This window comes from Rhineura floridana, chromosome 8 (assembly GCF_030035675.1).
Source record: "Rhineura floridana isolate rRhiFlo1 chromosome 8, rRhiFlo1.hap2, whole genome shotgun sequence".
In the NCBI taxonomy this organism is placed as follows: Eukaryota; Metazoa; Chordata; class Lepidosauria; order Squamata; family Rhineuridae; genus Rhineura; species Rhineura floridana.
In genome coordinates this window covers 59888743-60030131 of record NC_084487.1, presented here as the reverse complement: position 1 = coordinate 60030131, position 141389 = coordinate 59888743, and the positions used below count along the sequence as shown (strand labels likewise).

At 41.4% G+C, this 141389-nt stretch overlaps 1 protein-coding gene across 5 annotated transcripts; it reads right to left on the bottom strand.

Moving 5' to 3' along the window:
- Nucleotides 1-21292: 21292 nt before the first annotated feature.
- Nucleotides 21293-135837, bottom strand: KITLG (KIT ligand). Of its 5 annotated transcripts, none has more exons than XM_061639602.1 (10): nucleotides 135586-135837; nucleotides 79732-79845; nucleotides 64193-64255; nucleotides 51690-51869; nucleotides 45174-45336; nucleotides 43969-44058; nucleotides 38214-38323; nucleotides 35766-35842; nucleotides 34714-34795; nucleotides 21293-21354 (listed from the first exon to the last, which is right to left on the bottom strand). In XM_061639602.1, the coding sequence occupies exons 1-9, from the start codon at nucleotides 135598-135600 to the stop codon at nucleotides 34756-34758; spliced, it is 852 nt and encodes a 283-aa protein (XP_061495586.1). In that variant the 5' UTR covers nucleotides 135601-135837; the 3' UTR covers nucleotides 21293-21354; nucleotides 34714-34755. The 5 variants fall into 5 exon arrangements, with proteins under 5 accessions (XP_061495586.1, XP_061495584.1, XP_061495585.1 ...); XM_061639600.1 differs by lacking the exon at nucleotides 21293-21354 and adding an exon at nucleotides 28892-32908; XM_061639601.1 differs by lacking the exon at nucleotides 21293-21354 and adding an exon at nucleotides 28892-32904.
- Nucleotides 135838-141389: the final 5552 nt, after the last annotated feature.

Below are 141389 nucleotides of genomic sequence, written 5' to 3'. Positions count from 1 at the left end.
CTTCAGCAGGGCTACCCGGACTCTGTAGATGGGTCCCAGAGTATGGTCTTGAAGGTACACAAGGCTGCCTCCTTGCTGAAGCTAAACAGGTCTGGGTATGGTGGTCACCTCCTGGAAGGGAGACCTCCTGGGGACCACATGCATCTCACCTTAGGTGGAGGAAAGGTGGAATATAGGTTTAAGAAAATAAGACAATGCATGGTGCACATTGTTAAGGAAGAAAAACTGTCCCCCACTGAGTCCTGGAAACTTCCTCTGCTGTGCAATTTATACTGTAAGGAGGACAATAGGAAGGAAGCTGCTTTATGCCAGGTGAGAGTATTAGTTCATCTAACCCAGTATTCTCCACTCTGAGTAGCAGCAACTCTTCAGGATCTCAGGCAAAGGTCTTTCTCGTCACCTTATATCTGATTATTTTAAGTGGAGATTCCAGATAGACAACTTGGGGCCTTCTGTATACAAAGCAAGTGTTCTACCATTGGACTACAGTCCCTTTCCAAAAGACTGGAGGCCAAGGCTGTCAAGCGTAGAGATGTGGTTTGGCTGGGAGTACTGCTGGCTGCCATGCCACACTATGCATCAAATCCTATGGTTTTGTTTTTCAACAGTTCCCCACTCATGTTCCTGCCTGCATTTGAGGAAGCCCTCCAGAGTTCAGCAGCTGCCTCTCTGAACGAGGCTGTGAATGTGATTTTCTGCTGCAGAATGTCATCTTTCATCACATTCTTTATTCTGAGAGCAGCAAATTGTTTGTGTTCTCCAAGTGTGCCGGACCACATGCACATCATTTTAGCTGAAGGAAAGGTGGTACACAGATTTAAGAAAATAAGATAATGCATGGCACAAGTTTTTCAGGAAGAACAGGTGTCCCCCACTGAGTCCTGGAAAACTTGCTCTGCTGTGCAACTTACATTGCATGGAGGACAAATCACATGTGCATAGATGTACATATAAATTTTCTGCATGGGTAGTCTGTTCTATTCATTTTATGCAGAACCTTCATCCCTTATGCACATTCCTTTTATGATTGAGTCCCAATGTTGAAAAGAATGACAGAGTTTTTTGTTTGCCCTAGAGCAAAAAATAATGTAGGGAAAGTTTTGCAGCAGGAAGCAATGAAATACAGGGAGGCGGTGCTGCTCTTAAAGCAACAGTAGCCCCCCAAAGCAGCACCTGCAGCACTGCAGGAGCCCCAAGTTCATACTGCACAGCCTATTTCTTTCAGTCTCTACCTTGTGGGTTAAGTATAGCTTCATGTATCTTTTGCAGTGGATTTTAAATAAAGACTAGCCTGATGGGCCATTAATGAAACTTCTATAATTTATTACCAGTTTGCTGACTGTAGGAGAACTGAAGAAGAGCAGTACAGAAATGTGATTGGCACACTGAACATTATGGTCCATATGAGGCTTTTGGAGCTGGGATCAGAGTTCCTTAATAATTGATAATGGGATTGGAATGTTCTTGCTTTGAAGCTTGGATTGTTTCCAAGGAGCTCTTGAATGTCCATCAAAGCACCTTCACTCCAGTTACTTCCATTTAATCTGGCACAGGCTGACTAAGCAGACGGCCAGAGCAAGGAAGTTCTAATTTTTATTTGCTGACCTCAGTTTATATTGGTCATTGAGAAACTCTAGTTAGGTATCCATACCAGTGTGAGAACTCCAGACACACAGTGCTCATCTGCACAGTGGTTTACTGTGTGTTTGGTGCTACTCACATCTCCTTTAAATTCGTATGGTTCACATGACGTTACTGGCAAACATAAGCTCTCCTAGCCTCATTCAGGGCAGCCTCACAATGTGCTTGTTCACACATTACTCTGAACATAGGTACAAGCTAGCTGTCTCTACAGGTGTTTGTGTGAAAGAGTGTACATTTGTTGATTTGTACAGCCCAACTATTGTGTACGTAGGCACATAGACTGAACGCTTGTTAAATGTTTCGTGTGAATAACTGTAGAAGTGTACAACTCGGCTATTTGTGTATGTAAGTTCACAGATTGTACACTTGCTGAATGTAATATATGAAAACCTTTAGTGTTACAGATTTCAGGGACCTGCAGGGTATAGCTGGCTTTATTTCCCCATTGCATCCAACCCCAGGACTCACTGTCTGGTGCCAAGGATATCCTTCGAATCATTTTCTCAGCCATTGGTTTGCAATGGTTGGCCATGTAGTTGTTGCTGTTCCAACAGTGCAAGTTGCAACAGTGCAACTCTTTTTTCAGAATATTGTGATGTCCTTGAAATAGTAGCTGCTGTTATTTTAAGATGCTTGAGAGTTAGAATAATGATAACTCACAAAACACCAGGCATTTTTATAGCTGATGCTCCCCAGGTACAACGCACAAACCTGCTCTGGAGTAGTTTAAATGACGGCTGAATGAAATTGGAACTAAGTACAATGAATATGTCTTGTTTCATAAAGCCAGACACAGATCATATACTGATTGCCTAATTTTCCTTTAGATGCACCCTGAATGATGGTGATGGGATGGAAATGGACTGCCTTCAAGTCGATCCTGACTTATGGCGACCCTATGAATAGAGTTTTCATGGTAAGCAGTATTCAGAGGGGGTTTACCATTGCCTCCCTCTGAGGCTAGTCCTCTCCAGCTGGCTAGGGCCTGCTCAGCTTGCCACAGCTCCACAAGCCAGACCCTTCCTTGTCCACAACTGTCAGCTGGGGGGCAACTGGGCTCCTTGGGACTATGCAGCTTGCCCACGGCTGCACAGGTGGCAGGCACGTAACCCCTGAGCCACTCACTGTGGGGTGATCTTTAGCTGGCCCTTGACACCCAGAAGACACGAGCGGGAATTTGAACTCACAGACTCTGGACTCCCAGCCAGGCTGTCCTCCCCACTGTGCTATACCAGCTGTTATATAACAAAAAATCTTACCGCTTAAATAAATGGAGTATTTAGACTTTAGGTCTGGAATTCACATGTGCTCTTTTTGTCTCAGAAAATGGCAGCTCTTAGGCAGCTCGGTTTGAGATAGACTAGTGAGTCTATCAGTCAAATGTACTGCCCATGTGGGTACCAACAAACAGTAGCCATTTAGCCTGCAGAATGCAGGTGAGAAGATCATAGACAGTAGGCTTGCTTTTATTATTATTTACCAGGCTGAAACATTATACAGTACTGAAAACTAGAACACTACCCTACTTTTGGTGCAATGCTAATATTCCAGATATGCTGACTAGGAAGATTTGGTTAGGGTGTAAGCCCCCTACAGTGAAAATACAGTGGTGTAATATCTTGGATACACTAGTGGTACACTATGCTAGTATATTCCTACCACCAGGACAAACCTGCCAGCAGAGGGGCATGACAAAGGGGATGTACCATTCTTGTGTCCAAGAGAATTGAATTTAACATAAAATCCTAAGCTCCTTCCAACCCTCCTGATGGCCCCTATGCGGGTGTAACATTACATCAGCAAAACAGTTTGCATTGTAACTCAATGCAGAGCACATAGATACACAAATAAATTGCTCTCCACCCTCTCCCACTCCACCATGCCAAACATAGGGCTAAAAGGCCACAACATCCTCCCCTTTTCCTACTCCACCAGAGTCATTTAGACTAACACCCAACATACCCTATGAGCTGATCTAACAAGGCTTTCTCCAGTGAGAGTGCTGTTGTCAGTGTTCATGTTGCCTGTTGTAATTTCTCCCCTTACTTGCCTCCCTAAAGGCTTTCCCCCTCCTCAGTGGGCCTATGGTCTACTGCCAAGGGAACTATTTGTGTATTACCCTGCCCATCCTTTCTTCCCTTGTGTTACACAGACGATAGAGCAGCCTTTCCCAACTGGTGTGCCTCCAGATGTTGTTGGCAATGCTGGCTGAGGCTGATGGGAGTTGTGGTCCAACAACATCTGGAGGCACACTGGTTGGGAAAGGCTGCAATAGAGTAATTATGAGCAGCCTGTGTCTGTGAATGGTATAAGGGGGATTCATTGCCCACTGTGCAGCTCAGGATTCCCGGAGGCTCATGGTTGCTGAATTTGTGCTGGCTGCTCCTGCAGTAGAGGCTCTGTCTCACAGACTGTGTTTCATGTGTGGCAACAGAGAATGGCATTAGGAGGGATTGTCCTATATCACTGAATATTGATTGGTTCCATCTGCACCTGGCTAAAGACTGGGACTTCGTTGACATGGTGCTCCATGATTAGTGGGGGTGTTGGCAGTGTTGTCACAAATGCTGGGAATGTGCTTGGCAGAGTTGCTCTGCTCTGTGTCTTTTGTGGTACCTCTGCTTTCTCAAGCTTTGGGAAGGATGGGGGAGTATAGAATCCTGACTATGTCATGCCAAAGTTTTGTCAGTGTAGGTAGCCCTCTGGTGTGCTAAGACCATAGGATTGTCTAGTTAGAGTATAATGAATGTTGTCAAAGTTTGTTCATTGGACACTTAAGAAGGCACAACCTGTTTTCTTTGATGCAATAAAGTGCTGATATTTACAAGCATACAGATAAAGACTGAGATTAGAAAGGAGCTACTTAATGTTGTGAGCAACTGTAAATGAGATTTCATACACAGTTTGGCAATGAACAAGGTACCGCATAAGTCACTGCTTGCATCAACACTCTGTCAAATTCTTTTAGACTGGCCGAAAAGCAAATGTTAAGGATGATCCAGCAAGGATGAAGAGATAAAGTTCTCTGCATGCAAGAAATTTTGATTTTTCAGGTGATGATAGTTTAGCATAGTATTGCCACTGCCTTGATTACTTCAATCCAGAGGTGGCACTGTCAAGCCAAAAGCTTTTAAGGTGGCATGCCACATTGCACATGGCTGGTACCTCATTCTGACCTGACAGAAAGCAGCCTATGGAGCAACATCCTATTTTGTGGGGGTGAAAAGAGCGCATCCAAAATTGCAAAATGGCTGGACCAGCACTGTCATTAGGCAGAGTGAGGCAATCCCTTTGGGTGGCTGATTGGGGTGCAGAGTGAAGGAGAGGCATAGAAGGACAGAGCTATGTGTGCAACATAGCCTACCCTCCTCCCACTGAGGTAGACTGGTGTCCAGTCACTAGTCCAGTGGTGAAGTAAAATTCAGCTGCCAGTTTGACTTGCATGTGTGTGTGTCTGGCAGGGGCATCTTGTCCTTTGCCTTCAATAGAAAAGTATCTTGGGCCTGTCTTGCTTGCTTCCCACCTGGTATAAGTAGAAATGTCATCACAAAATTGGGTTGTATAAATATGGCCTAGTTAGCCACATCAGGGAAGTCTCTGTTCTCCAATGAGCATTCCTCATAGCACTTTTAGCAAGAAACTGAGTGACTGTTTGTGGTGATTCTCTTATGTCTCAAGATGGAACTGAAAATAAAGTTCCTGTATCTAAACATTCTACAGCTCACTTTTTTAAAAAAAATGGCTTTGTCTCTGTCTGCCAGGGTTCATTTAATGTAGATAATGGATTTCCTAGGGGTGGCCTCTATTCTGTGTTTCTTCAAACAGTGTCTGGTGCTTGTACGTTTGGCACAATGTGGCAAAGAGTCTTCACCGGTGTAAAGTGCCAAACCTATTTTGATTTCCAAGGAAATCTGTTTTAGAGTTGCTGAGCATCTAGTCCTTCTCCACACAAGTATGCTTTCAGAGCCCATTTATTTATACTGTAAGGTGCCCTTGGTTCTGAGAATGTACCACGCTGGCTTGGCAGACGCTCAACAGCCCAGCGAGCATGTCTGCCATTATTAATGTGAGTCAGAGAGCTCAGTCAAGGAAACCAGCCAAAGGAATCCCCAAACATACTAGTTCTGTTTTGGTTTTTCTCCCCTAGCAGTTGATGCTTTCCTCCCTTCTGTTTCTTCTCATCTGGAAGAACTATTCATCCTTGTCCCACTGAAGTTTATTCACACTGCAAAAATCTGTGCTTCTAAAGCTGAATTTAAAAATGACCTGGCATGTGGTTTCACCTTCTTTGGAGAATCCAAACTATTATAAACAATGTGGCTGTCCAAACAACTGCTGAGGAATCCAAATGACTCCATAATTTTTGGAGCAGTTTCCCCCACTCCATATGCAGTACAGACATAATCTCATTAATACTTCCACACAAAAGCTGTAACTTTTACGCATCCAACTGCAGTAACTAGGCTATAGTGCGATAAACACCGTATTCTAATCAGATTATGGAATCCACACTTATCTTCTTATCTTCTTTAAACAAAATTAATAACCCTGACCATCATCTTTGGGTTGTTTGCCATAATCTCCAGTAGTTTTAAACACCATTGACCTAAATTTATCCCTATGTATCTTTCTTGTAATCCCATTGCATTCACTGGGATGTTTTCTTGAGAAAAGGATATGAGAAGCCCCAACACATATTTCAGAAAACAGTGAGCAAGTTTTTGAGTTCTCCAGAACTGATAATCAAGCTTGATGTTAGGGGGAAAAGGTGGGAGGAGGGGAGGGGGGGGAAGAAAAAAGCTTTTGTGTCAATAAAATAAGACAGTATCTCAGTGGTTATGTATTGGTGTTGCTTTGGTGGATTTGGATTCCATTAGCTTTGATTCCTCTGTGATTTACACAAAATCTATAAACTTGATTTAAAAACTAGCTGGCACTGCAACATTAATTACGTATAGTTGTGCTTATTTATTTGTGAATATGCTCTCTATAGTATCTGCAGTTCTAGTGGGATAAATTTCATTCTAAGTGTTAGATAGTATTTGTCTAATTAATCTAGAAACATGAACAAGTCTTACTTTAACCCAGTTATACTGTGGAGAGAAATCTACTCAATTTTTTCACTGGAAAATGCACACCTTTTGATCTGCATGTTCTGTGATAGTCAGCTCTGCTTGTTTATACATTAATCTCTAAAATCCTGTTTGCCCTTACATTTACAGGATTTCAGTATTTTATATACAGGATGAGTTTCAGCTAGAGCAAGAGTCATCCATATGAGTCATAGGCAAGTGGCAACCTGCCTGAAAAGGAACATTATTTCTTTCCACCTCATTTTTAGAGGAACATTAGAACATAAGAGCCTGCTGGATCAGGCCAGTCATCTAGTCCAATGTCCTGTTCTCACAGTGGCCAACCAGATGCGCATCGGAAGCCCACAAGCAGGCTTTCCCATTATATCCATGATCACAATGGCTATAGGGGTGAACTTAGAAGACAGACAAAATTCCTTAAGACCTTCTCCTGGCAATTTTTTTGCTGTTGCTGAAAGATACCTAGGCTGCACCCATAATCCCTTGATCCTTGCAGCTGGAAGGGGTTAAAATTTTGCAGGCGCCCCCATCCGCTGGCCTATGTCTAGGGATAGATGAATCTGTCATTTTTGCTTTCACTCTGGTTATTCTTTTTCCATTCTTAAATTCAGCTCTCCGCATCAGTTTGCATTTTTTTAAAAAAAGTCCTCATGAAAACCATCAGCATTATAGAGTACATTTCTCCTAATAGACACATTTTTATGCATTTTTCTAATATGCACATTTTTGTAAAGCAATTTTCCTTAATATGTTATTTTCACTAATACATGCACTTGTATGCATACTTTGCTCTAGAATGTGCATTTTTGTACACATTATTTGGCTGGAGAACTGCATTGCAAAATCTGGACATGTGTGAATTTTGAAGGATGGTGGTGTTTCAGTTCATGCATTGTTTTGGAAAGTGTGAATTAGGTAGGTTTACCTTTAAATGTGATCTGAATTGAATCCTCCTCCCATCCCTACCTCTGCCAATGTTGGGAGCCTTTGCCACCACAAAGGCTCCTGCTACAGCTGTAGAAAGCATGGCAGATTAAATATGTCTGGGAGCAGTGTTTCTGCTGGTTATGGCCAGCATGGGGTCCCAAAATGGAGCATCATAGGGTGGAGCATTGCAGAACAGGGCCAGGCATGGATCCACTAGATCAAAGGCACATCCATTCCCCAGAAATGGGCCCAAACCAAGTCTGTCAGCTGTCAGTAAAATTGTCAGGAAAGCCACCCTCACTTTCCAACCTGGCAGGTTCTGGATGAAATGGTGGATCTGCCAATCCACTCTGCAGCTCACATCTAGGATTGCTCTGTAAGACTGCAATCTTACGAACCTGTGAATCACTTACCTCTAAGTAGACATGCATAAGATCACACTTTAAAATACCATGGAAAACATTGTTTATTTATTTATCTATGAAATATATATCCCACCCTTCCTCCTAGTAGGAGCCTAGGGTGGCAAACAAAAATGCTAAAACCACTCTAAAACATCAAAAAAAATAAAATAAAATATATTACACCTATAAAAACATGTTAAAACAAAACATCTTTAAAAAATCTTTTGTAAAAAGCTTTAAAAACATTTTTTTACAAAAGCTTTAAAAACATCTTAAAAAGCAATTCCAACATAGATGCAGACAGGTTGATGGCAGGTATGTGCACGCAGTGCACACAGCATTTATGGCAACGGGAGAGGTAGATGGGGCATGTGGATGGGTTTTATGGGCCTGTGCAGTCTGTATGGGGGGGAGGCCCTGGGAGCTCCCTCTCTCTGATCCGTGGCAGGGTTGGGAGTTGATGGAATTGGGAGTGGGAGTGCTACCCTCCCGCCCTAATCAGGGCCCCCTTGGGGCCCCTCTAGGTCACAGGGGCCCTTGGTCAGGGTCTGACCTGGAGCCTTCTGATGCCAGTCCTGATGATACTCTCCTAATGTGGGCCTGGCACTCAATTTCATAGTTATTGCTACTCTAATAGGGTGGAAAGCAAAATGGTGTGGATAGACCAGCCTTCCCCAGCTGTTTTGGACTACAACTCCACTCAGTCTCATATGGCAGATGGGTTGTAGTCCAAAATAATTGGAGGACAGCAGGTTGGTGAAATCTGTGATAGGTCAATATGGAGATAGAAAAACCTTCATTGTTACTTGTGGCCAAACTACATGCAGGTTTTTAAAAATGCAAATTGCATCAGCTATGGGGAATGATGATTAATGGTATCAGTGCATAGGGGAGGAGACATTTAACCCTTTTCTCCATGCTGCAATCTTGAGGAAAATTCCTCTTCTGAGATTGTATTTGCTTTGAAGGGAAATCCCCAATAGGTGCCAATGAAGTCATGAGTAGTTAGGCCTTCCGACTACATAGTCTGGACTTTACTACATCCTGGAAATCCAACTTTTACTTCTTTAAATCAGCTATTTTCTAACTCACATCATAGTTCATGAAGAATACACATTTCTATTATTCCATTTACTTCCAAACAATTCTGAATTCCAGGAGGATCCCTCCACCTGTGCAGCCTCTGAGATGGCTCCCGTCTTGGATGAAACTTTTTCAGCTTTAAATCCAGTCAGAAGGGTCTTTTTTGACTGGGGATGATTTCTTCCGGATAAGGAAGAAACGTGAGATTTCCCACACAGCTTTGTTGTGATTGTTGGAGACTGGAACTCGTCAGAATTGTCTGTGAAAGAAGGTCTTCCAGCAGCTCGGACGGAGCGAGGATTTCCAGCTAGCTCAGCTGAAAAAGTGACCCGTTTTTTTTTTCTTTAAAGAAAAATGGCCTAACAGGCAAGTATTCTCCTGTCTACACTTATTACTTTCTTATCTACACAGCTAAAGAGATTTGTCAAAGAACCAGCAATTAGGAAAACCTGGGTGAGCCAAAACTTTACTTCTCTTTTACTCACGGAACTAAGGGGGAAGAAAATAAAAATAGCCTATCTTTTTTTATTGCAAGAAGCTGACATGGAAAATAGCATTATAAAGATTACAACGGATGAGGGCTTTCTTTTTGATTTATAAGACTTCTGTGTAATACATGTCTGGGACTATTTTTTCTGATCTACTTTTTTTTTGATGAATCTGCTCATTTTTTCTGCTACTAGTTATTTGGACGCTGTGAACTAAAGCTGTTTTTGCACTTCTGGGCATATAAGAGATAAGGGCTGTCTAGAGTGTGACGCCAGTTGGTTTGAAAGATTAACTCCTTTGTAACTGGATGAAGAAATAAACTGCTCTTTGCTTGGGACATTGAAAATTGAAGTTTTGTTCCTTTGGCTTTAAGAATGACAATTAAGAAGATTATGGATGTACAAGAAGGGACTTTATCTTTAGACATGTTTCAGAAAATAATGAATGGGATTAACTCAATAAAACAAGAACTGAGAAATAATAGTCAAGCGTTGAGAATTGAATTTGACGAAATGAGACAGGAGCTGAAAGAAATTCAGGATTCTATGAGAAAGGAGAATAAAGATGGATCTGGAAAACCAAAAAAGGATGAAAGAGAAATTAAAGGCAAGGTTCAAACTATGGAGATTGGATTAAATATGGATATGGAAAAAGATTTGGATTTCCTGGCTGTGATGGATCCTGGAGACAAATATTACGGTTTGGAACTCAGCGCTGTCCCTGAAGGAATTGAAGAGATTGGAGATAAAGATATTATTGGTTCAAAAAAATTACTGGACTGGTAGGATTTGATGGAACTTGAAATGGAGAAAGCTAACAGAATTGATCCCTGTTTTGTGTCAATGGAAAAATCTTCAAGAGATGTGCTAGTGTATCATATAAAAAAGAGGAACAGCGATGCGGCTTTGCAACAATACTTCAGTGATACGTTCGGAACTGATGGCAAGAAAATATCTGTGAAAAAGGAAATTCCTATCAGACTCTTATTATATGACTATGACAGCAAGATTATTGGGCGCGTAAAGATGGAAGATGGAAGATGGAACCAATACGGATAATGGAAGAAGAGCGATTTGAAATTACTGGACTTAGTAGACTTGATGAGTTGGATTAATTGACATGTTTATCTAGAAAAAAAATTGATGGACATATATCTCAAGGATTGGAAACTTCTCTTTGACTTTTTGTGGAAGAATAAAATGATATGATGTTAATGAGATTTGTAACCAATTAAGATAACCGCTGGAGGAAGGTGATTTTATAATCTATCAAGATACAGGCTTGTTATATATTATAGACTTATAGCTGAACTACGACAAATCGGAAGTCATTTTTTTTCTTTTTTTTTCTTTTTTGTATTAGTTATGGATTTGTGTTTTTTTCTTTTTGTATTGTTTTGGTTTTGAAAATTTGAATAAAAATTAATTGAAAAAAAATCAGCTATTTTCTAGCTCACATCATAGTCATGGAGAATACACATTTCTATTATTCCATTTACTTCCAAACAATTCTGAATTAAAAATTGCAATCAGAGTATGATGATGATGATGATGATAATATAAGCTTTAAAATATCTTTTTTTAAAAAAGCTTTAAAGATGTGTTAAAAACAGAGCTTGGAAAAGTTACTTTTTTGAACGACAATTCCCATCAGCCCCAGCCAGCACATGCTGGCTGGGGCCGATGGGAGTTGTCGTTCAAAAAAGTAACTTTTCCAAGCTCTGGTTAAAAAGCTATTCCAACACGCACGCAGACTGGGATAAGGTCTCTACTGAAAAGGCTTGTTGAAAGAGGAAAGTCTTCAGTACGTGCCCAAGAAATAAGAGATGGGTCCTGTTTAATATTTAAGGGGAGGGAATTCCAAAGGGTAGGTGCCACTACACTAAAGGTCCACTTCTATGTTGTGTGGAACAGACCTCCTGATAAGATGGTATCTGCAGAAGGTCCTTACCTGCAGAGCATAGTGATCAACTGGTATATAAGGGAAAAGACAATCTTTCAGGAATCCAGGTCCCAAGCTGTATAGGGCTTTGTATACCAAAACCAGAAACTTGAACTTAGCCCAGTAGCTAATGGGCAGCCAGTGCAATTCCTCAGCAGCTGGGTGACATGTTGGTGATACCCTGTCCCAGTGAGCAGTCTCGCTGCTGCATTTTGCATCAGCTGCAACTTCCAAACCAACCTCAAGGGCAGCCCCACATAGCATGTTATTGTAATCCAGCCTGGGGGTTACCAGTGCATGGACAACAGTCTATCCTATCAGGCTATCCTAGTCCAGAAATGTCCGCAGCTGTCTTACCAGCTGAGGCTGGCAAAAGGCTCTCCTAGCTACTGACCTCTAGCAACAAAGATGGATCCAGGAGCACCTCCAGAACCACTGTAAAACAGTGCCTCCAATACCTATCTCACTAAGTTGGCCCAGAAGGATAACATGGTCAGTGGTATCAAAAGCCACCGAGAGATCAAGTAAGAATAACAGGGTCGCACTCCTCCTGTCCTGCTCCCAATAAAGGTCATCCATCTGGGTGACCAACAGCAATTCAGTCCCATAACCAGGCCTGAACCCAGATTGGAATGAGTCAAGATAATTTATTTCATCCAAGAATATTTGCAATTGCTTTGCCACAACCCTCTCGATCACCTTCCCTGAAAAAGGGTATTTGTGGCCAGGTGGTAGTTGTCACAATCCAATGAGTCCAGGGTTTTTCTGGAGTGGTTGGATCACCGCCTCTTTCAGGGTGACTGTGATCATTCCCTCCCGCAAAGACACATTGACCATGGTCTGGATCCACTTGGTCATACCCCCTTGGCAAGCTTTAATAAACCCAGAAGGGCTGACCACATCGTTGCAAACACCTTGTCTACGTCATCAGGCCACATTGACTGAAACCAATCCCAAGAAGTTGCAGCAGTCGTTGTACTGGACACCTCACTGGGGACTATAGTAGATGTGGCTGGGGCATCAAGACTGCTACGGAGGCAAGCAACTTTACCCTGAAAGTTCCTTTCAAACAATTCACAGTGGGTCTCCAAACGATCTAAAACTCCATTTCCTGGCGTTGATGTCAACAGACCTCTGACAATATGGAAACATAATGGAAAAGCACAAACATTATCCTAATGCATGATCAGAGATTTTATCCAGTTGTTAATCCTGCCCATCTCACTTTTCCATGGAGAATAGCTACCCAAATCTGATGTACTGTTTTTGACAAATCTTGAGGGCGGATGGGTGGGTAAAATGTTTATTATTGGCTTACCAGGTGGAAGTAGGACCTTCTCTGTTTTATCTATGCTTGCTGTTGTTATGTGCCTTCAAGTTGATTATGACTTATTATCTATGTAATTAGATATATTAGATGTATCTACATTATTTATTTATTTATTTATTTATTGTATTTATATACCGCCCCATAGCCGAAGCTCTCCGGGAGCTTACAGTAACTAAAAACATTAAAAACAAATATACAAATTTAAAACACTTCTACTAAAAACAATTTAAAACACAATTTAAAAAATTTAAAACAATTTAAAAACACATTAGATACATCAGGTGTAATTATGTAATTAATTTTAAGATTTTTTTAAAAAATGTTCTGTTTTATTTGTCATAATGAGAAATGTGAGGCGCGACTTGTACAGTTCATACATTTTAAAGAAGGCTTTAACAAGAGATTAGACAAATACACAACAGATAACTCTACTAATAGCTACAAGTTATGATGCCAATGTGCTTCCTCTAGGTTCAGAAGCAGTATGCCCCTGGATACCAGTTGTTGAACTGCAGGAGAAGCCTATTGCCTTCATGTCCTGCTGTCGGGCTTCTCATAGGCACCGGGTTGTATGCTGTGTAAAACAGAATGGTGGACTAGAACAGAGTTTGGTCTCATCCAGCATATTCTCATATTTATCTACAATACTAGCATATTACTTTTATTTATTTTTTATTTATTCAATTTATATCCCGTTCTTCCTTCCAGTAGGAGCCCAGGGCTGCATACTTTTCAACCATAATAGTTCTCAAAGCAGTTGTAAGAAATGAGAACCCACATCATTTATAATTTAGCCCTCTGGCTATAATAGTCCCCTTACACAGTTATATTGAATCAATATTATGAATTTGAAGGAGTCAGGTTAACTTAATTTTAAGTTAGACTTCTTCCATTCTTAAGATGGCAAGCAACATGTGAAGAGAAGCAGAAAGTATATCTTCTGTGGCATCACTTAAATTAAGAGAAAAATAGTAATTTATGGCGGGGATCTACTTTTTTAAAATAGATCTCCATAGATTACAGATAACATCAAACCTTACCCTGAGAAAAGAGTAGCTTTGAATAAAATGACCTGAATACCACCACCACCCGGGCCGCTTCTTAAATCTGGTAACTTGCTTATATCATGCAAGAGGAGCAGAAGCAACAAGCTTTGTACAGAATCTTGAAGCACCCATATTAGTGCCTCTGGGATTCAGCAAGGCCTCACATTTTTTGCAGCTTGCTTCTCAGACTGTATACACTTAGTGCCAGCGGGCTGATGGATAGCATGGGAAGCTGTATAAATATTTCTGAAGTTTTTGTGCATTAGATTAAACATGATAGGCGGTGATAGGGCTTTTTGTACTAAGCTGCGATACTTCATAAGACAAGAAAAAAACAAACCCTCATTTCTAAGGTCAAACCTAATCATCACTAAATATACCACATGGGCTCTTGAAACCAATGTTTTTATTTTGTAAATAAATGGGGGTTGGGGGTGGGGAAAACTTGTAAGATTGTTTTTTAGCTAGTATCCTAAAACCATCTGTTATAGCAGGATGTAACAAAGTGTGAATACATTAAATGAAGAAAAAAGACTTGCTGGAAGGGGTCCAGTTTAATTATTTTAAATGGAAAAGAACGCACAACATACTATTTTTGTAGAACCACGTGAACACATTTTTTAATAGAAGTGTACTCCCAGGGATTGGTCTGTGGGAAAAGTTGTAACAAATCATCTCCCACCATTGTACTGCCAGGCCGACTAAAAAGTAAATAAACAAAAGTATTCCTTTCCTTTTATAGAAAATTTCAGCTCTTTATAAGGTTGCTGTTCTTTCAGTCTTCAAACACCATGAGGTCTGTATCAGTATGCAAGAACATGCTACATTTCATAATTCATCCAGAACCAAATATTCTATATCCAACTTGGAAGACTTTTATTTAACCAAACAGACTTTCTCAAATGCAGTTTTCTTGTATAACTTTGTTTTAGATTTCTTTTAATAATGCATGCTTTAAAATGTTATTTTGAATGTTAGATAAATATAATATATATAAAAAGTTTAACTAAATAATGGGTGCTGTCCAATGTTGAGTGTCCTCTGTCAGATGGGAATCCATCAGTGGTCCATGGAGGGAGACAATTTTCAGTGATTCGTCCACTCTGCTGCAACACCCCACACATCTACTGAATCTGCTCCAGAGATTTGGGGGCCTTCAGAGCAGGTGCTACAGAGGGGATAACTGAAAATTGCTTCCTTCCTCATTTTGCTGACCAATTCCCCTCCGTCAGTGGATAGCCAGCCACTGGCCATTATCCAATGCTTCTTCTGCCTAACTACTAAAGTGGTATTTTAGTTTTTTTTTTAAATGTACATCAATTCTGTTTGTGCTTACTCAGAAATAAGTCCCATTGTTTTCAAAGAGGCTTCCTTCCTAGCAAGTGTGTTCAGGAGTGCAGCTTAATTTCTGTGCTAGACTATTATTAATTTCAGTGTAAAGCCTTTTTAAATTGTTTCCCATGAGTGGTCCAGTAATTTTTTTTTCCCTGAGTGATATTGATCCTCAAATATTTCAGGTAGAGAGCACTTCCTATCTTACCACTTTGGCTGGAGAGGCGAGGAATTGAAACTAAAACTGTCTTCATCCAAAATATGTGGTCTGCCACTGAACGATCAATTATCTCCATCTTCTCAAAATACTTGATGGATCACATAAATGAAGAGACAAGGCTTTTAAAAAGCAGGGGTGCAGCCAACAAAGTTTTACTCAGAGTAGACTTATTGAAATTAATGGACCCAAGTCCATTAGTTTCAGTGAGTTTACTTTAAATATTACTAACACTGTATACAATCCACACTCTTGAAATACAACTTTTCATTGGTTAAACTTCTGTTGGTGGGACATAAGATTGTATCCAGCAGGGTTCTGCTGGCCCAATTGGATTTCTGTTTCCTCTCCCCCCACACACATCTCCTCCAGAGTGTTTCTCCAGAGTGTTCCCCCAGTCCTCCAGAGCTGATTTGGAGTGCATGCAGGGGGTTAGAGGGGACAGGAGAGGAAGGAGCAGTTCTGCTGCGTGCCCAGAAGTCCCTCGTGCCAGCAGAACTGCAGCCCAATATTCTCATTATTTAATATTTATTTCCAGGTCTAGCTGAATACCAAGGCATCCTGACTTAACAAAATAAAACAAAAAGATATGTATGCAGAAGTAGGCAAGGAATCTCTTGCTTACCGATTTAGAAAATATATTACTCACCTTACAATATAACAGTTTCTCTAGGCTGGAAACAGAAGTATACAATTAAAACATCAATAAAATGATCTGAGGGAAACAGTACACAGATTTTAAAAATACAGCAACCAATAAAAGGAAATAGGCATACAGTATTTGTTGGGAACTGCCCAAACAGATTGGACATGGATGGCCAGCTAGATGCTAACTGACTTACCTTTTGAAGTTCTAATATTAAGAAATACAGTTAAGAGCAGAAGGTGAAGATGTACCACCAGATAGATCCTCAGTCAGTAGAGTTGTTTCAGTTCCTATAGGCTAGATCTAGTTTCTAAACACATTTGTAGAAGGAAATGCTGCAAGGGTTCTTTTTGACCAGAATTGCTATTAGGCTATGCTTGTTTTTATCGTTTCTGAGATCTTATAAAAAAATCAGGTCACATTCTTCTCATTTTTAGAACTATATAATATAGCTACAATTAAGTACAATTTCCAGAGGGGTGGCCATGCTTGTTAGTTACAGCAAAAACAACAAAGAGTGTTGTAGAACATTAAAGACTAGCACATTTATTGTGGCATACTTTTTTGTGCATCTGATGAAGTGGACCCTAGTCTATGAAAGCTTATGCAATAATAAATTTGCAGGTGAGGGCCTCCTGCAGATACCATCTTATCAGGAGGTTCATTCTGTACAATATAGGAAATGGACCTTTAGTGTGGCAGCACCTACCCTGTGGAACTCCCTCCCTTTGAATATTAGGCAAGCGCCATCTCTGCTATCTTTTCAGCTCCTTTTGAAGACTTTTCTTTTTCAACAAGCCTTTTAAGTTGAGAGCTATCCCAGTCTGTCTCTGTGTCAGATTTGCTTAATATATTTTTAATAATGTTTTTAACCTTTTTAAAAAAGTTTTTTAAATGTTTTTAACGCTATTTTGTCTTGGTGTATTTTGAGATTTGTTTTTATGACGTTTGAAGTGTTTTTAGTGCTTTCTTTGCCGCCCTGGGCTCCTGCTGGGAGGAGGAGCGGGATACAAATTAAATGAATAATCATAAATTTGCTAGTCTGAGCTGCTACAAGACTGTTTGTTTTAGCTACGAAAATAACTTAGTAAATTACCACGACTACTTGTTCTCTTTGTACATAGCTTCTTTAATGCCTAAACCTTTCATAAGGTAATGATGACTGTAAAGAATGTTTATAAGCAATATCATGGATTATTTGTTTAGTTAAGAGCTACAGGTAAAACCTAATAAGTTGCATGGTGATAAGTGGATGATCTACTTTTGAACTAGAAAAAATCATTTAACAATTGACTACTTGTAAAAATTATTTAATTAACTCATTATTGCAGTATTACTGGAAAAAATATGAACACCAGAATTTCTTCTGGTCTTCCTGAAGAAAAGGGAAGGCCTAGAGATGTCCTGCAGAAGTTATGTTTTTGTATCCCACTCATTAACCTACTAGGAATATGGCAAGTTGACTTTCTATTGTTTGTGCCCTGACATTTCCCCAAGGGAATGTGCCCCAAGTGCACACAGATCTCATCCCTCCGTTGAAATGAAAAGAGCAGCTTGTGTGTGTACTCATGATGGAATACCGTGTCTAGTTCTGGATGCCGCACTGTAGGAAGGATATAGATAAATCAGAATGGTTCAGAGGAGAGCAGTGAAAATGACCAAGTTACAGAAAGGGTTATGGGGACACTTAGATCACCTTCTCATTGATAAGATCAGTTGAACACTGCAAAGAATTACTTAGTGGGATAGTTGGTTCTTCCTTGCTTTGACACCCGAGATATGTATTTTAGGACCTATCCTATTCTCTTAATTCTAGTTTGTCTTAACTGATTTTAAAATTGTATTTTTAAATTGTAACCCACCCTGGAATCTCATGGCAAAGGGTGGGTAAGAAAACTGGATGATGAGCAGGGGGTTGACTAGATGACTTTTAAGACACCTCTAACTCTATGATTCTATGTGTGTATTTATCTGAACACACAGCTCTGTGCATTGAGGAGCATGTCTTTTACTCTGAAATGAGTTTTCTGCCCTTCTGTTCTATGCAGGTAGCTGTTAGTGAAACAGTAAATGGGAAGTTTAAATACCAATGCACAATGCATGCTAATACAAGTGACAAATCCATGTCTCTTGAAATGCAGTAGGGTAGGGGTGGGCAACCTGTGGCCCAAGGGCTCCATGCAACCCTTATCCTACTTTTATGCAGGGGGAGCAGTTCAGAGGTAGAAGAGAGGGGGAGCAAAATGGAAGCAAAAGCAGGGATGCTATCTTTTATTTATTTATTTAACAAAATTTACATACTGCTCCCTAGAGCAAAAGGCCTCTAGGCAGTTTACAAGACAGTATTTCATTTAAAATGCCAATAAAAAACTTAAAATACTTCTGTGTACTTAAATCACATGCCTGGGTAGGCTTGCTGGAACAAAAAAGTTTTAAGCAGGTACCAAAAATAATACAGTGAAGGCACCTGCCAAATATTAATGGGCAGGAAGTTCTAAAGCAGGGAGGGGGCACCTTAGGCCCGGGACCAAATGTGGCCCTCCAGCCCCCTCTATCTTGCCCTTGGGACTTTCCTCAGGCCACACCCCCTCACCAACCCTACTTTGTGCCCTCCTTGAGTGTTTTTGCCTGGCTGAAATGTATCCTACTCTGATAATGTCCCTTGCTTGCCTAGATGGAGGACAGAGAGGAGTGTGTGTATGTGTAAACTAGCCTACTATACAAAGATAAAATTTACATTTGTTGCTCCACCCACTTTTGCTTTGCCCTGCCTACCATGTGGCCCTCAGAAGGTTGCCTAGAAGGAAATGTGGCCCTTGAGCTAAAAAAATGTTCCCCAGACCTATTCTAAAGCATAGGCAAACTCAAAGATCAATTTCTTGCAAGTGCAGAATAAATATGTTGGAATTTGTAAAATTCCAGTTCCACAGATTTAAGTGATGCAGTGGACACAAGTAAACTGGTCCCAACTTGCTGTTGAGAACTTTGTATACCAATCGTAACACTTTGAATTTGGCCTGATAACAAATCGGCAGCTAGTGCAGATCTCTGAGCAAAGGTGTTATATGCTGACAGGGTCTCACTCCTGTTAGCAATCGTGCTGCAGCATGCTGCGCTAAATGTAGCTTTTGGACCAGCCACAAAGGATGCCCCACACAGAGCGTGTTGCAGTAATCCAGTCTTGAAGTCTTCAATGCCCAAATTACTGTTGTGAAGTTTTCCTGAACTAGGAATGACTGCAGCTGTCTCACCAGTCAAAGCTGATAAAAGGTGGGTGCTCTTAGCCACCAACGACACCTGGGCCTCCAGTGACAAAGCTGGATCCAGAAGCACTTGGATCTATATAATTTTGTTTGCCGCAATTAACTTTCCTGCTCAAGAATTAGCCAGCAAAGTCTCTCCACACCGTCATACCCACTTTCCTTTTGCACTTCTTCTAATTGCTTCCCAGCATATAAAATCTGAAATCTCTTATTTCCAAGCAAAATGGGATTCTACATGTTGATGCAGATTGTGAAATCGGTGTTTTGACTTCGACAAGTCTAATCCATTTGAATGAGTTTCAAGACCTTCCATGCTGTGTTATGCCTGCCATTGGAAAGAGAATGTAAAGTGAAAAGATCCTCAGTGTCAAATTTAGAGTCTATAGAGGCTCCCTAAAAACCATTCCTGCCCATGTTAATTACCCTTTGTGTGAATTCTACATGCGTAAATCAGACAATATATCCCACACAGCAGGATTGTAACCAGTGTCTTTATCTCAAATGACTCAATCAGCTGAGAAATGTAATTTCTTTAAAATAAAACCCAGGAAGGATCAGATGCTGCATCTTAGTGATGCTTTCATGCCTTCAGTCCAGATGGCAACACAAGACTTGTTTAAGTGAAGACTAATGTTAAGGCAGGACATTGTTTAAACAGGCATTGCAACTACATTTCATTACAAGCACATCATCACAAATACATGACAATTACAAATCCAGACATCCAAATATTGAGTAGATGGATGTAATATATCTTCTTCAAGTGCTCACTCATCATGTAGAACTGACTGAACAATTTGCAAACGTTAATCAATAGCTATTTATTGAGCTTCCCAACTTTGTAAAGGCTGTATTTCAGACCATTTTTTTCTTCTTCTTTTCTTTTTTACATTCGCATTTGTCATCTCAGCAGTCACAGATGATTTAAAACTTAGGTTTATGAGTGTAAAAGAAACACTGAGATAAATAGTTTGCCTGGTCCTCTGTGTTCTGAAGACCTGACTCTTGCAGTTCTGCAGTACATAAAACTGTACAACGCTGGATCCACCCAATGAAAAGTGAATAATGAAGGATTTTGTGTTATTTGTACAGTGGAGGTTGTGCAGCTGTCACACTTGACTGAGCCACTGTTTTCTTTTAGATTTATAATGCTGTCATTTCTTGTGACTTTAGTTTGCAGAAACAATGTGCTTATATGTAATAATGTTTTCAGACTCTCAACTATTTTGCAGAGCAAGGATGGGAAACCTGTAGCCCTCCACATATTGTTGGACTCCAACTCCCATCAGTGCCAGACAACATGGGCAATGGTGATGAACTATGGGAGTTGCAGTCCAGCAACACCTGCAGGGCTAGAGGTTTCCTACCCCTGTTGTAGAGGATCCTCTCCATAGTGGAAATAATGCAAATACATTTTCCTGCCAGTAATTTTGCGACTGGCCATCCTAGTCTCATCTCCAGAAGGAAAAAACTGCTCTGCTAAGTTTCCCTTTGCTAGTCCTGAAGGTAAATGTTTGCCCTTTGAGGCTAGGGAAGGGAGATGCAGAGGTGGAGGCAGAGGAGGTGGGTACTGCATATGAGCACATTTTTAGCTTTTTTTTGGTGAGAGTTTGCATTGGATGCTTGCTGCTGAGTGGAGACAATCCCAGCACAGCTTTCATTTTGTACCAAATATAGGCTACATGCACACTTTTTCCTTAACAAGCAGTGAGACCATTTTGTCTGGGTGTAGTTAGATGCCTAAGATTGAACCTTTGAGTTTCAGCATGCAAAGCAGATGTTCTGCCACTGAGCTTCAGTCCTCTTTCTGTCTCAGAGTAATGTTAAGGGGTTCGAAGATGAAAATGTTATCATCTGGCCTTTGTTGTTCAACGTTTGTTGTTTGTGCCTTGTGCCCTCTCATCCAGGTTTCCACTTATGCTTTGGTATATTCACAGTTCTGTGGACATAGAAACAAAGTCATGCTGCCACATGTCATGATTTGTGAGATATGTTCAGTTGCTGGGATTTATATACTGCTGGAGCTATACTGTCATTGGCTACTGAATTACACTGAATCTGTCCACGATATGGTTTACATAGAGCAGCCTTCCCCAGGCTGGTACCTTCCAGATGTTGAGCATGCTGGATGGGGCTATGGGAGTTGGAGTTCTGATGACATCTAGAGGGGGGCAGACACTACGTTGGAGAAGCTGGTATAGAGGGTTGTAAGGGATTGGCATTTCATGTTCCCCATTTATAGCAAGGGGACCATTTTTTTACTTACATTACTTATTTCTTAAGTGCAACGTTACAGCTTAGGTAATGGGAGGATAGGATTCCGATCAAACTGGCCACTCTTCCATTCCTTCCCATCATACTCTCAATAGTACCAATTACCCACCCTTGTAGTAGTGCTATCTAGCCAGCACAAGGCCTTTATGCTGGATCTGCCTTTTTCCACAGCAATGGTATTAGTATGCTAGTGTTAATTTCACTATGCTGGAATAACAAGGAAGAGCTGTAGCTTAGTGGTAGAGCATCTACGTTGTATGCAGAAGGTTCTAGGTTCAGTCCCTGGCATCTCCAGGTAGGGCTGGGAATATCCTCACTCTGAAACCATGGAGAGTCACTGGATTGCATTCGGCTAAGTCCTACTCAGAGCAAACCCACTGGAATGAATGAACCTAAGTTAGTCATGTCCATTAACTTCAATGTGTCTACTCTGAGACTAGCCTTGAATACCACTCACCTGTCAGTCACTCTAGACCAGCCTTTCCCAACCGGTGTGCCTCCAGATGTTGTTGGACCACAACTCCCATCAGCCTCAGCCAGCATGGCTGAGGCTGATGGGAGTTGTGGTCCAACAACATCTGGAGGCACACCGGTTGGGAAACGCTGCTCTAGACTGAGCTCGGTGGCCCAGTACTCTCACTTGGAATAAGGCAGTTTCCTATGTTCCTAACATTGTATTCTGCTGAAACAAGGATGTTTGCATTTTCTGCTTGTGATCCTGTTGCACATAATGGAAGTAACCTGGAGATGGGAACATGTCATGATTTGTGAGATATGTTCAGTTGCTGGGATTTATATATTGCTGGAGCTAAATGTCTAAATGCAAGGTGAATTTGTTGGACAAACATTGTCTTTGTAACATGTTATTTTTTGTCTTTCTGCAAATTATTTTTTCTTTAATTCTCAAACCTAAGGCAGTTGCATTATATTGCTTTAATAACCCATTTTAATTAGTAAATCCATCTTTGTTGATGATAGTTAGGAGGAGGAGGAGGAAGATGAAGAAGCACTATACCAGGGGTGGCCACTCCGTGGCTCTCCAGATGCTGCTGGACTACAGTTCCCATCAGTCTCAGCCAACACAGCTCATGGTCAGGGATGATGGGAGCTGTAGTCCAGCAGCATCTGGAGAGCCACAGAGTAGCCACCCCTGCACTATACAATAATTGCTGCTCACAGGAGCATTATCACAATCATGAGCAAACAGCATTTTCCCCCAAATCCAACTTCCTTAAGCTTAATTCCATGAGACATCTATGGTGGTGTTTGGCAGGACTATTTTTTTTTTGCTCTAATAAGTCCTAAAAATCCCTTATTTAATAGTTTGTGTATTTGCCATTAACCCGAAATTAAGTTAGGCAGCGATCCTAAACACATAACTAGGGAATAAACCACCCTGGAGAGAATGGGTGGTATCCAACCAAGTCATGTTCAGAGTAGACTCACTGGAATAAATGGGATTAAGTTAGTGCAGTCTATTGCTGTTAATGGGTCTACTCTGAGTATACTACCATCCAATGGAACTTGCTTCTAAGTATGTATGGACATGATTCTGGTGAAAGTTAATAACAGATAATTGTCTGTAATTGTGTGTGTGTGTGTGTGTGTGTGTGTGCATGCGTGTGCGTGTGTATGTTAAATTCAGTCTGGTTTTATTTGTTTATCAGTGTATACCCATGCTTTCAACACAAGTCTCCGAGGTAGTTTACAATATAAAATAGCATTAAAAACTGTAAATATCAATATATAGCTCAATCCCTTGAATGTTTATTTAGAAGTACTTTCACTGTGTTTTACAGGTTTACTGCCAGATAACAATGCAGTCTGAAGTACAAAGAGCACTCTATGGTCAAGTGACCAAAGGTGCAGATTTGGTTGATCTCTTTTTGAACTGGGAGGGAAGTTGCAACAGTTTCTGTGACTTTTGATGCCAACTGAGCAGAACGCAACCCTGCTGCTGTTCCCACCCACCCATCATCTTAAGTCCCTGGTCCCTGCACCCATCCTTCTGAAATTTTGCAGGCTACTTTCCTAGGGTCACCTCTGCAATGTGTCCCATTTTCATAATAAAATTGTTGCTCACAAAACCATCAGGAGGGAAGTGAAACAGTTTTAGTTTCCCCCACACACAAACCAAATTGAAATGCACCAAACACAATACTCTGTGGATTGATTTTTCTGTAATCTGGCAGGTTTCTTACCTGAGGTCACCTCTTTCACATATGCTGTTTTCAAAGGGAAGATTAAATTAATCCTTCTTTAACCACACAAAACTGTAAATGCTGTCCTTGCAGGAAAACCTGTGCAGCTATGCTTCTAAAATTTGGCAGGATTCATTCCCTCCAAAGGGGCTATCAAGCATGCAAATTTCACTCAATGCTGTTTAACAATCAAGAAGTTATAGACTGTTTCTTTTGAAAAAGAACTACACCTATGTGTAAATTGGCAGGCTTTATCCATTCAGGAGTAGTTACTATGCCTGCAGATGTCATCTAGTTCTGTCAAAAGGAAAAGAAGTTGTGTTTTAACATTTCCCCACAGCAGTTTATGGGGGAGGCATGAACTTTCATTGTTCTGAATTGGGATTTGGATTCCAACATGAACCAAATCAGGCAGCTTCCAAAGTGTTTCAGACCAAAGCAGGCTGTCCTCTGAAGCACTGAGCCAAATCTTGTGGTCGGTGCACACCCCTAATGTCTACTCAGAAGTAAATCCCATTGAGTTCAGTGGGGTTTAGTCTCAGGTAAGTGATTATAAATTTGGAACCTAAATATCCTTTTGCGGGGCTGAATTTTCAAGGACCAGTTAGGAACTTCCTTTTAGCTAAGTGAGAGCTACTAACCATTTTATGCTTTTTAACATGCCTAGTAAATCCAGACTTGGCAAAGCTCAGCATCAAAATCCTTCTTTCCTTCAAATGTTTCCTTTTAGAAATCTATAACATCTTTGGAAGGGATACACTTTAAACAACAATTTACTAGTTTGTTTCCTTCTTCTAAACTGTATTAGTGCAGTGTATATTGTATAGTTCCTTGTCCCATAAATGTTAACTTTTATGGTCCCTCAGAAGCCATAAAAGTAGCTAGATTTGTCCTGTTATCCTTTTGTGGAAGATTCAGAATAAAAATCTTCATTGCGGTCTGGCTGACTTTTCTGCCAGGAGTTTATCAAACCATCCCACACTGATTCCTTCTCCTTGTTGTTTAAGAGCCCACAAGTTGATTAGGAAGGAATTAGGTGATTGGATTTGTTGCTGAAAACCACTAAACTTTTTAAATCTGCTTTGACACTTTAATTGAATTTATTTATTTGGCTTTTAGACGGCTGATATTTTCTTTCCCTACTAGTTGTTTAGCTATTTTTATTAAAGTGGATACTCTTTATCCCCCCAGTTTTTGAAAAACACAACTGGACTTCAGTTGTAAAAATCTTTTGATATCTCTCTCACACAGCAAAAGTAAACCCCTAATTTCTGTTATTTTTTGATGTTCTTAGATGTCAATTTTCAACTATAGTTTTCATAACAGTAGTGCAGACCAGGCAAAGGGTTGTGTCGCCAATTCACCATCCTCAGAGTAGATTCATTGACATTAATGGCCCTAAGTTAGTCATGTCCATTATGTTTAATGGGTGTACTCTGAGTAGGACTAGCAAGGGATACAACCCATAGTCTGGACTGTGTGTATCATTTAGACATATATTGCTGCCCATCAACAGCAGTGTGATACTCTTTCCTCACTTGTTTTGGTTAGGAGGAAAGGTTGTGTGTGTGTGTGGCAAGCATCCAGCAGGCTGCAGTAAAAGAGGCAGAGCTTGGAAAAGTTACTTTTTTGAACTACAACTCCCACCAGCCCCAGACAGCATGGCCACTGGATTGGGCTGATGGGAGTTGTAGCTCAAAAAAGTAACTTTTCCAAGCTCTGAAAAGAGGTTACCACTGAATTGCTAAAACACATAAATAACTCTGTTAGGAACATAGGGAGGTGCTTTATAGCAAGTCAGACCATTGGTCCATCTAGCTCACTATTGTCCACAATGACAGGCAGCAACTCTCCAGGATTTCAGACAGGATTCTGTCCTAGCCCTACCTAGAGAAGCTGGGGGTTGAACCTGGGAGCTTCTGCAAGCAAGGCAGATGCTCTGCCACCGAGCTACAGCTCTTCCCCACTCGATTTTGTAAAGTATTTGTTGTGTTTCTTTTTAATACAATAACTATAGCAGCATTTTGACGCAGGACCCAAACATACCTTTAAAACAGAGATGGGGAACCTTTTTTTTAGTACGAGGACTGGACAACCTTCTGGAGGCCACATGCTCGTGATGGGTGGAGCCAGACGCAAAAGTGGGCACAGCAAGAAATGTGAATTTTACCTTTGTACACAGCAAGCTTGTTTCTAGACCCACAAATTGATTTTCCTCTTAATTGTGGCCAAGAGAAAAACCTACATTTTTTTCATGACCAAAGATAATGACTCCCCCTCCGTTGGTAGTCCTGATAGGATAAATGTTAAAACACATTCAATTTCATGGGCAAAACAGATTAAGTGGTACAGTAATCAAGAAGTAAAATTGTAAGCTGTGAGATGGAGGAATGTCTAACATGCGGAGTGTTTGGCATTTGTGCTCTATGGTCACTTAAACCTGATACAAGCCACACATTCTGCCTTTCAGCTGCTTTAATGGGGCCTATTTTACTATTATGCTTCATTCATCATGGCACAATAGCCAACAAACAAAGAGACACTTGTAGTCTCCAAAGAATCTTTTTTTTCATGAGTTCAAGAAAATGCTTCATTTTGCCAAAAAAGACAGAAAATTGCCCCTGTGTTCAGGCCTGGACAGAAGCCCAAAATCTCACATATGTCTGGAAAAAATGCAATCTGTACTTTGAGTTTCTGTTCTGTTTCCACGGAATTTACCAGAAGGGGCTAGAGGTCAAGAGGGCAATACTTGTTTATAGAGTTGGTCATGTGTTGTGCCCAAGTTGTTGAAGATGAACTAAAAAGAATTAAAAGTCAACAACAAAAACAAAGAAATATAGTGGCAACTTAGGAACTGGGAGCTAAATCAGTTTCTGCCAAATTTTTGCTATACCTCAATTGACAACAGGACAGCCAGCAGACCTATCTTTTTGTTATTAGTTTTGGACATTTTAGACCACTTTAGGCCAGCAAAGCAAGGGGAAAATGTTATTTCCACTCCCACCCACTTCAATTAGTGTTTAAGCATTTTAGGTGAATAGAAAGTAACATATGAAGCTGCCTAGTACTGAGTCAGACCATTCAGGGTTGACACCAGAGGACAGCCAAGTCAGGCCTGGCCGAGAAGCCCTGCGACCCTGAAGGTGAGCAGGTAGCACTCCTGTTCCACGATCTGCAGCAGGGTCGGTTCTGACCCTGCTGCAGATCAGGGAGAGGAAGTTCCCAGGCACCCACCTCAATACAGTCAGTGAAGGCTTTAATAAGACCACATGCACGCCCCACCCTAAGGGACTGATACCCCTGCTACCATATTGGTTGATGGTAGGCATGTACGCGCAGCACGCACATCATTCACAGGGACAGGAGAGGTAGGTGGAATGCATAGGTGGCTTATTAGCACCACACCACCTGTATGGATGACTTGGGCTATTATATACTGTATTACATTAGTATAGGGATAGGCAATGTGGTGCCCTGCAGATGTTGCTGGACTGCAATACCAATCATCCCTGACCATTGGCCATGTAACTTCTAGATGGCACCATACTGGCCACCCCTGTCTTAATACATGACTATATATCTGTAAGTTTCAATTCCTTTATAATTTATTCTGATCTTTAGAATGATTTCAGCCATTAGTGTGTAAATAAATAATGGAGGAGGCAGGTAGTCAACCTACTGCTGCCCATATGGGCGTGCTGCTGCTGGGACACCCAAGGGCATTCCAGAGGCAGGAAGGGACTGAGGCAACTGTCAGTCCATTGGATCTCAACCCAGTCTCACTGCTATCATGCAACAGCATCAGGCTGGTGAAGCCCCCTTACTGCCTCCCCACCTTCTGCCTCAACCACTATGCACAACGGGGCTGTGGATGGGGCAGTGACCCCACTACTCTGTAAAGCCCTGCTGATGGCAGTGAGTGGTGGATTGGATTGTGGTCTAATTGTGATTACTGGAAAACAACTTCCTTATTATGACTTACGATGTTCTATGCGAGATCTAAAAACACACTGCAGAGAGCTGTGGCTTCTTTCTTAGGAATGGCTCTATGGGCTGGGAAAGGCTTCTTGGAGACAATCTGTTTAGATGAAGGGCTGACCTCCTTGCTTTGGAAATGCTTCCCTTGTGACTAAGTATACTCTATTTGAACAGGTGGGAATATGTGCAGTGATCACTTATGCAGAAAGGTGTTCCAAGCAGTAGTTAGAAAAGCCCCCACTCAAGTCCCAGCATATGTTAGATTCTTGTGTGTGGCAAGCCATGAAGCAGGACAGTTCAGCTACCTGTGGTGCTGCATGGAATAGTGTAGAAACTTCTAGTGGCTTGTACACACTGAAGACATCATCATTTGGATCAGCACCCACCAGCAGAGTAGACATTATACAGTAGTTTAACTAGAAAGACATAAATAATGGCCTCAGGGACCAGTTCCAAATCTCCTAAGGCTGCTAGCTGTTTCCCCAGACATACTATCAAATATATAGTCCATAAGGTCTCTTTTGGCATCAATGTTTCACGATTATCTGGATTCAGCTACAATTGAGTCACTGCTTCTAATCCCTAAAGGCATCAGTTCAAGACATTTGGCAGTGCATTATTGTATCACACTCAAAAGGAATAAATACATTGGCTGTTGCAATATGCTTGACTAGTAGCAAATGAGTTGGTATTTGAAAACATGTGCAGGACCATTAGGTGGTCTTCCTAAAAGACCTTTCAAAGCCCATTAAGAATATAATGGTATTAAAGTCATGAAGACAGCAGAGATTGGAAAGTATCATTGAGGACTGCAACATTATATTGGGGCCTGGGGCAATTACGCATTATCAGTGTATGGCGCTGTTGTTGGTGGAAAAGATATGCTAAGTTTTAAATACTGCCGATTTCCCCTGGGAAGTCTCCCCTTATGGAGCGAATAAAGTAAAGAATTCATTAAACTGCAGTGCATAAAATTCTTTGTTTAGAACAATAAAGTATATGTATATCATTCCAGATTCAACCAATATATATATATAAAAAGGACAAGGGTATACATCTATAGGACACATAAGATACATATTACATTTTATAAACCTTCAGCCAGATTACAAACACACAAGATTCTGTTGATGTTCACATCAAAATATACATAATCTCAACCCATGACCGAGCCAGCAAAGGGATATCTTTGCCCAATAAGAAGCCTGAAGTTTCTGAGTTCCTAGGACTTAAATATGTTTAATAATTATTTTTACATGGCTTCTTTTAAAAATACAGTTGGATGAAATTACTAGTGATGTAGGGGAAACTATTATGCAGTTCTCAAACTCTTTTACCAAAAAGCTGAAATAATACAAAAGTAGCTTTTTGATATAACATATAGAGTCTAGTCTGGAAAGCCTCACCCAATTCAAAAGAGAAAGTATATATGTTATGGCACATCTGTATTAAATATAGATCTAAAGCAAACTTGCAGTGAAATAAGTACCATTAAGTTATTCAAGTAAAATCCCTTGTAAAATAGCATCTTGAAATTTGCTGTCATTAGCTGCTTTCGTTTTCCACAAAAGTCATCCATGACTTCACAATACGCACTTTTGCAAAATCTGTAAGGAATTAATAAAATGAGGTTGACCTGATTTTTTTTTTTTTTTAAAAATTATATTCCTCCATCATCTTTTTGGAGGCATATATTGGTCCTTCACTGCAAAAAACCTAAATGTGTTCAACACATTGCACAGAGAAAGGGTTGGATCCGGAGACAAGTCAGTTATAGAAATGTGGGCAGTTTTACAAACTATTGTGCAAAAAATAAGGAAAGACTTTGCTCAACACAAGCACACATCTTAAGACGTCGTGAAATTCCAACAAAAGCCTAACAGAAACATACCATTGATTTCAGTTTCCTTTTTTCATGGAAAGATCTTGCACTATATGTTGGGGAAAATCTTTCCAATTGTGGATGGGCACATCTTGATTCAATCCAAGGTTTCTGAATAATGATAGATCATAACCTTATATCCAGTGTTAAGCAAACCAGAAGAACTCATGCACACAGAAAACAACCCACCCTGGTTCTGTCCTCACAAAGGTTTGCACTGATTTATATCCTCAGACCATGGTTCAGAAAGCTCTGAAAAGACAGAAAAAACCCACTAATCCATATCCTGACAGAATAGTTAAAGGGTGTTGGGGTAACTAATCTGTGTTAAGTGATCTTCAGTATGCACTAAACTAGCTTTCCCTTTTTTTCTTTTTAAAGAAAGTGTTGCTTTGCCTTTTCTCCATGCTGTTGCAAATATTCTCTTTAAGAAATATTTGAGAGCTGCAACATCACACACACTGATGTGCACTGTTGAATCTAAAACAAAATTTTGTGACTCATAAAACTATGCAGCTCTGTCCAAATTCACTTGAAGAACAGCTTGCTTGTTATTATTCAAACAAACCAGATAACATGGCTGCTCTGCCTTATTGGATGCAAATACCACTCTGCCCACACTGGCTGTGACAAGGCTGGATCCCAACAAGGACACCAATTATACCTTCATGATGGAGTTAGGACCCTTAAACTTAACAGTAGCTACTTGGTCAACTCTGGAATTCAAGATCTAATCACAAGAAAAGGGGGATCAGTTGTGAGCACAACCAAATTTAGGTGCCAAATAAATACACTGGATTGGATCAAAATCCTCTGATGTTGGGATCCAGTTCGTTAGTTTTCAAAATTAGGTTGCCAAATGATAATCCTAAATAGCGAAATACTCTCCAGATATTTCATCTTTGTGACATTTAACTGAGAAGGTCCAAACCACTCAGTCAAACCTCTTAAGTAGAATATGCCAAGGACATGCTACTAACTGTCAAAATGATTATTCAACTTCAGTTGTGATGGGATGCTATTCCACTTTGTGCTAATGGAGGTTATTTACATTCAAAACGAGAACAATGATTGTTATGCAAGCATGGTAATGCCAGTAGGATTATACTAGGAATTTTTAGTTGGCTCTGGAAATGCCTCTTGACCTTAACTTTGTCTTGTTCTGTTTTAATGGTAAAGAGAATGTGGCATTGTTATAAACCCTGCAATATAAATGAAGCTTTGCACAATATGTACTATAGATTCCAACAAGTTTGCAATATTACCTTCCAAGCCATTTTAATCAGCAACAAATGTGTTCTTTGTTCCCTTCTGAAAAAGTTTGAAAAGCAGGTTTCAGATATTTCATACCATCTTCTTTTAGAACACTTGCTGGAAAGTGAAATGCTGTGCATGTTTATTAATGTGTTTAGTGATTTATTGAGGCATGTTACTATTGACTAAGGCTCTGGTTTCTACCTTGTCAGGACCTGCGCTAGAACTTTATTCAAGCAAAGCTTCCGATATATCTTAGTTTGCACAGATTTTTCAAAATTTTCTGACTCTAAAGATAGGTTGGAAAGTCATAATTGTAGGCTCTGATTTATCTATAGATGTAGAAGCTGGTAGCCTGTATATTATTAAGCCATTTTAACAGATCAGCTGTGTGATTTGGATTGGAGTGTGCATCCTAAATATGCGTCCTCACTGGCAGCACATGCAGATATATCTTCCTAATATCACATATTGTGTGGTGGTACTTACGATGTTATTTAGCTTTATTAACAGCCAAAAGTAATAGGATAGGGATTTAGGAATTCCAGATTCGTGTTATTTTAAATCAATCCTAAATATATTCTATAGTTTTTCATATATTATTTCTAAGAGTTTGTGACAGATATGAAAAATAAATAAATATGTGAAAATCTGTAACTTTAAAGCATTTCTTAAGCTCTATCAATGCATTGTAAATGATGATTTTAACAATAGTTTAATTAAGCTTATAATAGTTAAAGGTTATTATTGGATTAGTAGCTTGAAATGTGGAGCAATCCAACCATTTCATAGAACAGAACATCCCTTGACTCTGTTTTCAGGAAAAATAATAAAACACCGAGTACATTCTATATAGGCTCTGAGTAACCTTTAGTGTCCTCTTTAACATTTATGAGCGAGTTATTTTCAGTCTTGGATTTGCTGTCCACAGCTTTGTTACAAATAATATCAAGAGGCTGACAACTATTAAGATTTTTTTTTATTTGAGCTGAACTAATAATAATTGATGGAGAATGCTAAGTGATGAAAAGTGTATTACTTTTATATTTATTTGCAAATATTAAATGTTATACAGTAAAAGCTAAACTAAACCTTGGTATCTTCAAGATGACCTGATTTTTTTTTTAATTTTAAGAATAGAATTGCATCTTCATAAGCATTTTAAATAAACTTTATGGTAATTTTCTATTCCCGATGCTGACTTTCTCTCTCTCCGTTTTCTCACTGGAACGTTAATGGAAGTCTCCCCTACATCAGGCAATCAATGTTCCATCCTATTACAATTGCCCCGTTGCCAAGATCCAATGTTTACTTCTCCTGAATTGATCGTAACAGCTTTGCCAAAGTGTATGTTGATTTTCTGTTATTTGGAATAAAACTTCACTTACAGCTTGATATTTAATCTTATTTCATATGTGACCTTCCTTCAATATGAACCCAGTTCCACCGATGAAAAAAAGCTAGCATGTAAGTCCATCGCATAACCTTATTTGCAAGTCTTATGTACAGTGCTGAAATTCTCATTCATTTCTGCATTTTTCTCCTATTCAGAGTCTCCATTCATATGCAAAATGCAAACTTCCTTATGACTTTTGATGTTGGATCACATAAATCCAGAATAATTTGTTCATGCGTTTGCCAAAATCCACTGCAAATTTGAAGATGCAAAGAAACACATTGGTCTGAATATAAAAATACAGTCCATTTCAGTGTTGATTCTTCTTTGATGATGTATAATTCAACGCTGGTTTCACAGTAGCACACTCTTTGTCCACAGCTCTGTATTCTCAGTATGGAGTCACGGGCAACAACAACAGATGCAGACTCAGTCTGTCACTCCAGAAGGAATACAAATATGCTTAAAGCTGCTTCATTTATGAAGCAAACATGGAACTGTTAGCTGCCTGGTAGAGAAGACAGGGGAAAAAGAAAAGCCCAACAGCTTTTGGGAGATGTTTCACTGAAATTTGTTTAATTTCATAAAATAATAAAAGGTACTTTCAAATAATAATGCCACCAATTAAATTTCCCCCTGTGAAGCTTTTCAGCATGTATTGTATTATGTTCGTTGCAGGGAAGCCTTGCCTTCATGGGAAAGAAAGAGTTTGTACCACATGTTATCAGAGAATAAGGAGCAGAGAGGAAAGAAATGTTGGGCAGACAGTTTGATATTTCTGAAGGGGATGGTGCTTAGGAGGCAGAGGAGGGCTGGAGCATAGGATTGTGGGATGAGAATATGGTCAACAGTGAAGACATGGAGAAGTAGATTCTCCCATGTCCTGTCGACTTTATGGGTTACATTCAAGTGTGCAATCTGTGTGCCTGTGTATACATATAGTTGAGCTATATATTCATACAGTTATTCACTTGTAACATTTTGCAAGTATACAGTCTGTACCTCTGTACACAATACTTGAGCTGTACAAATCAACAAGTGTACATTCTCACAAAAATACTTGCACACATGTAGAGACACTGTACCTCTGTTCAGTGTAATGTGGGGAAAAGCAATGTGTGTGAGTGTGTGTGTGAGAGAGGGAGAGTGTGTGTGTGTGCGTGTGTGAGCATGTACGTTCCTATGTACACTCTGTGTATTACGGTATTTATCAGCAAAAACCTTGGCTGCAGACCTCTAGTTTTATGTACATTTGAAATCTTAAACATCAGCTCAGCTCACATTTGAAACACATTGGCCAACTTAGCCTTATATTGTCAAAAACTCAACCCTAGACATGCTTAACAATTAAGTTATGATTATTTAAAAAGTAAATACAGTAGGGCCCCGCTTTGCTGCGCTCTGCTTTGCAACATTCCACCGATACAGTGGTTGTCAATTGCAGAAAGGCCCCACTCCTACGGCGCTTGGTCCACTTTTACGGCATTTTTTGGGCATCGGCCACCATTTTAGACAATGTTAGTCAATGAGTTCCACTTTATGGCGGATTTCACTTTACAGCGGCGGTCCAGAACGGAACCTGCCGTATGAGTGGGGCCCTACTGTACCAGGTGTGGATGGCGGCGGGTGGGATTGTCTTCAGGAATGCAGCCGACAGTGAAGGGAGGTTTAAGCCTTCCCTCCTGAGCTGTGATATTGGCGAATCCCACCCACTTGCCCTGGTTTGGCAATTTACATTAGGAAAAGTAATAATTGCTGCAAACTGTAAAACGGCCATGGGGATGGATTTTCAGAGATACTGTAGCTAGTGGAAGGAAAGCTTAAACCTCCCTTCACTGGGTGCTGCATTTGCCTCCCTGCACCTTAGTATTGTCATCAACTCTGTCTGGTGGCAGTTCTCTAGTGTTTTAGGCAGGTGATATTCCTAGCCCTATCTGTAGATGCTGGGGACTGAACCTGGTCCTCCTGGATGCAAAATAGATGCTCTACGGGCATTCTTAGAGGAGTGCCAGCACTAGATGAAATTCCAGTCTCAGACACAAGGACACAAGTTGTGCCTTTAGGAGAGCACTGGGGCTCAGAACTCTCATGAAATAACTTACTACCTCCTGACCTGAATACCTCTCTAAAGGGGAATTAAAGGGCTTACTTTTGTAGTCTGTGACTTCATTGTTAATAAAGTGGCCATATTAAAAGACTGTTGGCTTATAGTTTTAAAAAAGAAACCTTAGGAAATAGTTACTATACATTTCAACAGGCCAATCATTAGGAAAAGTTGGTGAGCAACTCAAATTTGTCTTTTTCAGAACTTACCCAGATGTGAAACAGTAACAGTGTATATTAAAAAAGCAACCGCTACACCTGTAGAAGCATCTTCTCTTTTTGCTGCAGCATACTGAAAAGCAAACAAAAACCAAAGTGCTTTTTCATCATATTGGGAGGCAATCAGTTGTAACACATGTAAAAGAATCCAGGTCGAGAAAGAAAAGCATCCATTTGCAGAGAAACACCATAGGAGGTTCACTGACTTAAGTTAAAGCAAAATCAGAGCTTGGAAAAGTTACTTTTTTGAACTACAACTCCCATCAGCCCAATCCAGTGGGCATGCTGGCTGGGGCTGATAGGAGTTGTAGTTCAAAAAAGTAACTTTTCCAACTCTGAGCAAAATTGTATGAAAGAGAAGCTTTTCTGCTCTTAAGATTATAGAAGAAGAGTGACCCCTCTGAGTTAAAACAACAAAGGCTGTGATATTATACCGTTTCCTAGGAGTAAACCCTACTGAATTAAGTGGGCCTCATTTCTGAGTAGATATGCATAGGACTGCAGTAAATTTGGAGTCTGTGTGGACATAATTAGGGGGCCACAGACTTTTTCTTTGACTTTCCAGTCCTTCACTTTGCAATCTTATAGCACAATCCTATGCATATCTACTCAGGAATAAGCCCCACTGTGTTACTCGTTAGCACAGGTGTGAGAACCTCTGGCCCTTCAGATGTTGCTGACTACAATTCCCACCATCCTTGGTTATTGGCCATGGCTGCTAGGGTTGATGGGAGCTGTAGTTCAGCAACCAAATATTCCTCATCTCTGCCCTAGAAAGTAAGTTTAGGACTGGAGTCTTAATGGAACATAGCACAGGAGTATATGAGACATGTCTCAGAGTTTTCTCTCAGGTGTATTTTGTGACCAGATCTACAACAACAGATATTATTTGGACTTGAGGAGTGTGTTCTGGATGGTCAAAAGATGCAATTAGTTTACATTTTTCACAATGACCCATAAAAAAATAAAAATGTCACCCTGGGCTCCTACTGGGAGGAAGGGCGGGCTATAAATCTAATAAATAAACAAACAAATAAAAATACCTTATTTCATTATCCTCTTGGCAGATGTTAGATTCTGTAGCCTGGTAACTTTCTGGTATGTGTTTGCGGGTTGTTTTCTGTGGGAAAATAGCATTAGAACATAAGAGCAGCCTTGGTGGATCAGACCAAAGGTACATCTAGTTCTGCATTCTGTTTCCAAAGTGGCCAACCAGATGCCCTTGGGAAGGACATGAGCCCAATAGCACTCACCCGCTCATGAACTCTGTTATGCAAAAGCATTTTGCCTCATATTGGAAATAATACAAAACCTTCATGATTAGTAGCTATTAGATGCCTTACAGCAGCCTTTCCCAACCAGTGTGCTTCCAGATGTTGTTGGACCACAACTCCCATCAGCCTCAGCCAGCATTGCCAATGGTCAGGAAAGATGGGAATTGTGGTCCAACAACATCTGGAGGCACACCGGTTGGGAAAGGCTGCCTTACAGTATAAATGAGCAAACATTTTTAAAAATTTTTTTTTTTACCAATATGGGTTCCAATGCACTAGCTATCATGTTATACATATCACAGAAAGTAAATGTAAACAATGATACCAAGCCTCTATTAAAGTAGTAGCTTGTTTTGTATAGTTTTATGCATATGATCTGGAATTGTGGGGTCATAGTTTCAGAAATTATTTTAGTAACGAGGGTGAACCTAGAAAGTGGAAAGGGTAAATCTTTTAAACTGCACAGGTGGCTAGAGTTTTGTCTAAAAATTGGCAGAGTTCTTGTTTATCATCATCATCATCATCATCATCCACATTTTACCCTGAGGTCCCAGGGCAGGTTACAACAACATAAAATACAACTTTGAAACATCACATTTCAGGGGTCAAAGCCCAGGGTAAAAGGTCTATCTGTTCTTTGGCAATGAAGACAATCATAGCTGGGAGTGGGGGTTGAAATAAGGAACCTTTTCAGTATAGTAAAATTAGCCTTTTGTCCACTGGCAAAGTGCTCATTAGCCACAATAGTGATGGGCAAAGTAATTCTAAGGGTCACTTACAGTGGTAATAAGGAAGAGGTCCGCTGGTGGAACCACCACTGCAGAGCTGTTGGTTTGCTGATTCCAGGCCAGGAGATGGGGTGGGGGTCACCTATTCCATCTTCCCTCCCATTGCAAGAGGAGGGGCTTATATATGCCTGTCCCAGGCCTGGGGTAGAACTATTCTGGAGGGTGTGTTGGGGAAATGAGGAGACTTTTGAAGGAGCAAATCAATGCCCACCCTGACACCACCACCCTTTCCTCCATTTTGCTGCTGGAAAAATCACCAGTGGGATATGTACATGTCATCCCTCCCCCTCCATGCTGACAGAGTAGCACCTCTGCCACTTCCTAGGGCCCCCTCAACCAACCAAGTAGGAATAGGATTGGTCCCCAAGAGCAGCTTTTGTTTTTAAGGAGCTGAAAGATTCCTTGTAAAACCACAGGGCAGGAGTGCTCATATAGGCCTTTCACAAAAAGGGCAGTAGTGCCCTGCTACTTCATAATCCTGTTTGTTTATTTCAATTTCAGTTTTTTTAATGTGCCAACATAACACACAAATTTGAAACATCGAATAATGCACTACTGCAGCATTTCGTACATCTTATCACAACCTGGACTCTTCTTTAAAGAGTTTTCTCATAACGTTGTGAATTTCAGTTAGCCCAATCCAATAAAGATAATAGCTATAGCTTAGCAAGAATAAGCAAGCATACAGCAACCCAGAGCAAAACTCAAGTTCATCTCACACCTCTCCTGCTGCCTGCTGCTATCCAGATCCAAGCCATGGTTTGACTTAGTGCTAAGGAAACCTGGGTTCATGGTTTCTCTTACTCCCAACAAACCACAGCTGTAACCAAGATTTGTTCTTGGTTTACTGCTCATGATTTGTTTGAAGACTATAATGCTAAGCCAAACTATGGTTGAGACCTGGATAGTATGGAAGCAGCAGGACTGGAGAAGGAGTAAAACAACCACAATTTGTTGTTTGGGTACCTGCATGCCTGCTCATTCTCACAAAGCCATGGTTTGGATCAGCATAATGAATGAACAAGGCCAACGGGTTTGGTTTCAACCCCCCCCTCTTCTGTAGAAGTGCCGTTGGTGGTCCCATGAGTTGATGAGACTCATCTGATATAAACACAAAACTGAACCTTTACTGTTATTGGCCCAGTTTGTGGAATTCTCTTCCAACAGAGATTCGGCAGGCATCGTCAGTATTAATTTTTAAACATTTGCTGAAAACTTTTCTATGCTGCCAGGCTTATGCAGACAATTAGAGAAAAAATTATGTTACTGTTAGCCAGTTATCTATTATCTTGATTTTATGTGGTTTTTAACTGTATGCATGCATATTTATTATACACTGCTCTGACATTTTTTAATGAAATTGTGGTGTATAAGTATTTTTATAAATAGTAAAATAAAATAAACAGCAGTTACATTTGGTATTTCTCACCTTCCAGCACAGAGCTCCCAAAATAAAGCCAATAAAAAGAGTCACCAGCGATGTTAGTGCTATGCTGATTCCATGCATGCTGGGGCTGCTGAGGAAGCCCAACTCTGCAGCTGCAATTAAAAACATTTTCAATTAGCTAAGATAGATCTCTTTTTTAATCTTCAGGGAAGCGTTGTTAATAAAAGTTAGCGCCTTTGTAGACCATACATTGCAAGTTATACATTGAGAGCGGTTTGTCATTAGGAAATGCTTGGCTGCCTGATATTCACAGCTTTATTTGCACTCATTCCGGAAAGGCAAACATTCTGGCAACCATGTAATCGCAATTTTACCATCTGCAGAGCAACATTTACCAAGTTCTTCTTTTCTCTTTGTAGCTAAAGATCTCCCCTTCCCATTCACCTCCCAAGGCTGCCTAGCAAAACAGACCAGATAACTTAGCAAGAAAATACGCCGAGCAGTTTTCATATACGGGCTATCATGGGACTGAGCAGTATAAGCTTAAAAGCATGCCAAAGTATTTCCTCCCCCACTTCTCCCTGTGTAGTAACATCAGTGTTTGTAAATGAGCAGTGCTGTGACCGATGGGCCAAAGTGAACACGTTTCCCAATTTACAGATTATACTCATAATTAGCAATCTGGAAGTAGCTGTTGCACTGAACAGAACAGAAAAAATACAACACAAAAAAGAATAAAATAATTATAATAACTAAATCAATGCCAAATGAATGCAGATTACTACTATTTGCAATTAATCTTTGCTTGTTATAATATATCTCTTCCCACAAATTGGAAGTGATTCTTTTTATATACCGCTTTAGCAGCCTTCTCCAAATAGATTTGATTATGCAATTTACAATACATGTTTACCCCAGCTTCTCACTGACCATTCTACTTCATTATACAGTTCAGAAGGGTACTCGTGGCCTGTGTGTCTGGTACTGTGTTGTGTAATGCTTACGTGGTGGTCTGATATGAGTGAGTGAGTGATACTGCTTGGTGGGAGGGAATTGGTAAGCACACGCTATAGGTGGACACCAATGCAGAATATTTTTGGTGATATCTATCCTCCTGACCATCTTGGACTGCTCCATTTTGCGACCAGGGTTGTCATGTGTCATCCTTTACAGAGAATAGCCCTCTATTTGAAGAGGAGCTGGCTCTAGCCAGCTTCAAGATAAAGAGCAATGAAAAGGGGGAGCAGTCATGAAGTTGCCCATCAAATATATTGCACTTCTATTAAATGATACTAATTATATGTTTTTATACACATAAATTAGCATATGCAAATTTTATGCAAATCTCTGCCTTCTTTGGCTCCGGATGGAGGATCCTAGGGCTCGCCTTACTAAAAAAAATAAAAGACAGAGCAAGACCACCAAGTCTGAACTATGCCTACTCCTGACACAGAGAAGCCGAAAAATCGCAGTGCAGTTTACAACCTGGAAGCACTCACCCAACAGTGCCAATAGTAAGAACTGGCATCTCTTATAAGGGGTAATATGAGGGTCTACCCTGATTTGAACAAACATGAGAGCTGTATGTATTACTCTTCATATGGAGATGTCAGTTCATACAACTGGCACCTTCACACCATCCTTGCAAATCCACTGGCTGGCTTTTGAACACCTGGGGACACAGCAGCTGCATGAGAGCTACTGAGTGTCCAATCAAGAGATGGCGAACCTGCGGCTCTCCATATGTTGTTTGACTCCATCTCCCATAATCCCTGGATGGGGCTGATGGGAGCTGAAGTCCAAAACATCTGAGCAGCACAGGTTTCCTATCCCTGGTCTAAACTAAGTATACTAAGTGTATCTATTGCTGTCACTGTGCAGGTAGATGCTATGTTATTGTTTATTCTATGCTGCCTTTTGGCCAAAAAGGTCCCCAAGGTGGATCACAAAAAATATGCGCACACACAAAATACAAGTAAGAAAAAACATAAAAATTACAAAAAATTAAGACAATGAAAACTTAACATTAAAAAAACCCCACAACTTCACATCTAAAAGCCAAATACATTCATCTTCCCGGCAAGGGCAGTCCCCAGAAATATATCAGAAAGAGCAGGGATGAGACACAAAACTTTTGTTGCAGTTTTTAGTTCTGATTATTTTTATTTTATTTAGTTCTGATTACAATCAGCTAAAAAAAATCCTCAGTTCCAAACAAAATAAAATTAAGCACATTAGGGAACAAGATAAACAGCTGCTAAAAAGTGCCAGTACAATATGCTGCCAGATACATTGGCCATTTCAATTCCTCTTTGCAGACTTGCTATTCATTAGACACCACTTCTTTTGCTTACGAAATTTTTATTTTCCACTTTACTTCTGCCACAAAAATCCTGTCTACTCCAGTTCAAACCACATCTCAACCCTCACTGCAAACAGGGTCCAACAATATATACTTTATAAAGCTGTCTTCGATTCTAAATCTTGTTTTTAATCATATTTCTAGCCAACATTGTTTAAACTTTGTTTATACCCTGCAGGTGTGCCAACTCTAAAAAGGAATTTTAGTCAAGCAGAACAGATACTTCATGCTTGCATAATTGAAAGGTAGTTATTTCACACCATGCAACCTAACTATAGTAGATAAAAGGTGAAACTCTTAAAAAAAATTCTACCCTATTATCTTCTTAGGAGCATAGAGAGCTGCCTTTTACAGACTCACACAATTGGTCCATCCAAGGCAGTACTGTCTACACTGACTGGCAGTGGTTCTACAGTTGTCTGGACAGAAAGTCAGGATATTAATGTAATAAACAAACCAGACAGGAGTCTTTCCCAGCCCTACTTGTAGATGCTGGGGACTGAAGCAAGGATCTTTGGCATGCAAAACATGTGCTCCACCACTGAGATAATACATCTTCTATTTTTAACTATTTTTTACCAGAATCCTTTATTTATCCTGCTAGATCAAAAACACAAAAGGCTGAGTAATCCAGAAGAGCCCTACACCTGCAGTGAAGCACTCGTGGAGGAGAAACACAGGGAAGCACAACTCCAGGACATTTTCAGAGCAGGAGCAATTATAATGTCTGTTGGAGCACCAGGGTAATTGACTGTACTTCCTTGCTCTGGCAAGTGAGAGAGATGACCTTCAGGTTTGCTTGTGACATATTAGCACACAGCAGGGATAGCTAACCTGTGCCTCCCCCAGATGCTGATGGACTCAAACTCCCATCAGCCAGAATGCTCAGAAATAATGGGAGTTGTAGTTCATCTATATCAGGGCGTGTGGGGGGGCAGGTTTGCCACCCCTCACATGGAGGGAGCTAGAGAATGAGGGTTAATGGGGTTCCTAGCAATTTAAATGGTAGCACTTCTTTGCAAGACTGTTTGTATCTCTAATTAATATATAAAATATTGTATTCTGGCTGAAGTTCTTTTTTTAAAGCTCAAAGTTGAACTTAATACAGTTAGAAATAAGCACCACTGAATTCAGTGGTGCTTATTTCCAGGAAAGTATGCAGAGGATTACAATCATGATGATCCTAATAATTGGGTACTGCTGTCCTTTGGTATGTAAGAGTATATCTATGTCTATATAAAATAAGATATAGAGGAAGGAAGGGTGGGATATAATTCAAATAATAAATAAATAAATAAATTGGGTCAAGCTTCCTGGATTATTCCATTTTCCTTGGAGGCATGGCAAGATTCTCCTTGGTGCGGAGGTCAATGATTCTGTGTCTCAGTGTTCATCACTTTATGGTTTCTTACATACAATATAGCTTGCCATTTTGCTGCTAATCTATCTAGTTTGGAACCCTTTGTAATCTACTTGAGTTTTCATTAGCTTGAATAATTTGACATAATCTGAAAATTTGACTACCTCGTGGCTCATCCCTGACTCCAGATAATTAATGAATAAATTAAATAGCATGAGCCCCAACACATACTTGGAAAACCCCAGTGCTTAGTCTCCTCGATTGCAAACACTGTTGATTTGCTCTTACTTTCTGCTTCCTGTTGTTTAATCAGTTACCGATCTATAACAAGATTTGTCGTCTTATTCCACGATTGCTGTTTATTCTGGAACATTTGGTGATGGATTTTAGATGAATGGATATATTTTATTAAAGCAGGATAAGTGTCAAAAACTAGACTGTCCCTATCTACATTCTTTTTGACATTCAACAGATTCTGAAAGGTTAATGAGACGCCTTGTTTTTGCAGAAGCCATAGTGATACTTTCTCAGAGAGATTTATTATTCTATATGTTTAATAATTTTAGGCTTTTAAAAATTGTTTTCCTTTCACTTACCAGGAACATTAGTTAAATTAATGGACATGTGATTTCCTTAGAATGATCAAGGAATGGTCACTGAAGCAGCCACCTTCCCCCCCCCCACACACACAAAGTACTTAGGAGGTAAGGCACACCTTGTGTGCCCTCTCTCCCAGGGCACCTGCAGCCCCATTTTGAATGCTTGGAGTAGCACTTACAACAGCAGCTTGTATCTCTAATGATTTGGAATGGTTATTACATTTTTTAAAAAAAATTGATTTTTTTTTAAGTTTAAAGCCCTCTGACCACCTTATAATCAGACAGTAGGTTATGTAATTCTATAAGAATTTAAAATTATTATTTACATTATTGTTGTTGTTATTATTATTATTATTCCACATATGTAAATGGGAGCAGGATGGAATGGATTATGAAAGAAGACATGCGAAAGTGAGACAGACTGGAATAGACTGATCTGTCCATTCCTAGTTAGACATGTAAACCTCTAAGTGCCCTCACACATCTGCCTTTTTGCCACATATTTTACAAGCAAAACCCCTGACTTGGTTTCTGAAGGCTGACTTCAGTTTGACTGACTGTCACAGCCAGCTGGTTAAACAGGTTCCTAGATGCACACTGCAATATCCAGAATTCAACTCATGAGATCATATGAAATAAGTAAAGACCTGCAACAAAATGTTGCTGTGTATTTCCAGTCCCTAACAAGGCTCCTGGAAGCCTGAAACAGGACCGTGTTTGGTCCTGTACAGGACTCACACTGTACTTTTGAAACCTTCCTACTAGTGCTAGATAGTGAAGAAACACATTGAAAGTATGCAGTACCATTAAGAAACAACCCCCCACATCTAAGGAAAAAAAATACAACAACAACAAAAAGGCAGTCCCAATCTTAAAACCCCTTCCGGAAGAAAAATGTCTTCACACACCTTCTAAAAACTGACAACAGAGGTAGTCACTTGAACTTGTCTGGGAAGAGAATCCCACAATTGTGGTGTTAATAATGCTAGTCAATCATTTGCATATACACTCCATCCTACAACTTGAAATTAGAGCTATGATATATCTTACACTGACAACAGAAAAACCAGGTGGTCTCTCTCACTCTGTTGTGGGCTCCACTTGTCTACCTCAGCAGTAATATTAACTCTTAGTGTTACTACTACAGGGTATGGTCTGAAGGCATATGAGGCCACCACCTTGCTGAAGCTAAGCAAGCCTGAGTCTGGTCAGTATGTGGATGGGAGACCACCTAGGAACCACATGTATGCTGCCTTGGGTTCCTTGAAAGAAAGGCAAATATAAACGTAAGTAAATAAAAATACATAGCAACACTTATAACTATAAAATGGTGTTTGCAGCTAATTGCACTTCTTTGCAAGTAACAAATGGCTATTGACATTGGGCACCCAACCCCTGAACAATATAGCCATTTCCCCATTTGGTTTTTTCCCCTTTGTAAATCAAATACAAATGGGGACAATAGTTCATACTTACGGCGGCTGTTATCACCACTGCTGTCATTCCTAAGAGAACTGGCAGCCACAGGATTTAACAAAAATGGCTTTGTGACACTGATGCTGGAATCTAAGACAGAAAGAGTGCATCAGTGGGTCTGTGTTTTAGAAAACTGCAGATTATTTTGCCTTCATTATAACATTTAATCAATTCAATAAAATTGCAAATAAAATTGATCAATGCAAAAAGGTAAGTAACAATAGTTGGTTAACTGAATGGTTACATCTGATCCCCTCCAATTCCTGTGTTTTAAAACTGCTCAACTGTACCTGATCTCCAACTCTTGCTTACTATCCCTATAATATACAATAATGGTCAGAAACTTCTTTTAGAGTTAGTCATCAGGGGTCAAACTAAGCGTGACAACATTCATGTAATTAGCAACTGTGTAAATGGCTTTTTAGAAATAATAAATAGGAAGTTCAGGGCCTCTTGATCTGGATTGGGACCATGGTGCATTTGGAGAGAGCAGGGGAGGGCTTTACTACTTTGTCCTCACCTCTGTACCTGCTATCTGCATAAGGAGGAAAGTTCCCATTGATGCCAAATAGCAGCCACAATTATTTTCACCCAAATATATGTAGCTGGTGGCCTCCACTAGGGAGATCTAGCTCGTACTGCTAACCTTGCAATCTTAAAGCTGGTGTGTGGGGCAAATCTGAAGGAAATTTAACAGCTCATCCAAAGGCAACCTTTTCAGATGAACACTCATATTGTCCTCTGCCCATTTTGCAAGTCCCCCCCCTTCAAAGAATTTCCCCCCTCTTCCATTGGGAACAACAAGAAGGAAAGAAAAGGGAGAAATTTAGACCAGCTCCTGAGCCAGTGTTAATCTCTGCCTTGATGGGAGGCTGAGATGGCTTTGAATATTTTAGATCCAAGCTGTTTCCCAGTCCTCCTGTGGCACACCTGTGAACTGTTCCCTTTTCAGCCTCATTGATATCAGAGCTCAGACACCAGTTAGGCCAGAGTGCCAGAAGTTTCTATGGTGGTGGAGAATGAGAGAAGGAAACTTATACTAGATCCGCTTCTCCACAGTCTGAGTAGTCCAACATCAGAGTGGGAGATCCAATATTTCCTGTGGCCTCTGGGACACTCACCCAGAGACCACAGAAGCTCAGCCAAAAGGCACTATAAGACTTTGCAGCATTTGAAGATATGTCCATATAAAAATGAAGTCTTACCATTTTGTGGGGGGTCTGTTGCTAAAAGCACAACACAGTCACTCTGTACTGGTGTTTCTGCAAAGATTTTGTAGCCATCAATAGTGTTATAAAAGTGCTTAAAGAACTCTTTTGGAAAGAATTTACCTTCTTCATAAAGATGGTCATTGTATGTTCTAAAGTTCTAGGGGGGAAAAAGAGAGTCCATTTGTAAAGAAATTACAGATAAGTTAAAAGACTATCGCAGTGTGAAATATTATCTGTGCTAGAAATGGACTATGAATTCTTCACCAGGTAGAAAGATTTTTAACAGGTGGCACAGACTTTAAGGTTAAAACTGTAAATTACAAAGGTCAAATTTAGCTGTGTGTATTTTGCTGGATAGCAATTAGTTCCTTTCACTGGCTCTAAATAATATGGTTTTCTGTCACATCAACCTTCTATATGCTTTACAGTTATGCTCTAAATTTGCACCTGAGTGCAGGGCCAGATTAAGTTGAGGAGGGCCCCTAGGCTGATTCTGAGCCACCCGCTGTCCCATCCCATCCCATCCCATCCCATCCCATCCCCCCACTTCACATACCTTTCTGCTTTTTTTGCGGCTGCGTGCACTGTGCGCGCAGGTTTGCCATCAATCAAGATGGCGGCCGAGGTTTCCCTAAGGGGCTGAAGCCTCTGCCGCCATCTTGGTTGATGGCAGCAATGCACGTGAGTAGCACGCATATGTGCCATCAACCAAGATGGCGGCAGAGGCTTCAGCCCCTTAGGGAAACCTCGGCGCCATCTTGATTGATGGCAAACCGCAAAAAACAGCGGAGAAAAGGGTAAGTGAAGCGGGGGGATGGCGGGCGGTTTGGAAGCTCTTGTCCCACAATCTGCGGCTCCTGTCCTGCTTCCGCGGATCGCGGGCCCGCAAGAGCTCTGGGCCCCTAGGCTTCAGCCCACTATGCCTAATGGATAATCCGGCCCTGCCTGAGTGTATTGTAAGCATGGAATATGTTGGGCCAGATTGCACAATTCTTTCCTTATCAGTCCCATACATTCATTATTTATAAGATTTGCACCCTGCTTTCCCCCTCCAACAGAGGTGTTCAGAGCAACTAACAAAATCCAATCAACTTCAAAAATAAAAATAAACCACATGATTAAAATAGCGAAATAATAACACAATGCTAAAAACAGCATATGAAAGAATACTTTAAACTAACTTTAAAAAATAGTGTTAAAAGCCTGCTGGAAGAAAAACTTTTTTTTTTAGCACTGGCAGAACACAAATTAAGATGATGATAATCTTACATTATTGGGGCAGAGAGTTACATATACAGGGTGCTGCCATAGAAAAGGCCCTCTCAGAAGGTCTTAGTAGGAGTTGTATCACTATATCTTAAAAGAAAAGCAGATTCATATGGGCAGAGACTGACACTAATGTAGCTTGATCCTTCCCAAGCTCTTTAGGTCTTTAAAGGGAATAATCAGTGCCTTGAATTGCAGTCCTAAACAAACTGGCAGTCAGTGCAACTGACAGAATAAAGGGCTCACTTGATCACCACTTGGCTCCAGTCAAAATCTTGGCAGAGGCATTTTGCACCAGCTGAAGTTTCGAGGTTGTTTTTCATGTAGAGTGTGTCACAGTAGTTTAATCACAAAGTAACTAATGCATGTGAAACCATGTGGCGGAAACAAGAGTACACCTTTCCTGCTATCCTTCAACATCATAGGAGAGCCATATGGGGACAAAATTATGTCCAATTTTTTTAGTAATAAAATAAATAAATAAATAAGATGCCGGTACGTATGTCTTGATAGAAGTGCTGTTGGTGCCAGCACAAAATGGCTTTTTAAATTTAATTTTCTTTTTCCCCCCTTTTTAGCAAAAAAACAAGAGGTGCTGGTACTCCATACCAGTGAGTACTGTCACAAAAAAAACCCTGTGGCATAATACTCTATGCCAGTAACATCTGAGAAAATTGTTTGTGAGATTGTTGTATTTTAAATCTGGGGTGAAACAATCCTTGAACAGAATTCATAAAACTGCTTTAGCTACACCCAAGGGCTCAACTGTGCAGTGACTCTACTTTTGGAAACAGTCACACACACAAATTATGCTGATGACATACCAGAAACTGCTTTTGAAACTCAGCTGAATTTCAAAAATAGTTCTCTAGATATGCAGAGCTCCCTTAGGTGCACTGAGTTAGTTGTCCCATTCTTTACCTCCTGGCCTCAGTGTCTTCCAGTGTAACAGATGACAAAGAGTTCATCCATATATGAACAAGTAATACTGCACCCCAAATCATATATTAAGGCTGTAATCCTATACACACTTACTTGGGAGTAAGTACCACTTAACTCAGTGGGGCTTACTTCAGAACAGACATGTATAGGATTACGTTGTAAGAAATATATGCTGAAGTGGTAAGCGCAGAGTGGTAAGCGGCGGTAATGCAGCTGAAGCTCTGCTCACAGCCGGAGTTCGATTCCAATGAAAGGAGGAAGTCGAATCTCCGCTAAAAGGGGTTGAGGTCCACTCAGCCTTCCATCCATCCGTGGTCGGTAAAATGAGTACCCGGCATATGCTGGGGGGTAAAGAAAGGCCAGGGAAGGAACTGGCAATCCCACCCTATATATATGGTCTGCCTAGTAAACGTTGCAAGACGTCACCCTAAGAGTCGGAAACGACTCGCACTACAAGTGCGGGGACACCTTTAGCTTTACCTTTATAAATAAACTGAGAGGAAATCTATTTGCAGGCAGATTGAGAGATGTAAATGCAAGAAAAAGAAACTAGTACAAAGGCTTAAGAAGGCAGATACAAATCATAGGCATAAGATAATTTGCATGGAACACTAATTCAAAGTTTAGTGCTATGTGCACAAGCAGGATCAAGCCAAAGTGAACCCTTAGGCTTGTGTGTTCCACTCACCTTCTTCTGTGGCTGGGAAAAGGGCTTCTGCAGCATTTACCTTCACTTTTAGAAAATACTGGCTTGCTGTTACATGTGAACTAGAGACACCCTGGACTCTCCATTGTGGAGTCCCGCATCGGTACATGCTTTTTAACATCTACATGAAGCCGCTGGGTGCGGTCATCAGGAGTTTTGGGGTGCGTTGTCATCAGTACGCTGATGACACGCAACTCTACTCCTTTTCATCCTCTTCAGGTGAGGCTGTTAATGTGCTAAACCGTTGCCTGGCCGCGATAATGGACTGGATGGGAGTGAACAAACTGAAGCTCAATCCAGACAAGACCGAGACGCTGTTGCTGAGTGCCTTCGCTGCCCAGATGGTGGATGTTCATCCTGTTCTTGATGGGGTTACACTCCCCTTGAAGGAACAGGTTCATAGCTTGGGAGTTCTTTTCGATCCTTCCTTGTCTCTCGAGGCCCAGGTGGCCTCGGTGGCATGGAATGCTTTTTACCATCTTCGATTGGTAGCCCAGCTACGTCCCTATCTGGACAGTGACGACCTCACCTCAGTTGTTCACGCTCTGGTAACTTCTAGATTGGACTACTGCAATGCGCTCTACGTTGGGCTGCCCTTGAAGACAGTTCGGAAACTACAGTTAGTCCAGAATGCAGCGGCCAGATTATTGACGCGGACCAAAAGGTCCGTCCATATAACACCTGTTCTGGCCCATCTGCACTGGCTTCCTATTTGTTTCCGGGCTAAATTCAAAGTGCTGGTTTTGACCTATAAAGCCCTACACGGCATGCGACCGCAATATCTGGTGGAACGCCTCTCCCAATACGAACCTACCCGTACACTGCGCTCAACATCTAAGGCCCTCCTCCGAGTACCATCCCATCGAGAAGCTTGGAGGGTAATGACTAGAACTAGGGCCTTTTCAGTGGTGGCCCCCGAACTGTGGAATAGTTTTCCCGATGAGGTGCGCCTGGCGCCGACGCTTTTATCTTTTTGGCGCCAGGTGAAAACCTTTTTTATACTCCCAGGCATTTTAAACTGTATTTTATGTGTATTTTATAGTGTATTTTAACAGTATTGCATTATTGTTGTATTTTGGTGTAGTTTGGTTCCTTGCTTGTTTGTTTGTTTTTTTGATTCTGTTATATCTATTGTATTTATATATTGTGCTTGTTTTATTTCTTTTTTTTTTCAATAATTTTTATTCAGATTTTCATAAAACATACAAAACAAAATCATAAAACATTCAAAGACAAAAAACAAAATCAAAAATAGTTAAACAAAAAGAAAAAAAGAAAAAAAAACAAAAATAAAAAATAAAGAGTAAAATATTGACTTCCCATTTGTCAAAGATCAAATCAGTTATAAGTCTATAATATATAACAATCCTGTCTCTTAAGTCATATTATAAAATCACTTTCCTCCAGTAGTTATCTTACTTAATCATCAAATCTCATAAACATTACTTTATTCTTTCCACAAAAAGTCAAAGAGAGGTTTCAATTCTTTAAGAAATATATCTATCAATTTTTTTTTCCAGATAAGCATATCGATTAATCCATCTCATTACTAATTATGATAATCTTATTGTCATAACCATAGTCAAAATAAACATTTCAATTAATCCATCACATCAGAATCTGTTAGGTTCAGTAATTTCAGTAGCCATTGTTCTATTATCTCTATTAGTTCCATTTTCCATCTTCCATCTTCAGTAGTCTTGTTAAGTCCAGTAATTTCAATATCCAATCTTCCATTATCAGTATTCCATAATAATCTTGCTGTCAAAGCCATAGTCATATAGTAAGAGTCTGATGGGAATTACCTCTATCCCAAATATTTTCTTGCCATCCATTCTGAATAGGTTGCTGAAATACTGCTGTAAAATCATATCTCTGTTCTTTTTTTCAAAATACACTGGGTCATCTCTTAAAAGTTTTTCCATTGTCACATGGCTGCAGTTAATTCCATAGATTTTCTCTATATTGGGCTCCATCACATCATTCCAGTCCAGAAGATAATCCATGCCATTGATAACTTTATCTCTAGAATCTTCATTAATTTCTTCAGAGATAACATTGAGTTCCAAACAATAGATTTTATTTCTAAAGTCCATAGACTCCAAATCTTGTTCCTGTTCCACGTTTGTTCCAATCTCCGGGATCTCCTCTCTCACAGGGACCCCTATTCCAGTCTCCAGGGTCTCCTCTCTCACAGGGACCCCTGTTCCAATCTCCGGGGTCTCCTCTCTCACAGGGACCCCTTCCAGGGTCACCTCTCTCACAGGGACCCTTATATCTTTAATCTCCTGCTTCATTTTACTCAATTCAATTTTCGTTATCTCAATCTCATCCATTATTTTCTGAAACATAGTTATTTCCAGATTCTCAGCCACTTTCTTAATTGCCATTTTAAAAGAAAAATATAGGAAAACCACTTCTTATTTCAGCAACAATTGGGTTAATACTCCAAACTTGGTGACATCACAGTATAAACAGAGCAGACAGCCTTATCTCTCCAATAGTTAAGTAAACAAAATGCAGTTCCCAGGATCGAAACAATTAATGGCAATCGTCAAGAAACAGATTCGTCAAAATAAAATAGACCAAAAAGAGAGTAGTCTCAAAACAGTATAATATTTTTCAAAATAAAAATCTGGAATAGAAATCCCTCTTCTGTGTATATCTTTAGAATGCAAATCCAGGACAGCTTTTTGCAACAAAAACAGAGATAAGCTATTAATTAGTGCGTAGCAGAGAGAAGTTACGGCTCCCCAGTGAGATGTCAAAAACCGATCAATCTGGCAAATCTCTTTTAAACAGCAACAATTTAAGTCAAGTAAAAGAAAAATATAGAAAGAAGGGTGCTTGCCTGTTAGTGCGTTCTCTCTTAGAAGATAAGATGAACGTTCGCTTTAACAGATAGAGCTTGCTGTTGAAAATCCGTCCCACCTTCGTCGGCTGGACCTCGTCCCATAAATTAATGAGATCTGGTCGTCCCAACAAAAATAGGCTTTGAGGTTAATCTCTTCGTTTCTCCCTACCCGGGAGAAGTTTAATCAGTCAAAAAAAAAAGAAAAAACTGACTGATATATCTGAATAAGCTTCTTTTGAGGCAGGAGCCCGTCTCAAAAGCAGGCACAGGCTAAGTCACCCTTCCCGGAAGTCTGTGCTTGTTTTATTTCTGATGTACACCGCCCAGAGAGCCTTTTTGGCTTAGGGCGGTATATAAATAAAATAAAATAAATAGATAAATAAATAAATAAATAAATAATCAGGCTTTGAAACAAATTCTGAACCATTTCAAAACAATTGATCTTCAAACTATGGGTTATGAAGCTGGCTTGTTTAACTAACAAAGGTTTGTTTTAAATAATTAACTCTGGTTTGTACATACAAAGAAGCTGGGATTTTCTGAAACCAAAATGAAACACTGTAGAAGTCCTTTTCCTGGCTGTGCAGGAGAAAAGATTGTAGTAGGGCCAAAGTTTGCTCAGGACACTTCCTGCTCACACATACAATTCCAAATAGTGCTATGTACAAACCAAACTATTATGTTATAGTCTACTGTAAACACACAACTGTATTATTTTGCAATATTACTATTAAATCATTACCTTATATTTATGAGAAGATAGGCATGCCATTATATCACTGATGATCCTTGTGAGATTACTGATGATTGAATAATTACTTAAGACATCTGACATATCTGAAAACTCTGTAAATTTGTGGAGAAGAGTATTCAGACTATTTGACAATTCAGGAACCATCAAATGCAACCAACAATGATTAGGCTGGTAGGGATGATAAAAAGAAAAAGAGAGATTACACTTCATACGCAACTGTTTTAAGTAATTTAAAGTGTGTAAAAGTAGATTAACACATCCATTCCAATCAATATTAGCTTGCACTTTGCTAAATTGAAATTCAGCTGCTATTAGATTACCTGCTGTTTTCTTGAGTTCTTTTTGGATTTCCTGACAACTCTTCCTAACATAACTAGGTCAGCCATGACTGTCAGTAGATGTTGCCAGTTCAGCTTTATTCCTGTGTCTACCATCTTCAAAGCTGTCAAATAATCACTGCTAGCATTTAACTTCTTCCATACTGTAGCACAGTGTTTCCCAAACTTTTTTTATTTTTTTGTTGCTGGATTACAGTTCCCATAATTCCTGACCATTGGCCATGCTGGCTGGGGCTGATGGGAGTTGTAGTCCAGCAACAAAAAAATAAAAAAGTTTGGGAAACACTGCAGTGTAGCACATTGGAATCTACAATATGATCTTGTTGTTTTTTACATAATGACTAGTAGATTAATAATCATGCCTTTATTCTTATAATTATTCTGTACTTTAAAAAAGATACCTGTCTTCATATTATGTTTCACAAGGCACTTTAAATGTAAAACACATTATGCAATAAACCACACCACCCCCAATTTAGACTTTGAATTGTTTTATCTTAGTGTCAAGTATGTTTTACTAACAGTCATAATCAAAAAGCAATTTGAGATCTTTAACTCAATGATTTGGTGAAGCCGTACAAGACAGGGGTGGGGAACATATCATCCTCCAGATGCTGTTGGATTCTGACTCCTGCTGGCCCCAGCTACCTTGGCCAGTGATGATGAGAATTTGAGTCCAACAACAGTGCTCTCTCTCTCTCTCTCTCTCTCTCTCTCTCTCTCTCACACACACACACACACACACACACACACACACACATACAGTGAGTGAGTGAGTGAGTGAGTGAGATTTCCTTTCTCTCCATGTTATATCTTCAATTCACAACCTAAACAACATATGTGATGGACTGGGAGCTGCCAACCCTGCACCTGTGAACACCATTGTGTCTACGAAGGCCTTCAGTTGTGCCCCTGGCAGGTGGCCTAGACTCTGAATTTTCATATACAACAACATTAACAACAACATAAGTCTGTAGCCCTTCTAGAAATAAAGTGTTTTGGAATAAAATGTGCAAGTAACCTTCTAAGTGATTTATGTGAAATAAGCCAGCCTGGCTGCTTCCACCTCTCGGTGTTTTTAGCCAATGAATGAAGTCAGAGCTGTGACTGATAAATGAGCTGTTTGGACACCAGGCAACAGGAATCCCCGGGGTCCTAAAGAGCTGTGGTCTTCCCCTCCCTTTTAGTGCACTCTTCCTGCTTCCTTTTTCCTAGCCCTTGGAATCTTCCGTTTGTCCTTCCTTTCTCCTTAGCAACCAGGATGCATCTTTCCTGTGGGAGGTTTGCCTGAGATCAGGTAGTGCCTAGACATTATTTTCTGCAAATACTACTACACAGTAAGTGTGGGTGAACGTTAAAGAATCCCCCTCCCCCTCAAAGGCAAGTGTGAAAACTTTGCAGAGGAGCTTAATTATGTCTCCTGCTTTGCAGAAGCTAAATACCAGGCATTTAATTATTCACTGTATAATGAACTTATAGTACGATGGTATACATATTTACTCAGAAGTAAGACTTTGTGTTTAATGGGGTTACTTCCAAGGAAGTGGTACAGGATGGAAGCCTAGGTTTGCTTTAGGGTTGGCACTGGGGGAAAACAGGGTTCTTGTACCTTTAACCCCTGTGTGGCAGGTAGAAAAGCAGGTCAAGCCTTTTCTAGTGCATGGAAATGCAATTATGGGAAAAGCTTCACTGTGAGTACTCTCCAATTTTGTATTATGCCATGCCCCCATGGCAGCCGTTTCGTGACTAGTGCCCCCAGTTTCAAAAATAAAAATGTGCCCTCTGGTCCAAAAAGGTTTGTGACCCTTGTACAGAGTAACCAAGTTTGTGTTGACTCCAGGACTGGAAATCTATGACAACGAACAGATTTCAAAACAATAACAGAACAATCCTATATATGTCTACCTAGAGATAAACCCCATTAAGTTAAATGGGGTTTACTCTCAGGACAGTGGGTTTATGACATTAACTTTACTCTCCTAAGGTTGCAATCCTGTACGCACTTACCTGAGTGTAAGCCACACTGAACTCAGGCTTACTTCTGAGTAGACAAGTATAGGATTGCGGTGTTAGTTGTCTTGGTGTGTGGTGGTGGTGAGGAGTAGAAGACAGCAGCAAAGCAGAGTTTTTAAACCCCTATGCACTTGCATCTCATTTCACAATCCCTCATGCAACTAAAGGGGGGGAAATCAAACTGCCAATCCTGCAGTAGTGTAATACAAATAAAATATAAGTCATTAAGTAGACATGTTTATTTTTAAAGATCCAATTGTAGCTGGAGAAGATTGTGCAACCTGAATATCATGAAATGGTCTGGCACCTTCTCGCTTAACAAAAAATCTTAACTGAAAGCAAACAGAGATGTCAAAAACAAACAAACCATCACTAAAGTACCATTTGCTAAATCTTGGACACTAACCAAAATGGTGAAACTAACTGTGTTCATCTGAGAAATAGCAAGAAACAACAAGAACTGCTTTAAGAAGGCCAGGTCCCCATTAACAAATTTCATGAGGACTAAGTATAAATTTGACTTCAATTCATCAGTCTTTTGCATTACTTTACTGATCATTTCTATGTGCATTTATTGTGTATTTATACGTTACCCTCCCTGTGGAATTCTACAGTACAAGTCCTCAGCACTAATCCCACTACCACCTTTCTGAGTGGTCATGAATAAACAAAAAACAAAAACAGAATAGAACAGCAGTTAGCAACCATCCAGTTAGAAGATGATGGAGGGAGAGGAGTAAAGGAGAACCATTAAATTCACCCTACAGCTTCATAGCATATTTCATGGATGAGAGATGGACTGGAACCTATTAATCCTGATGAACCGGAACCTATTAATCCTGCAGCTCCTACAAACACCAGTTTTCATTAATGAACATCAAATTCAAGGAGGATGTGGCCTAATAGGACTATTTAAATACCCACACAACCAGGCACGGTGGCAAATGAACCCACTCTGTCTTTTCCAATACTCACCAAAGAAAATACAGCAACCTCCCTTCTGCATGCTTACCCTTGTGTGTGCATGTGTGCACACATACACTTTAAAAAACATTTTGCTTACTTTTCCTGCCAAGCAAGCAGACTTCGTTTAGTTTCTAATTGTGCAGTGTGCGTGCACACACAAAATTCTCAGCAGTTTGCGTTTTTGCTTTTGGCTGGGAAAATTAGATGCTTGGCTGTAATTATAGTAATACATTGTATTTTACAGTTTTATTGACACTGGATGCATTTTTTAGATTTGTGCAGTTGACATATTTTTCCTTTGAATATTTTTGTGATGCCAAATGCCAAAAATTAATGCATATATTCAGTTGACTGGAAGCTCACTAATTGCTCTTTTCCACCCCTCCCTTCCTCAGGCATTGATTTAAGTTCAGCATGTGAGGACTCCACTAGATATTTTGATGAACAATACTGTGAGAATACTTATGATCTGCAGCTTTGGCTTTTCTTACTCATCAAAGTAAAGCTGTGCACTGTGCAGACAAGGCATGATGAAACACACTAATGGGATTTATGAATGACTATTTCTAGTATTAAGACACATCCTTACTATTGTCAAGAACAGTCCAGTTGTTCCAGCATCCATGTGTTTTTAATTTAAGATACAGAACATCAGTGTGAGAATATTTCACCACAAGTATGAAAACTAAAAGCTGTTCCATGAGTAATGTGGATGTTTGATAAATCATACATCTGCATTTTTGGAACGCTAGGAAAAGACAGTGAAAAAATCTGAGGACCTCAGGCATAAGAAACTAAGAAAAGTTGCATCAGACCAACAGAGTACAATCTGGTTTCTCACCGGGGTCAACTAGGTGCCTTAGAAGCACACAACCAGGCATGAAAATCAAAGGAACACCGTATGCTACATTTATACTAAGCCAGATCCTTGTTCCACCTAGCACAGCATTGCCTTCACTGACTGGCAGCCACTTTCTGGGGTTTCAGCTGGAATTCTTTCCCAGATCTACCTGGAGATGCTAGAAATTGAACCAAGGACCTTTTGGATGCAAAGCGTGTACTTCACCACTGAGCTATGGTGCTTGCACCTTAGCTAGATATTAGGGCTTAGGTAATAGCCCCTGCCCAAGCAACTAGTATTCAATGATAAACTACCTCTGAACATGGAGTCTCCATTTAACCATCAGGCAGCCTTCAGTGTTAGAAGTTAGCAGTCCAGACAAGAAGGCAAACTAAGGATTGCCACCAGTATCCCATTTCCTTTTACTTTGCTTCCCCACACACACCTATACTCATCCTCCCCCTTTTTATCTCTCAATATATCTGGCTGTTTCTTTGGGCAGCCTACTGTTTTTTATCCCACCACCACCTTTTTCCTGTATTAAGTGGGGCTTCTCAATTAATTTGATTGTTTCTAATTTTAGTTAGACTAATAACTTTTGCTTTGAATATTTTTGTGACACTTAGTGCCAAAACCTAATGCATTTATTCAGTTGACTAAAAGGTGCTGCTGCTGTTTTAGTGAACTGGAAGATTGCCACCAATTAGCAGCATCTAATGTTCTCCTGTCTGAAGTTTGATTTTTTCTAGAGCAAACTCTGGTTGGGGGCTACCCTTACTATCTGTCAACAGGCATCTTGCAGCTCTAGGTTTCCATGTGCCTTCTGTGCTCCCCTTTCCCAAATTAATTGTCACCTTCACAGTTTTCTTCAACTCTGGTCATAAAATGCTTTCTGGAATAAAAACCATCTTCAAACACCATCTAAAATGAGAGTCTCTTGGGCTTGACCAGGAAGAGAATTTCAAAACTGTGGTATTGTTATTAACACAAATGCAATGTTAATAATACAAATTGTAGGTATTGTTGTTATTAGCCTTCTAAATCTAATCATTATTTCACATGCATGTATTATTCTGCTCTAATCCCTGCCCTTTCAGGTTTTTAGCAATAAGAAGTCAGGATTGTGATTGACACTAGTAAGATCTAAACCTCACAGTTTCCATTTCCTGTTTATATCAGGAATTCAGTAAATATATAGCTTTCAGCAGCATAAAGAGTACTTTCTCTGTACAGGATTGGGCTTGCTTCTGAGTAAACATGCATAGGGTTGCACTACAACAGAAGATCACAGAAGGATCTTGGTAGGCATAAAAGTGTACATGTAAGGTTTTTTTAATTACTTGCAAAAATGATGTATTATACTTTTTATTTTTCAAGTAATGTTTGAACAGAAGTTTTAAAAAGTGTACATGCTTCAGTGTTATACTTTTCTAATTAAGGAATCAAATGAACTTTAAATTTTACAGGACTGTGGAAGAGGGCAGCTTACTTGTCTTATTCATAACCTGTTTTGAAACCTTCCCAATATGATTTTTTTTCTGGGAGTAAATCTTCAGTGCTAATTCCACATACCTGGGAGCTGACCTCATTGAATTCAGTAGGACTTACTTTTGACTAGACATGGTTAGGATTCTGCTGAAAATCAGTGAAACTTCTGAGTGAACATAGCAAAGGATTGTGTGTTGTAAATCTTTCTCTCCCACTCTGATCCTTTTTTTTTAAGTAGTTAGGCAGGCTTTACTTAGGTGTCACTGTTTTTATTTGGCAGGAAACTAATAGTTATTTTTTAAATAAATGTTCTGCAATGGCCAACTGGTTTTGACAATAAACTATTATATGGGATGTATGTATTTTTACATCTCCAGTGTGTGCACATAAGGAATATTTCCAATAAGCCTGTGACGTAGAGTTGGAAACCAAGGCAGCTCACAACAACATATATGAGGGGCCACCAGAGAAAAAGCCCTCTCAGAAGGCACCATCACATGCAAGAGGAGTGCCAACAGAGTATCTTAAAGCAGAGGTGGGGATGTTCAGACCCAGGGGCTGAATATAGCCCTCCAAGCCTCTCTGTCTGGCCCTTGGTACTCTCCCCAACCACACCCCATCTCCGCAGGTCGCACCTCTCACCAGACCTACTTTGCAAGCTCAAATGTTTTGCCTAGCTGGAATTTGCCCTTGAACTCCAGGCAATGCCACTTGCTTGTCTGCATGGAAGAAAGAGAGGGGTATGTGAATATATGTAGAAGCCTACTGTACCAGGTAGAATTGACATTCAAATATGGCTCTGGCAACACCCAGCACTGGCATGTAGCTCCTGGAAGCATTCCCAAAATGGAAAGCAATCCTCAGGCTAAAAAATTTCCTAACTAGGGTTGCCAAGTGTCTGGTTTTTGCCTGGAGACTCTGGTTTTGGGGGGCCCCTCTCTGGGTCTGAAGGTGAGTCTTAGCTTTCATTTTTTTAAAAAAATAAAGTTTCTGGGTAGCCTGGTTCAAACAAGCTCAAATGTCAGCTGCCTCACTGTAACTTCTGTTAGTACTGTCCTTTCAGGTTTTTAGCCAATAAGTGAAGTCAAGGTTGTGACTGACAAGTTTTGTTGACCCCAGGCAATAGTTAAACTCTCACTTTCCTTTTCCTGCTCATTTCGCATCAGGAATTCAGTAAATATATAGCTTTCAGCAGCCTAAAGAGTACTTTCTCTGTACAGGATTGGGACTTGCTTGTATGTAAACATGCAGAGGATGGCACTACAACAGACGATCACAGGAGGATCTTGGTACGCATAAAAGTGTACATGCAAGTTTTTTAATTACTTGGAAAAATGGCATATTATATATTCTATCTTTCAAATAATGTTTGAACTAAAGTTTTTTTAAAGTGTACATGCTGCTGTATTATACTTTTCCAATTAAGGAGTCAAACAAGTTTAAATTTTACTGGACTGTTGAAGAAGGCAGTTTATATTTGTATTTGTTATTTGTAACCTGTTTTGAAAACCTTCCCAATAGAAGCTTTTCTGGGAATAAAGCTGCAGTGCTAATTCCACATACCTGGGAGCTAACCCCACTGAATTCAGTAGGACTTGCTCATGAGTAGACAGGGTTAGGATTGTGCTGACAATCAATGGGATTTTTGAGTGAACATAGAAACGGATTGTGTTGTAAATCTTTCTCTCCCCTCTGATCCTTTTTTTAAGCAGGTAGGCAGGGTTTACTTAGGTGTCACTGCTTTTATTTCGCAGGAAACTAATACTTATTTTGTTTTTGTTTTTAAAAAGTTCTGCAATGGCCAACTGGTTTTGACAATAAACTATTATGTAGGATGTATGTATTTTTACATCTCCAGTGTGTGTGTGTGTGTGGAGTCTTTCCAACAACCCCGTGAGGTAGGGTCAGAAACCAAGGCAGCTCACAACAAGAAATAAAGCCATTTAAAATCCAATAACCATAAAACAAGTATAAAACAGTTGCAAAACAGCTTAAGGTGGCATGGTTCTGAATTTTGGTTTGGGTGAGTGAAGTTCCTTATCACTGAATTGCAGTCCTGTGCATGTTTCTCTGTCTGAGTAAGCCCCATTGAATACATTGGGACCAGAGCTTGGAAAAGTTACTTTTTTGAACTACATCTCCCATCAGCCCCAGCCAGCACCATGCTGGCTGGGGCTGATGGGAGTTGTAGTTCAAAAAAGTAACTTTTCCAAGCTCTGATTGGGACTTACTTCTGAGTAAACATGCATAGGACTGCACTATAAATATCTTTACAGGTTGTGTAAAACATCTTTTACATTCATGCTTATATAAATATTTCTTCATACTATGTATATGTATACGTATATGTACACGTATCTGATTTCACACTATGGTTGTAAATTATTATTTACAAATGATTATTTCCTCTACATTGTAAGTGTGCCCTTCTTCCTTGGGGTAGTCATGGTCCTCCTCTGTTGTTTTCTGAATGTGCTTTAAATGCATGGTGTGGATCTGCCCTAGTATACTATGCATTCATTAGTGAATTGAAAAGAACAATTTTGAAAGATACATTTTTATAAAGGGCTGTAGCTCAGTGGTAGGGCACATGCTTTGCATGCCAAGGTCCAATATTCAATTCCTGGGAGAGACTATTGCCTGGAATGCTGGAGAGCCACTGAGCTAGATGGTACCAAAAAGTCTGACTCGGTGTAAAAGAGGAAAGAGACCCATGGGCCACAGTGACGCCAAAATTTATTTATTTATTTATTACATTTGTATACTGCCCCATAGCCAAAGCTCTCTAGGTGGTTTACAACAATTAAAAACATTAAAAACTAATATACAAATATACAAATTTAAAAACACATGCTAAAATGCCTGGGAGAAGAGGAAAGTCTTGACCAGGTGCCGAAAAGATAACAGTGTTGGCACCAGGCGCACCTCGTCAGGTAGATCATTCCATAATTTGGGACCACCACTGAGAAAGCCTTCTCCCTTGTTGCCAGCCTACGAGCTTCCCTTGGAGTAGGCACCCGGAGGAGGGCCTTTGATGTTGAGCATAGCGTACGGGTGGGTTTGTGTGGGGAGAGGCATTCCATCAGGTATTGTGGTTCCAAGCCGTGTAAGGCTTTATAGGTTAAAACCAGCACTTTGAATTGAGCTCGGATTGTTTACATTTATATACTGCTTTATTGTAAAAAACCTCAAAGTGGTTTATAGCAGGAATCAAAACAATAAAAATATTGGCAAAAATAGTTAAAGACAGATATTTAAAAACATTCAAAATAATAAAACCAACAACGAGTTAAAAATAGGGAAAAATAGCTTCTACATGCCTGGGTAGGCTTGCCTAAACAAAAATATTTTTAGAAGGTGGCAAAAAGAGTACAATGAAGGCACCTGCTAATGCCAATAGGTAGGGAGTTCCAAAGCATAGGTGCTGCAACACTAAAGGATTGGTTTCTTACAAGAGGAGAACAAGTACTATGTGGCATGTGTAACTTGGAAAGTGCACCTTTAACTTGGCCTGGTAGCAAATCGACAACCAGTACAGATTTCAGAGCAGATGTATTATGTGCTGATAGGGTCTCACTCATGTCAGCAAACGTGCCACAACATTCTGCACTAACAGCAGCCCCTGGGTCAGGTTGTGCTGCATGGGGATTTCTGGGACCTTGGCAAATTGGCTGCCAGGATTGTTTTAGTTTTGGTTTGTGGTAAGGAATCCTGACTGGTTGTGGGATGCTTAGTTTTCTGCCTTAGGCACAGGAATCTTGTTGTGGTCGGTATAGCATTGCATTTAAGAAATCATCACTGTCTTTTGCTTTTCTTTTTCTATTTGCATTTCATTTACCTTTATCCTTACTCCCTTTTATCCATAGAAGCAACAACAGTGGTTCCATGTGCTCCGCTCAAACTTCTTAAACCACTGATGATGCACCTTGTTGTTTGTTTCTTGCCCACTAGAGGTAAAAGAAAATTCACATACTGGGCAGCGTGGCTGCAATTGTTATTCCCAAGCAACTGCCTATGAAGGTAGACCAAATCATGTGTGCTTTCTCTCTGTCAATTATATTCACTGGAATTGGGTTGGCTGATGAAGTGCGTTTATAGCAGCCCACAGGGGAGACAGAATAGCCTAGAGAATCTTCTTACTCATTTCTCAGACCTCTTTCTGAAGTGAAGGGTCAAATCTGTAAAGAAATTTGGATGTTAAAAGGTAGGGGCAGGGCATTCCAGGTGGGAGGCTGCCAACCCTACTTGGATATGGATATCTTTGCAGAGGATCCCTAGTCAAGCTTTACCAACAACACAATCCAAACCATATCTACTGAGAAGTAAGTCCTATTGAGTTCTATGGGGCTAAATCCCTTAGTAAGTGTGTTTAGAATTGCAGCCTTCGGGTGCATCCATCTTTACTCCTGAGTGCTGCCATCTAACATCTCTACAACACTAGGCTCCTTTCTTCCTACAATGGCCTTCTGGTGACTGGCCTGGCCTGAGGGCACTTAAACCCTTTTTGCCAGAAGCGAGTTGGCTAGATTAAATGTTCCCTACCCAGGCTCCATCTTTTAGCTAAGATGTCTATCTTAATTTCATAAGAACATAAGAAGAGCCTGCTGGATCAGGCCAGTGGCCCGTCTAGTCCAGCATCCTGTTCTCACAATGGCCAACCAGGTGCCTGGGGGAAGCCCGCAAGCAGGACCTGAGTGCAAGAACACTCTCCCCTCCTGAGGCTTCCAGCAACTGGTTTTCAGAAGCATACTGCCTCTGCCTCTGACTCAGATAAATGTTTTTGTATGAATTGTATGTACTAAGCAACTGTGGTTGACGCTTATTGTATCATGCTTAATGACATCACTTGGGCCCGCACCATAATGTCACTTTGACCCACCCTGTAACATCACTCGGGCCCGTGCCATGACATTACTCAGGCACGCCCCCACAATCTCAGGGTTTGGGATGCTTCTGACCTGGCAACCCTAGAGGGGGAGGAGAGAAGGAACACATAAGTCCACAACAGGCCCTTAACAATGAAATGAAGATAGAAGTGTACATCTACATATGACTTGTCTATGCAGCCAAAATTTCCAGTCCCTGTTTTATAAACACATATGAGAAGCTCCTCTTAACACAGTTGGATCTTAGCTTACTGTACTTCCTTATAGTAACTTGCCTTATTTCAAATCTAGTTTACATTTCAGAAGGAAGTTTCCTTTCCTGAGGATAACGCCCATCTATTGTACTCGGCTCAGATCTCTAGACACTGGAGCTGTTGTAACAAAATTACCTGAAAGAACCTTTAATTAGGTATTCCTATTGCACAACCTAAAGCTTAATTGACATTGGTTAATCTTTTTATGTGTGGTGTGGTGTGTGTATGAGTGTTAGTTTAAACATTTGTCTACGGTGTATACTAGTAACCCTATGGATACAACATACATTTAAATCACATTGAAAGCATAGTTTCCCCTCAAAGATTACTGCGAACTGTAGTTTGTTAAGGATGTTGGGACTTTAGCTCTATGACAGGTAAACTACAGTTCCCAGGATTCTTGGGGGAAAATGTGCTTTCAATCTGCTTTAAATGTATGGTGTGTACGCAGCACAAAAGACAAAAGAAATGAGTATGTATACCAAAGGCAACAGTGGCTCTATCATATCACCCTTCAACTCTGGTGATGTGCCCGGATGTACATAATGAGTGGTGAATCAATGAGAAAATGCACCTCATCCCATTTTGTTCAAGCTCAAAGAAAAACTATATCAGTTTTAGTGGATCTACTCTAAGTAGGGCTAACATTAGATACAGCCTTTATTGTTTGGATTCTGAGCACCATGAGAATATTTCCAAAACATGAATATTACATTGGAATAAGGAGTGCTTAGGAACTATAAAATCTTGCAAGAAAAGTATGAAAAAAGTCATATATGTCAGGAAAATAAAATATACTTTGATTACTCTGCACATTCATTAAAGAGATAATCATAACAATTATCGCAACTAAAGTAGCTGTTCACCTCTTTATCTCTGACAGCATCTTACATGGATTTCCCTTGTGGAAATGATAATTATACACATGCTTCTCCCTTCTGGTGCCAAAGCCACTGTACAATATGATCAAAAATATAAATCATGTATATTGTTCTCTGACTTGCACACTAATGAGGATTTATTGCATTTTATCACTAAAGAAAAGACGAGGCACAATCAAGCCTAAATAGAACATGCTCAGTTGTGACGGGAAAGGTTTAAGCCAGGGGTGGCTAACCTTTTTTTGCTCAAAGGCTTCCTTCACCTTTGGTCAAGCCCCCAGGGGGTGCATCTCTAGCTAGGAGTGGCCAAAATGAGGGTGGCCAACCCACACTCTTACATACACACTACACATTCACTGAATATGTGCACAGGCCCCCTGCACAATTGATCCATGCAGATCTTTGAGGAGGGGTTATAACTTCCCCCACTCAACAAATGACTGATCTGATAACTGGGGAGTGGGTAACCTGTGTCCCTATCAGGGAGTAGGGCTGGGCACAGCATTGTGTCTACTTAATTTTTCTTTTTTATCTCTTCTCCCCCAAAATCTGTAGGGTCTTGGGAAGCCAGAAAATACACTTGGAGGGCTGGATCGGGTCCCTGGCTGAGGCTTAGCTACTGCTGGTTTAAATTTAATTCAGCCATAGGAATCAATAAAACGCAGTATCACTCAGTGTCCTTTGAAGGAAAGAGCTTTTGAAAGACCTCTGATTAGTAGTAATTTTAACAAAATTGGAAGTTCACATTTCATAAGATCAGAAAGCAAGAACACGATGCCTCCCTTGGTTATTTTATGAATAATAATTCAAGTGGCTGTACATACCAGAGTGTCCATCTTCCGGACATATTTAAGGGTTATCATATAATCTTTTGGAAGATTTCCAACCTACAGACAGACAATAAAGGATATTAAAGGTCATTTAGTGATTCTATATAAAATAAAGCTTAAATTTAACCATGTGCTATATAGGACAATATTATGAAATATTCCACCTAATATAGGGGTGGGGGATACATAGCTTTCCAGACGTTGCTGAACTAAAACGTCCATCATCTTTGACCATTGGCCATGCTGGCTGGAGCTGATGGGAGTTGGAGTTCAACAATATCTGATACAAAGGTAACAGATAATTTTGAGGCTCACCATGGCTTGTTCTTATTTACATCTGAATTCTGAACTGGGACAGCATGATCTTGAGCAAGGTTACTGACCCCTCACTACAGTCCATATTGGAGCAGCTGTACCATCCCCCACCCACCCCAGCTCTGGAACACTACATGGTTTTCAGATCAAGGGGAGTCAATATGGTGCCCTCCACATGTTTTGGACTTCAACTCTCCTAAGCTCCAGCCAGCATGATCAGTAGTCACAGATGATTTAGACATATTAGGTAGTTTTTGAGTTCATGGTATAAACCCATATATCAAAAGCACACATCAAAATGTGAATGGTGATCTTCATGTTCCACCTTATTAGTATTTACTTAATTTTTGAAAGGGATAGATATAGGCTCATTCATCGTAAGTGCATCCAGAATCTTTTACTCAAACATATTTTACTTAACACACTCTGTACATGAGATGTGGCTGGCTTTTATATTACAACAAAAGGGTATGTTGAATTGTACTTTCTCATTTTAAAATTACTTCTTTACTTGTAAAATCACTTTTTGACTGAGTTTCACAATTTCTTCCCTTGTTTTATTTCATTATATCTCTCATAATCCTGTTAGCAGATAATTTGGGACCAACATTAGCCACACTTCAAGCAAAAGTTGTTTTCCATATTCAGTATGCGGGAAGAGACAATATTCAGCAATGTCAGCAACTGTATATTCTTTTAAGAAAGGTCACTGCAAGATTAAATTTGTTCCAGATCAACAAGCACTACAAGAACTGACATGCATTATGTATACAATCTACTTTTCTGCCATCAAAGCCTGTCAAGCACTTTTCATGCACAGTTTAAAAAAACCATAAGTAGCCAAGACTACAGATTCAAGGATTAAGAGCTTTACTTCTAAACAAAAACCAACTCATCATTAAACAGCTTGTGTGTGACAATGGATAATACATATGCATGGCATCTTACCCAGAAAACTTTCTGTAATTGTGAATTATTTCTGGAATCATTTTTGTAAAGATAGTTGTAAGTTTGCTGTGTTATCCATGTCCATGTCAAGGGAAGTCCAAAGTGACCATGTGCACAGTACCTCAGCAAAGCATGTCCTTAAAATCACTTAGACCTCCACATAGTCCTGCACTACTGTCTTAATTCTCCAAACCCTTCATCTTTACATGACCTTCCTTGATTTCTGAAATATTTGCCTGCCCTGCCTCTCTTGACATCATTGGCTGATTTGCTTTGAAGTGAAAGTGGAGCTTTGCAAGCACAAGGTGATATGCCTCTGGCTTCTGCTGATGTCACAAAAAGCATTTGGATAGAACCTTAGAATTTAAAGGTCCATAAGCAACCATTACTAAATAATCATAAATCTAACCCACATGCTGTGAAATTCAACAAGACCTTTGTTGGTTTCAATCAGGTAAGCAGTTACAGATCCTTCAGCTCACACAGATAACACAGACCTGTGTTGCCACTTTCATATCATATTTGGCAATGGACAGTTAGTGCTACAACGATTGTAAGTAACCAAGTCCAGCACAACATGTGAATCACCACACTGACTGTTGGGCATGGCTACCTGCAAGGTGCTCTGTAACTGTCCTACTATTGCTGTCTTCATGGGAACTGAAGAAATGGGGGGGGGCAATATGTCAAGTTCCTGGCAGGCCACACCACACATAACATGGTGGGCTAGTTTGGCTTGTTGGGTCACAAGTTCTGCAGACCTGGAATATCTTCTGTAATAAAGCTCCAGATGTCTTTGGGTGCATCAATCACTTCTCAGGCAACAGAGGCACTGTCAGAGAAGGAGGGGAAGTAATCTACTATGTTTGAGTAGCCTGGGACCTAGAGAAAGGCAACTTTCTACATTTAATGGTTGCCCATCAGTTGGGGGAAGTGTTAGTCCAACAACGGCTGCAGGGCACCAGGTTAGGGAAGGTTGTTGTAGTCTATCTATTCTAACTGGAAGAGGCTCTCCAGGTTTCCAGGCACAAATTTTTCTCAGGTCAGATTCCCCAGATCCTTTGCCTGTCTTCTCCTCTATTGGTATGTCCAAAAAGTCCAAGCTGTAAATACTTCACATATGACTAGCATCAGGAAACAATCCTACCATTTCTGGTAGATCTCAAGACTGAGCAATAGTGAGTCCTGGGCAACTTGTTTTCTCTGAGACACTTGTACTTGAGGTCTACCTCTCTATTGTTTCTCAGTGGGTAGACCTGCCGTCCATGTGTGGTTAGACCTGGTATCCAGATGTCTTTCTGCTCATCACTGAAACTCTCAATTTTGCCTCAGGCCTCTTTTCATCCCTTGCATCCCTTAACTAAAAGCACAGCTGCTACAATCAACTTTATAGACCCCTGCATCTACCTAAAAATAGCCAACACGCACAGATAACAACACTGAACTACATTTTAGGGTTGCCACGCACTACTCTAACTCCTCTCTCCTCCCAGCAAAATGGGTATAATGGTTACTTTGCAGGGCTGGCATAATCCATGTCCTCTCAGCCACAGCCCACCCCATGCATGGATGGTACCTGAACTGGTAGAGTAATTTTTTTAAAAAAATGTGTAGATACTCATTGGGGGGGGGGGAGGAATCTCACACCCTCCTCGTAAAATACAGCCTGATTTAAAAAGATCATGAACTCCTATATTTGCTGCTACCTTCTGTTTTGGGACTGAAAAATTTGTTCTAAATCACAGCTACACTACATTCCTGGGTACCTGAATTGTCTTCTATGAGGTAGCAATCGCTTCTCCAACAGCATAAAAGGCTAAAAAACAAACCCAAGGTGTTCCTTCTCTAGAGTCTCTGGACAACGAGTGTTTGAGTCTAGCCTTCTCTTTTGTCTAAACATCTGGACTTCCTTTCCTAAATGTCAATAATTGCTATGACTTCATTCATTTTCTGAAAACATGGAAAGAAGACAGCAGTCAAACAAATTACGAGAATAGCACTTGCACATATTTTGTCTCATCTCTCAGGTTTTACTACAAGTGCTAAGAACTTTTTTCTTTTTTAAGAAAAATAAAGTTGGGAATCTGGAGATTATGGCTCATTCTCTCTCTGTGTGTAGAATAATGGACTATAAATTAGATCTACTTAATTTATAATCTTTATTTCTAAACCTTCATCTATACATATACATTATGCAAATCTGTGCCCTCTTTTTTGTGATGCATTTCATCTTTTTTGGGCAATGTATAAGTGGCCAATCTAATAATGAGGGGAGTCTCAGACACAGGCAGGCCCACACAAAGTGGCTGGCTAGCTGCAACAGGATGAAAAAACTGATACCAACACCACTGTACACCTCTGGATTTAGACAGAGGAAGACAGATTTAGCGATGGAGGCATTCTGCCTTCCCTACCTTCACTTTTGATAGATATGAGCATTCCTTAGATGTTTCTACTAAATTGAAAATATGGAGTATATAATCATTCATATATATTCAAATAAAAATTGGATTGTGAAAGTACTGGGAATTCCTCAAGGAAGCCATGAGAAGCTAGGGACGGAGCTGCAATCAGCCAACTGCCTTATGTTGTGTGGGCCTGTTCCAAATTTTTTGAGGGCTGTTTACTACCCAGGATCACAACTTTGCTGTTCTTTTGTGCCCTTTTCCAGCTTCTTTGTGGTGCAGTCTAAACCATTTTGCAGCTAGTTCCTACTAGAAGGATTTGGAAAAAATTGCAGAAAGATCAAGTGAGATTACCATTACCAAATTATCAATCTAATAAATGTTTATGTGTTGAGCAGTAGCATTGCCGGAGGCAAGGATCAAGATTGAGTATCTCAAGTTTGTTTTGGGAACAAATGTTGAATGCCTTGCTCTTGGAACTCATATTAAAAGGCTACAATGATTGTTATAAGTAATTATATATACTAAATGACAAACACATGTACTATATACTTAGTCAAGGCTTTTTTGTTGTTGGTTGCCTAATGTTTATAGTTTAGATAATGTTTCCAGTGTGGGTAGTCTATGAACCGTAAAGTGTTTCCTACTATTAAAATGAACTACCCTAGCACATCTATTTTCATATATGTTGAACAGTGCCAGCGCTACCATTAGGAAGAATGAGGCAGGTGTCCTCAGGTGGCAGATGCCAGGAGATGGCAGCAATCCTCCCACTATCCCACCTATGCTAGCCTGCTGCCCTCAGGGTCAGTGGAGGATGTTGCCCCACTGACAATAGCCAATGCTGAAATAAGATTCAACTGCCAAACTGGTTGGATTCTGTACACCAAATGGGAGATACCATCTTGTCCTTTGCCTCAGGAAGCAAAATGTCTTGGGCAGGCCCTGATGTTGAGCATATGTGAGCCAAAACTCAAGGACAAATGGACAACAATTTGAGGCAAATATAAAGACAATGGCCACGATCCAGCCATCTGCTTGGTGAATATGCCTGAGGGGTCTCTACTCTGGTGCCAACTATGAGAAACATAGAACTAGGTGCTGATAGCTTTGAAAAAATGGGCCCCATGATTTGTACTTCTGATGCAGATAGGAATTCCCCGTTTCATTAGTATGTGGATAGCTACTCTGGAAGGACTAAATAATTATCTACTTTGCTTTACCATCCCTTCCTGGCACATGCATAAAATAACCTGCATATGTGCTCTGCCAATCCATGCAGAATTCTTTTATTACTAGCAGTGGGACTTCAAATCACATTACTGAATAGTGATCTCTCTCTCTCTCTCTCTCTGCATATGTACACAAAGCAGAATCCCATGTACTGGAGTGCATGAGGAACACCTATTCTACATGGGCAACAATCCTATCACACACCCAGTGGTTCCCTAGACCAGCTGTACTAGAGATGCAGTCTTCCTAACAACTGAGGCCAAGGCCCAGATTTTGCCAAAGAAGAGGTTCCACTAAAGATACAAAGGTGACACAGAAAAATAGATGTTTTGGGATTCCATTTATTGTTGTCATGACTTGACTGAGCTCAGTAATGAAGAGCCGCTGGGCTTCATAAAAAATAAGTTCACCAAACTAATACATTGTACAAGAGGATTTGCCACATACATATTGGGGGTGGAAGTAAGGTCAGCTTGCGTTGGCCGCAGAGAAGACAACAGAATCCAACTACTAAAATACACTTTAGAAAAATATCCAGTTTTCCCTTTAAGGCAAAGATATTCATTTATCACAAATGAGATTAGTATAGTTATATCCTTTATATGTTAATCATCTTTCATCTACATAAAGTGCGGCTAATTTTTGATCCTCCAGATATTGCTGGACTACAACTCTCATCACTTCTGATTGTTGGCCCTGCTGGCTGGGGCTGATAGGTGTTGAGTCTCTAGTACAACTGCCTGATCTGCTATCACAGAAGGTAAACAGTTTGCAGTCCAGCTTCTATGAGGCAATGAAAAACTCACACAGGGAATAAGAAAAAGTACTAGGAGATAGGGAAGCTGAGGCACAGAAATGGGAGCCCAGAGAATAAAGGCAAGCTGCAGGGTAAGCAATGGACTGAGAAAAGAGAACCTGTTTAAATGTTCAGTGGAGAGAATGGCTGAAGAGAAACAGATCTGAGATAGGAATGGGCTAATAAAAAGGGGGCTCTGGAAAAAAAATTCAGGAGCAATGTATGTGCTATGAAATGAGGGAAAGGAGTCCCAAGAAAAAAGGTCAAGAAAGAGTGCCTAAAATAGAAGTGGGTAACCTGTGGCCCTCTGGATGTTGATTAACTCCAACCCATTAACCATCGCCAAAAAGGCCAACAGTCAGGGATGATGGGGTTGCACGTAGTCCAACAACATCTGGAGTATACCACGTTGTCTAGTGATTCATGTTTCATGACCTTGAGAATACCATAATGTAGTTGTTGGGCATCTTCTGCTGAAGATTTATAATGCAGCTGGTGAAGAATGCAACAGCCCATCTGCTGTTAGAAATAGGTTGCTGGAGACACACTACAAACCCACCCACACCGAGCAGGCTTCCACCTCTTTCCTCCCTTTCCCTTCAAGCCCCATGTTTTTATATTTGCAATAACCTACAAGAGCAGCCTGGCCAGCCAGGGCAGGGAGATTGTGGGCTGGAAATCAATCGCTTCATTCCCATGATCAAGTTGAAGTACTGGTTACCATGGACACCTTCTATGTTGGCAAAAAATTGGACTGCTCCTGCTCCCTTTCCTGTATCAGGACTGACAGGTGCAGCACCAGCAGGACACCCCAGTGGTACCATGCTTTAATATCAACATATTGATGTATGAACTAGTAGACATCATCTAATTATTAGGAATTTATTAGGGAAGTGTTGTCTCTTATTGTATTGTCACTGAAAGTTATTGCTGCTTTTTAATAATGTCAATACTTTGTTATCTAATTTTTGTAAATTGTATTTTTTGCTTGATGTGTATTCTGTATTTAATTTTTTGTAAGCCACATGGGCCTTTTGGCCAAAAGGTGGCATAGAAATCAACCACCATCATCATCATCATCATCATCATCATCTGTACGGATTGTTAGCTGCATTAGGAACACAATTCAAGATGGTAAAATTGACTCAGAGATCATATAACTTTGGCCTTACAAGACAGATTGTTCCCAACTATATATTTCTTTTTTGACTGACCAAGACCACCCTTTTGAATTTAATCTTACACATGGAGTTCATAGACCAAGGGCACGTGCAGAGTTTTCTTGGAGGCTCATCTACAAATGTAGGAACTGCTTTTTCTTTGAAAACTTTCCAAAAGCTAAAAGTTGACCAAGGCCTTTAAATTTGGGTTGGTTTTTAGTGGTTCAAATAAACCTAAGATTTAATGCTTGCTAAAACGTAAAGTTTTTTAGCATGCCTTTAAAATTCACTTAGTCCAAGGTGGGAAATTTAATCTGTTGTTACTCTCCCAGAATTTGCAGGTTACAAATTAAAAACAAAGAATGAGAAGAGTTGGAAAGGCATAGTTGCCAGTAGCGACTGGTGGGGTGGAATGTCATTGCTTACATGGCTTCCCAATGTGGAGGTCACTGCTGGTAACAAAGAGGGGGAAGATGGAGTGAGGCAGCATGGAGGTCAGTGCAGGTGCAGCGGCAGGAGCTTTGGATTGGCTCTGCCACTGTGCCCACACCATGCTGACCTCCCCACTGCCTTTGCCCTCACCCTCTCTTTGTTACCAGCACTGTCCCCAGGTTGGAAAGCAAAGTAAGCAACACTGCTCCACTGGCTACTACAAATAGTTGTCTCAGGAACAGTTGTGGGATTAAAAAAAAAGAGGTGGGATGATTAAAGAGAGGACAGGAGGAGGAAAAGGAGAAGGGGCCAAGGACAGTTCCTTTAAGATGGTGGTATTTTGACTAGTGAGAGCGATTTCACAGTGGAGAGCGGTTAAAGAATGAGTTAAAAGAATTAAAAAGATTATGAACAGGTCAGTGCTTGCCCACCCCTTGCTGATGGCATCATAAACAATGGCAACTTAATTTGTTGCAGGAACACAAAAAATGATATAGTTACAATTTATTTATTAAACATTATATTCCACTTTTCCCTTCCGCAAAAGGAGTTGCTCAGAGATGCTTACAAATAAAAAGGAAACATAAAAGAAGCTGAAGCAATCCAATCATTAGAACCCAAAGAACCTAAAAAGAGCGGCAAAATAGCAAAACCAAAGCACAGCACTAACTATTGATACATTAAGCTGCAACATAATCAAAACCCTGTTTAAAAAGGCAAGCTTTCCATTGCCAGCAGAACACAACTACTGTAAAGAGGCAGGAAAGAGGGAGCTCCACATACGAGGGGCCACCAGAGAAAAAGCCCTCTCAAAAGGCACCGTCACATGCAGGAGGAGTGCCAACAGAGTATCTTAAAGCAGAGGTGGGGATGTTCAGGCCTGGGGGCTGAATACAACCCTCCAAGCCTCTCAGTCTGGCCCTTGGTACTCTCTCCAGCCACACCCCATCTCCCCAGGCTGCACCTCTCACCAGACCTACTCTGCAAGCTCAAGTGTTTTGCCTAGCTGGAATATGCCCTTCAACTCCAAGCAATGCCACTTGCTTGTCTGCATGGAGGAAAGAGAGGGGTGTGTGAATGTGTAGAAGCCTACTGTACCAGGTAAAATTGACATTCAAATACCCACCATTGGCATGTAGCTCCTGGAAGCATTCCCAAAAGGGAATGCAACCCTCAGGCTGAAAAAATTTCCTAACTAGGGTTGCCAAGTGTCCGGTTTTTCCCCAGAGACTCTGGTTTTGGGGTTTTTTTTTCCGGGTCTCCAGGTGAGTCTTAGCTTTCATTTTTTAAAAAATGTTTCTGGGTGGTCTGGTTCAACAGATATAACCCAAAATGTCAGCCGCCTCCCTGCAACTTCTGTTACTACCGGCTGCTCTAATTCTGGTCCTTTTAGGTTTTTAGCCAATAAGTGAAGTCAGGGTTGTGATTGACAAGTTTTGTTGACCCCCCAGGCAATAGTTAAACCCCATTTCACGTTCTGAGCAGTTTCCTTTTCCTGCTTGTCTCACTTCAAAAATTTAGTAAATATATAAGCTTTAAGCAGCATAAAGAGTACTTTCTCAGTACAGGATTGGGACTTGCTTCTGAGTAAACATGCAGAGGATTGCACTACAACAGACGATCACAGGAGGATCTTGGTAGGCATAAAAGTGTACATGCAAGGTTTTTAATTTCTTGGAAAAATGGCATATTATACATTTTATCTTTCAAATAATGCTTGAACTAAAGTTTTTAAAGTGTACATGCTGCTGTGTTATACTTTTCTAATTAAGGAGTCAGGTGACAAGGGTGATGGGCATCCACAAAAGCAGGGAACTGAGAAGGGGGGGGAACCCAGGATGCCGTAGGAAGAAAATGCACATAAAAAGGTTCCAATGATTTGCACACGCTTTTTTACTTTTTCAAATAAAATCATTGGAACCTTTTAATCTGCATTTTTTTCCAGCGGCATCTTGCCCCCCCCCCGTTCTCTAATTAAGGAGTCAAACAAGTTTAAATTTCACTGGACTGTTGAAGAAGGCAGTTTATATATCTTATTTGTAACCTGTTTTGAAAACCTTCCCAATAGCGTTTCTGGGAGTAAAGCTGCAGTGCTAATTCCACATACCTGGGAGCTAACCCCACTGAATTCAGTAGGACTTACTTTTGAGTAGACATGGTTAGGATTGTGCTGACAATCAATGGGACTTTTGAGTGAACATAGAAATGGATTGTGTTGTAAATCTTTATCTCCCCCTCTGATCCTTTTTTTTAAGCAGGTAGGCAGGGTTTACTTAGGTGTCACTGTTTTTATTTAGTAGGAAAGTAATACTTATTTTTTTTTTAAAAAAAAGTTCTGCAATGGCCAACTGGTTCTGACAATAAATATTATGTGGGGTGTATGTATGTTTACATCTCCAGTGTCTCTCTCTCTCTGTGTATAAGGGTTGCCAGGTCCATGGCCTGAGACTGATCCTGTATCTTTAGGAGAAGAGAAAATCAGCCAAGTGCAGGTGTTCTTGCAACACTGTAATGAGAAAAACCACAAGCTGGAATTCTCCCTTCCCCCTGCATAACTTTTAAAGATACAGAAGACCTCTTGGTTGCTAGGCGCAGCCTCTAAGAGTCTCAGGCCATGAACCTGGCAACCCTAGTGTGTATATGGAGTCTTTCCAACAACCTGTGGGGTAGAATTGGAAACCAAGGCAGCTCACAACAAGAAATAAAACCATTTAAAATCCAATAACCATAAAACAAGTATAAAACAGTTCCAAAACAGCTTATGGTGGCATGATTCTGAATTTTGAGTTGGGTGAGTGAAGTTCCATATCACTGAATTGCAGTCTTGTGCATGTTTCTCTGTCTGAGTAAGCCCCATTGAATACATTGGGACTTACTTCTGAGTAAACATGCATAGGACTGCACTATAAATATCTTTACAGGTTGTGTAAAACATCTTTTACATTCATGCTTATATAAATATTTCTTCATACTATGTCTTAATATGTATCTGATTTCACACTATGGTTGTAAATTATTATTTACAAATGATTATTTCCTGTACATTGTAAGTGTGCCCTTCTTCCTTGGGGTGGTCATGGTCTCCCTCTGTTGTTTTCACCCTGAGGAGCAGATTAGGCTGAGAGATGATGCGTAGCCCATGGTCACCCTGTAAACTTTGTAGCTTATTTCAATTTTAAAATTTAATTAAAACAGTTTATATGCAGGCAAAGTTTCTGCAGTAATGAAAATCCACATAATACATTTAAAGCACATGCAACTCACATTTAAAGTGCAAAGGATCCTGGGAATGGTAGTTTCCCCCTCACAGTTATATTTCCCATCACCCGTAACAAACTATAGTCCTCATGATTCTGTGGCGGGATTCATGTGCTTCAGTTGTAGGTTGAATGTTCTTTAAATGCATGGTGTGGATCTACCCTAGTATGCTGTGCATTCACTAGTGAATTGAAAATAACAATTTTAAAAGATACATTTTTAAACAGGGCTATAGCTCAGTGATAGGGCATATGCTTGGCATGCAAAGGTCCAACATTCAATCTCTGAAAAAGACTATTGCCGGGAACCCTGGAGAGCCAATGCTTCTCGATGTCATCAGTACTGAGCTAGATGATATCAAATGGCCTGACTCAGTGTAAAAGAGGAAACAGACCCAAGGGTCACAGTGACTCTTATTTATGTATTTTATTTACAACATTTATATACCGCTTTATTGTTATAAACCTCAAAAGCAGTTTATAGAAGGAATTAAAACAATATATTGCCAAAAACAGTTAAAGACAGGTATTTAAAAACATTCAAAATAATAAAACCAACAATGAGTTAAAAACAGATAAAAAACATAATAGCTTCTATATGTCTGGGTAGGCTTTCCTAAACAAAAACATTTTTAGCAGGTGCCAAAGTGAGTACAATGTAATGTAAATTGGCAGGGAGTTTGAAAGTGTAGGTACTGCCACACTAAAGGATCAATTTCTTACAAGAGCAGAACAAGTACTATGTGGAACCAATAACATGGAAAGCACACCTTGAACTTGGCCTGGTAGCAAGTCAGCAACCAGTACAGATTTCAGAGCAAAGGCTTTATGTGCTGATAGGGTCTCACTCATGTCAGGAATCATGCTGCAGCATTCTGCACTAACTGCAGCCCCTAGGTCAGATTGTGCTGCATGGGAATTTCTGAGACCTTGGCTGACTGGCTGCCAGGATTGTTTTAGTTTTGGTTACAAACCCTGACTGGTTGTGGGATGCCGAGTTTTCTGTCTTACTCATAGGAATCTTGTTATGGTTGGTATGGTATTGCATTTAGGAAATCGTCACTGTCTTTTGTTTCTGTTTTTCTATTTGCGTTTCGTTTACCTCTAGCCTTTCTTACATCCATAGAAGCAACAACAGTGGTTCCATGTGGTCAGCTCAACCGCCTTAAACTCACTGATGATGCATCTTGTTGTTTGCATGATGGTTTGTTTCTTGCCCAGTAGTGATAAGAGAGAATTCACATTCTGGGAAGTGTGGTTTCAATTGCTGTTGTTCCCAATCTACTGCCTGTGAAGATAGACCAAACCATGTGTGTTTTCTCTCTGTCAATTATTAATCACTGGAATTGGGTTAGCTGTCAAAGTGAGTTTATAGCAGCCCAGAGAGTAGGCAGGAAGAGTACAGAATCTTCTAACTCTTTTTCATTTCTCAAACCTCTCTCTACAGTAAAGTGTCAAATCTATAAAGAGGTTTGGGACAGCCATGTTAAAAGGCAGTCACAGCATTCCAGGCAAGGAGTTGCCAACCCTGCTTTGATATGGATATCATTGCAGAGGATCCCTAGTCAAGCCTTACCAATAGCACAATCCTAACCATATCTACTCAATAGTAAAACCTGTTGAGTGCTATGGGGCTTAGTTCCATAGTAAGTGTGTTTAGAATTGCAGCCTTCAGGGGCAGCCATCTTTACTCCTGAGTGCTCCCATCTAACATCTCCACAACACTAGGCTTTCTTCCTGCAATGGCCTTCTGGTGACTGGCCTGGCCTAAGTGCACTTAAACCCTTCTTCCCAGAAATAAGTAGGCTAGATTAAATGTTCCTTACCCAGGCTCTCTAGGCAGGTGAAAAGGAATGATCCCATCACTTCAGCTGGACCTGTAAACACTCTCATTTAGCTAAGATTTCTATCTTAATTTCCAATTGGAGAAATGTTTTTGTTTGGGTGGTATGCTCCAAGTAACTGTGGTTGATGCTTAATGTATCATGCTTAATGACATCACTAGGACCCGCCCCCTATAACATCACTAGGGCCCGCCCCTGAAATCTCAGGGTTTGGGATGCTTCTGACCTGGCAACCCTATTCCCAACCCTGTCTTAAAGTATGGGTAGATTCACATAAGACGAGATGGTCCTTCGAGTAGCTTAGCCCTCTCACAGAGAGCCCCATATAAATGCTGCCCTGGGCTCTTTCTGGGAGGAAGGGCAGGATATAAATGTAAATAAGTTTTGAGTAAGTGTTTATTTGTGCCCATTGATTTAGGTTACCTTGTTGGTTGTATAATGCCTTGCTTTCAACTGAGAACAATCATACTTTTTAAAGTAAAGTTTGCACTTAGATCAAAGCTTATATGTAGGTTTTGTGTAGAAACGGAACATTTGTTATATGAACAAATAGCTGAACAATGCCTTATGGCTTCATTTTGGACAGCTGCTAGATCTTCCATTTCATTTCCTTTATCCCTACCCTATATTTACAACTTGTTTCATTAGCTTAGATGTCTGATTCTCACTTTCTGTCCTGCTTGCACCTTTCTCCTCTTGCCTCTCATTTATTTCCTCCAACCAAGAATATATTTTAGCCTACGTTTCATTCCTTCTACCTGAGCCAATAAGATCTGTTTATAACTTTCTTTTAAGTGGACTGCGCTGCAATACTAAAATCATTTAAGTTTCAATTCAATTTAAAGTTGAAATGATAATTCTAGAGTTAGTGGTTTGTGAATAGCAGCCAGAGTGATCATAAAATGATACTACATAAACACAATTAATAGAAACTTAATATTCTGTGCACAGAAAACTCCCAGGCTGTTCATGAAAATATAAAAAAACTTGATTCAGTTAGTTTTAAATTAGCAGTCTGGAGAGTAGGATAATTAAAATTAAGAACAGTAGTTAATAGTAGCATCGGCAATGCACAATAAAATCTTAAATTCTACCAAATCTGAATCTCCATCATCCTGCCTATGAGTAAACAGGCAAGTTGAACTGAGACATGTATGAGAATGCCTTTTGAAGTTGTCTGTAAAAGGCCAGACATGTACATTTATTTTTAGAAATCTCAAAAAGACTGCCGATCAGAAAGGGACTGTAGCTCAGTGGTAGAGCACAAGCTTTATATCAATCCCTGGCACTCCTAGGACTTCTACCTGAAACCCTGGAGAGCCGCTGCCAGTCAGCATTGACAGTACTGAGCTGGGTGGATCAATGGTTTAACTCAGTACAAAGCAGCTTCCTACCTCCTACAGATCTAATCAACAGCTTAAATACTTTGGTCCCAATCTTAAATTCGCCTTGTTCTCAGACAACTGAGATACACAAAACTCCCAACAGGTTCAAGCAGAGAAACATAGATGCACACTTGGAACTGTTCCCGACATCTGAGTGAAGCATGTAAAAGTGGGAGTTGTCTGCACGTCAGAGGTCCATGTGCACACTCTGTATAAACCATCCCCCCCCAAAACAAACCTTCAGCTCCATGTCAGGAGAAACAACAATATGCAACTGTTTTCCCTTTGGAACCTTGTAGATGTGATGCTTAAGTAGCACAAGTCTTAAAAAAGGCATTTAACCACATTTTCCTATAAATACTTACGACAGCATGAAATGGATTGCATGAAAGCATATAACTTGCAAGAGCTCAACATCTCAGGAGTTTACTGTGCTTAAAGGGAGTTGATTACACGCAGGACTGTTTCACATCATGACTTACCAGCTCTCTCCCCCGCCACTTGCCACATACCATTGCCATAGTACAATCATGTGAATGTGTTGGCTCCAGACAGAAGACTGCAGTCACTTTGCTCTTCCTTCACTCCTGCTGCTGTAACCTATACTATGGTTTGGCTTACCATGTTGTCTGAACCCAGGTTCATGATTTGTCTCCTCTAAACAAACCACAAGTAGAAAGTTATAGAACAGACCTTTGCTACAGTTCAGGGTTTCTCTGGAGTGAGACAAACCATGAGACTAGGTCCAGACAACACATTAAGCCAAACCATGACTTAATTCACAACAGCAGCAACAGGAGTGAAGAAGGAGCAAAGTGGCTATGATTGCCCTTTCTGGGACCCTGCACATTTGCACTAAGCTATAGTTTGGCTTAGCTGTACATGCAAACTGAGCAGGTGCACAGCAGTATCAGCTGATGTTTCCCTTATTTTATTTATTCATTTCCACAATAAATGGAATCCATTTCTCATAATTGAGGGAATATGCCTTCTCTAGTATCCAGAGAGACTTTTAAAAATTGCTCAACTCACGCTGTCACTTACATTGCTCATAACATGCTAGTTTACTTGCTCTCTACTTGCAAGATTTGTTGTGCATTATAAATGACCTCCCAGTGACATTCCCATTATCTGTGCCTTGGTTGGATGGTCTAATCAAAGCAGGCACAAAGCCACTTGAAAGTCATTTTGTGAAAAAAGAAAAAGAAAAACAGCAGTACAATGTTCTTAAAAGACTGCCCTTTTATAATTACGAAACACCACACAAGTCAGTTTTTCTTCTATAACAATTGCGAGAACACAAGCGGAGCATTTCTCAATCAATTATTGCCAAATTAAAATGCTAAAATACAGGTTTAGGTTTGAGAACACCATGCTAAAGTACCTAGTTACCCTGGGCTTGAGATACAAGCTAACAGTAGGTCTTAGGGGAATTCACTAACAAAATGACCAAAGGAAACACATTAAGGACATTTGAGATGTGCTGCTGCTGTCTGTGAAAATAAACTTCCCAGTTGAAAAGAAAGGACGAGAAGGCTCCTGTCCTATATGCTGCAAATCAGAGGAAGCCCACCTGGTAACTTTCAGATGTTGTTGGACTGCAACTCCCATCATCCCTGACCACTGGACATGCTGTCTGGGACTGATGGGAGTTGGAAGACCAACAAAAGCTGGAGGGCACCACATTGGCTAGCCCTGCTGCAAATGTAATGACTTTTGTGAACTTATCTCCAATCGTGTAAAAGAAAAGCCACTTACCAGTTTTTGAATGTCATTCACATCATCTGTCACAGGATTCCCGCAGGGACTCTGGGCCTTGATAAGAGGTTTAAGGAGGAGCAGTTGAAGATAAAAGCAAGTGATAATCCAAGTCTGCAAAAGAGGGAGTATTTGCTTGGTAAACTTTACAAAGACCAATTACATACAGTAACATGTGGAACTTTGGAGTAAAACTTTGTGGCTACTGAAACAGTCAATCATTAGGTTACAAAAAAGCAGACAAATGATTTTTTTTTAAAAGCTTATATTATGGATCAATATTTGCAATAACAAATTCATGCTTTGTTTATTTATTTATTTTATGGATCAATATTTGCAGAAACAAATTAATGCTTTCTTTCTTTCTTTCTTTCTTTCTTTCTTTCTTTCTTTCTTTCTTTCTTTCTTTCTTTCTTTCTTTCTTTCTTTCTTTTATTGGTCAATATTTGCAGAAACAAATTCATGCTTCCAAGGCAAATATCAGATGTTTATACCCCCCAACCCAATTCTCCCAATATTTTCATTACTAGGCAACTTTAGAAGTAGTTTCAACCTACAGTCTCTTCATGGAGAGTTTTTTCCATAGAAGCATTCAATGAAGGGGCAAAAATGTCTAGACCAAGGGAAGCTGAAAAGGTACTCTCCATATGCTGTTTGACTACAACTCATCCCTTACCACTGGCCATGGTGCTGGACTGGGGCTGAGGGGAGTTATAGTTCACATCTAGAAAGCAGCACATTGGTTACCCCTAGTCGAAATGCTTCTTACTACTCCTCTTCACCCAGGCATTCGACTCTTAATTTTTGGAGAGCTTTTGGAGGGCTTTTGACATTGTGGCCTCTTTTAGGGGGTGGGGTGGGCCCTGGCTCTGGCTTTGCCAGGCTCTACCAGCATAAGTCTCTCAGCCCAGCTCAGCAGGGGCCCAGCTGGATCAGCCAAGAGTGGTACACGTGGAGCTGGTGTTAGCTAGCATAAGGCCCAGAAAAGGGCATATTGGGGGGCTGTCAGGTGAAGGGACTTAGGCCACATCCAACTCATGTTCAGAGCACTCCTGCAGGACCCAATAAAGGCAAACATTACACCAGGAAAAAGGTTGGTCTAAGAAAATATTTGCAAGAGAAGGCAATGAAGAAGGCTTTCTCTTCGGTAGGGGTATTTGGGAGAGTGGGTTTTTAACTTTCTGGTCCCTGCGCACAGCTCCTGGCTGAGGTGGCATTCAGCCAACCAAGAGCCTCCTGAATAGCAATTGGATGCAGCACAATTTTACTCCAGCTTCTCTTGCTCCAGCACTACTGACACCAGCTTCTCCTGAGTTGGATTGCTCCGTCCAATGGCTTTCAGGGGGCAATCAGCCATATCCTCTGTGAATTTGACCAATGAGAACAATTACACATTAGCTATATGGAATCTCAGAGGATGAATACCACTTAATATTGCCACTGACTGGAAAACCCTCTGCTAAAAGTGCCTAGAATATATTTCATATGTTAATACAAATGTTTTTGTTAGTGGGATAATGTGGACATCACATACAATATTCATGAAATGTGTTTGATAGATTTATGGCTAGTGGTTGCATCCAAGTTCTGCTCAGAGTAGACCCACTGAAATAAATAACCTAGGTTTTAATGGGTCTCGGCTAGGGATGGAAGGATCTGTCAGTTTCAGCTCTCAGTTTCTCATTGATTCAAATAATAAATTTGGTTCTCTGCATTTCTTCAGCAATTTGTGAATTTTTCTTTTTAAAAAAATCCCCATGAAAATTCTCCAGCATTTTAGTGAGAATTTCTCCTACTAAACACATTCTTGTATGCAGTTTTGACTAATATACACATTTTTGCAAACAATTTCTCCTAATGATATGCATTTTTGTATGTTATTTTCATGAATATATTCATTTTTATTCATATTTTCCCCTAATATATGTATTTTTGGAAACATTGCTTAGTTGGAGAACTGCATTGCAAAATTCAGGTAAGTGCGAATCTTGAAAGATGGCTGTGCTTCAGTTCTTATGATGTTTTGAAAAGTGCAGATTTGATAAATTTGGCTTTAAATGCAAACTGAATTGAATTTCTCACCCATCCTTAGTTTACGCCAAGTATAACTACCATTGGATACAGTCCTCTGTTTCTGTTGTACCTATATACAGATTCGTTTATAGTTCTTGTGAGCTGCTTTGAACATTATTTGAAAAAGCAACATATAAATTTTGCAGAGTTCTCTTTGCTGAGGCACAGTTATTGTCCCTGTCACTTCTGTGTGAACAGGACATCATACCCTTCATATTGGAAATGGGGCTTGTGGGAGTCCTAAAAGAAGGCTCGCTTTGACTGATGTGCACAAAAGTCTTTAATTGCCACCTGAAATGTCGGTGAACAGGTTGCATCATATATGTTCACTATCGCATAAAACTGAGGATGAAGCAAGGTTTCACAATATGGATTATACATATTAATCAGTATTTCAATCTAGTTAACACTGTGCTGTTAAAACAAACCTCCCACATACTGTTATGCCTCACAGGCTACATGCAGTTAGAGAATTCAAAATAATGAATCCTAGAAGGTGTAGCTAAAGAGCAAAGATGGGGAAATTGCAACAGACTCCTCACTTAATCAGCAAGCCAGTCCCTGTTGACGTTTTTATACAATGTGAAACAAATGGGCTCACATAAAGGAGCATGACCCAAAGGACTGCACATGGGACCCTGCTTTCACAGGGGAGAAGGGGAGATCAACTGCTTCCTCTGCCCCCTGGGACATGCTCCAAGTGATCATAGAATTGCAGGATAAGATTGCTTTAATTGGGTGACAGCCCTAGTATTTCAAGAATGAAACCACAAAGGCAGCCCTCCGGATTCAGGTGTGCATACAGAGATCTCAAGCTCCCTGCCACTTTAAAAAAGCAGGCAATGCACAACTTTCTCTTTTACAATGTACAATGCAGCCACTCCCATCAATATAACACATTGTTTGCCTAAGTTTAAGAGATGGAAAAGGAAGAACTGGGTGAAACAAAATTCTAGTGAGATAGGGCATTTTAATCTTAATCAAGGAAAACCCAGAGCTGGACTTTGAGCAAGACCTGATGTCCTGGCCAGGAGAATTAGAAGTTCATTTCTTTGAATAAGTAAGTGCATTTGAACAAATTCTGATCCATCATCAATAGCATGTTACTTGTTCACACTCAGGGCCAAATTAGAAGTAAAAGTAACTGCTTAAATGTCACATCAAGTTGGCCTTCAGATGTTGCCCAAAAGGGATTGTGAGCCCCGAGCTGAAAAAGGTTCCCCACCACTGTATTAGGGTCAAGTGTGTATAAGAATGCATATATGTGTGAAAATAACATACAAAAATGCATTATGTTAGTAAAAATCACTGCAAAAATGTGGATATTATGAAAAACTATTTACAGAATGTGTTCTATTTGGAGCAATTTGCACTAAAATGCTGGTGAATTTTCATGATAACTTTTTTTAAAAGAATACAAACTAATATGGAGAACTGAACTTAAAAATGGAAAAATAAGAAACAGAGGAAACCAGATTTGATTCTTCCATCCCTACTTCTAAATAAACATATTTTGGACTGCATTGTCAGACATGCTATTGTAGCAATGACCCAGGGGCGCTATTTTTTTCCTGCATTTGACAAATTTCAACTTGAACTCCCCCCCTCACACCCTTAAAAAACTCAAACAAAGCACAGCTATTATATATCAGTTCAACATTGGGGAAATAAAGGCAGTTTGGATCCTCAAAACCATGACAACTGAGTCACTTTTTCTGAAGCTAGAGGGACTTCTCTGAAATAAACTGCAGCCACTGATATTATGCATTTCCTATATGTGAGTGGCACTTTCCAAGTATGGAAGTGTGAGCATGTGTATATGCAATGATCATATGTGACTGGTTGCAGCTTTCCAGAACTTATACACAGAGATGATGTTTAGGTAGTTTCATGATTTTTCCTACAGGGAATTTTCTCTCTCTCTATAAGCATTGTTTTTGAAGAAGCCCTCATATAATCCTGGAATATATCAACCCATTGCAGCTTTCTCTGATGGCTTCTCAAAAAATATTTTGGCAAAGATCCCTTTTCTTATTTTCAATGTATTACATTCTTTATATTGAAGGCATTTATGAACCTGCGTTCATGATGTATTTATAGCTGACAACTGCACTCCTTGTTTATGAGAACCATTTATCAGCTGAAAAATACTTGTTTATACAGGATACAGAGCTTTACACAGGAGCTTGTCCAAGATTGTGGAATGTGCTGCTACAAGAGCCACAGACTATTGTTCCAAATGCAAACTCATTTATCCAATCTCCCATTTATAAAATTTGCTTTCTCTTCCTTAAAATCATTCTCCCCAGAGAGTAAAAAATGTCAGTAACTTCTCTCAATTTTGTACTTGGAAAAGTCTCAAATACTTCAATAACGTTATAAAAAAGTGTCAAGGTGGATCACAAGAAAACATGACAGCCAGTCCTAGAACTTTAGGGCTTATTAAAAGCTGTACAGTCACCTTGTTTAAACTACTGCAGTAAAACATCATCTATATCATATTATCCATATTCACACAGATGTAGTGTAGTTAAGAGTGTGAGCAAGGAAAGTCATCATTCAAATTTTGCTTCTGCCATGAACTCAGGATGTAGCTGTAGGTAGGACACTATGTCCCAATTCAATTTTATTGGGAAATTGTTACCTACTCCATGAACAAGACTGAGGTCTATGAACTTTTTTGCTGCACCCTCCCTCTTTTGTGCACCACAGGAAAATATAAGAAGTTTTCACTTCCATATTTTAACAAAACCCATAGTTTTCCATTACAGGCAAACCTGAACTATGTTTTGTTTAAACTCTAGAACAAACCAGAATCAATCCATACTTTTTCACAAATTAGCATTTAAACAAACCACAGTTCCTTGAGTTCAGACATAATAAGGAACTCTGGTTTATTTGAATTGGAAACCCCTGATTGCTTCCTCACAGTTTCAAAAGAAGGGGAGGGGAGAAAGACTAAGAACATTCAAGCCCAAGATTCACCTCAGTTTGTTCACATAGCAGGAAACCGTGGTTTCCCAATATATCTGAAATAGTCCTCTCTGTCTCTCAACCTCAGCTCATCCACTCATAAGAGGAAACAACAGTGGCATATTTAAAGGGTGCTGTAAGAAGTGCTGGGTGTTGTAGGTATTATTTGGCAAGCTAAATGCTAAACATTATAATAATAATACTGAATTGGAAGTAGTGAGAAGGGGTATACACCATACACTCTACAAAAAGTGCCCACAGTACAATTAGTGATGCTGCTGAAATCCACCTTGCTACCTCAAACATGTTTATTACTAAACAGAACAATAGAAAATAAATCCTAAATGTTTATTTATCTTGTTTATTTCAATGGGACTTACTTCCAAGTAAATATGATTAGGGCTGCTGGTTAACGCTGCAGTCCTATGCATACTTTGTGGGAGTTAAGACCCACTGAGCACAGTGGAACTCACTTCTGAGTAAATGCACACAGAACTGCTCTGTACATCAGCCAACTTGATTGTTAGTGAGTGTACACTGCAAGAGATGTTGTGGTAAATTATGTACTGACAACTAAACTAGGGAGACTTTCACAGTTCAAGCTATTTATTTTGTATTCCCTTAGAATTTGAAATTAACAATGAAAAAGAGAGTTCTATTGCAGTCGTCTTGTCAGAAACAGCACTACACTAGAGGCTCAAACGCAATTCATGCACTAACATGCAGAGCGCATACCACATGGTGTATTTTATAAAGCGTGTATGTAACAAGCCAAGATGCTGGAAATGAAATAGAGGACAAAGAGTAATCAAAGTCTTTCCTAAGGATGGGGAGGGGTGTCTGTGTTTCCAGAATCAAAGAATTGTTATATTGCAAGACTACTAAAAATCTAGGCAAATCATAACTTGGAGGGAGAGAAAGAGAAGCTCTGACTCTCTAAAGCAGGAATGGGGAATCTGCAGCCCTCCAGATGTTCCTGGACTACACCATCCCCAATCATTAGCCATGCTGACATGAAGTGAACTTCATGGCTGGGTGGGGATTTGAACCCCTGATCTCCCAGATCGAGTCTGACCCTCTAATCACTACACCACACTAGTTTTCTTCACATCTTCATCATTCAGTGCATACAGATAAAACCCTTATTTAAGGTAAGAGGTGTTGCATGTGCTGCACAAATTATACCAATCTGTCCAGCATAAGAACGCAATAGCCACGCCCCCAAGTAAACCAAATACATCCAAAGGAGGGTGTGGGGAAAGACTAGAAAATCAGGCACAATTCCATGAAACCACACCTTGTGACAGTTGTGGATACCCAGAGACAGTTGGGGAGGGGAGAAGACGGAAGTCCAAGAAAACTATGTTGAGGGACCCCAGCACTCATGGGTGACAATGGAGGTACCAGAAAACAAAGCACCATATGCCTTTTATAAATCTATCCAGGTCCATTTTGAACCCAGTGAGGTTCTTTGCTTCCACAATTACCAGGAAGGGTATTTATTTATTTTATATATTATTTGATTTATGTCCTGCCCTTCCTCCCAGCAGGAGCCCAGGGTGGCAAACAAAAGCACTAAAAACACTTTAAAACATCATAAAAACAGACTTCAAAATACATTAAAACAAAACACCTTTAAAAACATTTTTTTTAAAAAAAAGCTTTCAAGACATCTTTAAAAAAAGGTTAAAAACATATTGTGTTTTTTAAAAAGTTTTTAAAACATATTAAAAAGCAATTCCAACACAGACGCAGACTGGGATAAGGTCTCAACTTAAAAGGCTTGTTGAAAGAGGAAAGTCTTCAATAGATGCTGAAAAGATAACAGAGATGGCGCCTGTCTAATATTTAAGTGGAGGGAATTCCACAGGGTAGGTGCTGCCACATTAAAGGTCCGTTTCTTATGTTGTGCAGAATGCACCTCCTGATAAAATGGTATCTGCAGGAGGCCCTCACCTGCAGAGTGCAGTGATCGACTAGGTATATAAGGGATATGACGGTCTTTCCGGTATCCTGGTCCCAGGTTGTATAGGGCTTTGTACATCAAAACTAGAACCCTGAACTTGACCCTGTAGCAAATGGGCAGCCAGTGCAATTCTTTCAGCCGCGAGGTGGCATGTTGGTGATATCCTGCCCCAGTGAGCAGTCTCGCCGTCGCATTTTGCACCAGCTGCAGCTTCTGGACCAACCTCAAGAGCAGTCTCACATAGAACGCATTACAGTAATCCAGCCTGGAAGTTAGCAGTGCGTTGACAACAGTGGTCAGGCCGGTCCAGAAACGGCCACAGCTGTCTTGCCAGCCGAAGCTGGTAAAAGGCACCCCTAGCCATTGAGGTCACCTGGGCATCTTACGACAAAGATGGGTCCAGGAACACCCCCAGACTACGGATCTGCTTTTTCGGAGGGAGTACGACCCCATCCAAAGCAGGCAACTGACCAATTATCTGAACTCGGGAACGACCAATCCACAGAGCCTCCATCTTGCTATCATTCAGACTCAGTTTATTGGCCCTCATCCAGCCCACCACCTATTCCTGAGTTTTGCACTGACAGTAGTTAAAAAAGATGGTTTCAGCATGTGTATCTGAAATTAAGAATGCCTTGTTTTTATTCTGCACTTTCTTTTCTTCAGCTGCATTGTTGGAACAGAAAACAGGGATACTAATGTAGCCTAAACTATCAACTGTGATTTACTTCCACTGTAAGTCTGGTAGCACACATTAATATTGTTGAAATATGATAGATGCGGTCATCAACAGAGCTGTGTAAAGATCATGTACATTCTATCTCTTATACAGCTTTCCTTTTTGCTACTGCTAAATAAAGTATTCTAATGACAAATAATGGCTATGGATTTTTAGTGAAGTCAGAGCCTTATTTTAGAGCATCTGGTATAGTAGTATATAACTAAAATTGCTTTCCTACAACAAACAGAATATTAACAGTTACAGGAATGTCATTTTCCCTCAGATGTGTATGCAAACAAAGGTCAAAGTAATCTATCATTTATTGTGTTAGACAAATTCTGGGGTGCTCAAAATATCCAAGAGCCTTTCAAAAGGATAGTTTCAATTCAATTCAGTTCAATTCAGTGTAAGAAAAGAATGCATAGAGCTCCCTTACTTGTGCAGATTCCAGAAGATGTTCACCCTGAAAACACTTCTTGCAGGAAAAATTGTATTTCCTCTCCACTGAAATGCATGATGAAGGTATGGGGGGTGGGGGTGGAAAGAGAAGTTTTTCTTCTGTAAATTTATTTGTTATATTTATATCCCACACTTTCTCCAAGGAACTAAGAGTTATACAAAAAGTTATTTACCCTTCTGTTCCTATTTAGGGAGGTTACTAGGAGAAATAATGACCCATAAGTAAACTTCATGGTAGACTGTGGTTTTGAACAGAGATCTCTAGTAAGGCTGGTCTTCTTTCTCCCCAATTTTGTTTGCCCAATTTTGAAGAGAGGAGACTGCACGAAGCAATTTGTATGTTTCAGGAGCAGAAGGCTTAGCTTAGCAAAGTTGTTCCTATCCCCCCTTTTAAGTTGTAGAAGCCACCTGCTCTGCTAGTGGGTGGCACTCTAGGAATGTACGATGATGGTGGCAACCAGAGCTTTGCTAGCCCTATCACCACCACAAAAGTATTTCAATTTGACCCCTTAAACAGCTGCCCCTAAATCAACATTTGGGGGTTGCCATTTTGTGGAGTCTCCACATTCCCAGTCTAACACTCTAACTGCTACACCACACAGACCCACATGCTGTGTAGAGCATGTATCACCATATAATGGATGGTGACTGTGAAATCACTTTGCTCAGTAACCTAGTTCCTCATATTCCCATACACACACCATGGTGTTTACAATGAAATTTCGTTTAAAAAAAAATTCTGTTACTATTACTACTTCTCCTCCTCCCTTCACCATGAAGTCCCAGCACAGATTATAACTTTTTAAAAACAATTAAGAGAACAGGGTGGGTCCTAAAATATGTATTTCAACTGTCAAAGGCAAGGATAAAGAGGTGCATTTTCAGAACTGAGGGAATTCCACAATTTAGGGACTGCCACAGCGAATGCCCTCTTACAGGCCACCATTCCCTGAACTTCTGAGGATGGAAGAACTACCAAGATGCCCTCCCCCACCTATCTTAACACCTGAGAAGGTCTGTAGGGAAGAAGGTGGTCTTTCAGATATTTGGGGCTTGTTTGGTCAGCCCACACTTCTTACAGCCATACTTTTAGCAACCTTTTCTTTACCATGCTCAGGGGTTGCTATATACTCTCCCTTTCCAGTCAATAAAGGATGCACACATCCCACTAAGTTAAGCGACTCATACAAGATATACCCAAGAAACAAATCTCATTCTGTCTGGGAGGAGATAGAATATAGTAGCACTGTCATTCACACATATAACACTATGCAAAAATAGTATCTTTAGAGTTGTCTGGAAAAGCCCCAAATCAGGGATTTTCTGACTTTGCTATAGAGAACATCTCCAAGTCTATTTATTTATTCAGATTCAGATGCATCACACAAGTTAATAAATAAAATAACATGGGCCTCCCCGAATGTAGCTGCATATCAAAACAAAGGTGACTGAATAAGAGATCACTCTAATCTGAGGCACAGAGCCAGTCAGATCAAAAGAAAAGGGAAGGAGCATTTTCAGTTTTCCAAGGGAGGAGGAGCTTGAGAAAGAGAAGCGTGTGGGAAACTTTACACCAAATCACTGCATAAGACTGATTCAGCATTCTGAATTTCCTTGTCTTAATCCATTTAGGGAACACAGGAAGCTTTCAAGCCATTGATCCATCAAGTCTAGTGTTGTACAGTGTCATGCAGCAAGGCCCTACCTGGAGACTCCGGGGATTCAATATGGCACAAAGAATGCCTTCTACCACTAAGTTATGGCCCTTCTCACTAAGGTCCTATGGCATGGGCTTCCCTTGCAGAGTACAGGTGGTATGGGAGAAAGGACCGCAGCTCGGTGAGACAGTATCTGCCTTGCATGGAGAAGGTCCCTGGTTCAATCCCTGGCATCTCCAGGCAGGTGTGGGAGAAACCCCGAAGAGCCACTGCCAGTCAGTGTAGACAGTACTGAGCTAGATGGCCAATGGTGTAATGCAGATTCCTATGTTCCTTAAAAGGGGAAGTTATAAGAATATCCCATGCTAGTCCTACTCAGAGTAGACCCATTGAGGTTAATAGGCATTATTAGCTTAGGTTCATTAATTTCAGTGGGTCTGCTACAAGTAGGGCTTAGTTGAATACAACCCTTCGCCCCTTAAGAACAACCTTCCATAGTCGCCATTCCTCCAAGGAGACAGGGGCACACAACTCCTGCCACATTTAAGTACACATTGGGATAACTCAGGGGTTCTCAAACTTTATATCCCCAGGACTCACTTCAGAGGACTGAAAATTACTGAAGCTCATCAGTCACAATATGGTGGCAGTTGTGTACAGTTAGTCACAAAATGGTGGCAGATACAGGCAGGGTTTGCATTTTCTATTGATATCTAATCCCTGTTTGAAAATTGGTAAATTCTTTGCCACAGTGAGGTCCTTGTGGCAAGGAGTTCCATAGTGCATCTTTCCTCAAACTAAGTACGGACATTGACTCTGGATATATTGTGTATCACTCTCCCCATTTTAGGCAGATTTGCTGATCCAAAGGCTATAAATGGAGCTTTTTGTTTTACTTTTTCCCTCCCTCGCACATGCTTCTCAAAGTATGTATACTTCTCTCCTGTAATTTCTTCTCAATGTCCCCCTTAATTAAAAATAATCACCTTCTCCCTCTCTTCCAGATGGCTTCAGCACCTTCTCTGGCCCTTTTCCCTCAGAGAAGGAAGGCTTCCCTTTCCCCTCTCCAGACTTTTCTGTTGCTTCCCTGTCTTTATTCAGCATGTGAAGAGTGGCTGATGCTAGCATTGGTCCAACCAGAAAGGATACAGACACGGGCAGGGTGGGAAAGTGAGGAAGCACTGAGCAGGCTATGGAGCTAAGGCCCACGCTAGGCTTACTTCTTTGATATTCCCAGTCAACCTAGCACAGCTCAGCAATCTCTTTTTTCATTAACACCTTTTCAACCTCATCTCCTGGCACAAAAGGTGTGAAGAGCTGCCTCCTCCCTTTAACTCAGTAGTAGAGCATCTGCTTTGCATTCAGAAGGTCCCAGGTTCAGTCTCTGGCACCACCAAAGAATGCTGGGAATGTTCCCTGTTTGAAAGTCTAGAGAGCTGCTGCCAGTCAGTGTGGACAATGCTGAGCTAGATGGACCAACAGACTGACTGGATATAAGGCAAAGATGAGAGCTCAATTCTTCCTCCCACAATGCAAGAGCACCCTCTTATTGTCAAAGAAAACCTTGAGAGGGGGTAAATTGGGCTCCAAGGATGTGCAATGGGTGCTATGGGGGAGCTGTAGCCCTCCAGATTTTGCTGGACTGCAACTCTTATCATCCCTGACCACTGGGTATGCTGACTGGGGCTGATGGAAGTTTGAGTTCAACAACATCTGGAGGGCTACAGGTATTCTATCCCACCCCTGGTATACTCCCTTTATAATACCCAGTCGATTGCTGAGCTCTGCAGGTGAGGGCTTCCTGCAGATACCATCTGATCAGGAAGTCCGTTCTGCACAACATAGGAAGCGGACCTTTGGTGTTGTGGCACTAACACTTTGCAATTCCCTTATCCCAGTTTGCGGTCAGTGCAGGAATTACTTTTTAAAGATGTTTTTAAAGAAGTTTTATTTTAGTGTTTTTTAAAGATGCTTTGTTTTAATATGTTTAATATGCTTTTGTTTTTAAGATGTTTTAGAGTGTTTTTAATTTTTGTTTGCTGCCCTAGGCTCCTACTGGGAGGAAGGGTGCTCTATAAATTAATTAAATAATGGAAAAATGGGAATGGACTGCCTTCAAGTCGAACCCGACTTATGGAGACCCTATGAATAGGGTTTTCATGGTAAGCGGTATTCAGAGGGGGTTAACCATTGCCTTCCTCTGAGGCTAGTCCTCCCCAGCTGGCTAGGGCCTGCTCAGCTTGCCACAGCTGCACAAGCCAGCCCCTTCCTTGTCCGCAACTGCCAGTTGGGGGGCAACTGGGCTCCTTGGGACTATGAAGCTTGCCCACAGCTGCACAGGTGGCAGGGCACACAACCCCTGAGCCACTCACTGTGGGGGTGATCTTTAGCTGGCCCTTTGCACCCAGGAGACACAAGTGGGGATTTGAACTCACAGACTCTGGACTCCCAGCCAGGCTCTCCTCCCCACTGTGCTATACCAGCTGTTAATTAAATAATAAAGCAACCTAATTGTCTAGGTAGGTCACTTCTTAGTTAACACTGTGAAGCTATTTTTCTGTGTTCCCAGGAACTGAGCTGCCCATGGACATCATTGGAAAAATGAATGAATTTACTGCAGCTAGGATTTGGGACTGTGTGTCCATCACTACCTCCACACGGAGGGGAAAAAAACACAGATCAGTGTATGTTTCGTGGGCACAGAATGCTGAGGTGCATTAATGAAATGGAATGGCTGAACCCTCAAAAGCACTCCAAATTGTCACCCCGATGTAGGGCTGACTTGTACATACATAAAATCATTTATGAATGCAAGAGTTTCACTAGGCCTATATCCTTCTAAAGGCTGGAATCACATCAATTCACTCACTTTTCTTTTACCTTGGAATACAACCCAACAGACAGACCCAATGTGAAACTCCCAGGGTACAGTAGGGCCCCACTCATATGGCAGGTTACGTTCCAGACCCCCGCCTAAAAGCGAAACCTGCCAAAAAGTGGAACTCATTCAATAGAATGGTGCCCGAAGCTCAAAAAACACCATAAAAGCAGAACAAGCACCGTATGAGTGAGGCCTTACTCCAACTGAAAGCCACTGTATTAGCGGAACGCTGAAAAGCAGGCCACCGAAAAGCAGGGCCCTACTGTATATCCCTATGTAGTAAAGGGATGTTTATCTTTAGTGGCACACTGATGCAAGCCATGTTATCTTGTAAGCCTAAAAAGCTAAGCTGCCTAGAAGTGGATAAATTAGTAACAGAGACTAATCTTCCAATCTCACTAACAAGTCTTAACTTAAGTACAAGGGTGAGATGGGTGATAAGCCCTTCATTTGACATAGTTAGAGCTAGTAATAAATTATCTAAACGCTTACAAGACTTAAAAACTGAGTGTTAGGTATTACAGATCTGGTAATTATTATTTTTTAAAATTTCTACTTTGATGTAGCCAAAGTTTTTTTTAAAATAGCAATACAGAACCAATAGCATTCTGCTTGTTTACAACAGAAGTTGTTCCCCACCTCTATATGTAAAAAATACAGCAAATTATGTATTATCTTATGTAGACAGTATTTACTGAGACTTTCAGCTGTAACGATCTCTCAGCTTCTTGGCTGGAAAAAAAAGGTGCTACAGGCTACTAGGCTACACACTCATCTGTATAAATGGTCACATCTAAAGTGTGCACTGTATGTAAATACTTTGAGAAAAAAGAATACTTTTTGAGAAACTCCCCCTTTCTTCTTCCTTCTAGAAAGAATGGTAGAGATGCTACATAATTGGCTGTAAAATGCTAAGCTTAAATAGCAAGAGGAAATGGATGGGAATAGGACAAATCCTTTAACATGAAAAGCCACTTATAACGTTATTTCATTAGAGACACATGCCAGCCTGGGGTGGTGGCTGTTTTTAACCCTCTAAAGATTCTCTCTCTTTGAGTGGAGAGATGTATTTACATGTTTAAAATGGCTTCCATCACAATTATTATTTAATGAGATGTATGCCTAACCATCATTCTGGTATATGTTATAAAAGATATATTTTAGAAACTGACATACATATTCTAAACCTTGAACTACTGTCATACGACTTCCAATGTCCTACTTTTAAGATGTAAGAGCTACATCAAATTCTAACAGAGTGAAGGTGCAATCCTATGCATGCTCTCTGCCTCTCTCCCCCCCTCCCCCACCCCAGTGGCTGGAGAGACTTGGATTCCAGCATAAGTTCCACAGCGGGCAAGTCTCATAAAGATTTCAGCATTCTGTCTGGCCATCAGAGATATGTTGGCAAATCTTTGCACAGCACTACTGGATGAACTGAGGAGAGGCAGCTAAGTGGACACATTTGTGGAAGGGCAGGCTTAGCCGAAACCCAATATGCCCACAGACTCTATGCTGGAGTAATGTTTCCCCAATGTAAGCAGTAATGCAAGTTAAAACTCCTCCTTTCAACTCAACAGCAAACAAGGAAACAAAAAATATATATACTACCCCCACACCTTTTCCCATTCTGCCACCACAGAGTACAGGATTCAGTCTAACTGTACCAAATCACCACATTCCCACAGCAGTACATAAATCACTGTATCACTCAGATGATAGGACACACAACAAGGGGCTATATGTCTCTGGCCTCATATGATGCACACAAGGGGGACCTGGTATCAGGTGTTATGGTGAAAGGGAACATGGCACACAAAGGAAGCTATGTGACTTTTCTGTGGGAACATCCAAGGCTGAAAACCAATTAGAAAAGGCACATTGCTAACAGTAAACTTCTCAGAACTGTCACAGGTACACTGCCTCAAGTTTCACACCCAAAAGGAACATCCTAACCCAACTGAGGACACAAGGACAATGCACTCAACACTGGTAAGGGTTGCGGGGAGAATACTATATCTAGGTCTCCAAGCATAACTGCTGCTTATCATATGCCTCCCATCCCTACCCATGTGAATTGCCAATTGTGTACTAGTGAAACTGTGCTGGACAACCAGTCCTTGGTTCCTCAGATGCTAGGAGCACCATGCAGGAGACCCAAGAAGAAGCATGCAATACAAGGGAGATGGAGCGGACCATGATCTCTTGCTCGCAGTTAGAATCTGGTGAAAGTCATATGGGGCACAGTCACACCTTGATAGGCAGGGATTCTGAAGAATTCTGGCAAAAATGGAAAAGAAATTGCTGCAGATCGTGGGTTTGTCTGTGGTCAGGGAGGAAATCAGTCAGGTGACTACAACCGTTTTCATTCACATAATTTTTAAAAAGTCTGCAATATGTAATGACTTTTTCCACACTGTTTTGACATCTCCTTTGCACTGAAATAAATGCAAGTTACATAAATAGTTGCATAGCTTATGTTAAATAGCAGACAAGACAATTAATGTAGCATTTGGTGGAAACCGAACAGCAGCAGAACAGAAAGGAGCGCCGATTGTGACAAATACCATTCAGAATGGAAATTGCCTCCTTCTTGTTTCCCTATTGATAAGCAACAAGCACTTCACTCTCACCGGTGCTGACCAAATATTCTCTCACCCTTTTGCTTTTCAGGATCACAGTTGGCCACACACAGGACCATACACACAACTCCCCAAAGGGTAAGGGCAAGTCATATCTTAGCCACCATGCACCCTCCCCTAATGGGATGAGGCACAGGGACAGGAAGAGGCAGCAGCACTGTCATTCCATCAATTGCTCACATTAGGTTTACAGGTCTTGGTAGCCATATGTTGCAGCCCTGCAGCATTACTCATGATTCTCTCTCTCCTCTCCAACAGGATATCCCAGGATCACAGTCACGGTGATCCCTATGGCTTCCCCATCTACCTGTTGCAGGTAGAGATGCTAGACAAAAGTGTAGAGGAGAGGTGAGGAACTTTTTCCAGCCTGAGCCATATTTCCTTCTGGGCAGCCTTCCGGGGGTCACAAGCCAATGACTGGCATAGGATAGAGACAAAAATGGGCACAGCAATGAATGTAAATTTGACTTCTGTACAGTCGGCTAGTTTCTACATACTCTCTAGTCTCCACCCAGGGAAGCAAGAGCTCAAGGATAAATTCCAGCCACGCAAAAAGACTCAAGGAGGACACAAAACAGGGCCAGTAGGGGGTGTGGTCTGGGGAGAGTCCCAAAGGTCAGATAGAGAAACTTGGCACCCAGGCCTAAGGTTCCTCACCCCAGCCTGATAAATGAAATAAATTATTTCCAAATGTCTTTGTGATCATTATAAACACTAATCTTGCCATAGTCTGATGCTTTCTGCAGACTGCATGGACATTAAAATATACAAAATATGACTTACACAAGAAAGGAGACAGAAACACCTAACGTGCAATCCTAAACACTATTGCCAGGGTTTAAGTCCCACTGAACTCAATGGGGCTTTCTTCTGAGTAAATATCCTTAGGCTTCCATTGTATGGGTCTACAAAGCTACTCAGGAGAACAAGCAGCTGCTAACAGATGGACACCTAGACATTTGGAAGACTTACACACAGAGAACCAAAAGGAAAGGAACTTAGAAAACATTTTGTTTAAATATGGAGCAGACCTCCTACCAACAGGACAGTGTTACAGTTTGATGTTCACCATGTATTGACAGCCATATGTATTTTAGAAAACTGATGCATCTTTGCAGGTCTGCTTATATTGCCATTTGTGAACGAAGGTGTTTTCATACTGGTGAAGGACTTCACAAAGAGTAAAGATACAATGCAAGATTTAAAAAATGGAGCTGACACCTGTCTCCACGGTGGTTCAGGTTGGGGACACCCCAGTTTTAGATGTGCACAATTTCCTCAACATTAAAAGTTACATCAAATATCATGTCATCATATTACAAGATGATTTTTGAAAGCATGAAGTGTTTTCCCCTTTTTAAAAAAAATCACAAACCAATGAATGCTGGGATTCTCCACATTCTAATAAGAAGTCATGGGCTCCATAAAAACCATTGGGAGATGACTTTTCATATGTAATTAGAAGGGGGATTAGACACTATAAAAACTGTGCAGGCCTTGGAGAAGGGGCAAGAAGTGTTTCTGGGGAAGTATGAGATGCAGCTGAAAGAGGTGTGAAGCTAATCTCTTAGCAAAGCACCTTAACAGTATCTAGCCATTGTTACTCAGTGTGAAGACTGGCAAGAGAACCTTAGGCAAGAACACAATAGAAGGCAATTCATGGACAGAGTTTAGCCCATATTAAGCCTTACTGCTCCCTTGCTGATGAATATGGGAGCAAGCGGCAGGACCATACAAAGCAGCTGTGGTCTTCCAACACTGCATGCTCCCATCTGACAGCTGCCCATACAGCAAAACTTGGAGAGGGAAAGGGCCTTCCTGCATATAGTTATACTTACATATGAAGAATTTCACAAGACATGGAACCCCAATCAGAAAAGAGTGCTACATTCTTGCTCTGAGAGGGCTATAATTATTCATGCTTCTACAAACTTGTAACATACAAGTGTTATTCATACTTGTGCAAACTATCACACAAAGGTCAGTGATAAATTATGCCTTAGAGAAAGTGATCCACATAACGGTCTCTCATCTGATTATAGGTTAGGCTACCTCATGCATGAGATTATTTTTGTCCTCAATCAAGTTAGAATTTTAAAAATTCATATTTTGAATCCTATATCATGTTGCCATGTACATTTTGATATATTGTTGTGTCCATCCCTGTGTCTTCCATTATCAAATCACACAATTTGATGTTACTACAAAAAACATGCAGCATCTTATGGAACAGTTAATAAGGTTGTCAAATTCACATCCCATTTTCTGGGATGACAGTTTTTATTACCCTATTCTCCAAAAGCCCTTTCAGATATAGATTACTTCTGATACTGCAAGTGTGGTGCTTCTCTGTTTGTAAAATCATGTTTGGAATGTGCACACACAATGTAGGCATTCACTCAAACTATAAAATAATCCCCACATACGCCCCATGACAATCAGTAAGACGTGAAATATTGTGTTCACTCTTCGTTCCTTTTGCTGGCTTCAACAGCCTCAGCTGCCCTCTCTTGAAATGGTTCCAAAGCCATGGGTAGAATAATGGGAACACCACAGTTGAATTAAACAATTGCAAAATAACTAGGGACACAGCACACTACCGGAAAAATGCCTAGAGCTCTGCTTTTCTGGTGAAAGCAGAGTGTTGCAGAAATGGGCTTGCTATTTTATCTATCACACATAGCTCTCTACCATGGCTCCGTATTTCCCTAGTAGAGCAGAATTGTTCAATAGTGTTCGCATGAGAACAAAAAAGGATTGAGAAGTCCTACTGCAGGCACATCTCTCCACAGAGGCAATTATAATAACCACTGCTTTCCCCTCAAGCAATAAGATCTTTTATTAAGAGGATTTAAAACTAGTTACAGGCTTATGAAGGCCAGTGCCATCCAAATGACCTCTACAAATGCATTGAGCTTTTCCTCTTGCAAGATTCTCCATCTTTCGTGTAACTTTTCCAACAATCTGTCATTTCCTCTATGTTGTATTCTCTCCTGCTACATGGTAACCTACAGTCTATAACATACCACCAGCGGGATGTAGTGATTAGAGTGTCTGACTAGGACTGGACAGAAACAGGTTCAAATCCTCACTCAGCTCACTGGGTGACCTTGGGCCAGTCACTATCCTCTTAGCCCAACCAATTTCACAGGGTTGTTGTGAGAATAAAAAAGGGAGTGGGGGAGGAGAGACACGAGCTTCTTGGAGGAATGTGAGCTATAAATGACAAATAAATAACTATTGTTTTCCTACCCTATTCCTAATACTTCCCAATGCTGTCATTAAGTTCTAATTATATGTTTTTAGATCCAAGTCTGAGCTGTTATGCCAACTCATATTCTAGATGCTGTGCACCTTGGTGGTATTTAATAATCCTGGTCCTATTTATCTGTCCTGATTCTTGATATCATGTTCTATTGGACAACTCATACAATATTTGGTTTAGTTTATTTTCAATGTAAGCTAACAATACCAGACTGATAGATACAGGGCAATCTAATACATATCTACTCAGAAGTCAGTCCCATTGAATGTAATGGGTATTGCTTCTGAGTAGATATGTATAGAATTGCCCTGCACATAGCTATTTTGTAATAAGTGTATATAGGAGTGAATTCTTAATTATATATGTCAGCTGAGACCTATACTTGATTTAAACAGTTACTACTTCATTCAACTATCACAATTCATTGAGGCTGTACTTTTTTTTTCTTTTGAAACCTTAGCTAGATTTGGCCTTGTCGGAAGGCAGAGCTGGGGTCCCAATCCCGGGGAGCTGGATCCCGGAGAGTTGGGAGAAGAGTATTCGGATGGATGGCAGAGGGAAGGGGGAGGAACTTCCCCCCTTTGGAGCGAAGACGAAACAGAGGAACTGCCAGTGATAAGGTTGCTTAGCAACGGGGAGCCTGAGCCCTCCCTGGACATTCTCACGCCTCCCCCTCTTTCAGGCTCAGAGCAAGAGGGGGAAGAGGGAGGGCTGCTCACAGCCGAAAAGCGGGGAGGCAGTTTACCATCAGCCCCTCCCCTATCCCCCATCCTGGAATCGGAAACTTCAGAAGAGGAGGGGGTGATGCTTCCCCCCTCACCACGCACACGCAGACAGCTGAAAAGACAGGAGAGAAGGGGGGGAAGGCGGGCAGTACCTGAGGGGCAGTTAAGGAGGAGCGAAAGATTGCGTGCCCATTTGGCCCCTTCTTAAAGAACAGGCGGGAAGAAGTCCCTTGCTCTGTCAACTTTCTCCCAATGCCGCAGGACCTGTATCCCTGTATTGATTCATGAGAAAACACAGTCTTTGTTTGGACATTGCCCTAATAAAACACGAATTAACTACAATCGTTGGTCTGGTTCCTGAGTCACATCCTGGGCCTGACAGCTTGACAGAGCCACCTAAATCACCCTCAACGCTCTCTTCACTTGACTGGGACAAGATGTCAAAGGGAGCAGCGGGGGGGACGAACCCCACTTCTGAGACGGAAGAAGTGAAACTCCTGAGGACTAAGGTAGCTGATTTGCAGACGGATGTTCAAGCCCTGCTAGCAGCAGTCAAGGCGCTGAAGACGGATAATCAAACCTTGAAGGCCACGATAGACCAGATGCGAACAGCCCCTCCAGCTGCCGTAGTAAAGGTTCCCATTGGATTGCCCCCAAAATACACGGGACAAAGTGATCAGTTGGCAACCTTCGTGGCTCAATGTGAGTTATATCTGGATGTCAGGCACACGGAATTTCCAGACGATGGGGCTAAAGTAGCTTTCGTGATTAGCCTCCTGGAGGGAGAAGCTGCAAAATGGGTGACTCCGTATCTCGTGAGAAAGGATACTGTCTTAGGAAGGTACAGAGGATTTATACAGCAGATGACCGAGATGTTTCAAGACCCGCAAAGGGCTGAAACAGTAGCGCGGCAACTAGGCGCTCTGAAGCAAGCTAAAGGGACTGTTTCCGAGTACACTAACGCTTTTAAAATTCTGTCCCAGGAAACTGGTTACAATGACGCCGCCCTGATGTTTATGTACCGGAGTGGATTAAATGCTGAAATCCTGGATGAGTTGGCCAGGACCTCCCCCCCCCGCTGACCTACCAGGGCTCATCCGGCTATGCCTACAGATAGATCACCGGATGGAAGGAAGGCGCCTGGAAAGGAAGCAGGAGGTCCCGAGATACTCAGCCTCGGCATCCCGCAGCAAGACCCTTCCCACTACAGGGATGGCAGGTAATGCAACTGAGGGACAGGGAGGGGCTAGGCCAAGACTGTCGGAAGAAGAAAAGGAAAGACGACGCCGGGAACGTTTATGCTTTTATTGTTCAAAGCCGGGCCATGTGGCCAGAGACTGTGGACTGAAAGGGGGGAAAGCCGAGCCATCGGGAAACTAGAACACCCAGTCCACGTGCAGGCCGGTGGACTGGGGGCAGCGTCGTATAAAGGCCCCCCAACGATCCAACCTCCCTCAAAGGGGGTGTTGGTCTTGCCTATTCGGATTACAACTTCCAGAGGAGTGGTGTTTAATTCCACTGCCTTAATTGACAGTGGAGCCTCCACAAATTTTATTGATGCAAAGTTAGTCAAGCGTCATGGAATTTCCCGGTGGAAACTGGACGCTCCCCTAGCTGTGGAGACTATCGATGGGAGACCCCTGAAGTCAGGAGGGGTGACACAAGCCACGGAGGAAGTGAAACTTCAAATCCCTGGGCACGAAGAGTTCATTTCGCTATACGTGTCAGATCTCTCGAACTTTGAGGTGATTCTGGGAATGCCCTGGCTAGCAAAGCATGAACCCAAAATAAGTTGGAAGGAGGCGGTGGTGTGGTTCACCTCACAGTATTGCCAGGAGAACTGTCAACCTGAAGGAATCAAGAACACCTTAGCGGGGGCAGTGCAAGAGATAGAGCAAGTGACCCTGCCGCCAAAGTATGAAGAATTCAAAGATGTGTTTGATGAAAAAGAGGCAGAGACTTTACCCCCCCACCGCCCTTACGACTGTGCGATTGATCTAGTGCCAGGAGCCAGCATCCCATCAGGGAGAATCTACTCTCTCACAGAGAATGAGAGGGAGGCCCTGAAGGAATTCCTGGATAAAAACCTGAGGCGAGGATTCATACGCCCCTCACAATCCCCTGCTGGAGCGCCACTATTGTTTGTGAAAAAGAAGGGGGGGAACTCAGACCCTGTAACGACTATTGCGCATTGAACCAGATCACCATCCCCAACAGCTACCCGCTGCCCCTGATCTCAGAGTTGCTGGACCGACTGCGCTCTGCAAAAATCTTCACGAAGTTGGATTTGAGAGGAGCGTACAATCTGATCAGAATGAAGGAGGGAGATGAATGGAAAACAGGATTCTTGACCGCTTACGGACAGTATGAATACCTGGTCATGCCGTTTGGGCTTTGTGGAAGTCCAGGAATTTTTCAAAAATTCATGAACGACGTGTTTAGAGACTTGTTGGACACGTATGTAATCTGTTACTTAGATGATATCCTGGTGTTCTCAAAGAACCAGGAAGACCACGACCAGCATGTGAAGACAGTGTTGAAGAGACTGAGAGAAAATCACCTGTATGCTAAATTAGAGAAATGTGGATTTGACCTCAAGTCTCTAGACTTCCTTGGATATCGAATCTCAGCGGAAGGCATGGAGATGGACCCAGGGAAAGTAAGCTGCATATTGGACTGGGGCCAACCTGTCACCAAAAAGGATGTACAACGGTTTTTGGGGTTTGCCAATTATTACAGAAAGTTCATTCCAGGGTTTTCCAAATTGACAGCTCCTCTGACTGACTGTTTAAGGGGGAAGAAGAAGTTTCAATGGACAGAGAACGCCACCGAGGCCTTTGAGGAGCTGAAGAGAAGGTTTGCTACTGAGCCCATTCTGCGCTTTGCTGATCCGAACCGCCCTTTCGTAGTGGAAGCAGATGCTTCAGATTTTGCCATCGGGGGGGTCCTGCTACAATTAGACCAAGAAGGGAAGGAGCTGCACCCCTGTGTGTACTTCTCTCGGAAGTTAAAGCCTGCAGAGAAGAACTACACAGTTTGGGAGAAGGAGCTGCTGGCCATCAAGGACTCTTTTGAAAACTGGAGACAATACCTAGAGGGGACCTCTCATCGAATTGAAGCGCGCTCCGACCACAAGAATCTTGAAAGCCTCCAAACAGCCAGAAAGCTGAACCAGAGACAGATAAGATGGTCCCAGTTCTTCACTAGGTTTAACTTCCAGATTACTTACCATGCCCAAGCCAAAAACCAGAGAGCGGATGCCTTATCCAGACAGTCACAATACAAAGAAAGTGAATCCGAGGACCAGCCTCAGTACGTAATCCCGCCAGAGAAATTAACGTTGGGAGTATGCCAGCCTTCATGGGAAGAGGAACTCAAAAAGGCACAACAAGAAGATGCAGACATGCTAAAATATCAGCAGGAGACGGGACAAGGTCAAGACTCAGAAGTAACCTTTCACTGGAGAAATGGACTGTTATGGTTCAAAACCGCCAGATATGTGCCAGAAGGGGAATTAAGGCTCAGAATCCTACGTCAGTGTCATGATTCCATCACAGCGGGACACTTTGGGATTTACAAGACCATTCAGAACGTGGCCAAGGACTTCTGGTGGCCTAAAATGCGTCGGGATATTGAGAGTTATGTAAAGTCCTGCTCTGTCTGTCTGCGGACAAAAACACAAACAGGGACACCAGCAGGACTGTTACAACCGTTGCCTGTCCCAAACGAACCCTGGAAGGACCTCTCCATGGATTTTATAACTGATCTACCCAAGTCCCAAGGAATGACAGCCATCTTAGTAGTGGTGGATCTACTTACCAAAATGGCACACTTCCTTCCTTGTGCAGGGGCCTTAGAGGCTAAAGAAACGGCCAAGTTATTCATAAAAGAAGTCTACCGGCTGCATGGATTGCCAAACAGCGTAGTCTCAGACCGAGGAACTCAGTTCACAGCCAAATTTTGGAGAGCAATGTGGAAACAGTTGCAGACGGAATTAAAACTCTCCTCCGCCCATCACCCCCAGACAGATGGGCAGACGGAAAGCTTGAACGCTGTTTTGGAAAGATATTTACGAAGTTATGTGTCCTATCAACAGACTGACTGGGTATCATATTTGCATTTTGCAGAGTTCGCCTACAACAATTCTCTGCACTCCAGCACTCAACAAACCCCGTTCTTCGCTAATTATGGATTCCATCCTAAAGTCTTTCCAAGCAGCTCAGAAGGAATGCTGGTACCGGCAGCTGAGAACTTCCTTAAGGAATTGCAAGCTGCGCAACAGACACTGAAACAGCAGTTAAACGAAGCCAAAACGGAGTACAAGCGATTTGCTGACCTGCATAGGAAGGAGGCCCCCCCCCTTCAACCAGGAGACCAGGTATGGCTGTCCACCCACTTCCTCCAGATGCCGGGCAAATGTAGAAAATTACAAGACAAGAGGGTGGGTCCTTTCGAAATAGAAACTCAAATCAATCCCGTGGCGTACCGACTGAAGCTGCCTGACACGTTTAAAATACATCCTGTGTTCCATCGATCCCTCTTAACGAAAGCCGCCCCTCCCAGTGAGTTACGGCCGGAGGAACCTCCCGGAGCTCCACTCCTGGTAAATGAGCAGCTTGAGTTTGAAGTTGAGGAGATCTTAGATTCCAGGATCAGACGCCACAAGCTGCAGTACTTGATTCACTGGAAAGGCTATGGGGTGGCTGACAGATCATGGGAAGATGCAGCTGATGTGCATGCTCCAGAATTGGTAAAACTTTTCCATCAACGTTTTCCCCACCGTCCCAAGCCAGACAAGGGGAGGGGGGCACAGCCTGGGAGGGGGGATGGTGTCGGAAGGCAGAGCTGGGGTCCCAATCCCGGGGAGCTGAATCCTGGAGAGTTGGGAGAAGAGTATTCGGATGGATGGCAGAGGGAAGGGGGAGGAACTTCCCCCCTTTGGAGCGAAGACGAAACAGAGGAACTGCCAGTGATAAGGTCGCTTAGCAACGGGGAGCCTGAGCCCTCCCTGGACATTCTCACGCCTCCCCCTCTTTCAGGCTCAGAGCAAGAGGGGGAAGAGGGAGGGCTGCTCACAGCCGAAAAGCGGGGAGGCAGTTTACCATCAGCCCCTCCCCTATCCCCCATCCTGGAATCGGAAACTTCAGAAGAGGAGGGGGCGATGCTTCCCCCCTCACCGTGCACACGCAGACAGCTGAAAAGACAGGAGAGAAGGGGGGGAAGGCGGGCAGTACCTGAGGGGCAGTTAAGGAGGAGCGAAAGATTGTGCGCCCGTTTGGCCCCTTCTTAAAGAACAGGCGGGAAGAAGTCCCTTGCTCTGTCAACTTTCTCCCAATGCCGCAGGACCTGTATCCCTGTATTGATTCATGAGAAAACACAGTCTTTGTTTGGACATTACCCTAATAAAACACGAATTAACTACAATCGTTGGTCTGGTTCCTGAGTCACATCCTGGGCCTGACAGGCCTCCATAAGGTCTAACCTGCCAGATTTTGCTATTGTTTTTCACTTTCATTTTACTAACCTATGCTAACATAAATTGGCTAGGTCACCAGTAATTCTATTGTTCTCACTTGAAGATCAATTCTCACTGTACATTTTGTACAATGCATGCAACCTTGATCAAGTCTGATGCACTTCTGTTGCAGCCGGTTGGCCACTCTGGAAAACAAGCTGCTGGACTACATGGGCCTTTGGCCTGATCCAGCAGGGTTTTTCTGATGTTCTTCTAGTGTTCACTTTGTTCCTTTAAAATCCTCAGAAGCAGGGCCTCCATTCCTTCTTGAGAATAGATTCTAAGGGACAGATGCTAGATTTTGTACATACATCCTACAGACTTGACAAAAGGTGCATGCATTTTGTACTTGCAGATCCATACTCAAATATGAAAGGAAAAGAGAATCAGCCCTGACATCAATAAATATCCATTGTAGGCACAGGAGTCTAAAGGTACCTATCAACCTTTGAATCAGACTTAACATGTCTCCTGAAAAGACTTTTGTTTAGCACACAATTTCTGATCACTGTTCATTTTAAAAGTAAGGCTGCAAATCTGAATCCCCTTTGAATTTAATGGTGCTTACTTCTGAGTAGACATGTATAGGATTGCACTGTTAAATCTGTAATCTGCACAGCTGTGGAAATAGCTCTACAACAAATTTCTCTGACATATCTCAAAAGCTCTGAACAACTAGCATAAACTAGCATTTAACCATTTTCATTAAGAAGTTTGCCCTCAAGATATGCAATTTCTTAGCCGGAGAGAAAGTGCCCCACTTTCCAGGGTATCCTGATATAGAGATGGCAAACATGGTCGCATCATGAGTGCTGAACATCACTATAAATTAGGGGCCTTAATTTACTGCAGGTTAAAATCCCAAAATGTGCATTAAACCAAATTCTGTGTAGCAAATGGAAACAGTCTAAATAAAGGAAACTGCACAAATTATAAAAATGGATGAAATTAATCATCATGACATGCCACAATGGTATTATTTCTGCTAGTGGCACTAACTCAGAGCAGGCAAAATGTTGCTTGCTTGAGCATACTGAATTTAAGATTGTCTACCTCGTACTAGTGGGCTGCAATAAACTGTTGCAGTATGGAGTGCTCCTTTACCGGGTTCCTGCCAGCCAGTCAAGCATGCTCCATTCTATATACCCTCCAGTTTCACACACAGTGCCTAAGAGCCATTCATCATTCCATGCCCACTGAGTATGTTCAATCCTCACTGGGCTGTGTTTTGGGTTTCTCCCCATAAGTTAAGCTTTGCAGCAATACAAAAAACGTAAGAGTTCTGCCAAGCCTGCTCCCTCTTGTGCATGGATGGTACCATTCTGGCTCTACAAGGAAAAGGGCAAGCACTCAAATAATAAGTTCGCTATTGGTATACAGGATCTTTCATATTTTTCTTTGAAGAATGGAATAGCTGACGTTTAACAAATACCCTTCCATGGTATAAGGCAACCTGTTACTGGGCTACAGCACCACCGTTCCCACGATTCAACTGTAAATGTCTCTTTTTTAAAAAAAGAAGCTTTGCAAAAGCATGCAGTTTCCTTGGCTTCCATGAAAAGCCATACAGAGGAAGTGTGATGCAATATAAAAGGCGAGTGCAACCCTACTGAGATGTGCTGAATACATCAATGCAACAGCCACTTTTGCTCTATCTGCTGTAATAACACAAGGCTTTTGGGGGGGGGCTCTCTCTATTTGCTCCTCAGCTGATCAAGGGTTGCTAGTAGCAAATTTCTCAGCAACAAGATATTTTTGCTTCAGTCATTCTCTACTTTTCTTTCTTTTTTTACACAAAACAGACCACCAGAAATATTATTTTTCTGGGAAATAAAAACGTAAGGACAAGTAACTGTCCTGTGAGAGGAACCTCCCATGTGCCAGATCTTGTTAACTACACAGTAGTTAAACTTTCAGACTTCACAGTTTGACAGTCACAGTTAGTACCTTGATGTAAGGAAATGCACCAAAGTGTAAATTGCATGTTGTCACTGGGTGGTGCCACAGTGGACAAGGAGATTTTGACTTCCAGCAAAATAAAAATAAAATGGTAAGCTACAAATTGGATTAAGTTTACTCATGACTTGGAATATTTTATTAAGAATGGAAAAAATTCTAGAAATATCCAGTCAGTGATTATTACTTGCTGGTTTTGTATTAGGAATAAAACACCTTTGTTTTTTTAAAAAAACAAGGCCAGGAAAAGGAACATGAAGGGAACGAATAATGTATTTAGACTGTCATGGTCAGTCAAAGGTTGATTCATATTGAAATTGTCCAATGAGATTCAAAAGGAAGAGTAAAAAAACTAACAAACACACACGCACACCCCTCCAATAACAAGAAAGTATTTACAGTTTATGAAAGGTGTTGAGGCTGTTGTTTTCCCCCTTTTAGCTCAGCACAAATGAGGCTTCAGAATGGGTAACAATATTCCAGGTCAGACATCTATAAAATAGTAAAAATATTAAAAACTCTTAAAAGAGAGCATCAGAAGCAATCGTTGCTGGAAAGCGCACAAAACAGAAGATGTTGCATGGTTTCTGCTCAGCAGGCTGCACAAATTTTGTCTGGCAGTAGCAGGGACTCTAGGAAGGCTGAGCGTGCCACTCAAGCATTACCCTCTGGGGGCCCTCAGCACGGATCACCCTCATCTCCAAATGCCATGTCCTGCTTTGTTTCTGCTTTCATTGCATGGTTCCACAAAGCAATCTATCAAAAACAAGCTGCTGCTGCTAACAGAGAGCGACCTAGAGGAGGGAATTTGGAAGACTGTCATGCGAACAGGCCTTTCCAGCAGCAGCCCCCTTTCTCTCCATTGGCTGAATGCTCTCCCCAAGGAAGTTCGCCTGGTGCCAATGTATTTTCAGCATCAGAAGTAGACACTCTTGTTCTCTTAGCATAGAGATTGTGTTGGTTTTAATGGCCTATCGTCATTTATTACCTGCCCTTCACCCAAAGGTCCCAGTGCGAGTTACAACGATTTTAAGATACGAGACATTAAGAACAATTAAAAAACAACCTAAAATCCCAAAATAGTGTGGGTCCTAAAAATAAATGTCTCGGGTGTCAAAGGTCAGGGTAAAGAGGTGCATCTTCAGCATTCGCCTAAAACTGTACAGAGAAGTTGCCAGACACATCTCAGTGGAGAGCTCCAAAACTTAGGGGTCGCCACAGAGAATACCCTCCTCCAGTCCACACCCTCCGAACTTCTGAAGGTGATGGAACTATCAAAAAGATCCCCTTGGCTGATCTCAACACCCAAAAGGGTCTGAAGGAAAGGAGGTGGTCTTTCAAATATTTGGGGCTTAAGTCGTTTAGAGCTTTAAACACTGCTGTGAGCACCTTGAATTGAGCCGGGAAACAAACTGGCAACCAATGCAGCTGTTTTAAAACAGGGGTTATATGAAATTTAAAAGGAACCCCAGCCAGTAACTTGGCTGCTGTAGTTTGGACCAACTGCAGTTTCTGAGTAGTCTTCAAGGGCAGCCCCACGCAGAGTGCATTGCAATAATCCACCTCCTGGACATGAGAACTCTGGATACATAAGACATCTGACTTTTCAGGATTCAGCCTCAATTTACTGGCCCACATGCAGCCCATCACCACCTCCAAACATCGGTCCAGCACCTCAACTCCCTCTCCCAATCCAGATGGAACTGAAAGACAGTTGGGTGTCATCTGCATATTGATGACACCTCACTTCAAATCTCCTGAAGACAGCTACATGAAGATGTTAAACAGCATGAGGGATGATATGGAACCCTGCAGAACACCACAGGACAGCTCCTATGGTCCTGAATAGTAAGTAGCCTTCCATAGCTACTTTTTGGAAGCTGCCTGGAGGTATGATCAGAGCCATTGTGCCCCCAACACCGACCTCCCTGAGATGCTCCAGAAGGATACCATGGTCAACAGTATCAAAAGCCACCAAGAGATCAAAGAGGACAAGCAGGGTCGCACTCCCCTCTCTCTCTCCCAACAGATGTGACCAGGGTGACCAAGGCACTTTCAGTACCATGGCCAAGCCTGAAGCCAGGCTGGAATGGATCCAAAAAATCAGTTTCCTCCAACCATACTTCAAGCTGGACTGCTACCACCTTATCAAGCAGCTTGCCCCAAAACAGGATATTTAATAATAATATTAAATAATTAATATTTTATGTTAGCAAAAGTAGTGTAGTGACAAATTCAGAAGTTTAGGGTCCCTTCATGTTAATCATAGCCATGCCCCCTCCCTGCTTTTTTACTGTGGGGTTTAGAATGAGATCCTTGTTAATGCCTAGAAACCATAAGCATGAAAGAGAGTATAAGCACTCAGAAGAGTCTTTTCAGTGGCTGACTCATCTCCTTTCACTCTGATTGACTCCAATCATCAGAAAAGAACAAGGAAGCATATTAGAAGACTCTTCTCAGTGGTTAACACACTTCCCTTTCATGCTTGTAGGATGCTGGAGACATAGGGACCCTGCTCCTAGAAAAGTAAAGGCTCTAAGACCCCCCCTCCCGAGACTTCACTCAACTACACCCCTGCTTAGCAACGGGTCTTCAGTTTGAGTGAAAAATTATTCTGTTATGCGACTGATGTCCATGGCTGAACTTTTTCATGTATTTTTTTCTTAATTTATATTGCTTATGTATTGTATTTTTGTGCATGTTGTGAGTTGCTTAAGGACTTCTGTCTGTGGAAAGCAAGATATAAAACAAATACATTGAAAAGAACAAAACTATGAGTTAAGGAAAGTACAATATTTTATGTTTAAATATGGAGTTGCAGACCTCATAGCAATAGGACTGACTTGAAGTTTGGGCTGGGCTAATGTTCACTCTATATTCACAGCAATTAGACATGTATAAACTTCGTTTTAGATGCATTTTTCCAGGTCCGCTTACATTGCCACTTGGAGAGGCCTATTTGAAGAGAGATGTTTCCATACTGATGAAGGACTTCACAAAGAGTAAACACACAAAAATTGAGTTCTGACTCCATAGCGCATGGATGGAGAACCAGTGGCCATCCAGATGCTGTTGGGCTCCAGTTCCCATCAGCAACTGACGCTGACAGCATGTGAAGTCCAGCAACATCTGGAGAACCACAGATTCCCCATCCCTGCTCAATATTCACAGGTACATGGGGGGAAATGGTGTCATCTTCCTTCAAAATAATTTCTGAAAGCATGAAGAAAGAGGAGGAAGATTTTTTTCAAAGAAAACAAATAAATGAATGAAAGCTGGGAACAAGAATTCTCAGGCTCCATACAAGACATTTGGGAGTGACTTTTCATATATGATTAAAGCAGGATTAGATGTGATTAAAAGGGGATTTGGGAAAAGTGAACAGGCCTTGGAGCAATGAGTAAGCAAGAAGTGTTTCTGTGGAAGTATCAGATTTAGCTGAAAGCTGTGCAAATCTAACCTTATAGCAAACCACGTTCACAATATCTAGCCAATAGGGAAGGGACCCACATAACAGTCGCCTATGAATTCATTGGTCTTTAAGCTGAGGCTTCATAAGAACAGCCCTGCGGGATCAAACCAGAAGCCTACCGACTCCAGCATCCCATTTCCTACACTTCTGGGAAGTTCACAAGCAAGGCATGAGCACAGTTAGCATTTGCCCACTCCTGATCCCCAGCAACTGGTATTCAGAAGCATGGCGGTTCTGGTCCTGGAGGTAGTAATAACTAGTGGCCACTGACAGCCTTCTCCTCTCTCATCCCCTTTTAAAGCTGTTCAAGCTCCTCATTAATAAAATTACTATGATCCTCTGTCAAGTTTGTTATTAAACATATGCTGCGATGGAAACTTTGATATGCTATTGGTTCGTGCCTGTGTTTTTTTATGTTTCTAAGGATATGCCTTTAATGTATTATCAAAACACAAGGCACACATGCAGTGTCTCTTAATACAGTCACCAGAGTTGTCAAGATTACCTCTCTTCTTGGATGACAGTTTTTATTACCTTGTCCTAGTCTCCAAGAGCCCTTTCAGATATAGATTACTCCTGATGCAGCAAGTGTGCCGCTTCTCCATTTGTAAATCATGTTTGGAATGTGCACAGACAATGGAGCCATTCACACAAACTTTGCCCTCACTACAAAATCATCCCCACACACACGCCATGACAATCAGGAAGACATGAAATATTGTGTTCATTCTTCGTTCTTTTTGCTGGCTTCAAAAGGCCCTGCTGACCTTTCTAGAAATGGTTCCAAAGCTAAAGAAAAAGGAGTTGGTTTGTTTGTTTCATCAGGGAAGGGGAACCTGTAGCTCTCCAGAGGCTCCTGCACTCTAAATACTGTCAGTCCCACCCAGTGTAGCTACTGATCAGTGAAAGCAGGAGCTGGAATTCAGCAGCATCTAAAGGGCTATGAGCAAAATGACTGCGACAGAATCAGCAGCCGTCTCACTCAGCTCCTCTTCAGAGTAACAGGCCCCAGCTTTGCCCCGCCATGCTGGGTGCTGACAACAGGCTTGCTTGGAAATCATCAAAAACATGAAGCTGCCAAAAACCTTCCCCTCCGTCAACAGAGAAGATCTGTCTGCCACCTTTCCAGCTCCAAGTATGGGAGGAGGTCTAGGGCTCAGAAGGCTAGCCAAAAGAGGGTGAAATGCTTGCCTTGATGAGAACACTCATATGCCCCTGCTGTTCATATTCTAGCTCAGATTACCCTTTTGGTCCGTGATGGGGAGCCTATGGTCTTCCAGATGTTGGTGGACTACACCTCCCATAATCCATGACTATTGGCCATGGTGGGTAGGGGTGATGGGAGTTGGAGTACAGGAGCATCTGAAGGGCTACAAGACCAATAACATGTAGGTTCCAGGTTCTCCATCCTTAGGGGAAAGGATTGTAACTATGAAACAACCACTGCACACAACTCTGGAAGGGCTTCTGTAGCATTGGTTTGATGCTGGAACCAACAAAGTGATTTCAGCTCATCTCAGATACCATAACAGATATGGCTATATCATAGCATGCTGGGTCTAGCACATATAAATTAATAAAAAGCAGGGGAACTTGATTAAAAAACCAAATTATTAATAGGTTCAGCCCTGTATAATCCAAGAAGAAGCTTTTACATAACAATGTATATTCCAGTCAAGGCTGCCTACCATATCCATATCAACAGTTTTAGATTGAGCAGGACTAATCTTAATATGTTTCCACTGACCTGAAGTACCTAAACTATGTAGTTGCCATTATAAACTATAAAATAATGATGTGAATTTAAACTGTAGGTGACTCAAATTTATCTTATCCAGTGTGGTTCTAATTAAATTAGGCCTTGGGAAGAGCCCAGGAGCCAAAATTTATATGCAAAAATGTGTTAAAATATTACAATCAAAGTAAGATGATAGACAAGTCACCATCTATATTCAGTGCTATGTCTCTGAGACATATAAATAATTTTCACATTTTCTGTGCAAAACATGGGATGACATTTCTGGAAAAGGAGGTTTTGAGATATTTCTTGTGAGAAAGGGGATAAGCCAAGTAACGGTTGAGACAGTTGTGTTTAAAAAAAGGTAGAATCTGCAAAAGTCACTGTCAATCAACTATTTCAAATATAGAATATAATAAGAGAAGTAAAGTGACTGAAAGAGAGTCAGTTCCTCACTCTTGGCAGCTAGTTATGCAATGTTTTCTATTCAGACGGACTACTAAGATGCAGAGATGAGGTTTCCTCCACCTAAAGATCCAAAGGTCCTTTTGCAAATGCAAGGGTCTTCAATTTTTAAAAAACCAAATTTAATAATGAATAAAAATCTATACAAATATTTTTAAACTGTGCAGAATATCTGATGGGACAGGCTTTTGGAAGGCAGACATACATTGGAGTTCTTATCACACCTATTCTGAAATGCCACACACACATGCCAAGGGTCGACCACGGACCAAAGCAATCCTTGGCTTGATAAAGTTTAGCCCCCATACCTGCTGCAGAGACTCCCACTAGAAAAGGGAAGGAACTGATTTTTACTAATTTGTCACACAGCCCTCTGCATATTCTCTCACACGGTTCTATTTTCAGGCTGCCAAAGGGGATTTTTCAGAGGGCACAGGGGGTTGCAAGAGGTAGGAACACTGATGAAAGTTATCTCCCTCCACTTGCATTAGCAGGCATCAGGGCCAGATCAGAGCAGATCTTTGGATACAACATGAAGTGCAATGTACAATTGTTCCTTCATATCCGGAGCTCCTATGATCCACAAGCTCTTTCCTTGCCCATCATGATGAAGAGGAGCAAAAGTGCATTGCCTTATACAGACATAGCCAATGTGATGCCCTCCATATGTTGCTGGACTACAACTCCAACCATCCCTAATTACTGGCTATGCTGGCTGGTGATGATAGGAGCTGGACTCCAACAACTTCCAGAGGGCACCACATTGGATACCCCTAATCTAACAGAGGCCTGGCATGGATGACTGGATACAAGAAATGTAACTGATTTTGAGAGAGAGGGGGGAGGGGTATTAGGCATTACAAAAGGTAGGTGATAGTCAAGAAATGCAACAAAGGATTACTTTGTGTTTGCTGAGTGCAGGGTTGGAAGCCGTTTCCAGAACAAAGAGACAGTGGATTTGTTGCATCTCTTCTGAAGTAACCAAAGAAACTTAAGTGCTCTGAAATAAGAGACAACTGACATCTGGAAATCATTCTGGAAAGTCTAATAAAGAAAAAAAAGACCAATGTTCTAGCAATCCCTCTGAGAGATACCCAGAGAATGAAAAAAAAATAGCAGGAAAAATATACCTATTTAAAGCTGGAGGGAAAAAACAGAGTAACCCTACCAAAAAACAGATCACGTCCATGCCATACATTTAAAACACATGGCTTTCCCCAAAGAATCTTGGGAAATGTAGTTTACCCCCAGTCACAATTCCTACCAACCTTAAACTACAGTTCTTAGTATTTTAGGGTGGGGGAGTCATGCACTTTAAATGTATGGTGTGGATGTGATCCTATACTCCAATTACACTAGGAACAGACATATGCCACCACTACACTGGAGTAACACCCATAGTATCTAATAATCAGTATCCTCCAGGAGGGGACAGGGGAAAGACAACCGGAAAATACAAAATGCGCATAAAAATGACAGAGATCCTGGAAACTCTGCCAGTGCCCACCACTCCTGGATGATCCCAGTGACAATTCCCACATGCTACCCACACCTGGAGAGAGCCACTGAACTCACAATTAGGGATGGAAGGATCGGTCAATTTCAGTTCTCCGAGTTTCTCCTCTTTCCAATCTTAACTTCAGTTCTCCACATTTCTGCAGGAATTTGCAATTTTTTTTAAAAAAATGGAAGGATTTCTTCAGCATTTTAGTGCAAGTTTCTCCTACTAAACACATTTTTGTATGCAGCCTTGACAAACACGCATGTTTTTGCAAGCAATTTCTCCCAATATACAATAGAGGGGCATTATAACACTGTTCACTGTATTGCGGGTTTGGCTATACCAGCGATTCCCAACGTGGGCGGTAGCACCCCCCTGGGGGGCATTACAGCCTTTCAGGGGGATGTTGGTGTGACTACAAACTCTAGGGGGGGCGTTTGGGTTCATTAGGGGACGTTGACATTTGGCAGTCTGATGCGACAGTTGAAGCATTTAAGTTTAATTTTATTTAATACACAAATCATTAATTTTTAAACTGTTTTGTCCCCAGTTAGAATGTATTTCATAGTCTCAGTTCATGGAAATAACACTATAAATTGTGTGTGCTCTTTAGTAAAGAAATTCTGAATAGCGGCCAGTGTCATACCAAGGAATAGGGATATTAGCCATGCCCTGGCACTAGGTAATGTTCTGATGCTGTCTTGAGGGATGCTGGAACCAATCACGAGACAGTGTTTGATAAGCTGGGTGTATTGGTGGAGGGCGCATTCTTCCCACGGATGAGTGCCGTGTGCAAACGGGTGATGCAGACAGTCAGTTATTCGCTGGTTTTCTTCAGGAATGGGACACACTCGTTACCCATTGTTTCTGTGATGTTTAAATGAACTTGTTTAATGAAACAATGCGGTAAACTGAATGAGTTTGTTGTTAAGTAACACAGTGTATTCTATTGGTTCATACCGTGTGGACTTAATTAGTTTTTGCTTATGTATATATATTAATAAATCATACTAAGAATTCAATGTGTAATCTAAGTGCAATAAAAAGGCATGATAAAAACGATCAGTAATAATAATTGAAAATACCTTTTATGCATTACTCATATTTTAAGGGAAGAATAGGAAGCATTGGCATATACTTAATCTGAGGGGGGCGTTGGGCACAAATAGATTTTGCAAAGGGGTGTTTCTCCCTTCCACTTCAAAATCTAGTCCGATATCTGGAGCTCTTCAACTGCAAGAGGGGCCCTAGAACAGCTCACATGTTACATCCAGAGGGTTCCAGGTTTGAGTCCTACCACTCTTTAGAAACAGACAGGCACCACATCTGGTAAAGTCAAAGCCCTTATTGATCAGCATCTAGGATGGAATGGATCCTGAAAGAAAGAAAAAACATGTGGGGGGCTGCCAACCAGTCAGTCCAGTTGGACTCCGGTGTCTTGTACCGTGGCTCAGCAGACAGAAGAGCAGCAGCTGCCCCTTATGTACCAGTTCCACACTGGCAACACCTTCACTTGTTGCATAACTGTGTTACAGAGTACCAGAGCCTGCCTGGAACAAGCAAGTGAACCCCACAGAAGAACAGCTGGGAGCATCCTTGGGTACTGCTGTTGGTCATGGGTTGAGCCTCTTTCCTGGCCTGCACTGAACTGGCTGTGGAATGGATCCTGCACTGGAGAGGAGGGGGAGTGGCCTCTGGAGAGCATGGGGGAGACACAGAGAATGAACAACGAGCAGCAGTCAACAGCCAGAGTGCACAGCCCTTGAATCTAGATGCACGGTTAGTGTTTGCGAAGGAAAGAAGAGGGAATGGCACCACCTGAATGCTCAACCCGGCCTCTTGCGAATAAACTCCCAAAGGTTACAAGCTTGCAAAAAAAAGAAAAGAAAAAAAGAACCACTAGCCTGCTGAAGGCTGGGAGAGGAGAGATGGAGAGTTCTGTCCCTCCTCTTGCAGTCCATTTCATTTCTAGCTTGTGTGCAAAGGAGAGACACAATGCTCTGTCCCTCCTCTGCCAGCTCCCTCACTTACCTACACAAAACTCCAGGCCATTGTCTGCATTCAATGATTTGTTCCCCATTTCTGCTGGGCTAGTGTCAGGCTGTCCTTGTGCCTCAGCCTCCTCCAATTCACAGGGTGGAAGGGGATGCTGCAGGGACAGTCCATATACATACCCCTTCCCCAGTGAGGGTTGAAGTGGAACTCTCTGGGTGCGATAGTAGCTTTTTCTGCTCCACGCATCTGGGCTGTAATCTTGCAAGGCAGAAGGGCTCGGAAGTGTTTCACCAAGTAGTTGCAATGGCTGGAATGCAGTGCCTGGCCTTTGTAAACAGAGAGCTTACCTTATGTGGAGAGGAGTGTCTCCCCTGTGTGTGGGACACACTGCTCCTCTCTGGTAGGAGAAGGGAAGAGTGTGACACCAATATGGAAAGACACACTGTTCCCATATAGCAAAGGAAAAGACATGATCACAGCAGTTCTACCTCACAGCCAGTGTCCCTCACCCCACCCCCAATTCCCTTGCTTACCTATGTCCTAGAAACCCCTGTTGTTGGAGTGGAGCTGCGTGTTAGGTGCTTGTGCCTGGAGTCCCAAGATGATATACCTATCAGGGTTCTAAGCAGAGAAGTGTTACCATTGTGCTCAAATCCCTATACCAGAGGCTCCCAGACTATGGTCTGTGAACCACCAGTGGTCCACAAGCTTCCTTCAGGTGGTACATGGCATGTCCAATTAAATATTCAAATTGATAGATATTTTATTGCTTCTTTTATTTCTTACGTTGTATTTCATTGTATTACAATTTTAATTTTAAGGAATGCAAATTGTAATATGATCAAATGCAATGTAAGTAATAAAAGAAGCAATAAAAATACAATTAAAAAGCATACAGCATCTTGCACAGCACATTACAATTTCTACAATGGGCAGAAACATTGTTAAAGGGTCCGCCAAGACCATCAGCAATTTTCAAGTGGTCCATGGGGGAAGTGCAGGAACCACTGCCCTATACTTTGGAGTCAGGCTGTTTTGTGGCACATTGTACCTTTACGTACAGAGTGCCCTTTTTCTACAGCAAGGGCGGAGAATTTTTGCTCCTCCACATGCTGCTGAACTCAAACGCCTATCAGCCCCAGCAGCATCTGGAGGGCCACAGGTTCCCTAGCCCTGCTCTATGGTTTGCCATCACCAGAGTTCCCCCCTTGCGAGCTTGAAGTGTATATGACATGAGAGCAGAGAGATATAACCCCATGCCTTGCACCCTAACATTTGAATTATGATCTCCCTGTGTGGGATTTATATACTGGTGGTGGTATGCTGTGACTGCGTGATGAGTCACATCCTATGCTGTGTTCTGTTGTTGAGTCATGGACATGGCAGTTATCAACAGAGGAATAACTTTTTTTAAAAAATCCTCCCATTAAAGTCACTGGGAAAGGGTTTTTTAATGCTGTGATTGGTGTAAAATTCTGCTGTGAATGATTCCACGGTGTGAAGGCTTATAGGATGTGATATAATATTGCTCCTTCCTTGTGCCCACCATAATTCCATGCTGTTGATTCACTTGATTCAGTGTTCATTAGCATAACAAGTCTGCTGATGGGGTATTCAACCAGTACATCAGAGGTGGTCCACCAGCATACCTGTTATCTCAGGTTCTACCAGCATAGTGGGGCTTCCTCCAAATACTAAGCCTCCTCAACCAGTGAATCTCAAGTACAGGATTGTGCCCTAAATGACAGTGTTCTAAAACAGCCAGGTCAAGCCACGTAATCTGAAATCTCTTCTACCATTACTAAAAACTAAGAAAGGGACTATGAAAAGGAACAACACTGGAGGCCTTCGAGAGGCAGCTTGGCAGCCACCTGTTGGGTATGCTTTAACCTGGACTCCTACACTGAGCAGGGGGTTGGTCTCAATGGCTTTATAGTCCCAACTCTACTATTCTATTCTGTGATAACCAGGACCACAGTTGAGAGCAAGGGAAGCTAACATGTGGCCTTCCAGATGTTGGTGGGCTCTGTCTCCCTTCACCCCCAGCCAGCATGCCCAATGGTCAAGGAAGACTGGAGTCTTAAGAGGGCCACATTTTACATGCACTCAATCAGAAGGGGATAACAGATCTTCTGCATTGCCACAATTTCTTGTCATAGCTGACAGTAGGAGCTCCATGTGCATGTGGAATTCTGGATTATAGTTTATGAATTTGTATTAAGGTAGAGTTGGCTTACCCTGGAAAATTTTGTCGTGTTAGAAAATTCTTATAAAATACACATAAAATTTTATAACAAGGTACCAATTTTGAATGCTCAAAAGTAATTCAGCAGGAAAGAATTTTTTACATTCTCCCTTATGGAAGCTTAGTTTGTGTAAGCTTCCCTCCCCCCCCAAAAAAAACCACCCACAAATAAATCCAGAGAGAGAATGTGCCAAGTGGTATTATACAAGTTTTCTAAATTAAGCTGGCTGACTATTGTTCACCCTCCCACATGTGAGTCAAAGTGCTTTAAAAAAAATTGCTCAGTTGCTATTCAGTTCAAACAAGAGTTGACATCAAAATCTGTAACAGTTTAAAAAAGGAGTTGCTGTGTAATTATTGCATTATGTACTGGAACAACAGAATTCATTACACAAGTCCTCTTGGATACAGCATAGGCAGAATTCATAATTTATGCAAGATAAGAATATTGTTTCATGTTACGAGACTGAACCATGGTCTACACGCACAGCAGCATGAAACGGAAGGATCCTGAGATAACCACCAGGACTGTGATATTTCAAACTGCCTCTCCCCATGAAGTGCCATTTTTGAATGATCCCTCATGTTTTTGTGTTTTTTTAAATGTCCCAACAAGTTAAAACACACACACACACACACACCTTGCTAGTCTTCTAACAGCAGTGAGATTGGTTTTTCTGTGCGGCCATTCCAAAATATTTATTTATTTATTTATTCTATTTCTATGCTGCCTTTTGGCCAAAGGCGGCTCACAAAAAAAACAAAAAACACAAATACAAAATACACATCAGAAAAGAATACAGTGCACAGAAATTCAAACAACAAAATATTAACATTGTTTTAAAAACAAGGTTCTTTACAGGCCTGGAGATAATCTGTCCTTAAAATGTAGCAGTGCCACTCCAAGAATTTTAGTCCTCAAACATTGAGCAGCTGTTGTAAAGGATTTGCTCACCAACACCATCGGATTCTTGCCCGAAATCATTGTCCATAGACTTGAAGTAGAACTTGTAGTTGTGCCAGTTGAGGAGTGCCTTGAAGTCGCCCAGCGTCACCCACTCAGCTGGGATGAGCAGCTTCACCAGGTACGGCTTCTCCTGGTTGTCCAGATGGTAGATGATCTTGGTCTCCACTGCTGCCATTGCAGCCGCTGCTCCTCGCGGAGGACTCCTCAGGCAGAAGGCTCCAGGTGCCGCCGGCCGAGCCCGGGCCTGTTAGTACAGAAGCAGCCCGTCTTGAGATATGTATAGATAGATCTTGCTGTCTGTAGCTCGGACACCATGGCTGTCCTCGTTAGAAAAGCCCAGCAGCTGTTTTTCTGCTAAGTGAGACTCGATAAAGGATGTTGGTCGAGAACTACCCTCACAGTTGGCTCAGGGTCACTCACCTGAAATTTGAAATTGGGTAGTCCATTTTTCCACTTTAAGATTTTGCCATATCATTCCCATCTCATATTGCTGCATATTCTGGCCAAGTTGAAGGCCCTTATTCAAATATGGGTGTCCAATTGTGGGCTGCCTGCTTTGTGCATGTATCTTTAATACATAGCTATCTGACAGGCAGACAGCATTGTCAGCTGGATTGTGGCGGCTTGCCAAAAAAGCTAAACAGCAGAAATTACCCACAATAACAACAATATTAAAACAGCTCAATCTGAGGATGATTTATACCACATCTTTTCTCCAAGGAGCTCAGCATGACAACCATTGTTTTCTCCTTCTCCAACAACCCAAAGAGGTAGATTAGGCTAAGAGTCAGTAACTGGCCCAAGGTTACCCAGTGAACTCCTTGACTGAGTGGGGATTTGAACCCTGATCTCCCAGATCCTAGTCAGATACTCTTAACTGCTACACCACACTTGCTCCACACCAACATGAGGTCTTGCATCAGTGCCAGTTATGGTAAAATGATTCAGTGAGTGTGATTTGCTCTTTATCAAGGCAAGGGAATATGACCAATAGTTGTGGCAAGTGACACCTTGATTCTAGGGTAGGGCTCAGTCTGGCATGCTCATCCTTTGACCCATTCTGAAGGTGTCTAAACAGCCCATCCGTATCCTCCAGTGAGGAAAGGGAGGGTGCGCAAACAAAATAAAACAAGCACCATTTATCATCACTAATGTTAATGGCCAAAGCCCCAGTGGATGGGTGAGCACCTAGAAATAGCTTAGCATCTCTTTCTTAATTCCACTCATCACTCAGTAGCCCTGTTGCTCAATTCTGTCCCTCACTCAACAAAACAGCAAATGTTCACAGTACATTTCTCTCTGACCAGATAACAGGACAAGGTTTATTATGTGCTGCTGCTGCTTCTCTCTCCACCCCCCTCCCAAACATCCTTTTTACTGCTCATATGACACTGAGTAGAACAAAACCACTTTGCTTTGCTCTCCCTGGTATGATTGCAAGTGTACCCACTATCTTTACATATACAATGTAGCAGGTTTATTTTTAACTCTAAGACTTAGAAGTGTGACGCCTAGCAGTGGCAGAGGGGGAAGTACCATATATAAAAAAAGAATTATTCTGAAAACTCTACTACAACCAGCTGATTTCCATCATGCCACTTTGCTAGCTGAAACATCTTACTTAGTACAGTAAGAATTGGGGAAAGTAGAGATGTATTAGCCTTATATACCCTTTTGAATTAAAAAAAAAATTTTTTTAAGTGCGACAGCTTTTTCAGCATAGAAATGTGAATGGATTTAATAATAATTTGGAGCACTTGCCTGCAGTGATTCACAACTTGCAGTAAAAAAACAGAAGAGACACAAAGAGCAATCTGCAAATTTCAACAGCTTCCCTCCTCTCCACTGTTCAATGTCATAGGCACATATAAATGTGAACTTATGCAACTGTGGATCTCTGCTAGCATAATTTTGAAAACTGCTATTCCCTGCACAGGCAGCAGATGAGAGAGGACTGAGAAGTAACTAGTCACTTTGGCATGCAGGATCTTCATAAGGCTTTAGCACTTAAACTTTTGTTGTTGTTGTTGTTGTTATGTGCCTTCAAGTCGATTACGACTTATGGTGAGCCTATGAATCAGTGACCTCCAAGAGCATCTGTCATGAACCACCCTGTTCAGATCTTCTAAGTTCAGGTCTGTGGCTTCCTTTATGGAATTAATCCATCTCTTGTTTGGCCTTCCTCTTTTTCTACTCCCTTTTGTTTTTCCCAGCATTATTGTCTTTTCTAGTGAATCCTGTCTTCTCATAATGTGTCCAAAGTATGATAACCTCATTTTCATCATTTTAGCTTCTAGGGACAGTTCTGGTTTAATTTGTTCTAACACCCAATTATTTGTCTTTTTCACAGTCCATGGTATGCGCAAAGCTCTCCTCCAGTTCCACATTTCAAATGAGTTGATTTTTCTCTTATCCGCCTTTTTTACTGTCCAACTTTCACATGCATACACAATGATTGGGAATACCATGGCCTGAATGATCATGACTTTAGTGTTCAGTGATACATCTTTGCATTTGAGGACCTTCTCTAGTTCTCTCATAGCTGCCCTCCCCAGTCCAAGCCTTCTTCTGATTTCTTGACTATTGTCTCCATTTTGATGAATGACTGTGCCAAGGTATTGATAATCCTTGACAAGTTCAATGTCCTCATTGTCAACTTTAAAGTTACATAAACCTTCTGTTGTCATTATTATTTATTTATTTTTATTTAATTATATTTCTAGACCGCCCTATAGCAGAAAGCTCTCAGGGCGGTGTACAACAAACCAAGGCAACTGATGCTTTGCTGGCTAAGAAATGTGTTCCATTTTTTTTGTTAAGTCACTGCTGGACAGTATTATCAATGCTAGGTTTAAAATATTTTTTATAATGGATAAGAAGATGTCCTGGTGTCATGGTGCTACAATTAGACTTGCAACATTAATTGGTCAATCAAATTGATTGATGACATTTTGTTGATCAGGCATTTTCCCCATTCCCCCCAAAAGAACCCTGTAACTTGAAGAAAACAAAGTACGTAGGAGCTTTGACTACCAATATGGAGGGATCACAGGAATAGTGAATCTGAAATTATTTATGACAGGGGTTTCCAAACTGCCATCCATGGACCACCAGTGGTCCACAAGCTTCATCCAGGTGGCCCATGACATGTCCACATTAAATATTCATATTGATTTTAACTGGATTTGTATTGCTTCCTTTATTTCTTATAATGTTTTAATTGTATTACAATTCAAATTCTAAGGGAATTTTCAAGTGGTCCATGGGGTAAAAGGTTTGGGAACCACTGAATTTCATACTCACCCTTCAGCCTCTCTGAGGCTCGTTCTCATAAAGTTAAAATATGGTTTAGTGTTATGTCCAAACCAACCAATTACTCAAGTCAATGACTGTAAGTAATACACTGTTTTTAATGTTCTTTTGCTATCTGATGGCTAACTGGGACCTTACTGTTCAGAGGCAGTAGATCTTACAGTTCCAGATGTTGGGACAGACAAGGCCTATCCATGTGTTACACGAGCATAAGTGAAGAGCACAGCCACACTTTTAGACCCTTTCCTGATGTCACATTACCCCCCCGCACACACACACACTTATGTGTTGTACATGGCTGTATGAAAAGAAAGCCCAATGCGTGAGCTTCTGCAGACACCCACGTAATCACATGTCCCAATTGTGCTGAGCCTTTACTCACAAGCAAGAATTCACAGGTTGTGCTTTATTTCCATACAACAGCATGTAGCATGCACATATGTGCATGTGTAGACACAATATCAAGGAAAACTAAAAGCACGGCCCTGCTCCTCACGCTACACACATATGCCCTACATGTGACTAATACATGAACAGGGCTACAATATGGAATTTATCTGGATCTGTCCCTAGAATTAATCAGACGTTTGGAGCACACTTGTCTCTTGCAAGACAGAACAGAAACATAGGAAGCTGCTGTATGCTCAGTCAGACCATTGGTCCATCTGGCTTAGTACTATCTCGAGAGATGAGGAACCTTTTTCATCCCAAGGGCCGCATTCCCTCACAGGCAGCTGGGGGGGGGGGGATGAATGCATGCCAGTGGTGGGAAGCTCAGGATGGGCATGGCCAGATACAAAAAGTGGGCAAGCAAATGTAAGTGATAGCTATATTCCAGCCACGCAGAAGGCAGAGATTTTCACATACACATACCACAGGTGCCTCCATTTAGGCAAGAAAGAGGCATTAGTACAGTGCAAGGACACATTCCAGCCAGGCAAAAACCACTTCATAATGGCATGGACAAGGCAATTGTGAGGCCTGGGGACAGTTCCAAGGGCTGGACAGAGAGGCCAGGAAGAACGCATTCGGGCCACTGGTCTGAGGTTCTCCACCCCTCATCTACACTGACTGGCAGCAGCTCTCAAGGGGATTTCATTCAAAGACACATAGTAGTTCTATTAGCAAAGCTGGATATTTGGCAGGGAGCAAGGCTAAAGGAACAACACTCAAGAGAATTGTTCCAAGAAGAAGTGTGGTGTGCCACCTTGCATTCCTTCAAGGCAAGATACAAAAGTGATGACTATACACAGATGACTGCTGATCTGCACCAGATGCTACTACAAAAGAAGACTAGTTCAGCAGATTGTTTTTTAAAGAAAGCTCTATTAAATGTAAAGCAAAGTATTAAATATGGTCCTTGCATTTTCCCAATAGATTTTTTAAAGAATCATCTCTCTTCCTTTCTACACCATGTGTTACAACTGTTCTCATTTCAGCCCTATTTAGCTATTGTGCTTTCTTTAGTTCTGCTGCAAACCTTTTGATAAACCTGAACATCTGTTTACCGATGGCACCCTGGGTTCTTTTCTATTAAGCTTGAAAAGCAATCCTTCAAACCACAAGAAATTGCTGTTTTCACACAATGTAATTCAATTTACAATTCTGAATCTAGGTGCCAGCTGAAAAGAAAAATCTAGGAATTTTCAAAGAATAAACAAGGTCAGCAGGAACATCCCCGAGGAGATACAATTTCTAGAAGCATTAGTGTGAGTCTCCATTGCGAGGAACAGCACAGTGGGGGGGAGGAGATGTGAGGCAGGATCTGGAGAAAAGGAAGGGGAAGGTAACAAGAAACCAGACATGGCAGAGAAACAAAAAAAAGACTTAGATAAGTACAAACATAGTAATTTATCGGCTTAGCATTTCATTACCATTAATACCATTAGCATGTTAAATTAAAGACATGACTGAAAAGTTGTGGTTTTTTTTAAGTGTCCTAAGCAGTCTTTTTAATAGACAAAAACATGCTCTTTAAAAACTGAAAACTTCCAGAAAATTCAGACTAATTGATTTACTTCTCTTTGGGGTATGACTCAGAAATAATATTCAAAGAGTTAAATCCTATGCATTCCTACTCAGTAGGGCTTACTTCTAAGAAGACATGCATAGGATTGCATTTCTAGTGCAAGGACAGTACTATGAATACATACTTACCACTCTGAAAACAAATGTCTTGAGCACTGTTCACACAACATCACTTATACAGTGAACACATGTGGGAGGGGGGCAGGGGGAAGAACAGGCTCATGGTGGCAAGTCCTGCACCCAACCAACATGTGTTCACTTGACTATTTGTACAATCCTTACGTGTGCACAAACTATATAGGCATAGGCTCTCTATGGACAGTTGTATATTTCTGCTGTACAAACTGTTAAGTCTGCCTTCTTCCATAAATGCAGATGGGGAAAGGAGGGGGGCTCACTGGTCAGCTACACAAATCTGTGGAGAGGAGGCTCAAACACTGCCACTGTCTTCTCCCTCCCACTCCACCCCCCAGCACAACATTTCATTAAACCTCTCTTGCAAGCTTCAGGACTAGAAAGCAGCCAAGAAAAATATCCTGTGCTCATGTACTCTCTATATCTAGGATAGTCAATGTGGTGCCCTATGAATGCTTTGGACTACAACTCCCATCACCTTTGTCCATGCTGGCAGAGGATGATGGGAGTTGTAGTCCAAAATATCTGGAGGGAACCACATTGGCTACCCCTGCTCTACGTATTGTGAGCAGCAACCAAAGGGAGTGCCCTGCCAAACAGACTTGGAGTCAAGAAATACTACTCAGCCACCAGGCTGCGGCATGAAACACAGCCACAGTGGCATGGCTATACATAAACTCCAGAATCACAGTGAATCTTTAGGCAGTTGTTAGTTGCAGGATCTTCTAGTTACCTTAGCCCTGTTCATGCAACCAAGTGTCCTGAACGTGCCCTGTCTCTGACTGCCATGTGTTCATCACCTTTTCTGTAGAGGAGCGATAAGTTTACTTACACATTCATTCATTTGAAAATGGCTTCCAATGCATATGCATTACTGAGGGCAGCTTACAATAATTAAAATATTGTTGCATTCATATAAGGTCTGCCCATGTGATCAGGAACTGCCCAGAGAACACCCTTTATGGGGTGGGTCTATAAATGCATAAATAAATAAATAATAAAACGCCAACAGGGCAGTGTTCCCCGTCATGTAGGCAGGCAACATGTGAATGCGTGACATGCACACCTATGACACAGTCCCCCACCCTCCATTTATTTATTTATTTAGTCCATTTATGTACTGCTTATATTTAAATAAAACTCTAAGTGGTATACAACAAATCCAAACACCTTAAAACAACAACTACAAGAAACAATAAAATACAGTTAACTGAACAAAACATCCTGTTTAGTATCAACGTAATATAAACACTGCATATTAAACTAAGCACAAGAAATACAAGAAAAAATCATAATATACATAATAGACTAAACAGAATATTCCCTATGTTTCAAGGAAAAACAAGCATTTTAAAACAAGCTTATTTTAAAACATAATAAATTGAACAAATCGGATTTCTAAATCATAGTATAAAAAAGCAAAACAATTAAAACAGCCAGCCCCCATTATGTCACAATTTTGTCTTACTACCATTGGGGAAAAGAAAAAAAAAATTACTCAAGCACACCCTTACAAAATCAGCACATTCATATTTAAACATATCAGCATTCTAAACCAACACACTCAAACTTACCTCAAATTACACTCTACAAGCACTCACATAATTCAACCACACATCCTGAAAACAGCATACTCACATGTACACCCATGACAACCACTCAAATCCACATACAGCCAAATAATGCACACATATTCTAAGTACAACATTCAAACCAAACCCTCATACCATACATTCCCCCTTGTCTCTCACTCAAGGGGGCAGAAACTATGCCCATCAGGTTCTCACCCTGGGGGTATAGAAACCACTTCTTCCAACATAGTAGACAATGACACTTCCTCATCTCTCAACTGAGGAACAAAAACCATTCACATCTCAAATATTCACCCTAAAGAAGGGCAGGCTTTCAATCACAATAGCTCATTGGCTTGCCTTCTCTCTCCAGCACTTGCAGCTGGATTTTCCTTGGCGGGCAATGGATTCCAGACCCCAAGACAATCCAAGCGCAATGTTAGCGTTGCACTTTGTGCAACGCCAAGGCACACACTAGGGCAGTGCCTCAGGCAGCCCCTCCCCTTTATATACCTAGAGCAGAATAAAAGAATATGGCAGAGTTGTGGGCAAATGGCAACAGCTGCAGCAGCACACCCAGTTGGCCACATGAAGAGGCTCCTGGTTCTTACCCATGATCCTTCAGGGCTGCTACAGCTTCTGATATTCTCTTATATCTGCCTTGGTCTTTCTTCCACACCTTCCCTTGCTAGGCCTCTTTTCCCTTGTTTCCTCCTTTACTCTCTCATTTTATTCAGAGTCGAAAGCATAAATTAAACTATTATCACTAGGGCTTTGACTGTTTCAGATTAAAAGAGCCAGTTCTAACAATCTTTTTTGATAATTCCCTTCAAGATTCACCAGGTGAAATTGTCTTGTAAATAGTGAGGTTCTCACATAGGGCTGATTTATATGGCCCTTTAGAAATAACTGTGAAAACCACTATCTTTAAGCCAGCCCTTATTGCCTCTTCATACATGTTAATGTCTATTTAATGTCCACTTTAACTGCTACATCTCTATATCTCATAACCAAAGACTAAGGCCGATCTAATCCAGAATCCTGTTTTCCACAATGACCAACCAGAGGCCTCTGGAAAGCCCACAAGCACATGGATTGCTTTTTGCATCGACCTGCTCAGGTGTTAGTATCAGGGGAGGGAGCCCTCTTGGCAATGCCACCAATTTCTAAGGTTCGAGGGGTAGTAGAATGCAAGAGGCTGTCTGTGGTTGTCCCTAGGTTGTAGAGTGAACTGCCCTCTGAATTGTATCCTGTGCTTTTCAGCTATTAGTCAAGATACAACTCTCTACCCAGACCTTAAATAGAGTAGGTTATCTTCCCTCCTCCTGCATTGCTGTTTTATTTTGTCATTGGTTGTTTTGTGGTTTTAGTTTATGATTGTAATGAAAATTGTACTTGTTTTTCAGTGTGACTTGTTTGTAACATGCCCTGGGACCATTTATTGAAGGATGACCTATTAAGTACAATTAATAATGAGAACATGAGGGCAATAGCCCTGTCCTGCTAGCAGCTACTGATATTGAGATACACACTGCTTTGATCTTGAAGACAGCATATAACCAGCATGACTTGTAGCCATTGATAGCTTTCTCTTCCATTATTTTTTCTCATTCCCTTAAAAAGCCATCTAAGTTGGTGTCCAACACCATATCCTGCACAGCAACTTTCATAGGTTAGCTTTGCACTATGTCTAATACTTCCTTTATTCTGTCCCAAATGTCCTCTCATTCAGCTTCATTGGATGATCCTGGGTTCTAGTATTATGAGAGAGGAAGAAAAGCCTCTCTTTCTCCAAACCATACATAATTTTATATACCTCTATCATGTCTCTCCACCATTGCCTTTTAAAAAAGAGAGCTGTGTTTCACCACTGTACTATAATGATAGCCATTAAAAAAGTAACATGCTGAGTGCTATGCTATGAAGAAAAGAGTGGAAAAGAAGCTCCCCTTCAACATAATCTTTATTCCATCTCTCTGTCCTGTCACCTATCTGGTACGTTTACTGATCCAGCATTTGGCAAATCCCAGGACACCGAAATCCATGGAAGGCATTGCCCAACCATATTCAATTGAAAGAATGTGAAGTGATGTTACATAGTTTGCTTGAAGCCAATTTTAAATGCAGGCTGAATCTTGTGTATGTGCCCTACTTTGTACAACACCTAGTTGACTTCCTAAATGGTATACCAGTTTCCCTTACTTGCACAGTTAGGAAGATGGCATAACACCACACATTGCTGAGTCATGCAAAAATCCAAGCTTCCAGGTCTAGTATGACTCATCCATCATCAAAATGTTGCATATGGTGTCTTAACATTCATTTCAAGAACATTAATAATAATAATAATAATAAAATTTTATTTCTAAGCTGCCTATCTGGCCGAGTTAACGGCCTCTCTAGGCAGCGTACATAAAAATTGTAATACAACATATAAGTACAATTACAACATCAACCTCTAATTAATCAACCCCACCCACATCTTTACAAAATAAAACTAGATTACCCAGGAGTCCCATAGGCCTGCCTAAACAGCCAGGTTTTCAATTCTCGGGGGAAACCTGCCAGGGAGGGGGCATGGCGAAGGTCATATGGCAGAGAATTCCAGAGGGTGGGGGCCACAATCGAGAATGCCCTCTCTCTGGTCCACACCAGCCTAGCTGTTTTAACTGGTGGGACCGAGAGAAGGTCTTGTGAGGCTGATCTCGTCAGGCAGCATATTTGGTGATGCTGGAGGCGCTCCTTTAGATAAACTGGACCGAAACCGTGTAGGGCTTTAAAGGTTAACACCAACACCTTGAATTGGGCCCGGTAAACAACTGGTAACCAGTGCAGGTCTGCTAGCACTGGAGTGATGTGATCACAGCAGCGGCTGTTCTTAATCAACCGTGCCGCCGCATTCTGTACCAGCTGTAGTTTCCGGACCGTCTTCAAGGGTAACCCAACATAGAGCGCATTACAGTAGTCTAAGCGGGAGGAGACCAGGGCATGTACCACCCGTGGGAGCAGATGGACAGGAAGGTAGGGTCGCAGCCTCTGTATCAGATGTAATTGATACCAAGCTGCCCGGCTCACTGCCAAAACCTGAGCCTCCATGGACAGCTGAGAGTCAAGAATGACCCCAAGGCTGCGAACCTGGTCCTTCAGGGGCAATCTTACCCATTTAACACCAGGTCAATATCTCCTAACCTTCTCTTGTCTCCCACAAGCAGTATCTCGGTCTTGTCGGGGTTCAGTTTCAGCCTATTACCTCCCATCCATTCACTTACGGACTCCAGGCACTTGGAAATAGTATCCACAGCCAACTCTGGTGAGGACTTAAATGAGAGATAGAGCTGAGTGTCATCCGCATATTGGTGACACTGCAGCCCAAATCTCCTGATGATGGCCCCCAGCGGCTTTACATAGATGTTAAATAGCATGGGAGAGAGGATAGAACCCTGTGGCACACCACAATTGAGAGGCCAAGGGTCTGAAACCTCATCTCCCAATGCCACCCATTGGTGCCTGTCTGAGAGATAGGAACGGAACCACCGTAAAACAGTGCCCCCTATTCCTATTCCCTCCAGGCGATCCAAGAGGATACCATGGTCAACGGTATCGAAAGCCGCTGCGAGATCCAGGAGGATGAGGAATGAATGTTCAACCTTATCCAACGCCCTCCTCAAATCATCCACCAGAGCGACCAAGGCTGTTTCAGTTCCATGTCCAGTCCTGAAGCCCGATTGGAATGGATCTAAATAATCTGCTTCATCCAAGTGTGTCTGTAACTGTTTGGCCACCACTCGCTCGATCACCTTGCCCAAAAGTGGTAAATTAGAGACTGGGCAAAAGTTATTCAACTCTTGGGGATCCAAGGAGGGCTTTTTCAAGATGGGCTTTATTACCGCCTCCTTGAGGGCAGATGGCATTGCACCCTCTTCCAAGGAAGGACAGACAAAAGGAAGTACTTCTTTACTCAGCGCATAGTTAAACTATGGAATTTGCTCCCACAAGATGCAGTAATGGCCACCAGCTTGGACGGCTTTAAAAGAAGATTAGACAAATTCATGGAGGACAGGGCTATCAATGGCTACTAGCCGTGATGGCTGTGCTGTGCCACCCTAGTCAGAGGCAGCATGCTTCTGAAAACCAATTGCCGGAAGCCTCAGGAGGGGAGAGTGTTCTTGCACTCGGGTCCTGCTTGCGGGCTTCCCCCAGGCACCTGGTTGGCCACTGTGAGAACAGGATGCTGGACTAGATGGGCCACTGGCCTGATCCAGCAGGCTCTTCTTATGTTCTTAAGGAAGCATTTACCACTGCCTTGATCCCTTCGCTCAGTCTCTCTTTGCAGCCCACAATGAGCCATGTAGGGCAAGGATCAAACAGACAGGTGGTCGGCCTCACAGTAGAGAGCACCTTGTCAACTTCCTCAGAGGGAAGAGGCTGAAACCGATCCCACTGGACCGGGATGCAACTGGCCAGCTCTGGCCCACTTCCTGTATCCACGGCATACGGAATCGTGCTCTTCAGGCGCTCGATTTTATCAGCAAAGTGTTTGGCAAATGTGTCACAGGAGGCTTTAGAATGCTCCATGGGTTCCTGCGCAACTGGACCGACCAGGCTTCGGACCACTTGGAACAACCTCCTGGGACAACACTCTGCGGATGCAATAGAGGCAGCAAAGAAATCCCTCTTTGTTGCCTTTGTTGCCACTTGGTAGGCAGCTATTGCTGCTCTAACCTGTGTCCGATCGTCTTCGGAGCGAGATTTCCGCCACCGGCAGGCATGCTTGAATTAGATAACTGGGCTCTGTTGGAGTTAAAAAAGAAATGGTCCCTGCAAAAGGATCATAGCTGTTAAGCAGATAAACAGCACCAAAGAGGGGTCTTGGGACTCAAGCAGTCCCATAAATCATGCCCTCTATGTTGAAAGTCCCTTTCCTTAACCCCACCTTGAACTGCAGGAGGGAGGGCTGCAGTCACTCACTCCTGAGGAAAATTCCCTCTGCACAGATTAAAGACACATTTCTTTATTATTAAGCATGTCCAAAAGCTAAGTACTAATACTGAAAACAGGCTTGCGGACTGGCCTAAACTAGGCCCTGTTAAATAAAATCCAGATATTTTTATTAAAAAGGGAAATAAGGAATCATCACTGAGTTTTAGAGATAAGCATATAAACAAATGGCCAGACAGCAACATCTCACTTTATTTGTCTCACTTTATTATGCCTACAAAGGTGAGATGCCTCACTTGGGCTTACATAGAAACAGAAATCAAAATCCAAACTTATTTCCAGTTGACTTTTTTTGCAGCTAGGTATAGCCATTAATTACCTGAACCTTCCCTTCTCTGATTCTCAAGCAGTTTTCCTTGCCTCTTGCCCCAAGGTGTTTTCTTTAGTATTGTTGTTATTATTATACTTTTAAGAGTATGAAGTGACATATCAATAGCACAGGTCAGTGGGTCTGACTGCCATTTACAACTGCAGGCCTGATTTGCCTACAGCTGATCTACTGCTGAAATTGGAGCTTTAAGCAGGCTTTTGAATCAGGAGCACAACTCCTTCATACTGGAGGAAACATGGATTGTTCTTCATTAAATCTTCTAGGACATAATACAATTTTTCTTCCCCTTGTTGCTGTTCTCCTTCAGGATTTCTTTTGCATGGCTTGCACTGCCCACTTATTTCCAAAGACCCTCTTCAGCAGCAAGAATGCTGCACTACCAGGACTGTCCTCACAGAGAAGCCCTGAAGGTCATGTAACTGCTGGCAATAAATGTACGCATTCAACAAAAGAAAGCTGTATTCTTTCTGCCTCTAGCTCTTTTCCACTACTAAGGTCTCCTAAAGTTTGCATGTCTAGCCGGCAGGTCAAATTTCTGACAGGCTTTGGCCAGTTATCACCAAATTCATTATTATCCCTCATATTTCAGTGCCTGACATATAGTTTCTGCAATCTGAGCAGTGTCTTTCAAAAAAGTATTTCTCCCCCCAATATATTAGCTGCAGAATTGCCATTTAACCAATAACGGAGGGAAACAATAATTTTTTGCAAGCTCACAATATTTTGAAATTCATACTAACTCTATTCTTTCCCATTTTTAAAACACACGTTTATACTCATTACTATGAAAAACGCTTTGAATGTCAGGGTGAAAATTATATAGATTTGCTTCTTGTACCAGTGTTTATTTACTAAAGCTTATGATCCCACAAATCCTCTTGCCCAAGTAATCCTTAAATGAGATTACAGCAGTGTAATTATTGTGGAGGAGGAGCTGAATGTTCATATCCCAAATGCTTAATTTTATTTATTAGCCGAGGGCCATCAATTAAGACTTTGACTTTCGTTAATTTAAAACGCATTACTACAAATACATTTTTAAAAGACCATAATATATAATAGAATCTTGTATATACATGCTCAGTTCTTAGTTATGAAAACTGTTTTTAGATATGATAAAAGTAGTGCCAGCATACTCCAGTCCATTCTTTGACACTTGGGACATCACATACACAACAAAACTGTTATAAACAAAGCTTTTCTATTGTATCAAACTCCAAAAATTAAAACTACTTTATTCATTTTCCTGTGCATAAATCTTACACAACTAGTCCTAACTAACAGAAGAGAAACTTTTAGTTTACAACATGCTTGCATATAAAATCATTTTCATCATTAGGTCACACTCTCGCATATGTCCTGTAATGAAGTATTTAAAATAATAATAATCTTCTGACCACCTTCTATATAAACGGATCTTCTTCTGTATAAGCCATATAAGTTGTTCAAAAGCTTTGTTTTTACAGCCACTCATAAATATGCGGGTCTTACTGAGTTTAGTGGGACTTATTACCAGCAGGTATGCTTAACATGATAGCCTTAGGTTGGAATATTAAGCATGCTTCTCCTCCTACTGAAGTCAAGTGATTCTAAGCAATAACATCTGGAATCAGCCTAAAAACCTGAATCAAAGTATTTTAGTAGTAATTCCTACTGCAAAGATCCTTATCGCCTTGTGTCTTGGTTTTCTTCTTCAACAAGCCGTTGGTGCAAATGTGACACAAACAATAGACCATATTACATGAAAGGTATAAAACAATGGTTGATGAAGAATGATGTGGTGGTGATTACGTCACACTCTGAAGCTGCCTAGAGGTCATTCCATTCAATCCCGTGGTCAAAAGGCAGGAACCTACCAACATCAACCTACATCCACACCTCAGGACAAGCATCCTACTGTTTAACCCATTTCATTCAGACTCAGTAGCATGGCACAAAGAGAGCAGGAGAAAATAATGTGTGCTTTATTATCACCACAGGATTCGTTTCCACTTGCCTTGAGTGTGGAATGTTACTTTTTCTGAAGTGGGGAAGGAAAGGAAGAACTTCCCAGTCTAGCTGGAAGCTTCCTCTGCTTTAATCTCTCCAAAGGAATCAGACATTTGTTTGAGTCCTTCTCATGTTCGATTAACATCCAGCACCATTCAGCAAGATGACAGATTTTTTCTGCAAGTGTCCCCCACCTTCCATTTTTCCAAGGGCAAAAAATAAAATAGCTCTTGGCCCAACCACATCCCTGTTCCAGCTAGCAAGAAGCCCGCGTGCTTGATGGCTGACGGATGCTTCACTGCCGGGTCAGGAACAGTGCCACAGGCCACAGTGAGCCAAGTATCCTGAGCCAAGCCATTTGGTCCAGCATACCAAGGCTGACTGCCTCCCTCGTCAGATGAATGGGATGGGACTTACCATGCCCACTTTACTAACCTAGAATGTTAACATTAACATTACATTAAAAGTAAACTTTCCTCTCCCCAAAGGATTCAAATCGAGGTTGAAGAGTGAGATGTAACAGGTTGCAGCCTCTATTGCTCTTCACCTCTTTTCTCTGAAATTTATGAAGTTTTTTTTATTATTATTTTAAGTAAATCCCTTGCCCTCATTGCATAGAAACTGGCCTTTGAAATGTACTCAGATCAAGAGTGCTCACTTAGTCCTAGGCATATTCACACACACAGCAGTTTGCCTCGCAGCATATAGCCCAATTGTACACTTTTGTTGCAAATCAGGCAGCTAAAGGCAGCCATCCAACATTCAACGTTTGTAGGCATAGAATGGTTTTAAGGACATGTTTTTCAAGTACTATGAAGACTTTCAGAGATCATACTGTCCTGCATTAATAGCTTACACCTATTAGTCATTTCAGGGTCTGTAGCATCCAAAATGCAGGGTCTTCCTATTTCACTTTGCCTGAGAAACCGACTGATTTACCAAAGTAATTTTTCCTGATTCCCCCCCTGCTTTGATTTCCACCTATATTTCCTTCCTTCCTTCCACTGCACCCCTTTTCCTACGACGTACACATGAGAGATCTAAAATGGTATGGGCCAAGGAAGCAGCAGGTACCAAAGGAAGTGAGCAGAAAAGCATCCAGCTTTGTGAAAAGGGGGTGGGGAAGGAAAAGAATCAGCTCTGTAAAAATGGGCAAAGAAACATATCAAGGGAAAACTGGACAAACGTTCTGCACACCACCATCACCTTCAGTTCACAGTTTAAGCAGAGTTTCTTGCAGTTATTATTCTTTTGCAGTTAGCAAAATAAAATAAATAAATACATCCCAGAGCAATTCTTTTCCAGTTCCTTTCTCTGCCAGTGCCTCCCGCCCTCCTTTAAAAACAAAAAGCAGTACAGTAGTTGTCATGTTGGGCACAATTTGGGAGGAAATAATGGAACAGGGTTTTAATAAACTCACAGAGCCATGCATTATGGGAGGGAAGGCAAGGAGAAAAATGCCACCGATGCCCTGACAGATGGAAGTATACCTAAGTGATGCACACCGAACAGGCTCTTTGAATGAAGCCGCTGCACGCCAGAAATAAGCCTCAGCATGTCCGTCTTCCAGCAAAATGTCAGTGGGGACAGGTTCAATGAGACTGCTGCCTGCCTACTCATCTATGATGTCCGTTATTCACATCATCTGTAATAAATCATCTATTAATCGCGTTCTATCCGTCCGCAACCAGGAACTTTCCCACCAAACTGCACAAAGGGCAGTGCAGATAAGGAGAAGGAAGCGATAAGGCCGGCGTTGCTTCGCGCACTTCGGGAGCAGCGCTACCGCGCGGCATGCGCCTTAGCCAGCAACCCCGCGAGGGCCTGTGCAGCGAGCGTCTCGGCGCCAGTGCAGCCTGGCAGAGGGCAAGCTCCCCATCAGCCCACCCCCATGGTGCCCCAGTCATCGGTTGGAAATGCCCGGTGGTGTCCCAGTGCCGGATGGCATGTCTCCGCCACCCAAATCCACCTACAAAAACTTAAGAGCTTCTGCCACACGCCCCAGCCACCCATCAGCTAATCATTTGTGAAATCCTCCGGAGAGCCCCAGGCCGGTCTCTCTCTCAGTTGCGACAAGTGTCCCTTGAAGTAAGGCGGCGCCACTCTTACCCAGGAAGGTCTTCTGCGAGTTCCCCGAGTAACTGCCCTTTTCGCAGGCACCCGGAGAGCTGACACCCCCCCATACGCCTCCCACAACCTATCGAGGCAACAATGTAACCAGAGGCGTCTGAACCCGTCCCCGGGGCGCAGAACTTCCCCGGGGCGCTACTCACTTGTGCCTTCTTCATAAGGAAAGAGAGCGCTGCAATCCAGCCCCAGCAGCGGCGTGCAAACTCCCTTTAGCGGATCTGTAGCTCCAGCATGTTGCAAAGGCAGCTAGTCCACGCATTGGGCTTGCCCGGCGCCTTCGGTGGCAGCGCGGCTCGTCCGCTCGCTCGCCTCCTCTTGCTCGCGCGTCGCCCCAGGCACGTAGGAGGCGCTGCTCGGCTCTGCACGGCCCGGGCGCTCTCACGTGAAGCAGAGGCGGGAAGCTAAGCCCAAGCCGGCCTCCGATCTAGTCTTTTATAGCTCCAAGCTGCCTCCCGCAGCAGCAATCCTGACAAGAAGGACACGCCTTCCTTGTGAGTCTTGGCCAGGGCGGGGGAAGCGCTGGGGAACTTCGGGAAGGTGAAGCTGTGAAGAGCAGAATCAGGCCACCGGGGGGGGGGGTGGCTGGAAAGGAGGGAGCGGAAAGTTGTGGATCGGGGAGGGAGAGCTAGACGAAAGGACCCTGGCATTCTTCTGTCACCCTCTGTGGGTTTCCTTCTTCCACCCATCGCTGTCTTTTTCAACATATACAAACTCACTCGAGGTATATATAATGTGCACGCATCATTAACCGGTTACTTTGCTTTATCGTGACTTCATTGATCAATTGCTTTGGGCAATTATATGGCCATGGATGGACTGTGCGGGTGACTGTGCTTTTTGTCATCCCGCCGCTCGGTCCCAGATTTGCCATTAAATCTGGAGAAGGAATAAAGGAAAGGAAAGGAAAAAAAGCCCCGGAGGATATTAAGAGGCAACCAGCAAGTTACAAGAAGACGACTTTTAAATATGGTGTACCTGCATCGGATGAAGTGGGCTCTAGTCCAGGAAAGTTTAGTAATCCATTAAAAAAAAAAGACTTAATCCTTAAAGTGCCACAGTACTCTTGGTTGGTGTTTTCCCCAGCAACAGTCTTTGGAAAGTATAAACATAGCTAGGGTAGACCGTGTAGGAAAAGTCAAACTACATGCAAATTCATTGTAAAGGCATTTTCCGACATCAAGCTTGATAAATGAATGTAAAAGGTGCATTGGCCAGAAGGCTTATATGTGCTACAAATAGTTGCCTTCTGCTTTCTCGGCCCTGTTAAAATTCTAAGTGTCTTATGAAAATGCCCTGGTGGCGTGTGTGTGAGAACTTTTGTTATTTTTAGGTTCACTGTCAGCCACTTTCTTTTCTCCAAATCTTCTTAAGCAATGGACATCCTTTGAAACAGGCCAACTGAAATTAACAGAGCCTTGTTTATTACACTCTTCCTCCCCAGGGAGCCCAGGGCAGCAAATAGAGCCACAAAACAATTAAAACACATTCTAAAAATAGTGTGGAAACATTGGAAAAACAGTTACAGTTCACAACATTCCTTCATCCAATAATCTTTGGGTTGCCAGGAGCAGTCTCTTTCAGCCATCAAATGCCTGGGTAAACAGGAATGTCTTCAAATTCCTCCTGAAGGTCAATAATGAGAGAGACGGACACATCTCATCAAGGAGGGCATTCCACAAGTGGGGAACTGCTGTGGAAAAGGCTCTGTCATGACTAAATGCCAACCGGGCAGCCCCCACTGGTGGCACCACCAACAAGGCCTCACCTGATCATAGAGCCTGAGATGGTTGATACTAAGGAAAAGGCTCTTTTAGGTACTTGGGTCCCAAGCCATTTAGGGCTTCATATGCTAATACTAATACTTTGAAATGGGCCCGGTACCTCACTACACTGTCAGTGCATTCAGGATTGGTGTTACATAGTACCATTGGGCTACCCCACTTACCAGCCTAGCATCTGTATTCTGCACTTGCTACAGCCTCCACTCTCCAAGGGCAGCCCCACATAAAGTGCATTACAGTTGTCTAGATAGGAAGTTGTCAAAGCATGGACAGCTGAGAACAAGCTATCCCAGTCCAGGAATGGCCATAGCTGGAAAATCAGCTTAAGCTGGACATAAGCATGCCCTAGCCACAGAAGCCACTTGTTATTCCATAAAACCCTTACCTAGGGGCAGGTAACACAGGTCTGAGGGCTGCATCAGGCCTCCAAAACAATTTTTTCTCACCTCCTCTTGACCCCGCTGATTTGAGCTGCCACCTGAGTTGCTATCAGAGGAAACGCTAACCGCTTTCTCCTCCTCCTCCCTTTTCTTCTCTTACCTTTCCTTATCTTCTATACATGATATGTCCAAGGATCACTTTAGACACGACCAGCACCTGCAGAGTGGTTGGGTGGAAGAGAATGATTTAGTGGGTGTCAGGGAAGGGGGAGTAGTAGCAAATTTTACAAACAAAAGAAGAGGTGAAACCAAATTGAGTTAGGAGATGGGTTCTAGGAAATGAAGATCATAGAGATGAGAGACACTGCCAGTCTGTTCCTGCATGCCGTGAAGCCAGATACGCAAAAATAGTCTTGTGGCTGTCTAAGTATTACCTCATGTGCTGCCTTTGGAATTCTTCATTATCACATTGAGCAAGCAGGGGTGGGGCTGCTTGCCAGAAGCTGAAAACGACGGACTGAAAAAGGTACCACTGCCGTTGCTGCCCACAGAAAACAGAAGCTGAGCCTCAGCACCCAGTCTCAGTAGAAAAATGAAGCGTGAATGCGAGAGGGACATCCGTAAGCTGATGGATGAGATAAAAGGCAAAGAGAGAGTGATTTTTGCTCTGGAGAAAGATCTTGGTGTCCAGGCAGGCCATACACAAAAGTTGCTGCTCCAGAAAGAAGCACTGGATGAGCAACTTGTTCAAGTCAAAGAGGCAGAACGGTTCCATGGCAGCCCCAAGAAAGAACTTCCTCCTGGTGCAGGAGATGTGACTGAACTTGTGGGAACCCCGGTTTTCCGGGTGGCCCCTCCCTTCATCATAACCTACCTTGTTTATTCCTGGGGGACCGAAGAATTTGAATGTCTGAAAAGGAAGAACCCAGCTGACTGTGGAAATGATGAGTAATTTGATTGATAACAAAGAAAACAGTTGCCAGAGTTATTCTTGTTCTTGCCTTGTGGACATGTATATACAAGTATTTAAAGTAACACTTGCTCAATAATTTGCTTTTAATAATGTTATTTGTTATCTGATTTTGAGAATTGTTATTTAATTTTGAGAATTGTATTATTTTATTGATGTATTATGTTCTATTAATGTATTGTTATGTTCATTTTCTTTTGTAAGCCGCCTTGAGGGCCTTTTGGCCATAAGGCGGGGTATAAATTTAATAAATAAATAAATAATAATAAAAAAGTGCCACAGATGGTCTTCTTCAGCTGTGCAGTGTTTGGCTATGCTTACCCATTCATAACAGAAATACACTATGCATATGCTCAGAGGCAAACAATTTTTATCATGCATTCTGGGTCCATAACCTATTCAGATACAAACTTTTCTTGGAGTACACTTTCATGGAGTTTTGCTGTGTTCTCCCAGCAATGAACAATGTAATGCTCAAAGCCCCAAATTGGATTGAGGGGTCTATGTACAGCCCTACTGTTCACCCATCTGCTGCTTAACATCTAGTGTGGCCCTAAACCTCTTCTGGGTTAGGTCAACACCTGTCATGCACCAGGAGCTGACGAGATCCCAGCCTGTGGAGGAGGAGGATAGCTCAGGGGTATAGCCTGCTGTGACAGAGCAGGGGAGTTCAGAGGAGGAGGCACATCCAGCCTTGTCTCCCAGGGAGAAGTGTCACATCAGGAGAAAGGAGGAGACCAGGGATAGCAGCTGAACCTTCTCTGCCTCTGTTTAAAAGCTTGACGGGCAGGTAAGGAAACGTGTTGGGACGACATCACAGCCGTCGTGCAGTCTTGGAACTCTTGCTACTAATTTTGGGTTCCTATACCTCAACCTTTGCTCTCTGACTGGATTTGTTGTTGCTACTTCTCTGCCTTGTAAGAGTACCTGGATTAGATTCTGCTTTTTCCAACCCACTGAGTTTATACCATTATACTGCTATAATAAAAGTTTACTTCATTAATTACAAGTAACCACATCTGTTGTCTAGTTTTGGCCAGGAGCCAGGACAATACCCAAGATATGGTGACCAGCAATTCTAACGACTGCAGCCAGCCAGCCAGGTTTACTCAGCTAGTCTCCATCTCAATCCTTCAGTCCTAGTATTCATTATTGTTTGCCTGATTCTTGATTTCCTATAGATTGTGTCAAATAAAACAAAAAAAAAATGATTCAAAGACTGCTGGAAATGTCAAAAACAATTAGGAGGCTTATTCAGAAGTAAATCCCTTAGAATTCAGTGGGGCTTATTCCCAGATAAGTAGGTAGAGGATTGTATTTTGCCTCTTGGCAAAGATATAATATAGAATGAATAATAAGGTTTTGTAACCTCTACTATACCTACGTCCAATGTTTGTACAATGTTTTAATATATATAACCATATTTTATTTTATATTATTTTATTGTGTATTTTAATTACATATAGATTTTATAATCGATTTTATACTTGTAAGCCTCACATTATTTAATAATTTAAGTCAGCCTATCAAAGACAGAAAATCTCATTATTTAGAACATATTAATTATTAATTACTTGTATTATTTTATTGTGTCGTTTATATTATATAAAGATTAGATAGTCAGAGGTCTCTTGGATATTTTTAAACGCCACTGTTGCCTGCATAATCCATGACATTTCTCTAGTCTGAAATTTGTGACAGATCCTTTATTATTGAGCTAAGTCAAGTCTGGCTTTTCTAAGCACTTTGTTTCAACTAACTTCACAAACAATATTATCTTCTCCTGATTACCTCAGTAATTTATATTCCTGGAAAGGAGGTTAATGCTTTCTACTATATCCCACTTTCCCTGCAGATGGTTCAAAAATATAACTATGTTCAAACTACAACTGGTTTATTTCTTGTCCTTCTAAGAACTGAGCCTTTAACTAAGGGCCAGGCCAGTCATCATGTGTATGGGGGAGCACCCCACACCATCTTGTACACTGTCCCAACTCTGCTGTTCCCATACATTTGGATGACTTGTCCAAATGCAGAGCATGCATGCAATCTTACGTGCATAGACCGACAATGTGTGGTTAATTGTTAGATAAAATCTGGGAATTGACTGCATGGTTTTAGCTGATGTACTTAGCATTTTATGTGCATAGGCTATAATTAGGATAGATATGAAGGGATAGTGCACTGCTGCATGCCATGAACCAGAATTGGAATCATCCAAACTGGCCCTGAGTCTTTTACAAATCTCATCTATCTGGAGTAACTGCAGCACTGATAATGGGTGATCCAGAAGTTCTGTATTTATTGGGATTGGTCAGCGTTAACTTGGCAGCAAGCTACCATACCTGTATTCATCATTTATATATCACCAATCTGTCTAGTGAGCTCAAGCTCAACGTTTAATCATGCCCTGATGAGCTTAGTGCATCTTTTCTTAAAACATTATTTCTCTAATGCTGTTGAAATCGTGGCTGTGTTTTGAAACGTGAGTAAATTCCTGACTACAGGAAGCTTCAGTCTCTCGTGTTGATATTTAGTTAATTCAGCACCTCTCAGGTTTCCTTATGGCCACTCTTCTAAGCAATATTTATTTTTTTCTCACACAAAGGATCGGCCTCTTGTGTTTCTAGTATCCTTGTCTGGGGGGAAAATGCTGGCATGATATCCTCTCTGCAATGAAATCCACACAGATAGCAACATCATGTTCTTCGTGTCATTCATCTGGTGATAATGGCCTGTAGCCGTGCTGTTGAAAGAGTATCTGCCGCCATTAATTCTTTCTCAGTGAATTTTGTCATGCTGGGATTAAATCTTGG

Excerpts from the sequence above, each read along its gene's own strand:
- KITLG (XM_061639602.1), bottom strand. Across the intron at positions 64,256-79,731 it reads TGAATGACATTCAAAAACTG|GTTGGAAATCTTCCAAAAGA; the intron begins GTAAGTGGCTTT and ends GTCTGTCTGTAG. Across the intron at positions 38,324-43,968 it reads CAGTGGTGATAACAGCCGCC|CTGCAGAGTTGGGCTTCCTC; the intron begins GTAAGTATGAAC and ends TTTTAATTGCAG.